General features: G+C 43.7%; 1 protein-coding gene across 1 annotated transcript; it reads right to left on the bottom strand.

Annotated features, from left to right (window-relative positions):
- Positions 1-16642: 16642 nt before the first annotated feature.
- Positions 16643-82821, bottom strand: LOC143768455 (uncharacterized). Its single transcript, XM_077257135.1, has 10 exons — positions 82771-82821; positions 70729-70750; positions 69262-69280; positions 68942-69007; positions 67505-67573; positions 63201-63290; positions 62278-62340; positions 61293-61340; positions 60346-60394; positions 16643-17690 (listed from the first exon to the last, which is right to left on the bottom strand). The coding sequence occupies exons 1-9, from the start codon at positions 82798-82800 to the stop codon at positions 60349-60351; spliced, it is 453 nt and encodes a 150-aa protein (XP_077113250.1). The 5' UTR covers positions 82801-82821; the 3' UTR covers positions 16643-17690; positions 60346-60348.
- Between the last annotated feature and the right edge of the window lie 38637 nt (positions 82822-121458).

Below are 121458 nucleotides of genomic sequence, written 5' to 3' on the forward strand. Positions count from 1 at the left end.
TGCATGACTTAGATATCTAATGATCTCCTATGTAAAATTGATTATTTTAGTGGGAGTTAACTACTGTTAATATAAAGCTTCTCTGTAGACAGTATATGGATTTGTTTGTCCCTATAATGTTGGATAATACTGAATCTCTCTATGTGCAGCTGCATCCGGGCCTGGAGGTAGTGGGGGGCCCCGGTAGGGCGGCTAACACTGAGAGCAATCTGGCCTGCTTCTCCAGCCCTGAGGCTCCAGGGGGCCCCCAGCCAGATTGCCCTCATGTGCAGCCGGCAGGGAGCGATCCCTAACCACCGTGGATAGGAGATCACCAGAAAAAACAATGAATACGGGAATAAAAAAATAGGCCTTTATTTATAAGATTGGCAACAATTACATACAATAATAAAAGAATTTGTTATATAAGATAACACATATAAAAGGTATATATACCCTACTTACGAGGTCAGGGAGAAAAAATGCTCAATAGAATGTGTGTAGGTGGTGGAGAGGGCAATGATGGGGGTGATTGAGAGTGCAATTATGGGGGTGGTGGGGAGAAGGCAATGATGGTGGTGTTGGAAAAGACAATGATGGTGGTGGTGGAAAGGGCAATGATCGGGTTGGTGGGGGAGGAGGCAATGATGGAGGTGGTGGAATGGGCAATGATGGGGTGGTGGAGGAGAAAGCAATGATGGGAATGTTAGGGGAGAAGGCAATGATGGAGGTGGTGGAAAGGGCAATGATGGGGTGGTAGGGGAGAAGGCAATGATGGAGGTGGTGGAAAGGGCAATGAAAGAGCTGATGGGGAGGGCAATGATGGAGGTGGTGGTGAGGGCAATGATGGAGGTGGTGGAGAAAGCGATGATGGAGGTGAGGGAGAGGACAATGATGGGATGCGGGGGCACAATGAGGAATGTGGGGTATTGGCATGGGAGTAAGGGGAACTTATAATAGACTTGTCAACAGGGGAAGGGGAGGAGGACGTTAGATATGGATGTAAAATTAATTGGGTGGTGGAGGAGGATGCTAAGCCCCTGATAGCTTTCTCCCCATCTCACAATTCATTGTTATGCTATTGGCGACTTAACATTTATTGGGAAGTGGGAGAGGAGGCGATAAGGTGCATAGGACACTTTATAATGAACTAAAAGGTGGAAGAAGACGCTGTCAAGAACTTGCAATGAATTGGAAAGTGGCGATCGATGTTCAGTACCTGATGGCATCTTCTCCTACCCCAAAATTCATTATGATGCTATCAAGGACTTATACCAAATAATGGGGACACAGGACAGGGACTAAGGCTATGTGCACACTTACAGGATTTACATGAGAAAATGATGCTGCATATCCTAATTTGTTGGCATGAAGAAAGTTGCGTAAAATACATTTATTTTATTTCCACATTTTTGCCATGCTTTTGTTACATACGTATTTAACCCCATTAGTATGGGTGAAATGCGCTGCAAGAATTGACATTATGCAGATTTTAATCTGCTGCAAATCTGCAAGGAAAAAATAAGCAGCATGTGCATGAGACTTCAGGGATCTCATTCACTTTTCCTATACTGTAAATCTTGCATATTTTCTATGTGCACATAGCCTTACAGGTAATTGGGAAGAGTCGGAGACTGAATAATTTATATTATTGGGCAGCGGAGATTATAGTTAATTGGGGCACAGTGCTGTTTATCACTTTATATTTTTAATGGTGCGTGGCTAATAGTATATTAATGGTGGGTACATATCTGTATTCGTGGGGGAGACACATGTACGTATACAATGTATGTGACCTTCTCATTTTCAGAGCTGCAACTATCACAGTGGCAAGACGAGTCGTGGCTGGGAGATGTCGACATGAAGGTCTGACCAGATGGAGAAGAAACAGGAGAAAGCGGCTCTAATCAGACGAGACGTCAGCGGCAAGTGCTTAGATGTAGATATTATTCTGTATCTGCACTGTGTGGCGTGGAGTGATAATGTTTTTTGTAAAATCCCTTATTCTACATTTTCACATTTGTGTGAAATGTCAGTGTGCTTCCAGTTTTTTTTATCAGATGGCACACAGGTTCATAGAGTTTTATCAGTCCATCCACACATACATAAAAATCACGGATCTGAGAATAAGATCCATGAGGGTCAGAGAATGTTCTATTCTGATCCAATTTTGAGGATCAGAATAGGACATGCTCAATGCATCTGTAAAAGTAGGTAGCACACTGACACTGCACACAGATACAGGAATGCAGCCTTATTATTTATAGCACAGTCCCTTAGTATATAGTGTACTCACTTATTATGTATAGCACAGTCCCTTAGTATATAGTGTACTCACTTATTATGTATAGCACAGTCCCTTAGTATATAGTGTACTCACTTATTAAATATAGCACCATTCTTAGTTACATAGTTTCCTCTTTTATTATGTATAACACCATCCAAACATCCAGAGAGCCACTACAGGACTGCAGCCAAGGCTTCATGGCTCCATCACGAGGGACACAGATTTATTATTCTACAGGATGCTAGCTTTGGGGACTTTGGCCCTGACTGGAAGAATACAGATCTGCTCCACTGACCATCGCAAATCCATGTATACATTTGTAAAAGAACGGGGTACGGAGCCTGCACCAGGACAGGGACATCTACCACGGGTAAGTACCTATAAACAGACAGATATGCATACTTACTTCTCATAGTAGTGCACTTTATTTGAGATCGTGTTGATTACGTTTTCACATGCACTTTTTCCTATGTTTTGCTGGTAGTACCATATATATTGGTTTATGACGAGGTATCCCATCTTCAGTTCAAATAATATATTGCTTGTTAGCACTTTACACATTGTACTTATTCTACCTTGCCTTGTCTTGACCTGGGTCCGGGTAACTTTTGTTGCACCAGGGATCACATTGTTACAGGATACAGCTTATATCCATTGAATGTTTTTATACATTGATTTAACTTTATGTGATATTTATACAATAAAAAATATATATATTTTTTTAAATGGCTTAATTTGACTCTTCGTTTCTCCTTATAATACCTAAGTTCATAATCATTTAGAAACAACAATACTAATGTTTTAACTCAGGAAGAGTTCAGAAATCAATATTTTGTGGAATAACCATGATTTTTAATCACAGCTTTCATGCATCTTGGCATGCTTTCCACCAGTCTTTCACATTGCTTCTGGTGCTAAAATTTAGGCAGTTCTTTTTTGATGGCTTGTGACTATCCATCATCCTCTTGGTTACATTCCAGAGGTTTTCAGTAGGGTTCAGGTCTGGAGATTGGACTGCCCATGACAGGGTTTTGATGTGGTGGTCTTTTAATTTTTACCAGAGCTGTATAATAAATTGCAAAAACGTGCAGAAGTGCCTATAGTGCAAACAGACAATAGATATTAAAATAGTCCATGTGCTTTGATGAAACTTACATAAAAGTAGTGACCTGGGCCCTCGCCTGCCGTCCCTACGTGTGTTTCGCCGTTCTTCCTCAGCAGGTGTGGCCTAAAGCCATGATCATATCCGTATATGTAGTGAGTGGTAGCCAATAGAATGGGTATGCTAGTTAGTGATGTCAGCCAGTTAATGTCACATGCGCGGATGTCGCCGCACCACGTGAGGGTTCTTCCTCCTGTGGTTATGGAACACAAGCGATCCACCGCTGCTAAGCAGCTGGGATCACATGCAAACCCGGTGAGGGCATCGGGAAGACCAGGGAGACTGAGCATGCGCACTGGCCGAGAATAGATACTCGGATGACTAGAGGTGTATGTGGATACAAGTGAACCTAGGAGAAGAGGAACATAATTGAAAAAAGTAGTAAGGCAGCCTAAAAATTGGAGGGGATAAGTTGTATATACTGTAATATAAATGAATACTGTTGTATGGACTAATAGGCTATGTCTACACGTTGCAGATTTTGATGCGTTTCTGCTGCGTTTTTTAATGCGTGGAACTGCATCAAATCCGCAGTGTACTGCACAAGCAATGTTAGTCAATGTGAAATTGAAAATTGTTGTGCACATGCTGCGGAAAAAACGAGCGGAATCACACATTTTTTCTGCAGCATGTCAATTCTTTTGGCGGATATGCAGCGTTTCTGCACCCATTGTCTTCCATTGAGTCAGGCCAGGTTTAAAAAAGATCTGCAGATATGCTGCGGATGTGCTTGTGAGAAACGCTGCAGATCGGGAGGGGGAAGTGTGGGCAGAGTGTGGGCAGAGACTTGTGTGTGGGCGGAGACTATGTGTGCAGGAAAGATGTGTGCAGGGCTGTGCGCGGGTGTTTGTGTGTATCTGTGTGTGTCTGCAGGGGTCTGCGGGGCTGTGTGTATCTGTGTGGGTGTGCGGGGCTGTGTGTATCTATGTGTGTGTGCGTGGGTGTCCAGGGCTGTGTGTGTGTGTGCGGAGCTGTATGTGTGTGTGTTCGGGGCTGTGTGTATCTGTGTGTGTGCGTGGGTGTCCGGGGCTGTGTGGGTGTGCGGAGCTGTATGTGTGTGCATGCCGTTTTGTGTTTAGGCAGGCATCGTCCGATGGGACTTCTAGTCCCATCCGGCTATGCCTGCTGCAGTGACAGGTAGCCGGATGAAGGGACAGCAGTAGTCCCATCATCCGGCTACTGTGTTCAAGTGTAAAAAAACAACAACACATACACACATATAGACATACAGTACATACAACATACAACATACAGTATATACTCACCACACAGCTAATCCCCAAAGCCATCGATCTCCTGTAAAAAAATAAAAATAATAAACCAACAGTACACTCCCTGATCCGCGGTAATCCATGTAATTATGAGTGTCTCACGATGATCTCCTGTGGAGAGCTGTCAGATCAGCAGATGCAACCACTCTCCATGGGCTCCGGCGATAAAATGACGGAAGGTATCCTTCCGCACTGTATCCCTCCACCGCTGTGAGTGCAGAGTTCATACTGTCACTTGTGGCACCACTGCGTGGGAACATTCTCATGCAGCAGTGCCTTAAAGTGAGAGGCCATTGAAGCCTCAGTGATAACACTGCAGGAGCCTTTGCCTCCTGTCAGTGTGTCAGTGGATGCCTATAGAGTTGTCACATCTGCTGATGTGACAGCTCTATAGGGGAGATCGTCGTGGGACACTCGTTACTAAATATACAGCATCAGACCAGGGAGTATACTGTTGGTTTATTATTTTTTATTTTTTCCAGAAGAACGAGGGCGTTGCAGGAATGAGCGTCCAATAAAGATGGCAAAACTGTGTGGTGCTTTATTTCATTAAAATACTTTATTCTGCATGTGTGTGTTTATTTAACCCATTAATAACTATAGCATTAGTAATGGATAAGTGTCTTATTACCCCATATGCCACTGCTACACGGCAGTCGGAAGAGAGAGGCTAAGTGCCAGAATTGACACATCTTGCAGATGCACCATTTCTGGGGTGGCTGTGTGCTGGTGTTTATAGCCGGGGGGTCAATATCCATGGTCCCTTCCTAGGCTATGAATATCAGCCCGCAGCTCTCTCCATATGCTTTTCTGGCTATAAATTATAGGGGGATCCCATGTCATTTTTTTTTAATAGCCAGTAAAGGCTAAATATACAGCTGTGGGCTGATAGTCATAGCCTGGGAAGATCCATGGGTATTAACCCCTTCCCAGGCTATAAACATCAGCCGTTAGTCACTGGCTTTCCCCCTCTGGGACAGAAAATTGTGCGGGAGCCCACGTCATTTTTTTTTCAATTTTTTAAAAAATTAAATAGATATTGCATTTAAAGCTGGGGTCAGACACTTGCGAGAAACTCACACGAGTCTCTCGCATCAATACCCGGCACTGCTGCCAGCACTCCGGACTGTGCGGCTGCATGTATTTCAATGTAGCTGAACGCTCCGGTCCCAGTGCCGGTGTCAGTGCCAAGTATTGAGGTTCGAGACTCGTGCGAGTTTCTCGCAAATGTGACCCAGGCCAACACAGATCATTTACCTATCTATTATCTATCTATCTATTATCTATCTATATATCTATCTATATATTATCTATCTATCAACTATCTATCTATTATCTAGAGTAAAAAAATTCTGAACAGCACTCCATATGGCAATAATAAGGTGCTCTTTATTGGCGCATGTGGCGACTAGGGACTGTTTTTTTACAGCGGCGGAGGAATACAGTGCGGAAGGATACCTTCCTCCCGTCATTGTATTCCTGGAGCCCCTAGAGAGCGGTCGCATCAGCTGATGTTGGTGTTCTCCACGGGAGATCGTCGTGGGACACTCGTGGATTTCTGCGGATCAGGGAGTATATTGTTTGTTATTTTAATATTTTTTACAGATGACACTGGCTTCGGGGATCAAAGTGACAAGTGATGGTGAGTATGAGTATGTACTCTATGTTATATGTACTGTATGTCTATATGTATGTATTGTATGTAATGTATGAATGTATTGTATGTAGTAGGTATGCAGTATGTATGTAGTATGTTGTATGTATGTTGTGTGTATGTTGTATGTATGTAGTATGTATGTAGTATGTATGTATGTTGTATGTAGTATGTATGTTGTATGTATGTAGTATGTATGTAGTATGTTGTATGTATGTTGTGTGTATGTTGTATGTATGTATATTGTATGTATGTAGTATGAATGTTGTATGTATGTAGTATGTATGTAGTATGTTGTATGTATGTTGTGTGTATGTTGTATGTATGTAGTATATATGTAGTATGTATGTATGTTGTATGCAGTATGTATGTTGTATGTATGTAGTATGTATGTATGTTGTATGTATGTTGTATGTATGTATATTGTATGTATGTAGTATGAATGTTGTATGTATGTAGTATGTATGTAGTATGTAGTATGTATGTTGTATATGTTGTATATATGTAGTATTTAGTATGTATGTTTGTGTTTTTTTTTACATTCAACACATTAGCCAGATGATGGGACTACTACTATCCCATCATTGGCTAATGTGTCAATCACTGTCATTGTAGCAGTCATAGCCCGATGGGATGTGTAGTCCCATCGGACGATGCCTGCACACACACACAACCCCCGAGAGGCCCGCACCGACCCCCGGCAGCCCATACAGACCCCCGGAAGGCCCATACAGACCTCCGGCAGGCCCGCACAGACCCCCGGCAGGCCCGCACAGACCCCCCACGGTCACGAACAGACCCCGCCCACACACACAGACAGGCAGTCTCCGCCCACACACCGCCCACACTCCATTATAGCGCATCATGATATCATTTCAGCAGCAGGGGCATAGCTAGAGCTTTTGCCGCCCGGGGCTGTTCCCGAGTTTGGCGCCCCCCCTATGTATGCTGGCACATCAGCAGTGCAGGGCACACACACAGAACTGGGCACTACAGGGACGAGCGCCTCACCCCATGGCGGCTCCTATGTATGCTGGCACATCTGTACTGCAGGGCACACACAGAATTGGGTACTACACACACAGAGTGTAATACCGCCTGTATCACCCGATCACTCTCTTACCTCCCCACTTTCGTGGCTCCCTCGCTCTCCCCCGGAAGTGTGGCTGAACTACCCGGATATGACATCACCTTCACATAACTTTATTTGGCGGAGCAGAACGTACAGTTCCGGCTGCAGGCTGTGCCTGGCGTGTAGTGTGAATATGGGCGGTAACGGCCAGTGAGTGCCCGCTCGGTCCCGGGCTATGTGCTCAGGATGCGCTCCAACGAGAAGGAGCTGCTGTCCCTCTCCTGGCAGAGAGCGGAGCAGGCGGCGGAGCTGCACATGAGGGGCGTGCACTCGCCGGCGACTGACAATGACGTCAGATGCCGGCGACATGCACACTGGGACTGACGTCAGCTGCCAGCCTCAGATTGGCTGGCGGCTGTTAACTATTGATGTGCGGGTGCGGGCCCGCACGTCAATAGCGTTAAACAGCTGCAGCCTGCAGCGCCGGCCGCGGCCCGGTGACCCACCCCCGCATTGTGCCGCCCGGGGCGGCCCGCCCCCCCCCGCACCCCCCTTCCTACGCCACTGTTCAGCAGCCAATCACAGCCATGCCATTAGTTAACATGGCTAACATGCCTAACAGGATGTGCCCATACTTCTAAGGACACTCAACTGGCTTATTGCATTATGGGATCTTCCGATTCCGGTATTCGATATTGTAAAAGTATCGGAACTCCGATACAGCGAATATCGGCGAATACCGGAATGCTTACGCTAGTTATCATCTAAATGAAGTTGATCTAATCTGCTCAATGCCGCTGTTGTGTCTAGGATGTGGGAAGGCAGAGTGGTGACTATAGGTTTCAGATAATAATCAATGAGTTTACATGCCAATTCATTAAGTCCCTCATTCCCAGACACAATAGGCTGGCCAGGTGGATCATTAGGGTTTTTATGTAATTTCGGGAGAAGGTAAAAGGTTGGTAATTTGGGTTTTAAAGTTTTAATGACTTCCAACAAATTCTTTGGACTAATTCCTTCTGTATAGGCTTCCATCAAAATATTAGTGAGTTCTTTATTAAACTCTTGAAGAGGTGTGCATATTAATTTCTTTTAACATTTGGCATCAAATCAATTATATATAGCATCCTCTCTAGGTATGTATGGTGACATCCCTAATTGTATAGCTTCCTGTCTAGCTATGTATGGCACCGTCCCTTATTATGTAACATCCTCTAGGTATGTATGGCGCCATCCCTTATTATATAGCATCCTCTCTATGTATGTATGGTACTGGTCCTTTTTATATAGCATCCTATCTAGGTATTTATGGTGCCATCCCTTATTATATATCCCTTATTATATAGCTTCCTCTCTAACTATGTATGGCACCGTCCCTTATTACGTAACATCCTCTATGTATGGCGTTGTCCCTTATTATATAACATCCTCTCTAGGTATGTATGGTGACATCACTAATTATATAGCTTCCTGTCTACCAAAGTATGGCGCCGTCCCTTATTATGTAAAATCCTTTAGGTATGTGTTGTGTCCTCCCTTATTATGTAGCATCCTCTCTAGGTATATATGATGCCATCCCTTATTATATAGCATCCTCTCTAGGTGTGTATGGTTCCATCACTAATTATACAGCTTACTGTCTAGCTATGTATGGTGCCGTCCCTTATTACGTAACATCCTCTAGGTATGTATGGCGTCATCCCTTATTATGTAACATCCTCTAGGTATGTAGGGCGTCATCCCTTATTATATAGCTTCCTCTCTAGCTATGTATGGCTCCTTATTGTATAGCATCGTCTCTATGTATGTATGATGCCTCTCCCTTATAATACAGCATCCTCTGTTCAGATCCGTCCCATTATCCCATATCATCTCTTGTTATGTACAGGACTGTCCTTTAGATAGGGTATTCTCGTTATTTTTGTTCTTCACAGCGCCCTCTTTCTATCACATAGTCCTCTCTTGTTAGATGACCAGAAGACCGGTCCATCAGCTCCTCCATCAGAAAAGAAGCTTTCCAATGTTCAATCAGCCGTCATTTCAATTTATATCTAATGAGAATGGATGCAACAAAATAAACACATAAAGACAGGGCGCTACAAATAACAAAAATAACGGGAAACCGATATGTAAAGAACAAGAGAGGGCACTATGTTAAATCATACTACATATATAGAGCTTTGCCACCACAAAAGGAGGGGGTCCCAGTCACATTTCTTGCACAGAGGCTGCAATCTGTCAATATCCGCCCATGGGCCGTGCTATATATAGCAAGATATAACGCTATGTAATATGGGACGGCACTGTACATAACATACGTCATAAGGGACATCTCCACAAATACTGTAACCAGAGAAAATGGTACGTAATAAGGGACACCTTCCAGTAATGTCCCCCTTACTGGGATCATTCCTGGAATAATGTGACCTGTTCTCTTCTCTAAACCATAAACTACTAACCTACCCCCAGGCTGTGTGGGGGTCTTTATCACAGCTGGTGCAGGAGCCGGCAGCTAACTTAAGCATCTCCGCCATGACATATTATGTCACTGTCGTGTGTCACTGGCACGCCGACTTCAGCTGCCGGTATCTGATTGGCCGCTGGCATGTGCTGCAGCGCAGAGAGTCTGCGGATCCCCTGCACCACTATTCATTTCAGCTGAAATAGTCAGCGGGCCCCTCCACCTCGGGCCCCTGCGCAGCTGCATTAGCGATATGTCCGCCCCGAGTGCAGTGAGTAGCCTAACATGACAGCTGAGCTCAGAGCACATATAAGGCCGTCCCTGGGATGCCATACTATGTATATTACTTACATCAGCAGTGGGGTGAGCAGTTGTTAATTATAACACAGGCGTTATTACATTAACATTATGATGCATTGACGGACTTTTGCATATGCATAATACATGTTACCTGGCACAGAATAAAAATGAATTATTGTTATATCATAATGACACATGAGGTGATTGATATTATTGCACTGTATATATACTGTATATTGATATTATTGCACTGTATATATTTTGATAATATTGAACTGTGTACATATATATATATATATATATATATATATATATATATATATATACAGTGCAATAATATCAATATATACAGTAAATATAGATCAGCTTTTTCACTCTCTGGTGTGCTGTCATTTTGACTTCCGTATATCACCTATAAATAAACATGTACAGTGCCCTGCGAAAGTATTCGGCTCCCTGGAACTTTTCAACCTTTTCCCACATATCATGCTTCAACCAAACAGATACCAGATATATATATGGCTCATCACCCTGAACACACCATCCCCACTGTCAAACATGGTGGTGGCAGCATCATGGTTTGGGCCTGCTTTTCTTCAGCAGGGACAGGGAAGATGGTTAAAATTGATGAGAAGGTGGATGGAGCCAAATACAGGACCATTCTTGAAGAAAACCTGTAAAAGACCTTAGACTGGGAAGGAGATTTGTCTTCCAACAAGACAATGATCCCAAACATAAAGCAAAATCTGCAATGGAATGGTTCAGAAATAAACGTATCCAGGTGTTAGAATGGCCAAGTCAAAGTCCAGACCTCAATCCAATTGAGAATCTGTGGAAAGAGCTGAAAACTGCTGTTCACAAACGATCTCCATCAAACCTCACTGAGCTCGAGCTGTTTGCCCAGGAAGAATGGGCAAGAATTTCAGTCTCTCGATGTACAAAACTGATAGAGACATACCCCAAGCGACTTGCAGCTGTAATCACAGCAAAAGGTGGCGCAAAAAAGTATTAAGTTAAAGGGGCCGAATAATATTGGACGCCCCACTTTTCAGTTTTTGAATTTCCACAAAAATTTAAAATAACCAATATATTTCGTTCAACTTCACAATTGTGTTCCACTTGTTGTTGATTCTTAACCAAAAATTTACATCCGGTATGTTTATGTTTGAAGCATGATATGTGGGAAAGGCTGAAAAGTTCCAGGGAGCTGAATACTTTCGCAGGGCACTGTATCTATATCAGTATATCAGTGGTCTGAATCAGTAAATACATGTGTCCTCATATATATTAGTGTATAATATACAGACTGGAGACAATCGATCAGCAGGATCTATTGTAGCAGATTCAAGGTCCTGCACACTTCTTCGGCTGGTATTCGTGCACAAGCTTCTTGGATGTTTGTGGCATTTCCAAGGGCGACTACCGTATTTCTTGGCCGACTGAATAACTGTGAATAACCTAATTATTGTAGAGTCCTGTGAATTTTCTTATTCATCTCTACATTACTCTGTATTACATATTGATGCTGGTTACACAGTAATTTCGGCTATGGCGCAGGTTGTGCGGCAGAATCACTGTAAGCTGCAGCTACTGTACATTACATAGCAGCAAAAATAAAGTAAATAGCGTCACATTACGTACCGCAACAAACAGATAAAATAAAATCAGAACTTGTCACATCACCGCAGGGGTCTCAATATGACCGTACTCACCTGCATCACGCTACCATGTAGCAGCGGCATAGAACGAAGTTTAAAATCTTGACCCATGTTTTGACTAAATGTTGTGTAGCCTCAGCATTGGCTAGACCATGTGTGTAATGTCACTGCCATGCCACATCAATGCCTGGCATGACAACATCAGCTTCTGGGCTCTGGCGGGCAGTATGTATTGCAGTGCAGGGACCCAGCAAATCTGTACTCCGCAACACACTTTAGCTGATTGTGCATCCTTGTGTGCACATCCAGCTCAAGTAGGCTGTGGCATCAACGAGGGCCACAAGGGCCACCGTCCCCCAGCAAGGGCCCAGTCGCACCCTCTGTGACAGCAATCGTTAGACCCCTGGGTAATGTAGGGGACATGTGATAGCTCAGTCACCATTGTGGATGTGGTGTGAGGTGTAGTGATCATTGCTGCACTGCCACAGATGAAAGCACAGATCACTGCTCAGTCACCTCCAATACTGGAATGAGTGAGGTCAGAGCTGGGGCAGATTACTAGCAACCAATGAGTGTGTATTGGGCAGCAGAAGGCAGCGCTGGACAACTGAGCCCAGCAGTGCTAGTTCTGGTTGTGAGTTTAAAAAAAAGAACAGCGAGTTGCCCAGTCTGGAGAGCAGCAAGTAAACCAACTGTGTGCAGGCAATGAAGTGAAATTCAGGAGGAACAAAAGGTAGAAAACAAAATTTATTGTACAAAATAGCATTACAAAAATAAATAAATAAATAAATAAATTGGGTTGACGACCTTAGTACGTTTGCCACGCGGTGGTGGCATGGTTTGCTAGATGGTGGTGGTCAGGTTTGCCAGGTGGTGGTAAGGTTTGCCAGATGGTGATGGCATGGTTTGTCAGGTGGTGTGGCGTAGTTTGCCAGGTGGTGGTGGCAGGGTTGGCCAGGTAGTGTTGGTCAGGTTTGCCAGGTGGTGGTGGCATAGTTTGCCAGATGGTGATGGTAAGGCTTTCCAGGTGGTGGTGGCATGGTTTGCCAGATGGTGGTGATCAGGTTTGCCAGGTGGTGGTGGCATGGTTTGCCAGGTGGTAGTGGCGGTAAGGTTTGCCAGATGGTGGTGGTAAGGCTTGCCAGGTGGTGGTGTCATAGTTTGCCAGGTGGTGGAGGAAGGAAATGCTAGGTGGTTGTGGTCATATCTGCTAGGTGGTGTTGGCATAGTTTTCCGGATGGTGATGGTAAGGCTTGCCAGGTGATGGTGGCATGGTTTGCCAGATGGTGGTGGTCAGGTTTGCCAGGTGGTGTTGGTATGATTTGCCAGGTGGTGGTGGCATAGTTTGCCAGATGGTGATGGTATGGCTTGCCAGGTGGTGGTGGCATGGTTTGCCAGATGGTGGTGGTCAGGTTTGCCAGATGGTGGTGGCATGGTTTGCCAGGTGGTGGTGGCGTAGTTTGCCAGGTGGTGGTGGCATGGTTTGCTAGCTGGTAGTGGTCAGGTTTGCCAGGTGGTGTTGGTCAGGTTTCCCAGGTGGTGGTGGGAAGGTTTGCCAGATGGGGGTGGCGTAGTTTGCCAGGTGGTGGTGGTCAGATTTGCCAGGTGGTGGTGGCATGGTTTGCCAGGTGGTGATGGCAAAGTTTACTATGTGGTGGTGGTCAGGATTGCCAGATGGTGTTGGTCAGGTTTGCCAGATGGTGGTGGCATGGTTTGGTAGGTGGTAGTGGCGTAGTTTGCCAGGTGGTGGTGGTATGGTTTGCTAGGTGGTGGTGGTCAGGTTTGCCAGGTGGTGTTGGTCAGGTTTCCCAGGTGGTGGTGGGAAGGTTTGCCAGATGGTGGTGGCGTAGTTTGCCAGGTGGTAGTGGCCAGGTTTGCCAGATGGTGGTGGCATGGTTTACTAGGCGGTGGTGGTCAGGATTGCCAGATGGTGTTGGTCAGGTTTGCCAGATGGTGGTGGTCAGGTTTGCCAGATGGTGGTGGCAAGGTTTGCCAGGTGGTGGTGGCGTAGTTTGCCAGGTGGGGGTCGCATGGTTTGCTAGGTGGTGGTGGTCATGTTTGCCAGGTGGTGTTGGTCAGGTTTCCCAGGTGGTGGTGGGAAGATTTGCCAGATGGTGGTGGCGAAGTTTGCCAGGTGGTGGTGGTCAGGTTTGCCAGATGGTGGTGGCATGGTTTGCCAGGTGGTGGTGGCATGGTTTGCTAGGTGGTGGTGGTCAGGTTTGCCAGGTGGTGTTGGTCAGGTTTCCCAGGTGGTGGTGGGAAGGTTTGCCAGATGGTGGTGGCGTAGTTTGCCACGTGGTGGTGGTCAGATTTGCCAGATGGTGGTGGCATGGTTTGCCAGGTGGTGGTGGCATGATTTGCCAGGTGGTGGTGGCAAGGTTTACTAGGTGGTGGTGGTCAGGATTGCCAGATGGTGTTGGTCAGGTTTGCCAGATGGTGGTGGTCAGGTTTGCCAGATGGTGGTGGCATGGTTTGCAAGGTGGTGGTGGCGTAGTTTGCCAGGTGGTGGTGGCATGGTTTGCTAGCTGGTAGTGGTCAGGTTTGCCAGGTGGTGTTGGTCAGGTTTCCCAGGTGGTGGTGGGAAGGTTTGCCAGATGGGGGTGGCGTAGTTTGCCAGGTGGTGGTGGTCAGATTTGCCAGGTGGTGGTGGCATGGTTTGCCAGGTGGTGATGGCAAAGTTTACTATGTGGTGGTGGTCAGGATTGCCACATGGTGTTGGTCAGGTTTGCCAGATGGTGGTGGCATGGTTTGGTAGGTGGTAGTGGCGTAGTTTGCCAGGTGGTGGTGGTATGGTTTGCTAGGTGGTGGTGGTCAGGTTTGCCAGGTGGTGTTGGTCAGGTTTCCCAGGTGGTGGTGGGAAGGTTTGCCAGATGGTGGTGGCGTAGTTTGCCAGGTGGTAGTGGTCAGGTTTGCCAGATGGTGGTGGCATGGTTTACTAGGCGGTGGTGGTCAGGATTGCCAGATGGTGTTGGTCAGGTTTGCCAGATGGTGGTGGTCAGGTTTGCCAGATGGTGGTGGCAAGGTTTGCCAGGTGGTGGTGGCGTAGTTTGCCAGGTGGGGGTGGCATGGTTTGCTAGGTGGTGGTGGTCATGTTTGCCAGGTGGTGTTGGTCAGGTTTCCCAGGTGGTGGTGGGAAGATTTGCCAGATGGTGGTGGCGAAGTTTGCCAGGTGGTGGTGGTCAGGTTTGCCAGATGGTGGTGGCATGGTTTGCCAGGTGGTGGTGGCATGGTTTGCTAGGTGATGGTGGTCAGGTTTGCCAGGTGGTGTTGGTCAGGTTTCCCAGGTGGTGGTGGGAAGGTTTGCCAGGTGGTGGTGGCGTAGTTTGCCAGATGGTGTTGGTCAGGCTTGCCAGGTGGTGGTGGCATGGTTTGCCAGATGGTGGTGGTCAGGTTTGCCAGATGGTGGTGGCATGGTTTGCCAGGTGGTGGTGGCGTAGTTTGCCAGGTGGTGGTGGCATGGTTTGCTAGGTGGTGGTGGTCAGGTTTGCCAGGTGGTGTTGGTCAGGTTTCCCAGGTGGTGGTGGGAAGGTTTGCCAGATGGTGGTGGCGTAGTTTGCCACGTGGTGGTGGTCAGATTTGCCAGATGGTGGTGGCATGGTTTGCCAGGTGGTGGTGGCATGATTTGCCAGGTGGTGGTGGCAAGGTTTACTAGGTGGTGGTGGTCAGGATTGCCAGATGGTGTTGGTCAGGTTTGCCAGATGGTGGTGGTCAGGTTTGCCAGATGGTGGTGGCAAGGTTTGCCAGGTGGTGGCGTAGTTTGCCAGGTGGGGGTGGCATGGTTTGCTAGGTGGTGGTGGTCATGTTTGCCAGGTGGTGTTGGTCAGGTTTCCCAGGTGGTGGTGGGAATATTTGCCAGATGGTGGTGGCGAAGTTTGCCAGGTGGTGGTGGTCAGGTTTGCCAGATGGTGGTGGCATGGTTTGCCAGGTGGTGGTGGCATGGTTTGCTAGGTGGTGGTGGTCAGGTTTGCCAGGTGGTGTTGGTCAGGTTTCCCAGGTGGTGGTGGGAAGGTTTGCCAGGTGGTGGTGGCGTAGTTTGCCAGATGGTGTTGGTCAGGCTTGCCAGATGGTGGTGGCATGGTTTGCCAGGTGGTGGTGGCGTAGTTTGCCAGGTGGTGGTGGCATGGTTTGCTAGGTGGTGGTGGTCAGGTTTGCCAGGTGGTGTTGGTCAGGTTTCCCAGGTGGTGGTGGGAAGGTTTGCCAGATGGTGGTGGCGTAGTTTGCCAGGTGGTGGTGGTCAGATTTGCCAGATGGTGGTGGCATGGTTTGCCAGGTGGTGGTGGCATGATTTGCCAGGTGGTGGTGGCAAGGTTTACTAGGTGGTGGTGGTCAGGATTGCCAGGTGGTGGTGGTCAGGTTTGCCAGATGGTAGTGGCATGGTTTGCCAGGTGATGGTGGCAAGGTTTACTAGGCGGTGGTGGTCAGGATTGCCAGATGGTGTTGGTCAGGTTTGCCAGATGGTGGTGGTCAGGTTTGCCAGATGGTGGTGGCATGGTTTGCCAGGTGGTGGTGGCGTAGTTTGCCAGGTGGGGGTGGCATGGTTTGCTAGGTGGTGGTGGTGGTCATCTTTGCCAGGTGGTGTTGGTCAGGTTTCCCAGGTGGTGGTGGGAAGGTTTGCCAGATGGTGTTGGCGTAGTTTGCCAGGTGGTGGTGGTCAGGTTTGCCAGATGGTGGTGGCATGGTTTGCCAGGTGGTGGTGGCATGGTTTGCTAGGTGGTGGTGGTCAGGTTTGCCGGGTGGTGTTGGTCAGGTTTCCCAGGTGGTGGTGGGAAGGTTTGCCAGATGGTGTGGCGTAGTTTGCCAGGTGGTGGTGGTCAGATTTGCCAGATGGTGGTGGCATGGTTTGCCAGGTGGTGGTGGCATGATTTGCCAGGTGGTGGTGGCAAGGTTTACTAGGTGGTGGTGGTCAGGATTGCCAGATGGTGTTGGTTAGGTTTGCCAGATGGTGGTGGTCAGGTTTGCCAGATGGTGGTGGCATGGTTTGCCAGGTGGTGGTGGCGTGGTTTGCCAGTTGGGGGTGGCGTGGTTTGCTAGGTGGTGGTGGTGGTCATGTTTGCCAGGTGGTGTTGGTGAGGTTTCCCAGGTGGTGGTGGGAAGGTTTGCCAGATGGTGGTGGCGTAGTTTGCCAGGTGGTGGTGGTCAGGTTTGCCAGATGGTGGTGGCATGGTTTGCCAGGTGGTGGTGGCATGGTTTGCTAGGTGGTGGTGGTCAGGTTTGCCAGGTGGTGTTGGTCAGGTTTCCCAGGTGGTGGTGGTCAGGTTTGCCAGATGGTGGTGGCATGGTTTGCTAGGTGGTGGTGGTCAGGTTTGCCAGGTGGTGTTGGTCAGGTTTCCCAGGTGGTGGTGGGAAGGTTTGCCAGATGGTGGTGGCGTAGTTTGCCAGATGGTGTTGGTCAGGTTTGCTACGTGGTGGTTTTATGGTTTGCCAGGTGTTGGTGGCATAGTTTGCTAGGAGGTGGGTTTTCCAGGTGGTGGTGGTCACGTTTGCCAGGTGGTGTTGGTCACATTTGCCAGGTGGTGGTGGTCACATTTGCCAGGTGGTGTAGACAAGGTTTGCTAGGTGGTGGTGGTCAGGATTGCCAGGTGGTGGGGGCATGGTTTAGCAGGTGGTGGTCGCAAGGTTTGTCAGGTGGTGGTGGTCAGATTTGCCAGGTGGTGGTGGCATGGTTTAGGAGGTGGTGGTGGTCAGGTTTTCCAGGTGATGGTGGTCAGATTTTCCAGTTGGTGGTGGTCACGTTTGCCAGGTGGTGGTAGTCACATTTGCCAGGTGGTGGTGGTCACATTTGAAAGGTGGTGGTCTGATTTGCCAGGTGGTGGTGGTCACGTTTGCCAGGTGGTGGTGGCATTTTCCTATGTAAAGTGGAGATATAACAAACAATAATGGTAAAGTGCATTCCAGTTACAAGATATTGATGGACTATCCTCAGGACCTACAGTATATCACTAAAGTTAGTATAATCCTCGCATTTTTGTAAATATTTTATTATATCTTTTCATGGGACAACAATGAAGATCTGACACTTTGATAAATTATAAAGTAGTCCGTGAACAGCTTGCACAAGAGTGTAAATTTGGTGTGCCCTCTAAATAACTAAGCAAGTGACACAGTCATTAATGTCTTAACCGCTGGCAACAAAAGTGAGCGCACCCCTAGGTGAAAATGGCCACATTGTGCTCCATTTTCTATTTTCCCTCCCCGATGTCATGTGACTCATAAGTGTTACAAGGTCTCAGGTGTGAATGGGGTGCAGGTTTGTTATGTGTGGTGTTATCGCTCTCACACTCTCTCATACTGGTCACTGGAAGTTCAAAATGGCACCTCATGACAAAGAAATCTCTGAGAATCTGAAAAAAGGATTGTTATTCTACATAAAGATGGCCTAGGCTGTCAGAAGATTGCCAACACCCTGACCATACAGTGGTTAACAAGACAGGTCCCACTCAGAACAGGCCTCGCCATTGTCGACCAAAGAAATTGAATGCACGTGCTCAGTGTCATATCCAGAGGTTGTCTTTTCAACATAGACACGAGTGCACATATGAGTGCTACCAGGATTGCTGTAGAGGTTAAAGCAGTGGGTTTGTCAGCTTGTCAGTGATCACACCAAAGGCTGCACACTCCATCAAATTTTTCTGCATAGCAGTGATCCCAAAAGGAAGCCTCTTCTAAAAATGATGCGCAAGAAAGCTTGCATGATTAAGGACATGGATTACTGAAACCATGTCATGTGGTCTGATGAAACCAAGATAAACGTATTTGGTTCATATGGTGTCAAGCGTGTGTGGCGGTAACCAGGTGAGGAGTACAAAGACAAGTATGTCTTGCCTACAGCCAGGCATGGTGGTGGGAGTGTCATGGTTTGGGGCTGCATGAATGCTTCTGGCTGTGGGCAGCAACAGGTCATTGAGGGAACCATGAATGTCAACATGTACTGTGACATCCTGAAGCAGGGCATGGTCCTCTTCCTTCGGAAACTGGATAGTATTCCAACATGATAATGACCCCAAACACACCTGCAGGACGGCCACTGCCTTGCTAAAGAAATTGAAGGTAAATGTGCTGGACTGCCCAAGCTTGTCTCCAGACCTAAACCCTGTTGAGCATCTGTGGGACATCCTCAAGCGAAAGGTGGAGGAGCACAAGGTCTCTAACAACCAACAGCTCCGTGATGTCATCATGGAGGAGCGCAGGGGATTCCAGTGGCAAACCTGTGAAGCTCTAGTGACTAGGGTTGAGCGAAACGGGTCGATCATTTTCAAAAGTCGCCGACTTTTGGCTAAGTCGGCGTCTCATGAAACCCGATCCGACCCCTGTGCTTGTCGGCCATGCGGTACGCGACTTTCGCGCCAAAGTCGCGTTTCAATGACGCGAAAAGCGCCATTTCTCAGCCAATGAAGGTGAACGCAGAGTGTGGGCAGCGTGATGACATAGATCCTGGTCCCCACCATCTTAGAGAAGGGCATTGCAGTGATTGGCTTGCTGTCTGCGGCGTCACAGGGGCTATAAAGGGGCGTTCCCGCCGACCGCCATCTTACTGCTGCTGATCTGAGCTTAGGGAGAGGTTGCTGCCGCTTCGTCAGAAGCAGGGAGAGCGTTAGGCAGGGTCCACTAACCACCAAACCGCTTGTGCTGTAGCGATTTCCACTGTCCAACACCACCTTCGGTGTGCAGGAACAGTGGAAGCTATTTTTTTTTTTTTTTCCTCAGCGCTGTAGCTCATTGGGCTGCCCTAGAAGGCTCCGTGATAGCTGTATTGCTGTGTGTACGCCACTGTGGAAACCAACTGCTTTTTTCAAAGCACATATCCTCTTGTTCCTTTCTGCACAGCTATCTTTTTTGTTTGTCCACACTTTTTATTTAATTTGTGCATCAGTCCACTCCTATTGCTGCCTGCCATACCTGGCTTAGATTACTGCAGGGAGATAGTAATTGTAGGACAGTCCCTGTTTTTTTTTTTTTTTTTTTGTGGGAGATTAAGATTGGCATTTCTGCTACAGTGCCATCCCTGTGTGTGCCATCTCTCACTGAGTGGGCCATAGAAAGCCTATTTATTTTTTCCGTGATTTGTGTTCTAAATTCTACCTCAACACAAAAACACTACATCAATCAGTGGTAGAAAAATATTGGCCTCAGTCAGGGCTTGTGCATACCTCCCAACCGTCCCGATTTCAGCGTGACAGTCCCGCTTTGGCACCGGGGTCCCGCTGTCCCGCTTCGGGCATTTAAAATCCCGAATTTGCGGCCGCCGGTGAAGCCCCGCCCACTTCCGGGACGTAGAGAGAGCCCGATTAGGACTCCCGCACTCCGGGCGGGGTCAGGAAGGAGTGACGTAAGCGGCCGGCATGATCTATTGTCTGGTCATGCTGCTGCATCACTCCTGATCGTTTCCGGAGGTCTTGGTGGCGGGCAGCCCGTGCAGTAAGCAAAGTGCGGTGGAAGATTCTGGAGGCGGCGGAGAGGTGAGTAATGGGGAGGGGGGTCGGCAGCATACTTATTACCGCATCATGATTGCTTTGCGGTAAGCATTGCTGCCGTATTTAGCGTTTTGGGGTGGCAATAGTAATACCTTACCCCTCTAAGCATCACCTCCAGCAGAACCCGCCGCTGTGCCCCATTGCCTCTACTAGTACTGCTACTGCCCCCCCCCCACTGTGACCTCCAGCATGCCCTCATCGCCTCCAGTTGTTCACATTAATTGAAGTAGGTGGAGTGTGGGATGGGTGTGGCCAGGGGTGGGGTTATGAGGGTGGGCGTGGCTTGGTTGTCCCTCTTTCCGTTCCTGTAAAGTTGGGAGGTATGCTTGTGTGCCACTGTTGTGTGTGCTATCTCTTATTCAGTGGGCTATAGAAAGCCTATTTATTTATTTTTTTTTTTTCTTATTATTTGGTTTCTAAAGTCTCCCTGAAAAAAAAAAAAAATAAATAAAAAAACAGTGGGAGAGTAATATTGCCCTTTCAGCTTGTGTGCCAGTCTTGACTCCTGGGTGTGCCACCTCTCTCTCTAATTGTGGGCCATAGAAAGCCTTTTTATTTATTTTTTTTTAAATATTATTGGGTTTCTAAAGTCTCCCTTAAAAAACAAAAAATACATAAAAAACAGTGGGAGAGTAATATTGCCCTTTCAGCTTGTGTGCCAGTCTTGACTCCTGGGTGTGCCACCTCTCTCTCTCATTCAGTGGGCCATAGAAAGCCTTTTTTTTTTTTTTTTTTTTAAATATTATTGGGTTTCTAAAGTCTCCCTTAAAAAACAAAAAATACATAAAAAAACAGTGGGAGAGTAATATTGCCCTTTCAGCTTGTGTGCCAGTCTTGACTCCTGGGTGTGCCACCTCTCTCTCTCATTCAGTGGGCCATAGAAAGGCTATTTATTTTTTTGGTTTTTTTAATATTATTTGGTTTCTAAAGTCTCCCTGAAAAAAAAAAAAACATAAAAAAACAGTGGGAGAGTAATATTGCCCTTTCAGCTTGTGTGCCAGTCTTGACTCCTGGGTGTGCCACCTCTCTCTCTCATTCAGTGGGCCATAGAAAGCCTTTTTTTTTTTTTTTTTTAAATATTATTGGGTTTCTAAAGTCTCCCTTAAAAAACAAAAAATACATAAAAAAACAGTGGGAGAGTAATATTGCCCTTTCAGCTTGTGTGCCAGTCTTGACTCCTGGGTGTGCCACCTCTCTCTCTCATTCAGTGGGCCATAGAAAGGCTATTTATTTTTTTGGTTTTTTTAATATTATTTGGTTTCTAAGTCTCCCTGAAAATAAAAAAAAAAAAACTTAAAAAAACAGTGGGAGAGTAATATTGCCCTTTCAGCTTGTGCGCCAGTCTTGACTCCTGGGTGTGCCACCTCTCTCTCTCTAATTGTGGGGCATAGAAAGCCTTTTTTTTTTTGTTTTTTTTAAATATTATTTGGTTTCTAAAGTCTCCCTTAAAAAACAAAAAATACATAAAAAAACAGTGGGAGAGTAATATTGCCCTTTCAGCTTGTGTGCCAGTCTTGACTCCTGGGTGTGCCACCTCTCTCTCTCATTCAGTGGGCCATAGAAAGCCTTTTTTTTTTTTTTTTTAAATATTATTGGGTTTCTAAAGTCTCCCTTAAAAAACAAAAAATACATAAAAAAACAGTGGGAGAGTAATATTGCCCTTTCAGCTTGTGTGCCAGTCTTGACTCCTGAGTGTGCCACCTCTCTCTCTCATTCAGTGGGCCATAGAAAGGCTATTTATTTTTTTGGTTTTTTTAATATTATTTGGTTTCTAAAGTCTCCCTGAAAAAAAAAAAAAACATAAAAAAACAGTGGGAGAGTAATATTGCCCTTTCAGCTTGTGTGCCAGTCTTGACTCCTGGGTGTGCCACCTCTCTCTCTCATTCAGTGGGCCATAGAAAGCCTTTTTTTTTTTTTTTTTTAATATTATTGGGTTTCTAAAGTCTCCCTTAAAAAACAAAAAATACATAAAAAAACAGTGGGAGAGTAATATTGCCCTTTCAGCTTGTGTGCCAGTCTTGACTCCTGGGTGTGCCACCTCTCTCTCTCATTCAGTGGGCCATAGAAAGGCTATTTATTTTTTTGGGTTTTTTAATATTATTTGGTTTCTAAAGTCTCCTTGAAAATAAAAAAAAAAAAACTTAAAAAAACAGTGGGAGAGTAATATTGCCCTTTCAGCTTGTGCGCCAGTCTTGACTCCTGGGTGTGCCACCTCTCTCTCTCTAATTGTGGGGCATAGAAAGCCTTTTTTTTTTTGTTTTTTTTTTAATATTATTTGGTTTCTAAAGTCTCCCTTAAAAAACAAAAAATACATAAAAAAACAGTGGGAGAGTAATATTGCCCTTTCAGCTTGTGTGCCAGTCTTGACTCCTGGGTGTGCCACCTCTCTCTCTAATTGTGGGCCATAGAAAGCCTTTTTTTTTTTTTTTTTTTTTAAATATTATTGGGTTTCTAAAGTCTCCCTTAAAAAACAAAAAATACATAAAAAAACAGTGGGAGAGTAATATTGCCCTTTCAGCTTGTGTGCCAGTCTTGACTCCTGGGTGTGCCACCTCTCTCTCTCATTCAGTGGGCCATAGAAAGCCTTTTTTTTTTTGTTTTTTTTTTAATATTATTTGGTTTCTAAAGTCTCCCTTAAAAAACAAAAAATACATAAAAAAACAGTGGGAGAGTAATATTGCCCTTTCAGCTTGTGTGCCAGTCTTGACTCCTGGGTGTGCCACCTCTCTCTCTAATTGTGGGCCATAGAAAGCCTTTTTTTTTAAATATTATTGGGTTTCTAAAGTCTCCCTTAAAAAACAAAAAATACATAAAAAAACAGTGGGAGAGTAATATTGCCCTTTCAGCTTGTGTGCCAGTCTTGACTCCTGGGTGTGCCACCTCTCTCTCTCATTCAGTGGGCCATAGAAAGCCTTTTTTTTTTTTTTTTTAAATATTATTGGGTTTCTAAAGTCTCCCTTAAAAAACAAAAAATACATAAAAAAACAGTGGGAGAGTAATATTGCCCTTTCAGCTTGTGTGCCAGTCTTGACTCCTGGGTGTGCCACCTCTCTCTCTCATTCAGTGGGCCATAGAAAGGCTATTTATTTTTTTTGGTTTTTTTAATATTATTTGGTTTCTAAAGTCTCCCTGAAAAAAAAAAAAAACATAAAAAAACAGTGGGAGAGTAATATTGCCCTTTCAGCTTGTGTGCCAGTCTTGACTCCTGGGTGTGCCACCTCTCTCTCTCATTCAGTGGGCCATAGAAAGCCTTTTTTTTTTTTTTTTTTTTATATTATTGGGTTTCTAAAGTCTCCCTTAAAAAACAAAAAATACATAAAAAAACAGTGGGAGAGTAATATTGCCCTTTCAGCTTGTGTGCCAGTCTTGACTCCTGGGTGTGCCACCTCTCTCTCTCATTCAGTGGGCCATAGAAAGGCTATTTATTTTTTTGGTTTTTTTAATATTATTTGGTTTCTAAAGTCTCCCTGAAAATAAAAAAAAAAAAACTTAAAAAAACAGTGGGAGAGTAATATTGCCCTTTCAGCTTGTGCGCCAGTCTTGACTCCTGGGTGTGCCACCTCTCTCTCTCTAATTGTGGGGCATAGAAAGCCTTTTTTTTTTTCCTTTTTTTTTTAATATTATTTGGTTTCTAAAGTCTCCCTTAAAAAACAAAAAATACATAAAAAAACAGTGGGAGAGTAATATTGCCCTTTCAGCTTGTGTGCCAGTCTTGACTCCTGGGTGTGCCACCTCTCTCTCTCATTCAGTGGGCCATAGAAAGCCTTTTTTTTTTTTTTTTTTAAATATTATTGGGTTTCTAAAGTCTCCCTTAAAAAACAAAAAATACATAAAAAAACAGTGGGAGAGTAATATTGCCCTTTCAGCTTGTGTGCCAGTCTTGACTCCTGGGTGTGCCACCTCTCTCTCTCATTCAGTGGGCCATAGAAAGCCTTTTTTTTTTTTTTTTTTTTTAAATATTATTGGGTTTCTAAAGTCTCCCTTAAAAAACAAAAAATACATAAAAAAACAGTGGGAGAGTAATATTGCCCTTTCAGCTTGTGCGCCAGTCTTGACTCCTGGGTGTGCCACCTCTCTCTCTCTAATTGTGGGGCATAGAAAGCCTTTTTTTTTTTGTTTTTTTTTTAATATTATTTGGTTTCTAAAGTCTCCCTTAAAAAACAAAAAATACATAAAAAAACAGTGGGAGAGTAATATTGCCCTTTCAGCTTGTGTGCCAGTCTTGACTCCTGGGTGTGCCACCTCTCTCTCTAATTGTGGGCCATAGAAAGCCTTTTTTTTTTTTTTTTTTTTAAATATTATTGGGTTTCTAAAGTCTCCCTTAAAAAACAAAAAATACATAAAAAAAACAGTGGGAGAGTAATATTGCCCTTTCAGCTTGTGTGCCAGTCTTGACTCCTGGGTGTGCCACCTCTCTCTCTCATTCAGTGGGCCATAGAAAGCCTTTTTTTTTTTTTTTTTAAATATTATTGGGTTTCTAAAGTCTCCCTTAAAAAACAAAAAATACATAAAAAAACAGTGGGAGAGTAATATTGCCCTTTCAGCTTGTGTGCCAGTCTTGACTCCTGGGTGTGCCACCTCTCTCTCTCATTCAGTGGGCCATAGAAAGGCTATTTATTTTTTTTGGTTTTTTTAATATTATTTGGTTTCTAAAGTCTCCCTGAAAAAAAAAAAAACATAAAAAAACAGTGGGAGAGTAATATTGCCCTTTCAGCTTGTGTGCCAGTCTTGACTCCTGGGTGTGCCACCTCTCTCTCTCATTCAGTGGGCCATAGAAAGCCTTTTTTTTTTTTTTTTTATATTATTGGGTTTCTAAAGTCTCCCTTAAAAAACAAAAAATACATAAAAAAACAGTGGGAGAGTAATATTGCCCTTTCAGCTTGTGTGCCAGTCTTGACTCCTGGGTGTGCCACCTCTCTCTCTCATTCAGTGGGCCATAGAAAGGCTATTTATTTTTTTGGTTTTTTTAATATTATTTGGTTTCTAAAGTCTCCCTGAAAATAAAAAAAAAAAAACTTAAAAAAACAGTGGGAGAGTAATATTGCCCTTTCAGCTTGTGAGCCAGTCTTGACTCCTGGGTGTGCCACCTCTCTCTCTCTAATTGTGGGGCATAGAAAGCCTTTTTTTTTTTCCTTTTTTTTTTAATATTATTTGGTTTCTAAAGTCTCCCTTAAAAAACAAAAAATACATAAAAAAACAGTGGGAGAGTAATATTGCCCTTTCAGCTTGTGTGCCAGTCTTGACTCCTGGGTGTGCCACCTCTCTCTCTCATTCAGTGGGCCATAGAAAGCCTTTTTTTTTTTTTTTTTTTTTTAAATATTATTGGGTTTCTAAAGTCTCCCTTAAAAAACAAAAAATACATAAAAAAACAGTGGGAGAGTAATATTGCCCTTTCAGCTTGTGTGCCAGTCTTGACTCCTGGGTGTGCCACCTCTCTCTCTCATTCAGTGGGCCATAGAAAGCCTTTTTTTTTTTTTTTTTTAAATATTATTGGGTTTCTAAAGTCTCCCTTAAAAAACAAAAAATACATAAAAAAACAGTGGGAGAGTAATATTGCCCTTTCAGCTTGTGTGCCAGTCTTGACTCCTGGGTGTGCCACCTCTCTCTCTCATTCAGTGGGCCATAGAAAGCCTTTTTTTTTTTTTTTTTTTTAAATATTATTGGGTTTCTAAAGTCTCCCTTAAAAAACAAAAAATACATAAAAAAACAGTGGGAGAGTAATATTGCCCTTTCAGCTTGTGCGCCAGTCTTGACTCCTGGGTGTGCCACCTCTCTCTCTCTAATTGTGGGGCATAGAAAGCCTTTTTTTGTTTGTTTTTTTTTTAATATAAAAAACAAAAAATACATAAAAAAACAGTGGGAGAGTAATATTGCCCTTTCAGCTTGTGTGCCAGTCTTGACTCCTGGGTGTGCCACCTCTCTCTCTAATTGTGGGCCATAGAAAGCCTTTTTTTTTTTTTTTTTTTTAAATATTATTGGGTTTCTAAAGTCTCCCTTAAAAAACAAAAAATACATAAAAAAACAGTGGGAGAGTAATATTGCCCTTTCAGCTTGTGTGCCAGTCTTGACTCCTGGGTGTGCCACCTCTCTCTCTCATTCAGTGGGCCATAGAAAGCCTTTTTTTTTTTTTAAATATTATTGGGTTTCTAAAGTCTCCCTTAAAAAACAAAAAATACATAAAAAAACAGTGGGAGAGTAATATTGCCCTTTCAGCTTGTGTGCCAGTCTTGACTCCTGGGTGTGCCACCTCTCTCTCTCATTCAGTGGGCCATAGAAAGGCTATTTATTTTTTTGGTTTTTTTAATATTATTTGGTTTCTAAAGTCTCCCTGAAAATAAAAAAATAAAAACTTAAAAAAACAGTGGGAGAGTAATATTGCCCTTTCAGCTTGTGCGCCAGTCTTGACTCCTGGGTGTGCCACCTCTCTCTCTCTCTAATTGTGGGGCATAGAAAGCCTTTTTTTTTTTCCTTTTTTTTTAATATTATTTGGTTTCTAAAGTCTCCCTTAAAAAACAAAAAATACATAAAAAAACAGTGGGAGAGTAATATTGCCCTTTCAGCTTGTGTGCCAGTCTTGACTCCTGGGTGTGCCACCTCTCTCTCTCATTCAGTGGGCCATAGAAAGGCTATTTATTTTTTTGGTTTTTTTAATATTATTTGGTTTCTAAAGTCTCCCTGAAAATAAAAAAAAAAAAACTTAAAAAAACAGTGGGAGAGTAATATTGCCCTTTCAGCTTGTGCGCCAGTCTTGACTCCTGGGTGTGCCACCTCTCTCTCTCTAATTGTGGGGCATAGAAAGCCTTTTTTTGTTTGTTTTTTTTTAAATATTATTTGGTTTCTAAAGTCTCCCTTAAAAAACAAAAAATACATAAAAAAACAGTGGGAGAGTAATATTGCCCTTTCAGCTTGTGTGCCAGTCTTGACTCCTGGGTGTGCCACCTCTCTCTCTAATTGTGGGCCATAGAAAGCCTTTTTTTTTTTTTTTTTTTTAAATATTATTGGGTTTCTAAAGTCTCCCTTAAAAAACAAAAAATACATAAAAAAACAGTGGGAGAGTAATATTGCCCTTTCAGCTTGTGTGCCAGTCTTGACTCCTGGGTGTGCCACCTCTCTCTCTCATTCAGTGGGCCATAGAAAGCCTTTTTTTGTTTGTTTTTTTTTTAATATTATTTGGTTTCTAAAGTCTCCCTTAAAAAACAAAAAATACATAAAAAAACAGTGGGAGAGTAATATTGCCCCTTCAGCTTGTGTGCCAGTCTTGACTCCTGGGTGTGCCACCTCTCTCTCTAATTGTGGGCCATAGAAAGCCTTTTTTTTTTTTTTTTTTTTAAATATTATTGGGTTTCTAAAGTCTCCCTTAAAAAACAAAAAATACATAAAAAAACAGTGGGAGAGTAATATTGCCCTTTCAGCTTGTGTGCCAGTCTTGACTCCTGGGTGTGCCACCTCTCTCTCTCATTCAGTGGGCCATAGAAAGCCTTTTTTTTTTTTTTTTTTAAATATTATTGGGTTTCTAAAGTCTCCCTTAAAAAACAAAAAATACATAAAAAAACAGTGGGAGAGTAATATTGCCCTTTCAGCTTGTGTGCCAGTCTTGACTCCTGGGTGTGCCACCTCTCTCTCTCATTCAGTGGGCCATAGAAAGGCTATTTATTTTTTTTGGTTTTTTTAATATTATTTGGTTTCTAAAGTCTCCCTGAAAAAAAAAAAAAACATAAAAAAACAGTGGGAGAGTAATATTGCCCTTTCAGCTTGTGTGCCAGTCTTGACTCCTGGGTGTGCCACCTCTCTCTCTCATTCAGTGGGCCATAGAAAGCCTTTTTTTTTTTTTTTTTTTTTTATATTATTGGGTTTCTAAAGTCTCCCTTAAAAAACAAAAAAGACATAAAAAAACAGTGGGAGAGTAATATTGCCCTTTCAGCTTGTGTGCCAGTCTTGACTCCTGGGTGTGCCACCTCTCTCTCTCATTCAGTGGGCCATAGAAAGGCTATTTATTTTTTTGGTTTTTTTAATATTATTTGGTTTCTAAAGTCTCCCTGAAAATAAAAAATAAAAAAACTTAAAAAAACAGTGGGAGAGTAATATTGCCCTTTCAGCTTGTGCGCCAGTCTTGACTCCTGGGTGTGCCACCTCTCTCTCTCTAATTGTGGGGCATAGAAAGCCTTTTTTTTTTTCCTTTTTTTTTTAATATTATTTGGTTTCTAAAGTCTCCCTTAAAAAACAAAAAATACATAAAAAAACAGTGGGAGAGTAATATTGCCCTTTCAGCTTGTGTGCCAGTCTTGACTCCTGGGTGTGCCACCTCTCTCTCTAATTGTGGGCCATAGAAAGCCTTTTTTTTTTTTTTTTTTAAATATTATTGGGTTTCTAAAGTCTCCCTTAAAAAACAAAAAATACATAAAAAAACAGTGGGAGAGTAATATTGCCCTTTCAGCTTGTGTGCCAGTCTTGACTCCTGGGTGTGCCACCTCTCTCTCTCATTCAGTGGGCCATAGAAAGCCTTTTTTTTTTTTTTTTTTTAAATATTATTGGGTTTCTAAAGTCTCCCTTAAAAAACAAAAAATACATAAAAAAACAGTGGGAGAGTAATATTGCCCTTTCAGCTTGTGTGCCAGTCTTGACTCCTGGGTGTGCCACCTCTCTCTCTCATTCAGTGGGCCATAGAAAGGCTATTTATTTTTTTTGGTTTTTTTAATATTATTTGGTTTCTAAAGTCTCCCTGAAAATAATAAAAAAAAAACTTAAAAAAACAGTGGGAGAGTAATATTGCCCTTTCAGCTTGTGCGCCAGTCTTGACTCCTGGGTGTGCCACCTCTCTCTCTCTAATTGTGGGCCATAGAAAGCCTTTTTTTTGTTGTTTTTTTTTTTGTTTTTTTTTTAATATTATTTGGTTTCTAAAGTCTCCCTGAGAAAAAAAAATAAATAAATTAGGTGGGAGATTAACCCCTTCACCCCCAAGGGTGGTTTGCACGTTAATGACCGGGCCAATTTTTACAATTCTGACCACTGTCCCTTTATGAGGCTATAACTCTGGAACGCTTTGACGGATCTTGGCGATTCTGACATTGTTTTCTCGTGACATATTGTACTTCATGTTAAAGGTAAAATTTATTCGATATAACTTGCGTTTATTTGTGAAAAAAATGGAAATTTGGCGAAAATTTTGAAAATTTTGCAATTTTCCAACTTTGAATTTTTGTGCCCTTAAATCACAGACATATGTCACGCAAAATACTTAATAAGTAACATTTCCCACATGTCTACTTAACATCAGTACAATTTTGGAACCAAAATTTTTTTTTGTGACGGAGTTATAAGGGTTAAAAGTTGACCAGCAATTTCTCATTTTTACAACACCATTTTTTTTTAGGGACCACATCTCATTTGAAGTCATTTTGAGGGGTCTATATGATAGAAAATACTCAAGTGTGACACCATTCTAAAAACTGCACCCCTCAAGGTGCTCAAAACCACATTCAAGAAGTTTATTAACCCTTCAGGTGTTTCACAGGAATTTTTGGAATGTTTAAATAAAAATGAACATTTAACTTTTTTTCACACAAAATTTATTTCAGCTCCAATTTGTTTTATTTTACCAAGGGTAACAGGAGAAAATGGACCCCCAAAGTTGTTGTACAATTTGTCCTGAGTACGATGATACCCCATATGTGGGTGTAAACCATTGTTTAGGCGCATGGCAGAGCTTGGAAGGGAAGGAGCGCCATTTGACTTTTCAATGCAAAATTGACTGGAATGGAGATGGGACGCCATGTTGCGTTTGGAGAGCCCCTGATGTGCCTAAACATTGAAACTCCCTACAAGTGACACCATTTTGGAAAGTAGACCCCCTAAGGAACTTATCTAGATGTGTGGTGAGCACTTTGACCCACCAAGTGCTTCACAGAAGTTTATAATGCAGAGCCGTAAAAATAAAAAATCATATTTTTTCACAAAAATGATCTTTTCGCCCCCAATTTTTTATTTTCCCAAGGGTAAGAGAAGAAATTGGACCCCAAAAAATGTTGTGCAATTTGTCCTGAGTACGCTGATACCCCATATGTGGGTGTAAACCATTGTTTGGGCGCATGGCAGAGCTTGGAAGGGAAGGAGCGCCATTTGACTTTTCAATGCAAAATTGACTGGAATTGAGATGGGACGCCATGTTGCGTTTGGAGAGCCCCTGATGTGCCTAAACATTGAAACTCCCTACAAGTGACACCATTTTGGAAAGTAAACCCCCTAAGGAACTTATCTAGATGTGTGGTGAGCACTTTGACCCACCAAGTGCTTCACAGAAGTTTATAATGCAGAGCCGTAAAAATAAAAAATCATATTTTTTCACAAAAATGATCTTTTCGCCCCCAATTTTTTATTTTCCCAAGGGTAAGAGAAGAAATTGGACCCCAAAAAATGTTGTGCAATTTGTCCTGAGTACGATGATACCCCATATGTGGGTGTAAACCATTGTTTGGGCACATGGCAGAGCTTGGAAGGGAAGGAGCGCCATTTGACTTTTCAATGCAAAATTGACTGGAATTGAGATGGGACGCCATGTTGCGTTTGGAGAGCCCCTGATGTGCCTAAACATTGAAACTCCCTACAAGTGACACCATTTTGGAAAGTAGACCCCCTAAGGAACTTATCTAGATGTGTGGTGAGCACTTTGACCCACCAAGTGCTTCACAGAAGTTTATAATGCAGAGCCGTAAAAATAAAAAATCATATTTTTTTCACAAAAATGATCTTTTTGCCCCCAATTTTTTATTTTCCCAAGGGTAAGAGAAGAAATTGGACCCCAAAAAATGTTGTGCAATTTGTCCTGAGTACGCTGATACCCCATATGTGGGTGTAAACCATTGTTTGGGCGCATGGCAGAGCTTGGAAGGGAAGGAGCGCCATTTGACTTTTCAATGCAAAATTGACTGGAATTGAGATGGGACGCCATGTTGCGTTTGGAGAGCCCCTGATGTGCCTAAACATTGAAACTCCCTACAAGTGACACCATTTTGGAAAGTAGACCCCCTAAGGAACTTATCTAGATGTGTTTTGAGAGCTTTGAACCCCCAAGTGTTTCACTACAGATTATAACGCAGAGCCGTGAAAATAATTATTTTTTTTTTTCTCAAAAATGATTTTTTAGCCCCCAGCTTTGTATTTTTACAAGGGTAACAGAATAAATTGGACCCCAAAAAATGTTGTGCAATTTGTCCTGAGTACGCTGATACCCCATATGTGGGTGTAAACCATTGTTTGGGCGCATGGCAGAGCTTGGAAGGGAAGGAGCGCCATTTGACTTTTCAATGCAAAATTGACTGGAATTGAGATGGGACGCCATGTTGCGTTTGGAGAGCCCCTGATGTGCCTAAACATTGAAACTCCCTACAAGTGACACCATTTTGGAAAGTAGACCCCCTAAGGAACTTATCTAGATGTGTTTTGAGAGCTTTGAACCCCCAAGTGTTTCACTACAGATTATAACGCAGAGCCGTGAAAATAATTATTTTTTTTTTTCTCAAAAATGATTTTTTAGCCCCCAGCTTTGTATTTTTACAAGGGTAACAGAATAAATTGGACCCCAAAATTTGTTTTCCAATTTGTCCTGAGTACGCTGATACCCCATATGTGGGGGGGAACCACTGTTTGGGCGCATGACAGAGCTCGGAAGGGAAGGAGCGCCATTTGGAATGCAGCCTTAAATAGATTGGTCTGCAGGCGTCACGTTGCATTTGCAGAGCCCCTGATGTACCCAAACAGTACAAACCCCCCACAAGTGACCCCATATTGGAAACTAGACCTCCCAAGGAACTTATCTAGATGTGTTGTGAGAACTTTGAACCCCCAAGTGTTTCACTACAGTTTATAATGCAGAGCCGTGAAAATAAAACATCTTTTTTTTCCCACAAAAATGATTTTTAGCCCCCCAAATTTTTATTTTCCTAAGGATAACAAGAGAACTTGGACCCCAGAAGTTGTTGTTCAATTTGTCCCGAGTACGCTGATAACACATATGTTGGGGTAAACCCCTTTTTGGGCGCACGGGAGAGCTCGGAAGGGAAGGAGCACTGTTTTACTTTTTCAACGCAGAATTGGCTGGAATTGAGATTGGACGCCATGTCGCGCTTGGAGAGCCCCTGATGTGCCTGGACAGTGGAAACCCCCCAATTCTACCTGAAACCCTAAACCAAACACACCCCTAACCCTAATCCCAACGGTAACCCGAACCACACCCCTAGCCCTGACACACCCATAATTCTAATCCCAACCCTAATCCAAACCCTAACCTTAACTTTAGCCCCAACCCTAACTTTAGCCCCAACCCTAACTTTACCTCCAACCCTAGCCCTAACCCTAACCCTACCCCTAACCCTAACCCTAAACGTGACTGAAATACGTGGCACTGAAATACGTGGCACTGAAATACGTGGCACTGAAATACGTGGCACTGAAATACGTGGCACTGAAATACGTGGCACTGAAATACGTGATACGTGGCACTTAAATATGTGGCACTGAAACACGTGGCACTGAAATACGTGGCACTGAAATACGTGGCACTGAAATACGTGGCACTGAAATACGTGGCACTTAAATAAGTGGCACTGAAATATGTGATATGTGGCACTTAAATACGTGGCACTGAAATACGTGGCACTGAAATACGTGGCACTGAAATACGTGGCACTGAAATACGTGGCACTGAAATATGTGATACGTGGCACTTAAATACGTGGCACTGAAACACGTGGCACTGAAATACGTGATACGTGGCACTGAAATACGTGGCACTGAAATACGTGGCACTGAAATACGTGCAACTGAAATACGTGGTACTAAAATATGTGGCACTGAAATACGTGATACGTGGCACTGAAATACGTGGCACTGAAACACGTGCCACTGAAATACGTGATACGTGGCACTGAAATACATGGCACTGAAATACGTGGCACTGAAATACGTGGCACTGAAATACGTGGCACTGAAATACGTGGCACTATGACTGTCAGAAAATGTTCATTAAACGGTTAGGGGTGAGGTTAGGGGTAGAGTTAGGGTTAGGGTTTGGATCCCTTTATCACCTTGATGGTGGTGGGTGGCTTTTCAGTGTGTTTTCTGTTTTTTTTCGATAAAAATGCATGCGTTTTTAACGCAAACAAACGCATGTGCTTAAAAACGCAAGAAAATACTGCAGGTTGTATTTCTGAAAATGAACGCATGCAGAAAAAAACCGCATGCGTTTGAAAACGCGACCAAACGCGTACAAAAAAAACGCATGCGTTTTCAATGTTAAATATAGGGAAAAAACGCATGCGTTTTTTTGTGCAAAAAACGCTGCAGACAAAAACGGAAGTGTGAAACCAGCGACGCTTTTTATAGCAAAAAAGTTTTTGCGTCTCCACATTTTGAGACCTATAATTTTTCCACATTTGCTCCACAGAGTCATGTGAGGTCTTGTTTTTTGCGGGACGAGTTGACGTTTTTATTGGTAACATTTTCGGACACGTGACCGTTTTTGATCGCTTTTTATTCCGATTTTTGTGAGGCAGAATGACCAAAAACCTGCTATTCATGAATTTCTTTTGGGAGAGGCGTTTATACCGTTCCGGGTTTGGTAAAATTGATAAAGCAGTTTTATTCGTCGGGTCAGTACGATTACAGCGATATCTCATTTATATCATTTTTTTATGTTTTGGCGCTTTTATACGATAAAAACTATTTTATAGAAAAAATAATTATTTTGGTATCGCTTTATTCTCAGGACTATAACTTTTTTATTTTTTTGCTGATGATGCTGTATGGCGGCTTGTTTTTTGCAGGACAAGATGACGTTTTCAGCGGTACCATGCATATTTATATCAGTCTTTTTGATCGCGTGTTATTCCACTTTTTGTTTGGCGGTATGGTAATAAAGCGTTGTTTTTTGCCTCGTTTTTTTTTTTTGTTCTTACGGTGTTTACTGAAGGGGTTAACTAGTGTGGCAGTTTTATAGGTTGGGTCGTTACGGACGTGGCGATACTAAATATGTGTACTTTTATTGTTTTTTTTTTTTAATTTAGATAAAGAAATGTATTTATGGGAATAATATTTTTTTTTTTTTTTCATTATTTTGGAATATTTTTTTTTATTTTTTTTTACACATTTGGAAATTTTTTTTTTTACTTTTTTACTTTGCCCCAGGGGGGGACAATACAGATCGGTGATCTGTCAGTTTGCATAGCACTCTGACAGATCACCGATCTGATTGAAGTGCAGGCTGCTTCACAGTGCCTGCTCTGAGCAGGCGTCTGTGAAGCCACCTCCCTCCCTGCAGGACCCGGATCCGCGGCCATCTTGGATCCGAGTCTGGAGCAGGCAGGGAGGGAGGTAAGACCCTCGCAGCAACGCGATCACATCGCGTTGCTGCGGGGGGCTCAGGGAAGCCCGCAGGGAGCCCTCTCCCTGCGCGATGCTTCCCTGCATCGCCGGCACATCGCGATCATGTTTGATCGCGGTGTGCCGGGGGTTAATGTGCCGGGGGCGGTCCGTGACCGCTCCTGGCACATAGTGCCGGATGTCAGCTGCGATATGCAGCCGACACCCGGCCGCGATCGGCCGCGCTCCCCCCGTGAGCGCGGCCGATCGGCTATGACGTACTATCCCGTCGGCGGTCATACGGGCCCACCCCACCTCGACGGGATAGTACGTCAAATGTCGGGAAGGGGTTAATATTGACATTAGTGCTTGAGTGACAGTCCTGCGTGTGTGTCATCTCTGTGATTTTGTGCCACAGAAAACAGAGTGTGTAACATTGTGCCTGATTTTCCTTGTGGTCTCACCAACCTGTTAAGGGATATTGAAATCATACTGAAGTTATAGCTCACCGTGTAAGTTGTTTGACAGCAACAAATAAAGTTACTTTGGTTAAGATTTTAAAACAATGAGGAAGTCTGGTGCAAGAGGTCGTCGTGGGCGTTCATTGTCAGCTGGTAATGATGGTAGTGGTAGTGGAGCATCAGGTGGTCGTGGGGATAAAAATATTCCACCTAAGTCTGGAGCTGTGGAGCCAGTTTCGTCGTCAGGCTACACAAGGCCTCGAACGCTCTCTTTTCTGGGAGTAGGAAAACCGCTTTTAAAGGCGGAGCAGCAACAGCAAGTTTTGGCTTACATTGCAGACTCAGCCTCTAGCTCTTTTGCCTCCTCTTCCGAAACTGGTAAATGTAAAAGCAGCGCGTCGCTTGTGGATGTTCACGGTCAGGGACAAGTCGCTTCCTTGTCCTCCTCAGCAAAAACTACAACAAGAGAGAAGGATGCAGCAGGCGACACAACGGGTCACTCCATGGAGCTCTTTACACATACCGTCCCTGGCTTAGAAAGTGAAACATTTAACAGGCCATGCCCATTACAAGTATATTCTGACATGGAGTGCACTGATGCACAGCCACAGCCAGAGTACTATGCTGCTCCTTTGACTCAGACCACCACATTGCCCTCTCAGGGTACAGATCCACAATCAGACCCTGATGAGACTATGTTGCCCCGCCACGAACGCTATACCACCGACCGACACAGTGACACAGACGAAGTTGCACACGAGCTCGAAGAGGAGGTAATAGATGACCCAGTTATTGACCCCGATTGGCAGCCATTGGGGGAACAGGGTGCAGGCGGCAGTAGTTCAGAAGCGGAGGTGGAGGAGGGGCCGCAGCAGGCATCAACATCGCAACAGGTTCCATCTGCCGGGCCCGTATCTGGCCCAAAACGCGTGTCAAAGCCAAAACCTGTTGGAGGACAGCATGGCCATCCGGTTAAAGCTCAGTCTGCAATCCCTGAAAAGGGATCCGAGTCTAGGAAGAGTGCAGTCTGGCATTTTTTTAAACAACATCCAACTGATCAGCGCAAAGTCATCTGTCAAAAATGTTCAACTAGCTTAAGCAGAGGTCAGAATCTGAAAAGTCTAAATACTAGCTGCATGCATAGACACTTAACCACCATGCATTTTCAAGCCTGGACTAACTACCAAACGTCCCTTAAGGTTGTAGCACCCTCGGCCAATGAAGCTAGTCAGCAACGCAACATCCCTTCCGTCACTGTAAGGCCACCATTTTCCGCACCACCGGCAGTATCTGTGCAGGTTTCTTTGCCAGCCAAAAGCAGTCAGGGTCAGGGAACCACCAGTTTTGTAGGAGGAAATATTGCATCTAGGGCACCGGCGGAAACAATACCGTCTCCAACCGTCTCTCAGTCTGCCATGTACACCGGCACACCCGAAAGTTCCACGATCTCCAGCTCTCCAGTCCAGCTCACCCTACATGAGACTCTGGTTAGAAAAAGGAAGTACTTATCCTCGCATCCGCGTACACAGGGTTTTAACGCCCACATAGCTAGACTAATCTCGTTAGAGATGATGCCCTACCGGTTAGTTGAAAGCGAAGCTTTCAAAGCCCTGATGGAGTACGCTGAACCACGATACGAGCTACCCAGTCGACACTTTTTTTCCAGAAAAGCCATCCCAGCCCTGCACCAGCATGTTAAACAGCGCATCGTCCATGCACTCAGGCAATCTGTGAGTACAAAGGTGCACCTGACTACAGATGCATGGACCAGTAGGCATGGCCAGGGACGTTATGTGTCCATCACGGCACACTGGGTGAATGTGGTGGATGCAGGGTCCACAGGCGACATCAATTTAGGGACAGTTGTGCCTAGCCCACGGTCTAGGAAACAGTTGGCTGTAGGCGTTCGCACCCCCTCCTCCTCCTCCTCCTCGTCCTCCTGCAGAAGCTACAGCTCTTCCACAGAACGCAGTCTGCCAACCACTCCATCGGCAGATGACACTGTTGCACACCAGTTGTCCCATTATGGGCCAGCTACTGCCAAGCGTCAGCAGGCTGTATTGGCTATGAAGTGTTTGGGCGACAACAGACACACCGCGGAAGTTCTGTCCGAGTTCTTGCAACAAGAAACGCAGTCGTGGCTGGGCACAGTAGATCTTGAGGCAGGCAAGGTAGTGAGTGATAACGGAAGGAATTTCATGGCTGCCATCTCCCTTTCCCAACTGAAACACATTCCTTGCCTGGCTCACACCTTAAACCTGGTGGTGCAGTGCTTATTGAAAACTTATCCTGGGTTCTCCGACCTGCTCCTCAAAGTGCGTGCACTTTGCTCACATATCCGACGTTCGCCTGTACACGCCAGCCGTATGCAGACCTATCAGCGGTCTTTGAACCTTCCCCAGCATCGCCTCATCATAGACGTTGCAACAAGGTGGAACTCAACACTGCACATGCTTCAGAGACTGTGCGAACAGAGGCGTGCTGTTATTTATTTGTGGGAGGATACACGGGCAGGCAGTAGGATGGCAGACATGGAGTTGTCAGGTGTGCAGTGGTCTAAGATACAAGACATGTGTCAAGTCCTTCAGTGTTTTGAGGAATGCACACGGCTGGTTAGTGCAGACAACGCCGTAATAAGCATGAGCATCCCCCTAATGCATCTGCTGATGCAAAGTTTGACGCACATAAAGGAGCAGGCGTCTGCACCAGAGGAAGAGGAAAGCCTTGATGACAGTCAGCCATTGTCTGGTCAGGGCAGTGTACAGGACGAGGTAGCGGGCGAAGAGGAGGTGGAGGACGAGGAGGATGATGGGGATGAGTATATTTTTAATGCCGAACCTTTCCCGGGGGCACAGGAAATTGGTTGCGTGTCACGGCCGGGTTCTGGTTTTTTGAGGGACACAAGTGACGTAGATTTGCCTGCAACTGCCCCTCAACCAATCACAACCGGAGATTTGACAACTGGAACTTTGGCCCACATGGCGGATTATGCCTTACGTATCCTAAAAAGGGACACACGCATTACGAAAATGATGAACGATGACGATTACTGGTTGGCCTGCCTCCTTGATCCACGCTATAAAGGCAAATTGCAAAATATTATGCCACATGAGAACTTGGAACTAATATTAGCAACCAAACAATCAACTCTTGTTGACCGTTTGCTTCAGGCATTCCCAGCACACAGCGCACGTGATCGTTCTCACACGAGCTCCAGGGGGCAGCAGACTAGGAGTGTTAGGGGTGCACACATCAGAAGTGGCGTTGGACAGAGGGGTTTTCTGACCAGGTTGTGGAGTGATTTTGCTATGACCGCAGACAGGACAGGTACTGCTGCATCAATTGAAAGTGACAGGAGACAACATTTGTCCAGTATGGTTACTAACTATTTTTCATCCCTTATCGATGTTCTCCCTCAACCGTCATTCCCATTTGATTACTGGGCCTCCAAATTAGACACCTGGCCAGAATTGGCAGAATATGCATTGCAGGAGCTTGCTTGCCCGGCAGCAAGTGTCCTATCAGAAAGAGTATTCAGTGCTGCAGGGTTCAATATTAACCGAAAAAAGGACTCGTCTGGCTACCCAAAATGTTGACGATCTAACATTCATTAAAATGAACCACAACTGGATTTCGAAATCTTTTGCCCCACCTTGCCCGGCCGACACCTAGCTTTCCTATGAAAAGCTCTTGCCTGTGAATTACTTTTCTAATGTCTAATTTGCTGCAGCTGATTGTACAGCATACGACATGTTTACACCTCCCTAAATGGCAAAACTCCCCACACGGGGCCGTGGTATCGCGACTTGGCGCAAGCACCCGTGAGACTGCTGTTTGTCTGAAGAGGTGGGTGTGCTCGCTTTTGGTTGACGGCATTGCTACTGGGTCCCTCATAGTACAATGTAGTGTCTCTGGCGGTGGCGGTGCGCACCCAACGTCAGACACACCGTTGTAACATGAGGGGCCCTGGGGCGGTCCCGCCGGCCTCAAGAGAGTTCCCCCCTACCCCAGCTCAAAATGTGCTCTACCACGTGCAAAATTATGTCGCACAGCTCCACCAATCTTTAGTCTATTCGCTGACATCATTCAATGTCTGGCACTGACAATACAAATTTGTAGACATCTATGATGCAACTTAAAGTAGTCTGTGTCTGTGTCCTATATTGGCACCATTAAATAGTTACTGCCAAATTACTATGTCAGAAACTCAGTAGATGAGCCCACCCCTGTACCTAAGTATGCCACCTTTTTTTTTGTTTTGGTTGTTTTGCGAGACATTAACATCTATTTATATTTTGGGAGTACTGGGACAGACACTCCTTGCACTACTCCTCCACTCACCACCAAGCTGCCTGTGTATCCATGTAACCGCTGTAAAGCTGCCATGAGCCTATTGTTTGTTATTTTAGGCCTTTGATAGCCTGTCTGCGGTCCCTACTTTAAATACTCCTCCACTCATCACCAGCTGCCTGCCCGTGTATCCATGTAACCGCTGTAAAACTGCCATGAGCCTATTGTTTGTTATTTTAGGCCTTTGATAGCCTGTCTGCGGTCCCTACTTTAAATACTCCTCCACTCATCACCAGCTGCCTGCCCGTGTATCCATGTAACCGCTGTAAAACTGCCATGAGCCTATTGTTTGTTATTTTAGGCCTTTGATAGCCTGTCTGCGGTCCCTACTTTAAATACTCCTCCACTCACCACCAAGCTGCCTGTGTATCCATGTAACCGCTGTAAAACTGCCATGAGCCTATTGTTTGTTATTTTAGGCCTTTGATAGCCTGTCTGCGGTCCCTACTTTAAATACTCCTCCACTCATCACCAGCTGCCTGCCCGTGTATCCATGTAACCGCTGTAAAACTGCCATGAGCCTATTGTTTGTTATTTTAGGCCTTTGATAGCCTGTCTGCGGTCCCTACTTTAAATACTCCTCCACTCACCACCAAGCTGCCTGTGTATCCATGTAACCGCTGTAAAACTGCCATGAGCCTATTGTTTGTTATTTTAGGCCTTTGATAGCCTGTCTGCGGTCCCTACTTTAAATACTCCTCCACTCATCACCAGCTGCCTGCCCGTGTATCCATGTAACCGCTGTAAAACTGCCTTGAGCCTATTGTTTGTTATTTTAGGCCTTTGATAGCCTGTCTGCGGTCCCTACTTTAAATACTCCTCCACTCATCACCAGCTGCCTGCCCGTGTATCCATGTAACCGCTGTAAAACTGCCATGAGCCTATTGTTTGTTATTTTAGGCCTTTGATAGCCTGTCTGCGGTCCCTCCTTCCACTAGGCCTCCACTGACCAGACCACTGCTGCCCGTGTACCCCTGGAACCAATTTTAAAGTGCCTACAGCCTGCCCATTTTATTGTGTTAGGCCTTCGAAGCCTGTCTGCGGTCCCTCCTTCCACTAGGCCTCCACTGACCAGACCACTGCTGCTCGTGTACCCCTGGAACCAATTTTAAAGTGCCTACAGCCAGCCCATTTTATTGTGTTAGGCCTTCGAAGCCTGTCTGCGGTCCCTCCTTCCACTAGGCCTCCACTGACCAGACCACTGCTGCCCGTGTACCCCTGGAACCAATTTTAAAGTGCCTACAGCCAGCCCATTTTATTGTGTTAGGCCTTTGAAGCCTGTCTGCGGTCCCTCCTTCCAATAGGCCTACACTGACAAAGGTACACCTGACAACAGACACATGGACCTGTAGGCATGGCCACGGAAGGTTACGTGTCCTTTGTGGCTCAATGGGTTAATGTATTGGATGCATGGTCCACACAGGGGACAGCCTGCTAAGTCTGTATGCAGTCCCTAATTCAAGTTGTCCTCAACTGAATAAAGCTGAGCTTCTACCTTCTGGCTCTCATTAAGTGTTTTTTAAAAAACAAAATGGTGGTTCCGGCCTACTAACGGTGTCTGCCCCTGCCCGGTGTTGCCCTCAACTGAATAAAGCTGAGCTTCAACCTTCTGGCTCTCATTAAGTGTTTTTTAAAAAAACAAAATGGTGGTTAGGGCCTACTAACGGCTTCTGCCCCTCCCTGGTGTTGCCCTCAACTGAATAAAGCTGAGCTTCTACCTTCCGACTCTGATTAACTGCTGTTTTTAAACAAAATGGTGGTTCCGGCCTACTAACGGTGTCTGCCCCTGCCTGGTGTTGCCCTCAACTGAATAAAGCTGAGCTTCAACCTTCTGGCTCTCATTAAGTGTTTTTTAAAAAACAAAATGGTGGTTAGGGCCTACTAACGGCTTCTGCCCCTCCCTGGTGTTGCCCTCAACTGAATAAAGCTGAGCTTCTACCTTCCGGCTCTGATTAACTGCTGTTTTTAAACACATTGCTGGTTCCGGCCTACTAACGGTGTCTGCCCCTGCCTGGTGTTGCCCTCAACTGAATAAAGCTGAGCTTCAACCTTCTGGCTCTCATTAAGTGTTTTTTAAAAAACAAAATGGTGGTTAGGGCCTACTAACGGCTTCTGCCCCTCCCTGGTGTTGCCCTCAACTGAATAAAGCTGAGCTTCTACCTTCCGGCTCTGATTAACTGCTGTTTTTAAACACATTGCTGGTTCCGGCCTACTAACGGTGTCTGCCCCTGCCTGGTGTTGCCCTCAACTGAATAAAGCTGAGCTTCAACCTTCTGGCTCTCATTAAGTGTTTTTTAAAAAACAAAATGGTGGTTAGGGCCTACTAACGGCTTCTGTCCCTCCCTGGTGTTGCCCTCAACTGAATAAAGCTGAGCTTCTACCTTCCGGCTCTGATTAACTGCTGTTTTTAAACACATTGCTGGTTCCGGCCTACTAACGGTGTCCCCTGCCTGGTGTTGCCCTCAACTGAATAAAGCTGAGCTTCAACCTTCTGGCTCTCATTAAGTGTTTTTTAAAAAACAAAATGGTGGTTAGGGCCTACTAACGGCTTCTGCCCCTCCCTGGTGTTGCCCTCAACTGAATAAAGCTGAGCTTCTACCTTCCGGCTCTGATTAACTGCTGTTTTTAAACACATTGCTGGTTCCGGCCTACTAACGGTGTCTGCCCCTGCCTGGTGTTGCCCTCAACTGAATAAAGCTGAGCTTCAACCTTCTGGCTCTCATTAAGTGTTTTTTAAAAAACAAAATGGTGGTTAGGGCCTACTAACGGCTTCTGTCCCTCCCTGGTGTTGCCCTCAACTGAATAAAGCTGATCTTCTACCTTCCGGCTCTGATTAACTGCTGTTTTTAAACACATTGCTGGTTCCGGCCTACTAACGGTGTCTGCCCCTGCCTGGTGTTGCCCTCAACTGAATAAAGCTGAGCTTCAACCTTCTGGCTCTCATTAAGTGTTTTTTAAAAAACAAAATGGTGGTTCCGGCCTACTAACGGTGTCTGCCCCTGCCTGGTGTTGCCCTCAACTGAATAAAGCTGAGCTTCAACCTTCTGGCTCTCATTAAGTGTTTTTTAAAAAACAAAATGGTGGTTAGGGCCTACTAACGGCTTCTGTCCCTCCCTGGTGTTGCCCTCAACTGAATAAAGCTGAGCTTCTACCTTCCGGCTCTGATTAACTGCTGTTTTTAAACACATTGCTGGTTCCGGCCTACTAACGGTGTCTGCCCCTGCCTGGTGTTGCCCTCAACTGAATAAAGCTGAGCTTCAACCTTCTGGCTCTCATTAAGTGTTTTTTAAAAAACAAAATGGTGGTTAGGGCCTACTAACGGCTTCTGTCCCTCCCTGGTGTTGCCCTCAACTGAATAAAGCTGAGCTTCTACCTTCCGGCTCTGATTAACTGCTGTTTTTAAACACATTGCTGGTTCCGGCCTACTAACGGTGTCCCCTGCCTGGTGTTGCCCTCAACTGAATAAAGCTGAGCTTCAACCTTCTGGCTCTCATTAAGTGTTTTTTAAAAAACAAAATGGTGGTTAGGGCCTACTAACGGCTTCTGCCCCTCCCTGGTGTTGCCCTCAACTGAATAAAGCTGAGCTTCTACCTTCCGGCTCTGATTAACTGCTGTTTTTAAACACATTGCTGGTTCCGGCCTACTAACGGTGTCTGCCCCTGCCTGGTGTTGCCCTCAACTGAATAAAGCTGAGCTTCAACCTTCTGGCTCTCATTAAGTGTTTTTTAAAAAACAAAATGGTGGTTAGGGCCTACTAACGGCTTCTGTCCCTCCCTGGTGTTGCCCTCAACTGAATAAAGCTGATCTTCTACCTTCCGGCTCTGATTAACTGCTGTTTTTAAACACATTGCTGGTTCCGGCCTACTAACGGTGTCTGCCCCTGCCTGGTGTTGCCCTCAACTGAATAAAGCTGAGCTTCAACCTTCTGGCTCTCATTAAGTGTTTTTTAAAAAACAAAATGGTGGTTCCGGCCTACTAACGGTGTCTGCCCCTGCCTGGTGTTGCCCTCAACTGAATAAAGCTGAGCTTCAACCTTCTGGCTCTCATTAAGTGTTTTTTAAAAAACAAAATGGTGGTTAGGGCCTACTAACGGCTTCTGTCCCTCCCTGGTGTTGCCCTCAACTGAATAAAGCTGAGCTTCTACCTTCCGGCTCTGATTAACTGCTGTTTTTAAACACATTGCTGGTTCCGGCCTACTAACGGTGTCTGCCCCTGCCTGGTGTTGCCCTCAACTGAATAAAGCTGAGCTTCAACCTTCTGGCTCTCATTAAGTGTTTTTTAAAAAACAAAATGGTGGTTCCGGCCTACTAACGGTGTCTGCCCCTGCCTGGTGTTGCCCTCAACTGAATAAAGCTGAGCTTCAACCTTCTGGCTCTCATTAAGTGTTTTTTAAAAAACAAAATGGTGGTTCCGGCCTACTAACGGTGTCTGCCCCTGCCTGGTGTTGCCCTCAACTGAATAAAGCTGAGCTTCAACCTTCTGGCTCTCATTAAGTGTTTTTTAAAAAACAAAATGGTGGTTAGGGCCTACTAACGGCTTCTGCCCCTCCCTGGTGTTGCCCTCAACTGAATAAAGCTGAGCTTCTACCTTCCGGCTCTGATTAACTGCTGTTTTTAAACAAAATGGTGGTTCCGGCCTACTAACGGTGTCTGCCCCTGCCTGGTGTTGCCCTCAACTGAATAAAGCTGAGCTTCAACCTTCTGGCTCTCATTAAGTGTTTTTTAAAAAACAAAATGGTGGTTAGGGCCTACTAACGGTGTCTGCCCCTCCCTGGTGTTGTCCTCAACTGAACAAAGCTGAGCTTCCACATTCTGGCTTTCGGCCTATACTATCAGATATTAAACTGCATTTGGCCTACTAGTGTGGTTAGGCCCTTGAAACAGTGTCTGCTGCTCTTGGGTTTGCTACTCCACTGAACAAAGCAATGCCGCCTGTTTAGTCCTGTTACCAATTTTGATCTGCATTTAGCCTACTTTATTCTTTGGCCCTATATCTGTTTCCTCATCATCCTGCCCATTGCCCAGCCACTGCTAGATGAGTCTGCTGGTACATTGACCTAGACCACTACATTCCCCTTGTACTCTACACAGCCAGAATCTGACCCTGCTGAAAGTAAGGTTCCCCTTCCCGCATATTATACCACCTTACACAGGGACAAAGAGGAAGGTGCAGATGAAAGTGCAGGTTCCTTCATCAGGTGGGGGGGCATACTCGTTGGCGACGTCACTGGCACAGGGCCACTCAGAGTACGCAAAAGTGTCGCTGCTGGTGGGAGGCGCCCCCGCCATGCAAACACACCGCCGTACTTTGAGGGGCCCTGTGCCAGTGCCAATGCGAACGAGTGGGCCCCCCCTGCTTGCTCAGGATCACAGCACTTGCAACGTTGAAATACTTACCTCTCCCTGCTCCACCGCCATGACGTAGTCCATGTTTCCTGGGCCCACTAAAACCTTGAACCAGCCCTACCCCCACAACTTTTGCCAAATGACCCCCAATTTCCAGTGCCCAACTATTATTATAAAGTTAATTAAGATTGACAAGCTTCAGAAAACAAGAATGGATGTTTTTGGCAATAAAATGTGCACTGTAGGTGTTTTCCTGGCCTCCACTCACTGCCGGCTATGCTTCCCCATTGACTTGCATTGGGTTTCGTGTTTCGGTCGATCCCCGACTTTTAGCGATAATCGGCCGACTTCACTCGACTCGACTCTGGACTAAATCGGGTTTCACAAAACCAGACTCGATCTTAAAAAATTGAAAGTCGCTCAACCCTACTAGTGACCTCCATGCCCAGGAGAGTTAAAACAGTGCTTGAAAATAATAGCGGCCATTTTCACTTAGGGGTGTACTCACTTTTGTTGCCAGCAGTTTAGACATTAATGGCTGTGTGTTGAGTTAGATGGCACATCCCATTTACACTGTTAGGGCGCGCTCACACGAGCAAATAAATTGGACGATTATTTTATCGGATTGCGCTCAGACCAGTGTTGATATATGGGGCAGTGCACATCTGCGATTATTTTCTTTTGCCAATTCGGTATGTGAATGCTGCAAATGCCAGCGAGAATCAGATTGCACGCACCAATACAAGTCTACAGGTACGCGTGTGAAACATCCCACTGCACTTGGATGTTATCCGAGTGTAGTGGGATTCCTGCAGACACCTACAATGGAGGAGATGGAGAAATTAATTCCTCCGTCTCCACTGCACCTGTGCTCCAATTCTCTAATGCAACATGATCGGAGCACAAGGCCAGGGCCACTATCAGGACATTACTACCCTTACTGGTGTAAGGGGTCTGGTGAGCAGAAGCAAAGGAGGGGCCTGGACTGCCTGAGACACGCTGGTAGAGTGACTGACCAAGTCCGGCCCGTCCTCTTTTGCTTCTCCTCACAGAGCCCCATGGGCAGCGTCAGTCATCTTTATTTGCTAATGTATAAACACAGCCCTGCATGGTGCGTGTCTGTGATTGACTGTGAGCTGCTCCTCTCCGCTTCCTGGACCTCCTCTTCAGCTCCAGTGAGTGACAAGAGAGGTTTCCCGGTGTGTGCAGAGTGGTGCAGAGAGCCCATGGCAAGGAGCATGAAAAGGAAGAGGTGGTCGGACGGAGACAGGGAATGTTTGCCAGGTGGAATGTAAGGGAATGAGAAGGTGCTGATGGAAAGGGTCATGTGAGAAGCTGCTGAGGAGATGGGAAAAGCTACTGAGGGGAGGATGATACACAGCACTGGGGAGAGGAGAGCAATATTCCTGAGGGGAGAAAACTGACAGGTGACAGCACTTTCCCCTTTATGGCAGCCATTCACACACAGGAGCCCTCTCCCTCCTGTAATACTCCCAGCACCTGGGACAGGGGAGGTATGCAGGGCTGACAAGAGGGCTCCCTGCGCCGCTGATTCCTGACTACATGACCCCTTCCCATTCCCTGTCCTTTATGATGAAGGAAAGAGTGAGTATATATGTGTGTATATACAGTGTGTATGCTGTGTGTGCAGGCTGTGTTGTAAATGTGAGAATATATCTGTATACAGTGTGTATGGTGTATGTGCAGGCTGTGTTGTAAATGTGAGTGTATATATATGTGTATATACAGTGTGTATGCTGTGTGTGCAGGCTGTGTGTTGTAAATGTGAGTATATATTGTGTATATACAGTGTGTATGGTGTGTGTGCAGACTGTGTGTTGTAAATGTGAGTATATATATATGTGTATATACAGTGTGTATGATGTGTGTGCAGGCTGTGTGTTGTAAATGTGAGTATATATATGTGTATATACAGTGTGTATGGTGTGTGTGCAGACTGTGTGTTGTAAATGTGAGTATATATTGTGTATATACAGTGTGTATGGTGTATGTGCAGGCTGTGTGCTGTAATGTGAGTGTATATATATATGTGTATACAGTGTGTATGCAGTGTGTGCAGGCTGTGTGTTGTAAATGTGAGTATATATTGTGTATATACAGTGTGTATGGTGTGTGTGCAGGCTGTGTGCTGTAATGTGAGTGTATATATATATGTGTTTACAGTGTGTATGGTGTGTGTGCAGGCTGTGTGTTGTAAATGTGAGCATATATGTGTATATACAGTGTGTAAGGTGTGTGTGCAGACTGTGTGTTGTAAATGTGAGTATATATTGTGTATATACAGTGTGTATGGTGTGTGTGCAGGCTGTGTGTTGTCATGTGAGTGTATATATATGTGTATACAATGTGTATGGTGTGTGTGCAGACTGTGTGTTGTAAATGTGAGTATATATACGTGTGTATACAGTGTGTATGGTGTGTGTGCAGACTGTGTGTTGTAAATGTGAGTATATATTGTGTATATACAGTGTGTATGGTGTGTGTGCAGGCTGTGTGTTGTAATGTGAGTGTATATATATGTGTATACAGTGTGTATGGTGTGTGTGCAGACTGTGTGTTGTAAATGTGAGTATATATACGTGTGTATACAGTGTGCATGGTGTGTGTGCAGACTGTGTGTTGTAGTGTGAGTATATATGTGTATATACAGTGTGTATGGTGTGTGTGCAGGCTGTGTGTTGTAAATGTGAGTATATATTGTGTATATACAGTGTGTATGGTGTGTGTGCAGGCTGTGTGCTGTAATGTGAGTATATATGTGTATACAGTGTGTATGCTGTGTGTGCAGGCTGTGTGTTGTAAATGTGAGCGTATATGTGTATATACAGAGTGTATGCAGTGTGTGCAGGCTGTGTGTTGTAATGTGAGTATATATGCAGCGCCCCAGAGTCCTGGTCGTTGCAGTGATGTCGCTCTGCCACTAAGGGGAGTGATGTTACGTCTGATTGCACTAAAGGAGTTTCTCTGATCAGGTAACACTCGCACTACACTTCACACTCCGGCCACCAGGAGGGGTGGTTCTATCTAGTAGGCCACTCCTCACACTCTGGTAAAACTGGGGGTTGGACAGGAAGACAGAGAGAGAAGTAACTGGGAAGAGCTAGTGAGAGGACCTGTCAGGGATGGGATCCTGGCAGACTCCTAAGAGCAGAACTAACCAGTGAACAACGGGAATACAGAAAAGAGGCATTAGGACCAGAAGGAGTCGTGCTGTTAGACCGAGGCAACATCCTTCTGAGGCGCAAACAGTCGGTGGCCGGAACGCCGAGCAAGTAAGAGACTCTAAGTACTACTGCAAACCACGGCCGGACATTCAATTATAGGTTGGCTGTCTCACACAAATCACCTAAGCAGACAACGGAGGCAGCTGTGGGAGAGGGGCGACTCTAGGGTCCCGGAAGAACTCCAGGCCTACCCCGTCATACGGGTGCGTCCTAGCCATATCACCTGGGGGACGGAGAGAACGAACATCACAGACAGACAGAATCAGTTGTGAGGACTATCCCGGGAGCTCAGCAGGGAAGGACTACAACACACAGCGCTAGAAGGTAGACACTGATTCCCACCTGTAAAGAGAACTCCTGATGTGCCTTTGGACCGGCCGGTCTCAAACAGCCCTGTTGACAGCGCTCTGGACTGAGGATTCTAAAACCTTCAGTAAAGAGGTAAAGAGACTGCAACCTGGTGTCCTCGTTATTTATTGCGACTGGCACTTCACAACTTCACCATCATTCACCACTCTTTTACCGGACGTCCCCCTGACAGGCAGGGCCACGGACCGGGCTTAGCCGCCGTGACAACCCCCCAGAACAGAGACTCTGAGGCCGGGGGGCCGGGTACCCCTCGGCCCTGCGGCAGTGGGGGCGCTCCATTTTGGCGTCACGAACAGGATCTACTTAAGCCTGAAGAATCAGGTCATGTGTGCCTTGGAACTGTGATTTATTGTGCTTGGACTGTGTATTGCCATTTACCGCCAAAATTCGCCATTGCCGCGCACGGAGGGAGGAGCCTTAGCTTCGTGGGCAGAACCGGCCAAAAGAAGCGCGGAACGGAAAGCGCGGTAAGGCGCCAATCCCGGAAGAGGAACTCCGACTTCCAGCAGGTTAGTGGGAGGAAGGGACAGCCATGTCCGAGTCAGGAGGAGAGGAGGTGGCGGCTGCAGCCGCGGACGCAGGGGCAGCTCCGGTCCCCGCAGCGGGCGAAGCCGCGGCCCTAATACCACCACTGGCGGCCCCGGAGCCCGCTCCCCCCATCAGCCAGGCGGACACCGCCGCTACCACAAAGGCCATAATGCCCTTCTCTATGCCATACCTGCCCGGAGCGGCCTGGCTCCCGCGATACTCTGGGGAGTCACATACATTCACTGACTTTAAAGAAGGGCTCTGCAGCCTGCTCGAGTTCTATCCCCTGACCGAGCCTCAGAAGGTTCATATGATAATCGGCCAACTCTTTGGAGCAGCTCTGAGAGAAGTGAAGTCCTGGCCCGCCGCAGATAAGGGAACGGCACAGCAGATTTTTGCAAAGCTTAAAGCCACCTTCGATACCCGTACAGCTACAGAAATTAAATTGACTTTCTATGGGTGCAAACAGAGACCGCAGGATAGCTTACGGGACTATGCCTTTAATCTCCAGGAGGCGATGCGGGCCATTAAGCAGAGTGACCCCGACAGCATGCAGGATGAGGATAAACTCCTGAAGGAGCGGTTCATTGAGGGGCTCCTGTGCAGTCACCAACGGGGCCAATTGTACTTCTTGGCCATGCAAAATCCAGACTTGACTTTTGTTCAATTCAAGGATAAAGCTATCCAGGCATTGCAGGAGCGACAGCCTAGCCGTGCAGCACCTCTCAGGCGCCCCGCTCTCACATACCACCAGGAGGTGGCGTTGGATGTTCCAGTCGCCGCCGAGGCCAATGCCCAGAGCCTAGAAGACGATTCCCCTGCAGGACTCCGCCTCCAGATGCAGGAGCTGACCAAGAGCGTTGCTGCCCTGGCCCGGACGGTGCAGTCCCTACAGGAGGCCCCCAAGGAGAAGATCCAGCTGGCCTCCAGACCGGAGGATGTTCCTTGGATGCGACAGAGGAGGACTCCGCCGACCAGAGGCCGGGCCGACGATCGCTTCCATCAGGATGGACGACCCATCTGCCGCCGCTGTCATCAGGTGGGCCACCTTGCAAGGTACTGTCCTTTAAACGAGCAACCCCTGGGGCAAAGGGCCAACCCCCAGGAGTAGGACGGTCAGGCCCGCAGCATTGGAGAACCAAATACATTGGAGGACGACCAGTTCTCCCTGTAGTGGTTGATGGGATCCCCTTGAACGCTTTGCTGGACACCGGTTCTCAGGTGACAACTATACCTTACGTGCTTTATAAACGGTATTGGGAGGACACCGATATTACTCGTGGCCCTGACGATGATTTCACCATAATAGCCAGTAATGGTCAGCCGTTACCACAAGTGGGGTATAAGGAAGTCACCATCAAAGTGGGGCGGGTGGAATTGAAAGCCCAAGGGATTGTGATTGTTGATATTGATCGTCGAGAATGTAATCCCATGATGACTCTTGGTACTAATGTTATAGAAAATTGTCTTGCAGAAGTTATTGTTTTGTTGCAACAGGTGGCAGAAACTGCTGGTCACAGTGAGCAACGTGCCCTGCAGAAGGAAATCAGAGCTCTGATGCAGAGACAGCAGGTAGAGCTGACTGGTGGTGAGATTGGTCGTGTCACTGTGAGTGATTCAAACCCCATCGCGATACCCCCCAGGAGTGAAATGTTAATATGGTGTCAGGCAGCCATAGGCCTCAGGGGAAAGGACTACCAGGCCTTGGTAGAACCCGTATATTCAGACAATAGGCCTACTATTCTAACCGCCAGGGGGGTGGTTGACGTCCGCCAGGGGAGGGTGCCTGTACGTGTCCTCAATTGTGGGGAGGAAGAAGTTCACCTCACCAAGTATGCCACACTCGCCAAATTGTTCACTGTTAATAATAGTGTGATACAGACACCTGAACCCTTGGTCCCGTCAAACGTGGCAGGGGACAACGCTTCTGCAGAGCACTCGAAAGACTGGTGTCGGGAATTGCATGTGGGCACTGATTCTACCCCATTCCATCAAAAACGGGGCCTACAGGGTGGTACACGAGTACGAGCAGGTATTCAGCAAACACCCCTTAGATTTCGGGCAGGTGAAAGGGATCCAACATCATATCCCCACGGGAGATCACCGACCCATAAAAGAGAGATATCGTCCTGTACCCCCAGCTCATTACCAGTGTGCCAAAGACATGTTGCGGGAAATGAAGGAGGCTGGGGTGGTGAGAGACAGCTGTAGCCCCTGGGCAGCTCCGTTAGTCCTTGTTAAAAAGAAAGATGGTACAATGAGGATGTGTGTTGATTACAGGCAGTTGAATCGCATTACACATAAGGACGCATACCCACTGCCCAGGATAGAGGAGTCTCTGGCTGCTTTAAAATCTGCTAACTATTTCTCTACCTTAGATCTCATCAGTGGGTACTGGCAGGTTCCTGTGGCGGAGGCGGACAAAGAGAAGACGGCCTTCACGACACCAATGGGTCTCTGCGAATTCAATTACATGCCCTTCGGATTGTGCAATGCTCCAGGGACGTTCCAGAGGATGATGGAGTGCTGCCTGGGACACATGAACTTTGAAACCGTGCTGCTGTATTTGGATGATGTTATTGTTTTCTCTAAGACCTACGAAGACCATCTGAAGCACCTGGCCGAGGTGTTTGAAGCTCTGTCCAACTTTGGCTTAAAGGTGAAACCGTCCAAGTGTCATCTGCTGAAACCTAAAGTGCAGTACCTGGGCCATGTGGTGAGCGCTGAAGGAGTGGCCCCAGACCCAGACAAGGTCACGGTGATCAAGGACTGGCCAAAGCCCAGTGACCTCCACGAAGTCCGGCAGTTCCTCGGGCTGGTCGGCTATTACCGGAGGTTCATCAAGGACTTCACCAAGAAGGCCGCACCCTTGCAAAACCTGTTGGTGGGACAACCAAAGAAGACTAAGGGGAGGAACACCCCATTTGACTGGAATGAGGAGCTGGAGGGATCCTTTACTTGTTTGAAGTCGGCACTGACGGGTGAAGAGGTACTGGCCTACCCCGAATACGACCAACCGTTTGTGCTGTACACGGATGCCAGCAATGTGGGATTGGGAGCCGTGCTGTCCCAGGTCCAGAAAGGCAAAGAGAGGGTGATCGCTTACGCCAGCAGAAAACTCCGTCCCACGGAAAGAAACCCTGACAACTACAGTTCCTTTAAGCTGGAATTCCTTGCCATCGTCTGGGCAGTGACAGAGAGGTTTAAACACTACCTGGCCTCCGCGAAATTCACCGTCTTCACGGACAACAATCCGCTAACGCATCTGGACACTGCCAAACTCGGGGCCTTGGAACAGCGGTGGATGGCCCGGCTGTCCAACTATGATTTCACCATCAAGTACCGGGCAGGACACAAGAATGCTAATGCCGATGCCTTGTCCTGAATGCCCAATTTGCCAGAAACGGGAGAAGACCCGGAGGCACTTGAAGAGGTGGAGCTGCCTGCCTTCCATCGCCCCAAAGCCACTCAGAACTCTCATCATGTGAAGAACAGGCACAAGAACCAACCGGATGCCACGCTGATTCCCCTGCCCCATCACGGATGGGCGGAAACCCAGGATGGTGACCCCGCGGTCCGTTGGGTGAAAGAGCTCTTGACGCAGGTAGGGTTGCACCCTGGCCCAGATGATCCACAGGAGACCCAACAGCTGTGGAAGGGGAGAAGCAAATTGTTTATCCATGATGGCAAGCTGTGCCGGAGGAGCATCGACCCACGTACTCATGAATTGGTGTGGCAGATAGTGGTGCCAAGGCGAGATGCGCCCATGGTTCTGGGAGCCTACCACGATGGAGCCGGACACTTCGGATGGAGGAAGCTAGAGAGGCTACTCCGAGGGAGGTTCTATTGGGTTGGCATGAAGAGAGCCATTGAGAAGTGGTGTCGGGAGTGTGGTCCATGTAGTCTACGCAGGAAGGACCGTGGTAGTCAACGGGCTCCCCTGCGGCCTATCACCAAACGGCCGCTCGAACTGGTCGCACTGGATCATGTGAAACTGACACCTAGCCGGTCAGGCTATATCTATGCCCGTACCATCGTAGATCACTACTCCAGATTTTTGGTGGTCGTACCTGTTAAGGATGTAACGGCTAGGACTGCCGCCAAAGCCTTCCAGCAGTACTTTTGTCGGCCCCACGGCTACCCGGAGAAGGTACTGACCGATCAGGGACCAGCATTCGAAGCAGAAGTGTTCCAAGAGTTCTGCCAACTGTACGGGTGTAAGAAGATCAGAACCACCCCATACCATCCTCAAACCAATGGGATGTGCGAAAAGATGAACCAAGTGGTGATCGACTTATTGAAGACCTTACCCGTGGAGGAACGGAACATGTGGCTGACCAAGTTGCCTGACTTGGTGGATATGTACAACCACATCCCAGTAAATTCCACCAATTGCACTCCAGCGTACCTGATGCGAGGAAGGTCTAGCCAGTTACCTGTTGATCTGGACATGGGGGTCCTAGTCCCCGAAGATACCTCGTCGGATGCGGATTGGGATGCAGAAAGGCAGCGAAGGTACCGCCAAGTACAGGAGTGCGTGGAAAGAAGTCTTGCCCAGGCTAGGCAGAAACAAGAAAGGGACTACAACCAGCGTGCTCCTGCGATTCCCCTGTCCCCTGGTGAGCAAGTACTCAAGCGAAAGAGGAGACTACACAAGCTCGATGACCAATGGGAAGCGGAACCGTATACCATCCTGCCATCCGATTTTGACAACACGAAGGTCTGTCTCATCAGCAAGGACGGAGGGGAGACCTCGACAGCGATATCCAGGGATCACCTTAAGTTCTGCCCCGATAAGTTGAGAGAGAGGGACGCGGCCCCAGAAATCTCCCCACCGGTGGAAAAGGAGAAGATGATCCACACCGTCCTTGGAGACTTTCCCCAGTCCTGGACTCAGATAAATCACGCCATCGTGGTACCTGTTCTAACGTTCCCACAGCCGGACCCACCAGAAACAATGGTAGTACCCGACCATCCGGCCCCGCAACCTCAACAAGCCCTACCTGAAGATGCTGTGCCGACCGCTGAACTGGCAGATCCTCCCTCTGCTATCGGTGAGCCTGCCGTACCCACTGTTGCTAGCAGCAGCCCTGAGAGCTCTAGCCTGCCAGCGCTACCCAGACTCACTAGAAGTGTAGCCAGAAGACAGTGCACTACACCAGCGGTAGCAAGTATAGCGGGCCCTGTTAGGTCAATAGCAACCCCTGCGCTGCGAAGGTCCACGCGCAGCACTCAGAATCAAACTCCCCTCCGCTACAAAACTTGGAGGTATTAATAAGGGCTGCTATTTAGTTGAAAATGTTTGTGTACATATCTTTTGTTACAGGTTGTAAAATGGACAATAGAGTAATGGATGGTGAATTGCTCAAAAACTTTCCAAAGGGGGGACCCCTTTGTTTACCCGGGGTCCCCGCTGTTTCAATCATTGAACTGAGAGTCATAAACTGTGCATGACCTAACTTTTGCAACGTTCAAGAGTCCTCACCTCCCATAAAGGGAAGCACTGTTATGTTTAATTGTTTATGCTATTTCAAAATTTTGTGTGTTTTCTGTTAACATGTATTGTTGTTCTTGTTTTCCCAGTCCGGGAGTACTGGATTTAACCGGGGGGGAGTGCAGCGCCCCAGAGTCCTGGTCATTGCAGTGATGTCGCTCTGCCACTAAGGGGAGTGATGTTACGTCTGATTGCACTAAAGGAGTTTCTCTGATCAGGAAACACTCGCACTACACTTCACACTCCGGCCACCAGGAGGGGTGATTCTATCTAGTAGGCCACTCCTCACACTCTGGTAAAACTGGGGGTTGGACAGGAAGACAGAGAGAGAAGTAACTGGGAAGAGCTAGTGAGAGGACCTGTCAGGGATGGGATCCTGGCAGACTCCTAAGAGCAGAACTAACCAGTGAACAACGGGAATACAGAAAAGAGGCATTAGGACCAGAAGGAGTCGTGCTGTTAGACCGAGGCAACATCCTTCTGAGGCGCAAACAGTCGGTGGCCGGAACGCCGAGCAAGTAAGAGACTCTAAGTACTACTGCAAACCACGGCCGGACAGCCAATTATAGGTTGGCTGTCTCACACAAATCACCTAAGCAGACAACGGAGGCAGCTGTGGGAGAGGGGCGACTCTAGGGTCCCGGAAGAACTCCAGGCCTACCCCGTCATACGGGTGCGTCCTAGCCATATCACCTGGGGGACGGAGAGAACGAACATCAGAGACAGACAGAATCAGTTGTGAGGACTATCCCGGGAGCTCAGCAGGGAAGGACTACAACACACAGCGCTAGAAGGTAGACACTGATTCCCACCTGTAAAGAGAACTCCTGATGTGCCTTTGGACCAGCCGGTCTCAAACAGCCCTGTTGACAGCGCTCTGGACTGAGGATTCTAAAACCTTCAGTAAAGAGGTAAAGAGACTGCAACCTGGTGTCCTCGTTATTTATTGCGACTGGCACTTCACAACTTCACCATCATTCACCACTCTTTTACCGGACGTCCCCCTGACAGGCAGGGCCACGGACCGGGCTTAGCCGCCGTGACAACCCCCCAGAACAGAGACTCTGAGGCCCGGTGCCGGGTACCCCTCGGCCCTGCGGCAGTGGGGGCGTTCCATATATATATGTGTATACAGTGTGTATGCAGTGTGTGCAGGCTGTGTGTTGTAATTGTGAGTATATATTGTGTATACACAGTGTGTATGGTGTGTGTGCAGGCTGTGTGCTGTAATGTGAGTATATATGTGTATATACAGTGTGTATGGTGTGTGTGCAGGTTGTGTGTTTTAATGTGAGTATGTATATATACAGTGTGTATGGTGTGTGTGCAGGCTGTGTGTTGTAAATGTGAGTATATATATATAAGGTCACTGATGATCACTGTATTACCTTGTGCACTATATACAGCGCTCATGTGTATAATGTCACTGGTAATCACTGTATTACCTGTACACTGACACTATATGCAGAGCTCCTGTGTTTATTGTTACTGGTGATCACTGCATTACCTATACACTGATACTATGTACAGAGCTCTTATGTATAATGTCACTGGTGATCATTGTATTACTTGTACACTGACATTATATACAGAGCTTCTATGTATAATGTCACTGGTGATCACTGTATTACCTGTACACTGACACTATATGCTATATACAGAGCTCCTGTGTATAATGTCACCGGTGATCACTGTATTACCTGTACACTGACACTGTATACTAAGTGCAGATCTACTGTGTATAATGTGACTTATGGTGATATTAGTATTGTGTTTTTCTATTAATGATCAGTATTGTAGTATTCAGTCACTGTGGTGGTAATATGTGGTCTGGTCATGGTGTGTCGGCATTTGTCCCCTGTATGTGGTATTATACGGTTGCTATGTGGTGGTAATATGTGGTCCGGTCATGGTGTGGTGATATTTGTTCCTTGTATGTGGTATTATTCAGTCATTTTGGTGGTAATATATGATCTGGTCATGATGTTGTGGTATTTGTTCCTTGTATGTGATATTATTCGGTCATTTTAAAAATTGAAAAATAAATAAAAATATACCTAAAGAGTATTGGACATTTTAACAAATGTTTAATAAGTTACAGCCAGAGGAGTCTACCTTGTCATGGTGGTGGATTAAAAACTCTTTTGGCCAAAATAAAAGCTGCCATGTATGTGTCTGGTGATGGGAATTGTTAATGTGTTTGGTGAGGATGTGGTGCAGAAGTGGAGTTTATCCAAGAGTGGTTGATGGGACTGTGGACAGTTCGAATGGTGGAGGCAGAGCTGGGATGGGGCGTGGGTGGAGTCTCAAGGGGGCCCCGAAAATTTTGTCAGTATAGGGCCCCGAAATTCCTAGTGGCAACCTTTGCCAGAGCACTGACACTCGGTTGACGCTCGAAGCAGAGCAGGAGCCGAGTGTCATTAGTATATCACATCAGATGCTATACGCTAGTGTGACCCCGGCCTTATACAAGCTCTACACTGACTACTTTAATTTGTATCAATATGCCATATATATTGTCCCATGAAAAGAAATAATTAAGTATTTACAAAAACATGAGGGGTGTACTCAGTTTGTGATATACTGCATCCCCAAAGTTCTGCTGTTATAAGCTGTTCTAGGACCTGATCAAATTTTAGCATATTTTGGAAATTTCAAACTTGAAGGGGTTGTCCACTACTAGGACAACCTCATCTTAAATTAAATGTTCGGCCCCAATAAAATAATAAAGCCAATAATCACCTCCGGTGCCGGCGAAGTTCCCGCCGTGTTGGCACTTGTTCTATCCGGGGCTGTGATGCAGTGTGGTGACATGTGACGCCATCACCCAATCAGCACTGGCATCACTGTCTCTGCCTTTGTACGAACTGAACATGAAGAGGAAACCAGGACTGCAGCTCATCCCGGACTTCATCTTCATGTCCAGTTTGTCCGAAGGCGGAGACAGTGATGTCACCACACCGCATCACAGCCTCCACACCGCTGGAATGGAGTCGGCACAGGAGGTGAGTATAGACTTTATTATTTTATCAGGGCTGGACATTTAGTTTAAGAAGGGGTTGTCCTAGTAGTGGTCAACCCAATTTAACCCCTTATTGACAGCCAATACGTCTTTTAACTGACCTGAGATATAAGAGAATAGCCTCCCCATACAGGTGACAATCCAGCAGCTGTCAGCTGTCCACTATAGCTGACAACTTGCTGTATCAGCCACGATCAGTGTTTGCACCATCCAAATCTGTTTAACCCCTAAGGGTACCGTCACACCGTGCAATTTTCGTCGCTACGACGGCACGATCCGTGACGTCGCAGCGTCGTATGAGTATCGCTCCAGCGTCGTAGACTGCGGTCACACTTTGCAATCACGGCGCTGGAGCGATGCCGAGGTTCGCTGGTAACCAGGGTAAACATCGGGTTACTAAGCGCAGGGCCGCGCTTAGTAACCCGATGTTTACCGTGGTTACCAGCGTAAAAGTAAAAAAAACAAACAGTACATACTCACCATCTGATGTCCGTCAGGTCCCTTGCAGTCTGCTTCCCGCTCTGACTGAGTGCAGCCGTACAGTGAGAGCAGAGCGCAGCGGTGACGTCACCGCTGTGATCTGCTCTCACTTTCCGGCCGGCGTTCACAGTCAGAGCGGGAAGCAGACTGCAAGGGACCTGACGGACATCAGATGGTGAGTATGTACTGTTTGTTTTTTTTACTTTTACGCTGGTAACCACGGTAAACATCGGGTTACTAAGCGCGGCCCTGCGCTTAGTAACCCGATGTTTACCCTGGTTACCAGCGAACGCATCGCTGGATCGCTGTCACACACAACGATCCAGCGATGACAGCGGGAGATCCAGCGACGAAAGAAAGTTTCAAACGATCTGCTACGACGTACGATTCTCAGCAGGGTCCCTGATCGCTGCTGCGTGTCAGACACTGCGATATCGTAACGATATCGCTAGAACGTCACGAATCGTACCGTCGTAGCGATCGTAATTGCACTGTGTGACAGTACCCTTAGATGCTGCTGTCAATAGTGACTACATCATTATAAATGGTTAATAGAGTGCAGGGGCTTCCTCTTTATCCAAACTGGTGCCCTCAGATCATGATTGTGTGGTCCTGATGTTTGCCGTGGCAATTCATGACCAAATAGCGGCCTTAGAGTCTGATGGCTGTAGTAATCTGTTCAGAAGTTAGAGGCATTTAGGTGGTAAAAATACACATTTTCATTTCTGTCATGTCACTTTGAATTAATTCCTGTAAAGCACCTGAAGGGTTAATAAACTACCTGACAGCAGTTTACAATATGTCAGGGGGTACGGTTTTTAAAATGGTATCACGTTTGGGGGTTTTCCAATATATGGGACCCCTAAAGGCACTTCAAACATGGATAAGTCCTTAAAAAAAGAAATGTTGTAAATTTCCTTGAAAATATGAAAAATTGCTGCTACATTTTTAAACCTCACAAAATGCTAACAAAATAAAATAACATTTTACAAATGGTGCTGATGTAAAGCCGACATGTGGGAAATGTTATTTATTAATGGTTTGCTGTATGACTATCTGGATTAAAGAGATAATCATTCAAATTTAGAAAAGTGCAAATTTTTTAACATTTTTCTAAAATTTTTGATACTTTTTATAAATAAACACAAAACATATTGACCTAAATTTACCATTATCATAAAGTATAATGTGTCATGAAAAAACAATCTCAAAATCACTGGGATTTGTTGAAGCGTTGCAGAGTTATTATCACATAAAGTGACACTGGTCAGATTTCAAAAATGTTGCTCCGTCACTAAGGGGTTAAAGGGAACCTGTCAGCAGGATTGTGCTCAGTAACCTACAGACAGTGTCAGGTTGGCGCCATTATACTAATTAAAATGATACCTTGGTTGATGAAATCCGTCTTGTGGTTGTTGTTTAATCTTTATTTGCAGTTTTCAGTTAATGATAGGTTCGTCCTCTAGGGCAGTCTGTGGGGGGTCTTTATGTAGTGGTCTGATTAGCTATTCATCTGCGTGGCTTATGACAGGACACTGATCCCTCAGTGGCCTGTCCCCATAGAATATGGTTTAAAAAATAAAATCATTCATCAGGCAGGTGGTGACAGCGGCGTCTGCGCTGTAGCATGATACTGGATAATATGCCTGTTTTCATTTTATTTCGACATATTCTGTAGGTTTGTTAGAAAAAAAAATTATCTTAATGAATATGGCGCAGGTGGCGCCTGCACAGTAGAATTTATCGCTTTTCGATAGATTCTGCTACGCAGGCGTCACCAGCGCCATCTTGATGGAGCATAATATTTTTTTCTCTTGCAAAATGGCGCCAGCACAGTAGCATCTATTGGAATGTGATAGATGCCACTGCGTGGGCACCGCTGCCAGTGCCATTTTGATGAAGATTTTTTCCAACAAATCTATATGTTTAAATAAAATGAAAACAGGCATATTATCCACTGTATCATGATACAGCGCAGACATTGTCGTCGGCGCCTGCATGATGAATGCAAATTTTTTTAAGCCATATTCTATACAGTATGCAAAATAGGGAGCAGGTCACTGAGGGATCACTGACTTGTCATAAGCCATAAAGATGAATATGTAAGTAGAGCACCACATGAAGCCTCACCCACAGTCTCGTCCACAGTCTCACCCCAGAGCATGAGAATCTCACTAACTGAAAACTGCAAGTAAAGATTAAACAACAACCACAAGAAGGATTTCACCAACCAAGGTATCATTTTAATCAGTAAAACTGCACTGACCTGTCACTGTGTGTAGGTTACTGAGCACAATCCTGCTGACAGGTTCCCTTTACAGCATATTACAGAATGAGGGTAACATCTGGGGGTGACATGTACAGAAAGGATCTTGTATACTCACTGTTTACTGTTTTCTGAAGCAAGAAATTGAAGAAAAGAAGGATTGCAGTCTAGAAAAAATGTAGAAACAAGGTATCTTGAGTGTTAAGAAAAATATCCTCAATTTCCAGCGATACCATGATATTGAGCACACCCACTCACTCTACAAATATGTCCAAGAGACTCATGAAATATGAGAGGATCCCGGAGCTCCTGGTGCAGTAGGCAAGTAGCACAGTTTATAGTCTGTCCTGTTCACCGTCCAAATGAATGGAAGTCCCTGGTTCTGCAGCGTGCACCATTTACGTGACTAAAACCGCCATCGATAACTCTTTACCGACATCCATTATACATGTACGGTGCACGTCAGTAGCAGGTCCATGGAGCGGGCTCACCGGGTGAGCCCAGCCCGTACCCAGTAGATAACGGTTGTGACACACAGCCAGAACCTACCCCTAACAGATGAGACTGTTAACTTATTACCCCTTCACGACATATGACGTATATTTATGGCATGACCTTAAAAAGATGGATCATGCTCTGAGAGCCTCCAATGTGGCTGAACTACAACAACTCTGCAAAGATGAGTGGGCCAAAATTCCTCTAGAACGTTGTAAAAGACTTATTGCCAGTTATCGCAAACACTTGATTGCAGTTGTTGCTGCTAAGGGTGGCCCAACCAGATGTTAGGTTTAGGGCAAACATATTTTCACACAGGGCCCTGTAGGTTTGGATTTCTTGTTCCCTTAATAATAAAGACTTTAAATTAAAACCTGCATTTTGTGTTTACTTGTGTTATCTAACTTTCTAAATTTGTTTGGTGATCTGAAACATTTAACTGTGACAAACATGCAAAAGAATAAGAAATCAGGAAGGAGCAAACACTTTTTCACACCACTGTACAGTAGTAAGGAATCATCTCTATCATTATGTCATCTGGAAGCTTTGCTCAGTAATCTCCGCTCTTACCTGGACTTGATCGTCTTCTTCTTTTCTTTCTTTTTGATGTTCTCCTCCCTACAGTACATGAAGCATATATCATCTCATGTAAATGTACCAGTAACAGTGGGGATTAGGATTTGTAAAAGGCTCATTGTCAAGAGAATGACAGACATTGTAAATTCCCCCGTTTCTCACTCCAACCCACATACTTGCTTAGCAAAATTTACTAAATCCCACAGATAAAATATCATGAACCCAAAACGATGGATATAGATTGAGAAGATACTCCCACAGTACTGGGGAAAACCCACTGACATTGCTGTAATAGAATATTTGGCAAGGAGCCAAAATGTCAATAATAGAGAAATAGTTTATAGCAATATCAAAAAGGTCAATATAATATAGTAGATACATTAGTGACAAGTAGAGTGTGAGGACACCAAAAAAAAGAACCACAACAAAGAATACAAGGTATAAATCATTATAAGACAAGTGTCCGGGCAGCAGAATATAAAAACCACGGTCAAAAATGGTTTGTAACATAATTATACCCACTGGATGGCCGCCATGTAAAAAGTGAGAACACCTTATGGTAACAGTATGACAGTCAGTCAAGGTATAAAAATGCAGAATAAACTGCATTGTGTGAAGTCACCAGGTGATGATCAGACGGGTGAAGGTAGACAGCCATCTACATGAATAGTAAATAATATATGCATTACCCATGAGAGGATTGGTATAATTGGGCTAAAACACAGAAAATGATGTAAAATAATAAAAGAGCTGTGCTGCAGCAATGACGTTAGCGACTACCCACGTGACCGTTGCAGCTAATCCCTGTCCTTGGGACATTTCACATCTTTGGCCAATTTTTTATTTTTATTTGAAAACCACATACATGTGACTGGTATGGGTTATGGAAGGGATGAGAATAAATTATGTTGGCAACTACATTACATTTCTATATACACATCTATATTTTCTTATATTACCAGTAAATATCTGCACCTACATATCTATGATATTGTCATTCTCCATCGCATCCTCCTCCATTAACTCCTCAGCAATCTCCTCCCTATAGTACATGGAACAGAGATCATCCTATATGTTAGGTGAGGGTTACACTGAGACTTTTTGTAATATTAATTATTGATTTTAAATATATACTGTACAATACGGAAACTATATACTGTATACATACACTCACCATGTACAGCATATATTCAGAAGCACTCTATACTGTATACACATATACTCTACAAACTGTACACATACACACACTTATATACATATACACCCTATGTACTACATACACAAACAATATAGTCTACACATATACACTATATATCGTGTGTGTGTGCGTATATATATATATATATATACATACAAAAGTAGTAAAAAGAAGGCAGCACTCCAAGACTTTCCAGTAGAAAAAATGTGAAGTTTTAATCGACCCACATCACTGCGCGACGTTTCGGCTCCATGAGCCTTTTTCAAGCAGTGGGTGTTAACAATAGTTGTGCTTATATAGAGACAATTTGAACTAAATTTAATTGTCCACCCCTAGGATAAAGGACTCAACACGATTGATATAGAAGAGTATATATTCTATATGAATGATTTATCCCAGTTATTTCTACTCACAGTTGGAAATTTTTTTTACAAAGCAGCCCCATTATTAGAAATTCCTGAGAAACCAGGTATGCTATTATTAAGTTGAGCCACTAGAAATAGACAGGTGGATCGCCTGGGGTGGTAAGACAACTACTGGATAACTAGGGAGTAATAGAAAGCACTGGACCAGCGAGGATGAGCAATAAATAGCAGGGTCACTACAAATACTGTAGTCCACCACTGGGTCAAGCGGAAACACAACCTTGTATAATATGTTATGCTGGTCATATAGTATTATATTTCCAGAAATAGCATACGTACGGCATGGTTTCAAAATATGGACGCCATTTTCTTTTTTTAATCCTGAATGGCCTGAAGGCCGGTGGTGATGACTTGATCATCAGGATCCATCTGTTAGAGAAGTCAAGAAGAGAAAAGTAGTGACAAAGATTTCACAACAGTGAATGTATCGTGCAGCTTCTTTCATCTGCTCAGGGATTTATCAATGTAATTTAAGCAGAATTCTGGCATCAATAACTTTAAAAAATTGCTAAATTTTGTCACAACTGTGAATTTTTGAAAAATGTTGAGACTTTTGGTGTTTTCACATCAGTTTCTTCCAACTCTGCCAAAATGAGTGGAGCTGTGACAGGAAGTGTGTGCAGCGAGGATGTCATACCACAGCTCATCTAGTTCATGATAAGCTGTAGTATTCCCTACTCCAGAAATCTTACTCCAGTCAGTTTTCTGGCGTGATGCACAGGGGTGCACGCTATTCATCAGATGCTCCTGATTCATGAAGAGGCATACACATCTTCATGGATCAGGTACTTCACCACACCCCTCATCAAGACCAGTGAGAAAATCACTTATATTCATGTACTGGGATTTTATTTTTTATTTCTTACTAAAACTCCAATCCAGTTTTTTTGTTCTATTAAAAAATGTACATGGTTCTTAAAATAAGTAATTAAATGGTTAACATGCACTTAAGGCAGAGTAATGTGCCCACTATGTTTACATGGTACATACATTCTAAATCTACAATAAAAAAGTGACATTTTGGGATTTCTTTTCAGCTTTATTATTTCGAATTAAAGAAGGGGTAAGAATAGTTTTAGACAATTACTTTCTGTTTCATCTGCACTCGTGCTTACATGTGTGGTCCATTGCTCTTACAGGATCACATTCCTACATCGTACCTCCCAACTTTGAAAGCCATACGGTCATATGTTGCAAGTATTGTACTTAGTGTTCCTTCATAATACAATACCTTTTTACATGCCCCCCTAAAGTATAAAACCTCCCCAGTATGACAACCCATAATGTGTGTCCATATAGTATGATGGTGCTACAATGGTGCATTCCCATCCACAGGATAGTGGCCCTGACACACTCACATTACTATGCCCCAATACATGATGCTCCAAACAGGTGTACCCCCACAAAATACGTTGCCCCAAGATATTCCCCTCGCTCTACAATATCCCACCTCTTAATACACAATGTTCTCTCTCATACTCAGTCAGAATAGCGCACTGGCTAAAAAAAAGTCTCACAATGCATTGCTTCCATGACAAGTATGAATCTACAGGCTTGATCTATTCTAAGCTGTGTGTGGCTGGGTGCTTCAAGCATAATCTAGTGACAGCATTATGTCTTCTGCGCCAAACCTTAGACAGCGCGGAGAGCAGAGGCTGTGTTGTGGTGCAGGAAGGTGACAGCTCTCTGCTCCACTATAATATTCAACCATATCTATGAGGATATCTGTGAAGATATGGGGACAGTGGGTGATCTAGTCCGCTAGCTGAAACTGCATAGACCAGGGATCATCCCACCATCGCCTGCTTTCCTTTTGCCATGGGTGTAATTCTACTCAGACAACACAGGGTGAGGGTAAAACAATGTGGTAATACTTTAATGAACCACAAAACAGGCAAATAACAAATAGAACAGTCCCAGAAAAATACCCAAGATGGTGCAATATTACAGAGTCTCACCCTTCCGTTGACTAACTGGGAAAAGAGCAACTGTTACTTCAGAGCTTTCAGGACCGATGACCCCCACCTGTGCATGCACAGAGAGGAGGTACCAACAAGTTTAGGAAACTGACAGTCCACTAAGGAACAAGGCCAGGTGACCGGAGGGTCACAACCTGGCTTCTCTGAACATCTCCATGGAGCCAGGTGAATGGTGGGTCCCAATCCTGGCTTTCCTAAATGTGTCCATGGGGCTTAGGTGACCGATGGTTTCATATTCTGACTACTCCTAAAGTATCCATGGGTTCAGTCATGGTCAATGAAGCAGATCTGTATTCTTTCAGCCATGGCCATGGTCCCCTAAGCTAACATTCTGTAGAATGTCAAATCTGTGTCCCTCATGATGAAGCTATGATCTGTCAGCTATCCTATAGAGTGTTCCCGGCTACGGTGTTGTAAAGAGTCTCTAGTTCTTTGGATCTCTGGAAGTCTTTGATACCTGGATGTCTTGGTTGTCTGGATGTCTTGGCTGTTGGACATATGGCTATATTCTCACAGAGGCATATATCCCCTTTTTAAAGTCCACAACTGTTCTTCTAAAGTATCCATGGGTTCAGTGATGGTCATTGGTCAATTCTTCAAGCCATAATAACTTTTATTTTTAATAATCTTTATTTTTATAAAGTGCTATCCACTGAGCCACCTTGCTGCCATCATTCACAGTTAAAAGGGAAGAATGGTGATGAGATCAACTAGCATCGTTTCATTATTTAATCTATTTGCATAAGTTTTCCTTCTCTGTTTTACAAGTCAACAAACTATCTGGCTTGGACAGTGTGTAGTCATCATATCAGCAAACATCATTGTTCAAATATCCTGCTTCTCTGTCATCTAGGATAGCAGCACAATAAGTTACAACAAACGTCAATTTGAAAGTCAATATTACAGGCTTATACAAACAAAAGTCTGTTTTCTTGACCAACTAAAGAACAAACACATAAATTCAAAAGTCAAAATATAGATCACAGTCTACTTCTCCTGGCTTACTTAAAATAGATGTTGGATTAATTAAGATAAAATGCTATGTCATCACAATACTGATTGGACGTGTGCCGACCTCCTGAGACAGTTTCCCAGATCAGGCATCCTAGACAGGAGGTATGCTATAGAAAGCATACATACTTCTAAATATAACTTGTGTCTTTCTAAAGGAGCGATATAAATTTCGGGTCATGTTTTTTTTTCCTGGCACCCAATTTAAACAATCAAATAAATAGAATTCATCTAATTCATGTCTCCTATAAACCTCCTTTGTTCTACAGGGAGCAGCAACTTGGACAAATACAGCTTATAACTAGTGTTGAGCGATATCGTCCGATACTTGAAAGTATCGGTATCGGAAAGTATCGGCCGATACCCGATACTTGCGGTATCGGAATGCTCAACACTACTTATAACACAAGTATAGCAACTTGGACAAAAAAATGTGATAAAGTTTACCTATAGGATCAATGGTCCATTTGAAACAATGGCTTGTTTTTTTATCATGGGGAATGGCAGGCTATGCAGGGCTTTGCACAAATGTCAACACACATTGCTTAGCCCCAAGTGTATAAGCTCTGTCACTGTTGCAGGGTGGTTTATCCCAGACCCTTGTTCACTTTCTTTCTTCCTGTTTTAGTGGATGCAACGTCTATAATCAGACATGTGAAAATGAGGTGTTCCACTTCTTGTAGTTTCCAAGGCTAGGCATTCCCCTCACCCCTCCATGGGGGGAATTAAAAGGTTAATTTAATTTAATTATTCCATAATAGCTACTAAAGCATTTTGCATTTCTATTCTAGGTCTTCTGGATTAATTAATAGCTATAATTATACTTCCATAGGTTGTTTACAAAAATGAGCAAATAAATAAATAATCCCATAATTTCCAGCACCCAAAGACATATCAATTAAATATTTTACTATTCCTTCTATTTTAATACTGCCATTTGTTTTGGCCCGTAGTTGCATGTTTGATGAAATAGATGTTTACAAGGAATGGAAAAAGTAAATGTTTCTTCAATACTTGACACAAAGTGAAGCTCTTTTTGTGAATGGGGCCTGGCGCTTTCCATGGATACAATACAAGGTGCTAGGGACTTCAATGAGACCCCACCACCAACAATAACCTTCTTTTTTTTGGTTAAAAGCTTCGCGCACCTTGTTGCTTTATTAGTCTTGCAGCTGCATAGTTAAGAAAGCCATGGGATGGCAGATGTGGTTTTCGTGGCACGCCAACTCCAGAAATAGTGCCAGGAGCAACACAGAGATGTTTATGCGACATTTGTCGACTTGCCCACTTTGGACACATCATATGGAGAGAGCAATCACTGGAGAAGGACATCATGGTCAGGAGAATAGAAGGAACAAGGCGAAGAGGAAGACCAGCAACCCAATGGCTTGATACAATTTAGGTAACGGCGGAGAAGACCCATCAAGTGTTCATGGCTCGAGATAGAGCTCAAGGCAGCTATAAGTAATAGTAATAAACCTCATAAACTGAGAAATGACTTTCACACACTGAATGACGACTATCAGTGTAGGCAGGTATATAGTATGTGCCGACAGGTTTTACATCATCTCTACCCGAAAAAAAAGCACTTACAATTTTTTCTCCATTTCATCTATTTGTTCTTCATAATCTTCTCTTCCAATTTTTCGGTTGGTGTCATTCCTGTTGTACATGAAACATTTATCATCATCTCATATGTAAATATATAAATATCAGCAATTTGAAGAGCTTTAGTGAGCACATTCCGGCCCTTGGCCTCCGTCCCAAATACTTTGTCAACATTTCCCATCTACATCACACAATCATCACACTGAGGCGGCGCATGCGCAGATCAAGATTTTGTCTCTGAACTGGGCCAAATTCTTGATCTGCGCATGTGCCACCTCCGGACCGTCACCATTGCACACAGGATGCCTGCTCCCACTGTGCATGCGCCGCCTCCGGAACCATCTTATTGAAGTCCTGCACACAAGACGCCGGCTCACACTGCACACCCGCTGCCCACACAGTGATGGCGGCGCTGCACTTTAAAACCGAGCCAGGTGACTGAATAATCAGTGACCTACGCAAGAAACAGAGGAGGCTGGTGGAGGGGAACGAGAAGAAGACCCTGCCCCCACATCCTGCCTCGAAGCACACTGAAGCACAGAAGACGTAATTTTCTGAAAACTACATCAGGTGAGTATTAAACAACCACTGAGCGGATCGCTTCACATCAGGTATCATACTAATCAGCATCATAGCGCCATTATAGCCATGCCTTTAGTGTTTAGGGCTCAATCCTGCTGACAGGTTCTTTAACTGAAAAACAACTGTCAGTCTACTTGTTCTAATGTTCCAATAGGAGAGTTTGTAACTATTTTATTGGTCTGTTCAGCTCCTCTCAAACAACTTATGACCACAGACCACATCACAGTTCAATGTGCAGAGAAGCAAAGTGCATGCAAGAGCCAAATGGTGCAAAATTTGTAAAAAAACATAAATGGAAAAATGGTTTTCCTTCTACTGGAATAACACATTATTGCCTGTATTTTCATACCATGCTATACCCATGATGGATTAAATATAAGGTTTATGGAATTATCTTTGCTTTGCTGGACTGAAATTTCGGATTGAAAAGTCTGTGTCTCCTGGCAGATGTCCATGTAATCTGTGAGTTCTCAGCACTAGCGGTGAGATGATTTTTCTGTGTGCATTTAAAATATATAATATCTGGAATATTTCTACGGATGACATATTAAGATATTGGCTCGCTTTACTTTTCTTCTCCCAAGTATAATAAAAATTCCTCCAATGTTTGTTTCCCATAAAAAACGCTTTTTCTTTTTTGTAAATAAAATGTGACACATGAGCGGCACCCAGTACATGGCAGCTATGTGTGGAATAGATATACTGTGGATCATGTGCAGACAGGTTTATATCATCAGTACCTGAATACAGAGAATCACACATCAGAGATAAGGAAACGTCTGTATCATTATGGGATCTATAAGGTTGGCTTATATTAGATCATTACATTTTATCACTTACATGATTGTGATATTATTCTCCATGCTCTTCTTTTGAATTAGAGCAAGAATTCTGTAGTTCGCCACTCTATAGCACAAGGAAACATATCAAGGTATATATTAGATCAGGTTAAACTAGAACTTATTATAACACTAGTAATGGATATGAACGATTAGAAAAGATGTCCCAACTTAGTTCTCCCCTATCAACATTATAGGGAATAAACTGCTGATTGCTGGGGATCTGTCCGCTGGACCCTCCAGCTCTGAGATGCCCCATAGTATGGAGTCCAGGTGGCGCATGCGCACAACACCACTATACAATGAGAAGAAGGACCTTACCTGGGGTCTACAGATGCAGCTGAAAAACAAACAGTTTACAATTAGATTTACTGAAGTATTTAATATAAGACCCTCAGTTGCAGTGGATGATTTATTTTTAGGCTATATTCACGTCATTTTTTTTATCATCTGCACAAAACAAAATCCACTCATTTTCATTAGTGTGCTGCACCCGATTTTCATCTTTCTTTTTGGTCCATGTGTCTATTTTTACCATCAGTATGTCATCCATTTCTCTTGCATGCAAGAAAAAAAGTTGCTGGAAGTTTCCCAAGTTTTTCGTAGTGGTCAGTCAATGGGTGAGTGTAATCCACAATTTGCCCCAAAGCCTACATGTCACTACCTCCATAGAATATAAGGGCCAGTGACAAATACTGAGAACATACCTGGTACAAAAACAAACATGTGAATGAGCCATTTCTTTACAACCTGATTGTACAGAGACTGTCTCACAATCGGATCTGATCAGCCATTCAGGTTTCGGCTATACTGTCACTACTGGAGTGCAGGTTGTCACGACTGTTGTCGGGTGTCTTGGGACCAGGGGTTCCTTCCCTATTCCTAATGTTAGGGGCGCCCTAGCTCGCCCTGCTCCCTGGATTACTTCTGATGGTGAAGACAGCGGGGTTATGTACCTTGCATTAGCTCCTGAATCTGCCCTCAGTCTGTACCCTTCCCCCACCCATGGAAGAGGGGAGTAGTAGTGTACCATAATACACCAACTAGACTAACAAGGTAATACAAACAGGTGTAGTGGAAAATATCAAAATGCAAATATTCTCAGTGGGACAACAGAGGAATGCACTGAGGAGTGTAGGATAGGGTTTAACAAAAGTAGGAAAAGAAAGGGAATTATCACACACTCAAAACCTAGCTAGTCTTAGATAAATCCACCAAACACCTCCTTGAAAAACAACCACAACTTCCAACCATGCATGCAGCATAAGCTACTCTGACAATGAGTGCTAGCCAGGACCCCAATTATATAGGATAAAGGAGTGGCTAACAGTGAACAGGTGAGAGCCTTAATGCAGGAAAGCTTCCAGGAGCTCTCAACTGAACAGATTAACCCCTGCACTGCTAACATAAACTTGCACCATTTAATATGAAGGTGAAGTGTTTCTATTCAGTGTAGGAGTAGGAGAAATCAGATGTTATGGTCCTCTGGCGCCTCTCTGCCTACACAGGTGTTGCATCTAAAGCTGCAGTCCACATAGCCATTAGTCCTGAGGAGTGCTGGCTCTGTTCCCACATAATCCCAGCCATCATCACAATTTTACTGTTCCTGTTCCACCATTCAGCCTGCCCCTATGCATCTAAGACTCAGCTCAGCAGGCACCATTACCTCACAAGATAGTGTCTGCTGTGCAAAGCCTCGCTCCCCACGCTGCACAGACCAGAGCAGGGCGCTGGGGGACACGGCGAAGTATAAATGCTATAAATGTGAGTGAGAATGTTAATACTTACATGGGATGTTGCTGATGGCAGCCTGTAATAGTAAGAGAAGTGTATAACGTCCATGAAATATTTCAGCTTCTTACATTGTACTGTATATCACATTCTCATAGGCTTCTATTACACTGGATAATCAATGGGCTGTTAAATCATCTCACAAGGTGCGCAATCTATGAGCAGAGCGCCAGTCCGTGCCCCATGCAGCATTCATATACTCCATAAACAGCACGCCTGGTAAGTGACCCTGGCATCTCCTGACAACTCAGGGCGGCATCTGCTGACAACTCAGGGCGGCATCTGCTGACAACTCAGTGATATCTGACTTTACTTTCCATTTTTTCAAGTATAAAATATGTGGAATACATTTATAAATGAGCTGCGTATTATTTATGACTCATTAAATCATTTATTCCATATTCATTAATGTTAACAAATGGGGCAAACCGGCATAGCTGCATTGCTAAATCTACCTGAATGTAAGAAGGAGCTGTGTGTATTCCAGGGGACTTTTCAACAGACAGTGGGTGCTCAACCGTTATTGTTTAAGGTGTAAATAATAAAGTAATATTGGTAGATAAACTTCGGCACTTAAAGAATTTGATTCATAAAGAATATTTTAATCAAAAAGACCCAGAAAATAGAATATAGTTCATCCAAAAGAAAAACAGATAACATTCGTCCGACGTTTCGGCCTTGCAAGGCCTTTTTCAAGATCTGTTATGAGTGTCTCCATTGGGAATCTGTGAGAGTGTATGGGTACGGGAGCAAAGTTATGGTGCTCATAGCCCTGTTCACCTGTTTAACAACGCCGTCAGTTCCAGACAGCAGCATGTAAAGGGATATTCCCATCTCCAAGATTATCTCCCAATATATACAGTAGTAAGCATAATAATAATATTAGCACATGCCTCCAATTAGAAATGTAGTTAAGTTCTTCTTATTCGCTATGTCACACATTACACCACTGCTCCCACAGAATAGGATGGGGTAGTGTAACATATTATACTACTACTCCCTTAGATATGTATGACCCGTTCTGTCTACTTATGTAGAAGCAGTGGTTTATTATAATCAGCATTAGATATACAGCTCTGAGTTGTACCACCAGGGGCATATATCATGGGGCCAAATAGCAAAAGTTTTAATTGCCCCTCCCCCTAAAAAAAATCACCAGGGCCACGGAAGAACATACCTCATAACTTTGCAGCTCTTACAAAGTAATTTCCGTCCACTTTAAACCTCTAGATTCCCCATATAGTCCTCCATATAATGCAATGGGCCCCACATTGCCTTCCATATAGTACAAAAGGCACCATACAGTATAATGGCCCCATATAGTGCACCATACAGTGTAATGTGCCCCACATAGTGCTCAATACAGTATAATGGCACCACTTATTGCACCATATAGGATAATGACCCTATTTTGTGCACCATACAGTATAATGGCCCTTCATAGCACTCAATACAGTATAATGTCCCCACATAGTGCAACATACAGTATTATGTACCCCACACAGTACAACATACAGTATAATGTGCCCAACATAGTGCACCATACTGTGTAATGTGCCCCACATAGTGCTCAAAACAGTATAATGGCTCCTTATATTGCATCACACAGCTTAATGACTCCAATATTGCACCATACAATAGTGCACCATACAGTATAATGTGCCTAACATAGTGCACCATACTGTGTAATATGCCCCACATAGTGCTCAAAACAGTATAATGGCCCCACATTGTGCACCATGCAGTATAATGTCCTCAGATAAAACACGTTACAGTATAATGACTCCAGATAGTGCACAATACATTTTAATGTGTCCCACATAGTGCTCAATATAGTATAATGGCCCAACATATTGCTCAATACAGTGTAATGGCATCACATTGTGCACCATATTGTATAATTGTTCCAAATAGTAAACCATACAGTATAATGGCCTCATATAGTGCCCCATACAGTATAATGACCCCATATAATGCGCCATACAGTATAATGGCCCCATAAAGTGCACCATGCAGTATAATGGCCTCATATTGTGGACCATACAGTATAATAGTCCCACATAAAGTAAAATACAATATAGTGGTCCATCATAGTGAACAATACAGCATAAAGGCCCCATATGGTCCTCAATACAGTGTAATGGCTGCACATGGTGCACAATACAGTATAATGGCCCTGCATAGTGCTCATTACAGTTTAATGGCCCCAGCCCCACATAGTGTAGTGCACCATACAGTATAATGGCCCTACATAATGCACCATACAATATCATAGCCCCACATAGTGCAGCATACAGTATAATGACGTCATGTAGAGCATTGTACAATATAATGGACCCACTTAGTGCACCATTCAGTATAATGGCCCCACATACTGCTCATTATAGTATAATGGCCCCTCATAGTGCTCAATACAGTATAATGGCCCCTCATAGTGCTTAATGCAGTATAATGGCACCACTTAGTGCACCATACAGGATAATGGCCCTGCATAGTGCACAATACAGTACAGTGGCCCAACTGTCATGATTCTCAATGGCGAGAGAACATAGCCCAGCATATATGAGAACTAGCTCTTGGAAGATGGAAACTATACTGACCATGAACTAAACCTGCCGCACAACTAGAAGTGGCCGGGTAGCATGCCTACGTTTTTTTATCCCTAGATGCCCAGCGCCAGCCGGAGAACTACCTAATCCTAGCAGAGGAAAAGACAGTCCTGGCTCACCTCTAGAGAAATTTTCCCAAAAGGCAGACAGAGACCCACACATATATTGGCGGTGATTTTAGATGAAATGACAAACGTAGTATGAAAATAGGTTTAGCAAAAATCGAGGTCCGCTTTCTAGATAGCAAGAAGACAGAAAGGGCACTTTCATGGTCAGCAGAAAACTCTATCAAAACACCATCCAGAAATTACTTTAAGACTCTAGCATTAACTCATAACACCAGAGTGGCAATTTCCGCTCACAAGAGCTTTCCAGACACAGTAACGAAACAGCAGCTGTGAACAGGAACAAAATGCAAAAACACACAAGGACAAAAGTCCAACTTAGCTGGGAGTTGTCTAGTAGCAGGAACATGCACAGAAAGGCTTCTGATTACATTGTTGACCGGCATGAAACTGACAGAGGAGCAAGGTTATATAGCGACTCCCACATCCTGATAGGAGCAGGTGAACAGAGGGGATGATGCACACAAGTACAATTCCACAAGTGGCCACCGGGGGAGCCCAGAATCCAATTTCACAACAGTACCCCCCCCTCAAGGAGGGGGCACCGAACCCTCACCAGAACCACCAGGGCGATCAGGATGAGCCCTATGAAAGGCACGGACAAGATCGGAGGCATGAACATCAGAGGCAGTGACCCAAGAATTATCCTCCTGACCGTATCCCTTCCATTTGACCAGATACTGGAGTTTCCGTCTGGAAACACGAGAGTCCAAGATCTTTTCCACAACGTACTCCAACTCACCCTCAACCAACACCGGAGCAGGAGGCTCAACGGAAGGCACAGCCGGTACCTCATACCTGCGCAACAATGACCGATGAAAAACATTATGAATCGAAAAGGATGCAGGGAGGTCCAAACGGAAGGACACAGGGTTAAGAATCTCCAATATCTTGTACGGGCCGATGAACCGAGGCTTAAACTTAGGAGAAGAAACCCTCATAGGGACAAAACGAGAAGACAACCACACCAAGTCCCCAACACAAAGCCGAGGACCAACACGACGACGGCGGTTGGCAAAAAGCTGAGTCTTCTCCTGGGACAACTTCAAATTGTCCACCACCTGCCCCCAAATCTGATGCAACCTCTCCACCACAGCATCCACTCCAGGACAATCCGAAGATTCCACTTGACCGGAGGAAAATCGAGGATGAAACCCCGAATTACAGAAAAACGGGGACACCAAGGTGGCAGAGCTGGCCCGATTATTGAGGGCGAACTCCGCCAAAGGCAAAAAAGCAACCCAATCATCCTGATCCGCAGACACAAAACACCTCAAATATGTCTCCAAGGTCTGATTAGTCCGCTCGGTCTGGCCATTAGTCTGAGGATGGAAAGCAGACGAAAAAGACAAATCTATGCCCATCCTAGCACAGAATGCCCGCCAAAATCTAGACACGAATTGGGTCCCTCTGTCAGAAACGATATTCTCAGGAATACCATGCAAACGAACAACATTTTGAAAAAACAGAGGAACCAACTCGGAAGAAGAAGGCAACTTAGGCAAGGGAACCAGATGGACCATCTTAGAGAAACGGTCACACACCACCCAGATGACAGACATCTTATGAGAAACAGGCAGATCCGAAATAAAATCCATCGAGATGTGCGTCCAAGGCCTCTTCGGGATAGGCAAGGGTAACAACAATCCACTAGCCCGAGAACAACAAGGCTTGGCCCGAGCACAAACGTCACAAGACTGCACAAAGCCTCGCACATCTCGTGACAGGGAAGGCCACCAGAAGGACCTTGCCACCAAATCCCTGGTACCAAAGATTCCAGGATGACCTGCCAACGCAGAAGAATGAACCTCAGAGATGACTCTACTGGTCCAATCATCAGGAACAAACAGTCTACCAGGTGGGCAACGATCAGGTCTATCCGCCTGAAACTCCTGCAAGGCCCGCCGCAGGTCTGGAGAAACGGCAGACAATATCACTCCATCTTTAAGGATACCTGTGGGCTCAGAATTACCAGGGGAGTCAGGCTCAAAACTCCTAGAAAGGGCATCCGCCTTAACATTCTTAGAACCCGGTAGGTAAGACACCACAAAATTAAACCGAGAGAAAAACAACGACCAGCGCGCCTGTCTAGGATTCAGGCGCCTGGCAGACTCAAGGTAAATTAAATTTTTGTGGTCAGTCAATACCACCACCTGATGTCTGGCCCCCTCAAGCCAGTGACGCCACTCCTCAAAAGCCCACTTCATGGCCAAAAGCTCCCGATTCCCAATATCATAATTCCGCTCGGCGGGCGAAAATTTACGGGAAAAAAAAGCACAAGGTCTCATCACGGAGCAGTCGGAACTTCTCTGCGACAACACCGCCCCAGCTCCGATTTCAGAAGCGTCGACCTCAACCTGAAAAGGAAGAGCAACATCAGGCTGACGCAACACTGGGGCGGAAGAAAAGCGGCGCTTGAGCTCCCGAAAGGCCTCCACAGCATCAGGGGACTTTTGCATTGGCTCCAGGGGATCCTGCGTTGCTCAATGTGGATGCGTTTTTTCTGGCCTTGGGGTTGCTTTATGAGGAACCTCATTTAGAGCTTCAGGCGGAAAAGGCCTTGATGTCCCTATCTCAGGGGCAAGATGAAGTTGAAATATACTGCCAAAAATTCCGTAAATGGTCTGTGCTTACTCAGTGGAATGAGTGCGCCCTGGCGGCGAATTTCAGAGAGGGTCTCTCTGATGCCGTTAAGGATGTTATGGTGGGGTTCCCTGTGCCTGCGGGTCTGAATGAGTCCATGACAATGGCTATCCAGATCGATAGACGTCTGCGGGAGCGCAAACCTGTGCACCATTTGGCGGTGTCTACTGAGAAGACGCCAGAGAATATGCAATGTGATAGAATTCTGTCCAGAAGCGAACGGCAGAATTTTAGACGAAAAAATGGGTTGTGCTTTTATTGTGGTGATTCAACTCATGTTATATCAGCATGCTCTAAGCGTACTAAGAAGCTTGATAAGTCAGTTTCAATTGGCACTTTTCAGTCTAAGTTTATTCTATCTGTGACCCTGATTTGTTCTTTATCATCTATTACCGCGGATGCCTATGTCGACTCTGGCGCCGCTTTGAGTCTTATGGATTGGTCCTTTGCCAAACGCTGTGGGTATGATTTAGAGCCTCTTGAAACTCCTATACCTCTGAAGGGGATTGACTCCACCCCATTGGCTAGTAATAAACCACAATACTGGACACAAGTAACTATGCGAATTAATCCGGATCATCAGGAGATTATTCGCTTTCTTGTGCTGTATAATCTACATGATGTGTTGGTGCTTGGATTGCCATGGCTGCAATCTCATAACCCAGTCCTCGACTGGAACGCTATGTCTGTGTTAAGCTGGGGATGTAAGGGGATGCATGGGGACGTACCTTTGGTTTCCATTTCGTCATCTATTCCCTCTGAGATTCCTGAATTCTTGTCTGACTATCGTGACGTTTTTGAAGAACCTAAGCTTGGTTCATTACCTCCGCACCGGGAGTGCGATTGTGCCATAGATTTGATTCCGGGTAGTAAATACCCTAAGGGTCGTTTATTTAATCTGTCTGTGCCTGAACATGCTGCTATGCGAGAATATATAAAGGAGTCCTTGGAAAAGGGACATATTCGTCCTTCGTCATCTCCCTTAGGAGCCGGTTTTTTCTTTGTGTCTAAGAAAGATGGCTCTTTGAGGCCGTGTATTGATTATCGGCTTTTGAATAAAATCACGGTTAAATATCAATATCCGTTGCCACTGCTGACTGATTTGTTTGCTCGCATAAAGGGGGCCAAGTGGTTCTCTAAGATAGATCTCCGTGGGGCGTATAATTTGGTGCGAATTAAGCAGGGGGATGAGTGGAAAACCGCATTTAATACGCCCGAGGGCCACTTTGAGTATTTGGTGATACCTTTTGGCCTTTCAAATGCCCCTTCAGTCTTTCAGTCCTTTATGCATGACATTTTCCGTGATTATTTGGATAAATTTATGATCGTGTATCTGGATGATATTCTGATTTTTTCGGATGACTGGGACTCTCATGTCCAGCAGGTCAGGAGGGTTTTTCAGGTTTTGCGGTCTAATTCCTTGTGTGTGAAGGGTTCTAAGTGCGTTTTTGGGGTTCAAAAGATTTCCTTCTTGGGATACATTTTTTCCCCCTCTTCCATCGAGATGGATCCTGTCAAGGTTCGGGCTATTTGTGATTGGACGCAACCCTCTTCTCTTAAGAGTCTTCAGAAATTTTTGGGCTTTGCTAACTTTTATCGTCGATTTATTGCTGGTTTTTCTGATGTTGTTAAACCATTGACTGATTTGACTAAGAAGGGTGCTGATGTTGCTGATTGGTCCCCTGCTGCTGTGGAGGCCTTTCGGGAGCTTAAGCGCCGCTTTTCTTCCGCCCCTGTGTTGCGTCAGCCTGATGTTGCTCTTCCTTTTCAGGTTGAGGTCGACGCTTCTGAAATCGGAGCTGGGGCGGTTTTGTCGCAAAGAAGTTCCGACTGCTCCGTGATGAAACCTTGTGCTTTTTTTTCTCGTAAATTTTCGCCCGCCGAGCGGAATTATGATATTGGGAATCGGGAGCTTTTGGCCATGAAGTGGGCTTTTGAGGAGTGGCGTCATTGGCTTGAGGGGGCTAGACATCAGGTGGTGGTATTGACCGACCACAAGAATTTGATTTATCTTGAGTCCGCCAGACGCCTGAATCCTAGACAGGCGCGCTGGTCGTTGTTTTTCTCTTGGTTTAATTTTGTGGTGTCATACCTACCGGGTTCTAAGAATGTTAAGGCGGATGCCCTTTCTAGGAGTTTTGAGCCTGACTCCCCTGGTCTGAACCTACAGGTATCCTTAAGGATGGAGTGATATTGTCTGCCGTTTCTCCAGACCTGCGGCGGGCCTTGCAGGATTTTCAGGCGGATAGACCTGATCGTTGCCCACCTGGTAGACTGTTTGTTCCTGATGATTGGACCAGTAAAGTCATTTCTGAGGTTCATTCTTCTGCGTTGGCAGGTCATCCTGGAATCTTTGGTACCAGGGATTTGGTGGCAAGGTCCTTCTGGTGGCCTTCCCTGTCACGAGATGTACGAGGCTTTGTGCAGTCTTGTGACGTTTGTGCTCGGGCCAAGCCTTGTTGTTCTCGGGCTAGTGGATTGTTGTTGCTCTTGCCTATCCCGAAGAGGCCTTGGACGCACATCTCGATGGATTTTATTTCGGATCTTCCTGTTTCTCAGAAGATGTCTGTCATCTGGGTGGTGTGTGACCGTTTCTCTAAGATGGTCCATTTGGTTCCCCTGCCTAAGTTGCCTTCTTCTTCCGAGTTGGTTCCTCTGTTTTTTCAAAATGTGGTTCGTTTGCATGGTATTCCGGAGAATATCGTTTCTGACAGAGGAACCCAATTCGTGTCTAGATTTTGGCGGGCATTCTGTGCTAGGATGGGCATAGATTTGTCTTTCTCGTCTGCTTTCCATCCTCAGACTAATGGCCAGACCGAGCGGACGAATCAGACTTTGGAGACATATTTGAGGTGTTTTGTGTCTGCAGATCAGGATGATTGGGTTGCTTTTTTGCCTTTAGCGGAGTTTGCCCTCAATAATCGGGCCAGCTCTGCCACCTTGGTGTCTCCTTTTTTCTGTAATTCGGGGTTTCATCCTCGATTTTCCTCCGGTCAGGTGGAATCTTCAGATTGTCCTGGAGTGGATGCTGTGGTGGAGAGGTTGCATCAGATTTGGGGGCAGGTGGTGGACAATTTGAAGTTGTCCCAGGAGAAGACTCAGCTTTTTGCCAACCGCCGGCGTCGGGTTGGTCCTCGGCTTTGTGTCGGGGACTTGGTGTGGTTGTCTTCTCGTTTTGTCCCTATGAGGGTTTCTTCTCCTAAGTTTAAGCCTCGGTTCATCGGCCCGTACAAGATATTGGAGATTCTTAACCCTGTGTCCTTCCGTTTGGACCTCCCTGCATCCTTTTCGATTCATAATGTTTTTCATCGGTCATTGTTGCGCAGGTATGAGGTACCGGTTGTGCATTCCGTTGTGCCTCCTGCTCCGGTGTTGGTTGAGGGCGAGTTGGAGTACGTTGTGGAAAAAATCTTGGACTCCCGTGTTTCCAGACGGAAACTCCAGTATCTGGTCAAATGGAAGGGATACGGTCAGGAGGATAATTCTTGGGTGACTGCCTCTGATGTTCATGCCTCCGATCTGGTCCGTGCCTTTCATAGGGCTCATCCTGATCGCCCTGGTGGTTCTGGTGAGGGTTCGGTGCCCCCTCCTTGAGGGGGGGGTACTGTTGTGAAATTGGATTTTGGGCTCCCCCGGTGGCCACTGGTGGAATTGAACTTGTGTGCATCATCCCCTCTGTTCACCTGTTCCCATCAGGATGTGGGAGTCGCTATTTAACCTTGCTCCTCTGTCACTTCCATGCCGGTCAACATTGTAATCAGAAGCCTTTCTGTGCATGTTCCTGCTACCAGACAACTTCCAGCTAAGTCGGACTTTTGTCCTTGTTTGTTTTTTGCATTTTGTTCCAGTTCACAGCTGCAGTTTCGTTTCTGTGTCTGGAAAGCTCTTGTGATCTGAAATTGCCACTCTGATGTTATGAGTTAATACTAGAGTCTTAAAGTAATTTCAGGATGGTGTATTGATAGGGTTTTCAGCTGACCATGAAAGTACCCTTTCTGTCTTCCTGCTATCTAGTAAGCGGACCTCGATTTTGCTAAACCTATTTTCATACTACGTTTGTCATTTTCATCTTAAATCACCGCCAATATATGTGGGGGCCTCTGTCTGCCTTTCGGGGAAATTTCTCTAGAGGTGAGCCAGGACTATATTTTCCTCTGCCAGGATTAGTTAGTCCTCCGGCCGGCGCTGGGCGTCTAGGGATAAAACGCAGGCTACGCTACCCGGCTACTGTTAGTTGTGCGGCAGGTTTAGTTCATGGTCAGTTTAACTTTCCATCCTTCCAAGAGCTAGTTCCTATGTATGCTGGGCTATGTTCTCTTGCCATTGAGAACCATAACAGGTCCCACATAGTACAACATACAGTATAATGGTCCCACATAATGCAACATACAGTATTATGTGCCCCACACAGTAGAATATACAGTATAATGTGCCCAACATAGTGCACCATACTGTGTAATATGCCCCACATAGTGCTCAAACCAGTATAATGGCTCCACATAGTGCACCACACAGCATAATGACGCCAAATAGTGCACCATACAGTATAATGGCCCCACATTGTGCACCATGCAGTATAATGTCCCCAGATAAAACACCTTACAGTATAATGACCCCAGATAGCGCACCATACATTATAATGTGTCCCACATAGTGCTCAATACAGGATAATGGCACCCCATAGTGCTCAATACAGTGTAATGGCTCCACATTATGCACCATACTGTATAATTGTTCCAAATAGTGAACCATACCATATAATGGCCTCATATAGGGTCCCATACAATATAATGACCCCATATACTGCACCATACAGTATAATGGCCACATTTAGAGCACCATACAGCATAAACGCCAAGCAGTGCACTATACAGTATAATGGCCACACTTAGTACATCATACAGTATAAACTGCCCCACATATTATACCATACAGTATAATGACCCTACATAGTGCAACATAGAGTATAATGGCACCACATAAAGTCCAGTACAGTATAGTAGCCCCTCATAGTGAACAATACAGCATAAAGGCCCTATATAATCCTCAATACAGTGTAATGGCCACACATGGTGCACAATACAGTATAATGGCCCTGCATAGTGCTCAATACAGTATAATGGCCCCACATAGTGCTCAATACAGTATAATGGCCTTATATAATGTTCAGCACAGTATAATGGCCCTACATAGTGCATCATACTGTATAATAGCTCCACATAATTTTCAATACAATATTATGGGCCCACATTGTGCTCCATACAGTATAATGGCCCCACATAGTGCTCAATACAGTATAATAGCCCTACATAGTGTTCAATACAGTATAATGGCCCTAAATAGTGCTCGTTACAGCATAGTGGCCCCACATAGTGCACCACACAGTATAAAGGCCCCATATAGTGCCCAATATAGTATAATGACACCATATAATGCACCATACAGTATAATGGCCCCATTTAGTACATCATACAGTAAAATCTGCAACACACATAGTATACCATACAGTATAATGATCCTACATAGTGCAGAATACAGTATAATGGCCCCACATAATGTTCAATACAGTATAGTGGCCCCACATAGTGAAACATACAGCATAATGGCTCCATATGGTGATCAATACAGCATAATGGCCCCACATAATGCTCATTACATAAAAAAACTAAAAAAAAAAAAAAAGCAATTAAAACAGTTAATTTAATTCTGTATTAATTAATAGTTTTTATTAAAAAAAAAATTTGCAGCACCTTCTCTTTAAGGGGACCAACAAATAGAGTATAAAGCAAACACTTTTTTTTATTAAAAAAAAAAAAATGTAATAAAAAATTGAATCACTGTTTTCTTCAGTTATCTTTAAGAAAAGTAAAAAAAAATACATATTTAGTATGAATGTGTTCAGAAAAGCCCAATCTACGAAAATATAAAATTAAATGACCCATTGTGTTAATACTGTAAACCAAAATGAAAATGCTAAAATTGCAGCTTTTTGGTTGTTGTAACTCGCCCAAAAAAATGCATTAAGAAGCAATAAAAAAAGTGCTTCTTAAAATTTTTCCAAAAAATAAAAATGTGATGAGTTTTTGCAAATGGCGAATCAAGCTAATTGAGTTTTTTTTTCACAATTTTTTTTTCTGAGTTTGTGTTCACCACTTAAAGGGGATATCCAGGATTTTGTATGAAAAAAAAAGTGCCTGAACACTAACAGGCTGGTAGTCGCTACCTATCTGCCTGGTGTACCTGGTGCCGTTCTGCACCTGCACAGAGCGGCAGTTGCCCAACTGATGAAGTCAGATGTCAATCAGTATGATGGCGGCAGTCTCACCCTGTCAACAGAGCAGAGTGGAAAACAAACCACCAATCTGTCCGCAGAGGCAGCAGTGACTGCTGTGTGCCAGTGAAGAACGGCGCCGGGCACAACCGACAGGAAGGTAGCAACTACCAGCCTATTAGTGTTTAGCCACTTCTTTTTTTTTACAAAGTCCTGGATATCCCAATTAAATTAAAAAAAATGCAAGTCTGGTATCATCGTGATCGTACTGACCTGATTGGTGCATAAAGAATGGACATTGGACAACAGAAATTCATTTTTACATACACCTATAGAGACAGCATTACGATCAATATTCTGAATGACATGACTTTTCTTATATCCGACTTACATGAATTGCTCTCCGCTGTTTGCTCGCCATTTCTCCAGTACATACAATAGTAAAAACCTAAATTGGACAAACAGAGAGGTTTTCTTATAAATAGCCTACTCCTACATTCCAATTTTATCAATAGTAAATATGGCCATAACTAATTAAAAAATATAAGGTTTTCTCATTAAAAATGTACAGGATATGAGAAATGGGAAGTAGAGGAAACGTGTCATAAAAAATCAGAAACATATATAGATAGGAAATGGGAAATAGTAAGGACAGAACAGGAGTGAAAGGCGCGCGTACTCACTATCAGCTCCTTCTATAACCCTCAAAGGAGTCCCGGGCGAGCGGCTGCTTATATAACCTTCATGATGTCATAATATCCAGGCAGAGGTGACCATGGTGACGGTCCTGTGATGTCACAACATTCTAAAATGTGCCCTGCAGCCAATGAAATTCAATATTGTTATATTTAATAAGGTTTTTGGAGGATTTATAAATGTATGTAAATAATCGGATACAGCAAATTGTTACAAATTATAGGAACCCCCCGACACACAGACCCATGAATTGTCTTATAATCCAATGTTCCTCTTATATTGTTATTATACATATAAACCGTACAGACATAAGGCTAGGGATACAGAATTTTATGACATCCTATTCTAAATCCATAGGCAATAATTTGGAGTTGAATCCTTTGTACAAGATTTTGTCGGTGTCTGTGGGAGTTTTTGCCCTTCCGTTCAAGAGAGCATTTGTGGTGCTGGATGATGCTGGATGGGTGGTCCTGGCAGGAATCTCCATTCTAGATCATCTCAAAGGTGTTGGATGGGGTTGAGGTCAGAGCTCTGTGAGGCCAGTCAGGTGTTTCCATACCAAACTCCCCCAACTTTGCCTTTCTGGACCTTGTTTTGTGCTCTTGAGCTTAGTCATGCTAGGACAGAAAAGGGCCTTCTCCAAACTGCTCCCATGATGTTGGAAGTATACATTTGTCCATAATGTCTTCTATGCTGAAGAATTAAGACTTCATTTCACTGAAACTAAGATGTCAAGGCCGACCCCTGAAAACCAACCCAACCCCACCGCATTATCCTCCTTCACCAAACTTTACAGCTGCCACAATGCTGTCAGGCAGGTAACATTCTCCTGGCATTCACCAAACCTAGAGTCGTCCATCAGAGGACAGAGATGTGCGATCCGTCACTGCACATGAAGTTTGGTTGTGGGACGGACCCCCATTCCATCTTAACACAACCATAGTAAACCTACACACTGGAATAAATACACAAAACACATTATTTTGGTTATTAAAAATGGCCACAACTTTATTTAAATCACAGGATTAAAACAATCACAGTTGGAGTTAGGTGAAGTGCTAGTATATTGGCATTCACATTTACTTTTATACATTCATTTAGGGTTTATTATTACAAGCTGCTGTATATTTTTTATACATAATTTCGGACATAATTTATTCACTCGCTCAGTGTTGGCTTGTTTTTCTTTCTTTCTGTTTGTTTGCATCTCCTTTCTTCTTAAAAAAAAATGTAACCATGTGTCTCAATAAAATTATTTACTTTTTATATAAAATTTGTCTGGAGGACTAATTCTTTGTATCGGTTCTTTCTGATGTCATGGTCCTCTGTGTTTACTCTGTAGGGCACTTTTGCTCATATCAATGACAGAGTTTTTAACCCGTTAACAACCAGGGTTTTTTTTTTTTTTCATTTTTTGCTCCCCTTCTTCCCAGAGCCATAACTTTTTTATTTTTTGGTCAAAATGGCCATATGAGAGCTTGTTTTTGCAGGACGAGTTGTACTTTTGAAAGCCATGATTAGTTTTACCATGTCGCTTATTTTTTGCCTGCCGATCTGACGTTTTAATTGGTATCATTTTGGTGCAGATACGTTCTTTTGATCACCCGTTACTGCATTTTATTGCAATGTTGCAGGGACCAAAAAAACATAATTCTGGCGTTTCGATTTTTTTTCTCGCTACGCTGCTTACCAATTTGATTAATTATTTTTATATATTGATAGATCGGGCGATTCTGAATGCATCGATACCAAATATGTGTATATTTGATTTTTTTTTATTGTTTTATTTTGAATGGGGTGTGAAAGGGGGGTGATTTGAATTTTTATTATCTTTTATTTTTTTTTATATTTTTAAAAACATTTTATTTTACTTTTTACTTGCTTTAATAGTCTCCATGGGAGAGTTGAAGCTGCACTTGTCCGATCGGCTCTGCTACATAAAGCAGGGCTGCAGTCCTGCTCTATGTAGCAAATATGCTCACTTGCTATGAGCGCCGACCACCAGGCGGTGCTCATAGAGATCCAGCAATGACAACCACAGGGGTGTCCTGCTGACCCCGGGTTGTCATGCCAACCCATCGGCGACCCGCGGTCATGTGACACGGGCACCAATGGGAGGAAGTAAAGACGCGCTTCCTGCGTGGCCATGTTGAATGCCACTGTCAGTGTTTGATAGCGACATTTAGCATGTTAACAGCCACGGGTGAATCGCAATTCCACCCACGGCTGTTAGGGGCACATGTCAGCTGATCAGATCAGCTGTCATGTGCCGGGAAAGGTGCGGGCTCATCGCCGGAGCCCGCACCACACGGGGGAGGCATCCAATGAAGCACTGTGTCCTTCATTGGACGTTAAGGGGTTAAGCAAGGAAACAGTTGCAACAAGAAAGAGTCAAGTCCAACACCACAGGTACAGCATAGTGAATTGCACCTTAATGACAAAACCCATAGAATAAGTAAAGTAACAGTGCATTCAGTATATCAAAGACGTCAGTGAGGCTCGTGTGGCTATGTCAGCGCAAATATGGTAATCAAGATATTGTGGGTACGGAAAGTATTCATACCCCTTTAAATTTTTCACTCTGCTTCATTGCAGCCATTTGGTAAATTCAAAAAAGTATTTTGGTTTTTTTTACATTAATGTACACTCTGCATCCCATCTTGACTGAAAGATAACAGAAATGTAGAAATTTTTGCAAATTTAATAAAAAAGAAAAACTGAAATATCACATGGTCATAAGTATTAGGACCCTTTGCTCAGACACTCATATTTAAGTCACATGCTGTCCATTTCCTTGTGATCCTCCTTGTTCAACAAATTAAATGCTACTGTTAATCATTGACAGTGGTACATAAAGGCCCCAGATGGGTTTTCATGGTAGCTGGGGTCCTGCTGAAGTCCCCAAAGCTGCCATATTGGCCCAGTTTAACTGCAGTGGGAACAGAAAGTAATTTAGACCCCTTTAAATTTTTCACTCTTTGTTTCATTGCAGCCATTTGGTAAATTCAAAAAAGTTCATTTTTTTCACATTAATGTACACTCTGCACCCCATCTTGACTGAGAAAAAAACAGAAATGTAAAAACAACTATCACATGGTCATAAGTATTCAGACCCTTTGCTCAGAAACTCATATTTGTAAGATGCTGTCCATTTCCTTGTGATCCTCCTTGAGATGGTTCTACTCCTTTATTCGAGTCCAGCTGTGTTTAATTAAACTGATAGAACTTGATTAGGAAAGGCAAACACCTGTCTATATAAGACCTCACAGCTCACAGTGCATGTCAGACCAAATGAGGATCATGAGGTTAAAGGAACTGGCCAAGGAGCTCAGAGACAGAATTGTGGCAAGGCACAGATCTGGCCAAGGTTACAACAGAAGTTCTGCAGTACTCAAGGTTCCTAAGGGCACAGTGACCTCCATAATCCTTAAATGGAAGTAGTTTGGGACCACCAGAAGTCTTCCTAGACCTGGTTGTCCAGCCAAACTGAGAAATTGTGGGAGAAGAGCCTTGGTGAGAGAGGTAAAAAATAACCCCAAGATCACTGTGGCTGAGCTCCAGAGATGCAGTAGGGAGATGGGAGAAAAGTTCCACAAAGTCAGCTATCACTGCAGCCCTCCACCAGTCAGGCTGCTCATCACCTGCCCAATACAATCCCAACAGTGGAACATGGTGGTGGCAGCATCATGCTGTGGGTTTTTCTTCAGCTGCAGGGACAGGATGACTGGTTGTCATTGAAGGAAACATTAATTCGGCCAAGTACAGAGAAATCCTGGATGAAAACCTCTTCCAGAGTGCTCTGGACCTCAGACTTGGCCGAAGGATCACCTTGCAACAAGACAATGACCCTAGGCACACAGCTAAAAAAACAAAGGAGTGGCTTCAGAACAACTCTGTGACCATTCTTTACTGGCCCATCCAGAGCCTCGAGCTAAACCCCTTTGAGCATCTCTGGAGACACCTGAAAATGGCTGTCCACCAATGTTCACCATCCAACCTGACGGAACTGGAGAGGATCTGCAAGGAAGAATGGCAGAGGATCCCCAAATCCAGGTGAGAAAAACTTGTTGCATCATTCCCAAGAAGACTCGTGGCTGTAGCTCAAAAAGGTGATTCTACTCAATACTGAGCAAAGGGTCTGAATACTTATGACCATGTGATATTTCAGTTTTCTTTTATAAATTTGCAAAAATAACTTTTTCTGTTTTTTCCAGTCAAGATGGGGTGCAGAGTGTACATTAATGAGAAAAAAATTAACTTTTTTGAATTTACCAAATGATTGCAATGAAACAAAGAGTGAAAAATTTAAAGGGATCTGAATACTTTCCATACCCACTGTATGTCTAATATAAAGTCATAGTATTCAAATGTATCAGTGATTACTATAGTGGCACAATAATCACTCATAGTAATTGCTCCCATCCCTGTCCTTTGATGCTGCAGTCGCCATGGTCCATTAATCTGGCATCCTGTAAATTCCCTCTGGAAACAGAGGCAGAACCCTTTTATAGTTCACAACTGTCCTTTAGGTCATCATCCACAGGGGGAAAGTGGGGTCAGATTAACTCTCATTGTTTGACTATTTAATCAATCAATCTACATAGTTTGCCCTTCACTGTTTGAAGATTAACAAGCTACATGAATTTATACAATGGGTAATAAACATATTAGCAAACATCAATTGTTCAATGACCCTGCATCCCTGTCCTCCAAGGATGGCAACACAATAATCAATTCAGGAGTCAACATTTAGGTTCATATGAACAATGACCTATGTCTCTTGATCCACCAAAGAAAAGCACATCAATTCAATAGTCAACATTCAGACTCATATGAACAATAGTCTATGTCTTCTGGCTTACTGAAAATATACATCTGGTATAATTAAGATATGCCTGTACAATCCTTTTAATCCCTTGACACCTTCACCATTGACATATTTATTACCTTAGACCCATAGTCTAGGGTAGCTATAAACATCTTCATTTTCCTACAAAGCAAATGAAGTTACTATTATACAGCTTACTACCCTAGACCACCAGGGATGTTATCTGTTATATATCATCTAAAGTTTATTTTAGAAAAATACAAATTAAAAAATGGATGGGTAACCATCATTTTTTTAAATATGAGAAGGAGGTGCAGGTTTGCCTGTAGAATGGGTCTGTTGTGCTGTTTTATACATGGTCCTCTGTTGTGAGTTTGGTTTCTGGGCTCCCCCGGTGGTTTCTGGTGGTACTGCACTTATGTGCTTCATCTCCTCTGTTCACCTGTTTCCATCAGGATGTGGGAGTTGTCTATTTAGCCTTGCTCCTCAGTCATTTCTATGCCGGCCAACAATGTTACCAGAAGCCTTTCTGTTGCATGTTCCTGCTCCTAGACTACTATCAGCTAAGTTGGACTTTTAGTCCTAAGTTTGTTTTGCATTTTTGTTCCAGTTCTCTGTGTTAGAATATTTCTGAGGCTGGAAGCTCTTGTGAGCTGAAATTGCCACTCTGGTGTCATGAGTTGATATTAGAGTCTTAAAGTAATTTCAGGATGGTGTTTTGAAAGGGTTTTCAGCTGACTGTGAAGTTCCCTTTTCTGTCTTCCTACTATCTAGTAAGCGGACCTCAATTTGCTAAACCTATTTTCATACTTCATATGTCAATTTCCTCTGAAATCACCGACAATATATGTGGGGGCTACTGTCTGCCTTTTGGGGAAAATTTCTCTAGAGGTAAGCCAGGTCTGTATTTTCCTCTGCTAGGGTCAGTCAGTCCTCCGGCTGGCGCTGGGCGTCTAGGGATAAAACGTAGGCACGCTACCCGGCCACTGTTAGTTGTGCGGTAGGTTTAGCTCACGGTCAGCTCGAGTTCCCATCTTCCAAGAGCTAGTCCTTTGTATGCTTTACTACGTTCTCTTGCCATTGAGAACCATGACAGTTTGGCCGGCCAAGGGTTAAAATAATTGGCAGAAGAAAGGAGAGAAATGAAGTCTGCAGAGAATTTTTTTTTTTTTTTTTTCCTGAGTTTGCTCATTAGTTGATTCACTAGCATCTCTGCTTACTGCAGCCTTCGTCTCTCTCTCCTTCTAATCCTTGAATGGTTCTGATTTCACCTGATTAATATGGATCCTCAGAGTTTAGCTACAGGGTTGGATAATCTCGCTGTGAAGGTTCAAAGTTTACAGGATTTTGTTATTCATGCTCCTATATCTGAACCTAGAATTCCTTTACCTGAATTTTTCTCCGGGGATAGATCTCGCTTCCAGAATTTCAAACATAATTGTAAATTATTTTTGTCTCTGAGATCTCGCTCCGCTGGAGATCCTGCACAGCAGGTCAGGATTGTAATTTCCTTGCTCCGGGGCGACCCTCAGGACTGGGCATTTGCTTTGACACCAGGGGATCCTGCGTTGCTCAATGTGGATGCGTTTTTCCTGGCTTTGGGGTTGCTTTATGAGGAACCTCATTTAGAGATTCAGGCTGAAAAAGCCTTAATGGCCCTGTCTCAAGGGCAAGATGAGGCTGAAATATACTGCCAAAAATTTCGTAAGTGGTCTGTGCTTACTCAGTGGAATGAGTGCGCCCTGGCGGCGAATTTCAGAGAGGGTCTCTCTGATGCCATTAAGGATGTTATGGTGGGGTTCCCTGTGCCTACAGGTCTGAATGAGTCCATGACAATGGCTATTCAGATTGATCGGCGTTTGCGGGAGCGCAAACCTGTGCACCATTTGGCGGAGTCTACTGAGAAGGCGCCAGAGATTATGCAATGTGATAGAATTCTGTCCAGAAGCGAACGACAGAATTTTAGGCGAAAAAATGGGTTATGCTTCTATTGTGGTGATTCAACTCATGTTATATCAGCATGCTCTAAACGTACTAAGAAGGTTGATAAGTCTGTTTCAATTGGCACTTTACAGTCTAAGTTTATTCTATCTGTGACCCTGATTTGCTCTTTATCGTCTATTACCGCGGACGCCTATGTCGACTCTGGCGCCGCTTTGAGTCTTATGGATTGGTCCTTTGCCAAACGCTGTGGGTTTGATTTAGAGCCTCTGGAAGTTTCTATACCTCTGAAGGGTATTGACTCCACGCCATTGGCTAGTAATAAACCACAATACTGGACACAAGTAACTATGCGTATTAATCCGGATCACCAGGAGATTATTCGCTTCCTTGTGTTGTATAATCTACATGATGTGTTGGTAATTTTATCAAAAGTCCCAAAATGTTTAACACACCTCAAAATCATGCTACAAAACCCTCAATCCCCAGACTATAATCCAGAAAAAAGGTGTGGACTAAGTAGAATTTAAATTTAAAATCATCTTTAATAAATATATAATAAAATACACAAAAAAACAGAAAAATTCACAGTACATATGATGGGGACAGTAAAACACCCTAAATCAGGTAGCTGCCAAACTCAATTGATAATATCACAATCTCAAAATAAATATTGGACACAAGAATTGTGTAAAATGCAAATATTACTAGGCCATTATATAGAAAAAAAGTGCATAGTGCCTATTAAAGTGGGGTGAAAACACCCTCAATGCAATACTATATGTATATAAACAGCCATCTAACAACCTTCCATATAGGGTATAATGAAGGGCTGGTACATCCTCAGTGCAGTGCTGTATATGTATAAACAGCCATGTGACAACCTTGCATAATGAAAAGCTGGCATAAAGAGATTGACAAATGTTTACTTACATGGTCAGCTGTTTCCCAATGGCACTGCCCCCAACACCCCTTGACAGCGCCGTTTCGCCTAAATGGCTTCCTCAGATATGGGGCATATGTGTCTATTGCAGCTTAATCCATCCTTATATATGGTGAAACCCATATGTGTGCGGCGTCAGCTTAATTGGAATAGTATCGGCGCATGCGTCCATCCAGCGGCTCCCAGGTGAAACATGTGACTTCCGGTCTTCAGCGCTTGTGAAACGAGCGACAGGCGCTTCACCTCACTGATGCGCAGAGCCGGAAATCAGGGACTGCCACAGATTAGCGCATGCGCACTTCCAATGCTGAGGCCGTGGGTGTAAGTGATGATGTTGCAGCCGAAGCGCACGTGCACAAATAGTTGCTAGGCAACATGACAACAACTATTGAAGCCGGAGTATGCATGCACACATTGCGACTATGCATCCCAGAAAAATAAGTGTTCATAACCAACACAATTGTAAAGCATGGACAACCAAAATTAAAGTACCTAAGTGTGAATTACGTAAAGTGCATATTAATAAAGTGATATGTGCAAATACATAATATCAAATTAGATTAATACAATCATATAAATAGACAAAAATAATATATATCCATATAAATAACACCATTACATACAGTGATTACTAATATAATATAAGGATGGACAAATACATTACCGCAAAAATAAATAATAAAAATAAAAAATACATGCAAGACCATAATTCATTCAGAGGGTAGAGAATATATAAATCAGATTTAACTACATAAATATACTCATAATAACACATAAATGCATAACATACAAATTCATCCCATATATACATATATTACAAAAAATGCATATAAAATACAATAAGATACATCAAAAGTTGCATATAGTGTTATATAGTAGTACATTAATCTCATAGCAAATGATATTATAGTGACAATCTTCACAAAATAATGTCTTGGGACCGAAATGATGACATCAAAGTTCCGGATAAAAAGACAAGTCTCTGTAAACAACCTCAACAAATGATTATGGATCAGGACAACCTAATCAAAAAATAAATAAATAAATAAGACAAATTAGAACAAAGACACATAAGAACAATTAAAAACAGGAAAGCAAGGATAAGTAACTATATTTTAAGGAGCTCAACTCTAAAGGAAGACGGACTATACCTACGAGCATGGAAAAGGAGAGAAATTCCTACCTAAAATGTACATAATGTACCCAATATGTCATGAAAAGGGGGTAGGCACTAATTATAAAAAGGAGCTAAGGCCCAAGGTCTCATTGAGGCCCTGAGGGGCCATAGTTCCCAGCAAATAGATCCATTTGCTTTCCTTTTGTGCCAACACCTTGGACAAATTACCCCCTCTCACCCCCAACTGAATTTGATCAATGGCCTGTATTTTCAATCCCTTAGGGTCCGACTGATGATACACCCTGAAATGTCTAGGTAAGGTTTTGAGAGTACTCAAATCCTCCACCTTGGCGGCCTTCTCTATGTCCCTAATATGCTCCCGAGTCCTTACTCTCAGCTCTCGTGTGGTAAGACCAATATATATTTTACTGCAGGGACATTGCGCATGATAAATTACGCCCTTAGAAGTGCATGAGAGCCTTTTTCGAATCTCAAAGGTTCTTGAACCGTCAAAATTCACAAAAGTCTTACTCTTAAATAAATTCCGACATCCCTTACACATGTTGCAAGGGAAAAAACCATTACCTCCTGATGTCAAGCAGCTAGATTTTGTAGTTGAGTAGTGGCTATGTACAAGAATATCCTTTAGATTCTTCGATCTTCTTGGCACCATCAGCGGACGACTGGAAAGAAGATTTTTAAGAACCGGATCGGATTGCAGAATACTCCAATGTTTATTCATAATATTCGTCAATTGAGGCCATTGTTTATTATATCTCGTAATGAACCTAATTTCGTTCTTATCATTATTGTTATCATTCCGTCGGTTACCATACAATAATTCTTCTCTAGAGATTTCAGAGGCTTTCTTGCAGCCCTTTTTGATTTGTCTTTTACTGTAACCTCTCTCAGAGAATCTTCTGGCAAGATCAGATGCTTGATTTTCATAATCTTCTGTATTAGAGCAAATCCTCTTAATCCGGAGAAATTGTCCCGTCGGTATGCCATTTATGGTGGATCTATGATGGGCAGAGGAAGCATGCAACAGCGTGTTAGTCGCTGTTGGTTTCCTAAATACGTCAGTTACAATTTGCCCATCCTCCAGTGCAATGATTTTTAGGTCCAGGAAATCAACAACTCTGCCAAATTTGTACGTCAATTTAATATTGAATTGATTTTGATTCAATCTCATCATCATATCATGCAATTTATCAGGGGAGTCTTCCCATATAAACAAAACGTCGTCTATATAGCGACTCCATCCCTGTATGGCTTCATTGCCTATCACTTCATCATGAAAAATTGAGCGTTCCCAGTACCCCATAAAAAGATTGGCATACGAGGGGGCACAAGTGGCCCCCATCGCTGTACCCTGTTTTTGGAGGTAAATATGCTTCCCAAACATGAAAACATTATGTTCTAGTACAAACTGTAACAGAGTCAAAATCAATTCAATTAGAGATGCCTCAAGATTACTCTCACGTAAATAATGGGAAACTGCTGTAATCCCATCTAAATGCCTAATAGAAGAATAGAGAGCTTCCACATCTGCTGTTACGAGAACTGCCCCTTTCTCTAGATGTAATGAGTCAAGCCTTTTAACCATCATTGTAGTGTCTTTGATGTAAGATGGTAGCGTCTGTACTAACGGTTGAAGATAAAAATCAATCACTGTACAGACAATTTCGCATAAGCCACCATTTCCCGACACTATCGGTCTTCCAGGGGGATCCAATTCATTTTTATGTAATTTAGGCAGCAGATAAAATGTTGCCATTTTCGGTTGTAGTTTTTTAATAACTTCAACCAACCTTTTAGGAATAATCCCCTCTTCAAAAGCAACCTCTAAGATGTCAATTAGTTCTTGCTGAAATTTGGTTAAAGGATTAAAACTGAGTTTTTTATAACATGATATTTTTCCCAAAATTTTGTTAGCTTGCCTCTCATACATAACATTAGGCCACAACACTGTGTTCCCCCCTTTGTCAGCCTGTTTAATCACTATGTCGTCCCATGTTTGGAGTTCCTTTAATGCTCTTCTCTCATTTAGGTTTAAATTTGAGACCCAACTGGGAACTGTGGGTAGACTCTCGATTTCCCTAGTAACCACCTTTGTGAACACTTCCACAGCTGAACAGGTGTTTAAACTAGGGAATTTGTTTGATTTACCCAATAAATGCAGGGGGAACTTACCACCTTCCTTGGGTTCATTTTCCTCAAGTAACTCTTCCAAATTTTTAAGAGCCTCCTTCTCAACTTCAGTGGTGAACATCCCATCAATATCCGTTCTGTGATGTAATCTCTGAAGGATGATCTTGCGCGCAAATAAATGTAGATCTTTCACTACCTCAAACCGGTCTAAATGTGAAGAAGGTGAGAAGGTTAGGCCCTTTTCTAACAAAGATATTTGCGACTCAGTGAGCACATGATCCGATAGATTGATTACCTTTGATCTATCATTGGTGCGTTTATTGGTTTTTTTGTTGTAGAAGAATTCAGGATATCTTCTATTTTCCCTATTGGAAGTTCTTGTGCGCGCATAACTTTCACTTGAACTTTCTGCCTCACTGCAAGAAGTACTACTTTCAGCATATGATCCTTGTTCACGAGGTGGTCCACCCACATTGGATCCAGGCACATTAGGTTTTTTCCTAGGTAGTTGCCATCTGAAAATTTTATCCATCTCGAAATCCGTAGTGTCTCTCATGAATTTTTTTAATTTAAGATCACTAATTTCAGTCTCTTTCTTATCAATCTCCTTTTCAATGCTTTGTATAAAATTATCCATTTTATCCGCTGCCAGCTGTTTTTTTAGAGTTTTGTGTAGCTCATCAATTTCCTTATCCAATATATCCATACACATTGAATTCTTATCAATGATAATTTTCATAAATTCTAGAGAACATGTAATGGACGTTTTCTTCCATCTAGATATTAATTCAGGGTCTTCCAGATCAAATGATGGATATACTTGAACACGGAGACCCCTAGGTACAATATTGCGGGATATATAGTTCTCCAATGTAGCCTTATTCCACCAAATTTTAGTTTTCTTATGTACAGCATTTCTATATTGTGCTGAAAGATCCCTATTTTCTATTGTTACATCCTGCAATCCTGTAGAATTACCCTGTTTAAACAAGTCACTTGCTTTAGACCGCCAGTTGGTCTCTCTAGCTTTTAAATCCATATTTTGTATGGGGAACAATCTGTTAGAAAACAGAAAATGCACTATAATTTTATCAAAAGTCCCAAAATGTTAAGAATGATAAGAACGAAATTAGGTTCATTACGAGATATAATAAACAATGGCCTCAATTGACGAATATTATGAATAAACATTGGAGTATTCTGCAATCCGATCCGGTTCTTAAAAATCTTCTTTCCAGTCGTCCGCTGATGGTGCCAAGAAGATCGAAGAATCTAAAGGATATTCTTGTACATAGCCACTACTCAACTACAAAATCTAGCTGCTTGACATCAGGAGGTAATGGTTTTTTCCCTTGCAACATGTGTAAGGGATGTCGGAATTTATTTAAGAGTAAGACTTTTGTGAATTTTGACGGTTCAAGAACCTTTGAGATTCGAAAAAGGCTCTCATGCACTTCTAAGGGCGTAATTTATCATGCGCAATGTCCCTGCAGTAAAATATATATTGGTCTTACCACACGAGAGCTGAGAGTAAGGACTCGGGAGCATATTAGGGACATAGAGAAGGCCGCCAAGGTGGAGGATTTGAGTACTCTCAAAACCTTACCTAGACATTTCAGGGTGTATCATCAGTCGGACCCTAAGGGATTGAAAATACAGGCCATTGATCAAATTCAGTTGGGGGTGAGAGGGGGTAATTTGTCCAAGGTGTTGGCACAAAAGGAAAGCAAATGGATCTATTTGCTGGGAACTATGGCCCCTCAGGGCCTCAATGAGACCTTGGGCCTTAGCTCCTTTTTATAATTAGTGCCTACCCCCTTTTCATGACATATTGGGTACATTATGTACATTTTAGGTAGGAATTTCTCTCCTTTTCCATGCTCGTAGGTATAGTCCGTCTTCCTTTAGAGTTGAGCTCCTTAAAATATAGTTACTTATCCTTGCTTTCCTGTTTTTAATTGTTCTTATGTGTCTTTGTTCTAATTTGTCTTATTTATTTATTTATTTTTTGATTAGGTTGTCCTGATCCATAATCATTTGTTGAGGTTGTTTACAGAGACTTGTCTTTTTATCCGGAACTTTGATGTCATCATTTCGGTCCCAAGACATTATTTTGTGAAGATTGTCACTATAATATCATTTGCTATGAGATTAATGTACTACTATATAACACTATATGCAACTTTTGATGTATCTTATTGTATTTTATATGCATTTTTTGTAATATATGTATATATGGGATGAATTTGTATGTTATGCATTTATGTGTTATTATGAGTATATTTATGTAGTTAAATCTGATTTATATATTCTCTACCCTCTGAATGAATTATGGTCTTGCATGTATTTTTTATTTTTATTATTTATTTTTGCGGTAATGTATTTGTCCATCCTTATATTATATTAGTAATCACTGTATGTAATGGTGTTATTTATATGGATATATATTATTTTTGTCTATTTATATGATTGTATTAATCTAATTTGATATTATGTATTTGCACATATCACTTTATTAATATGCACTTTACGTAATTCACACTTAGGTACTTTAATTTTGGTTGTCCATGCTTTACAATTGTGTTGGTTATGAACACTTATTTTTCTGGGATGCATAGTCGCAATGTGTGCATGCATACTCCGGCTTCAATAGTTGTTGTCATGTTGCCTAGCAACTATTTGTGCACGTGCGCTTCGGCTGCAACATCATCACTTACACCCACGGCCTCAGCATTGGAAGTGCGCATGCGCTAATCTGTGGCAGTCCCTGATTTCCGGCTCTGCGCATCAGTGAGGTGAAGCGCCTGTCGCTCGTTTCACAAGCGCTGAAGACCGGAAGTCACATGTTTCACCTGGGAGCCGCTGGATGGACGCATGCGCCGATACTATTCCAATTAAGCTGACGCCGCACACATATGGGTTTCACCATATATAAGGATGGATTAAGCTGCAATAGACACATATGCCCCATATCTGAGGAAGCCATTTAGGCGAAACGGCGCTGTCAAGGGGTGTTGGGGGCAGTGCCATTGGGAAACAGCTGACCATGTAAGTAAACATTTGTCAATCTCTTTATGCCAGCTTTTCATTATGCAAGGTTGTCACATGGCTGTTTATACATATACAGCACTGCACTGAGGATGTACCAGCCCTTCATTATACCCTATATGGAAGGTTGTTAGATGGCTGTTTATATACATATAGTATTGCATTGAGGGTGTTTTCACCCCACTTTAATAGGCACTATGCACTTTTTTTCTATATAATGGCCTAGTAATATTTGCATTTTACACAATTCTTGTGTCCAATATTTATTTTGAGATTGTGATATTATCAATTGAGTTTGGCAGCTACCTGATTTAGGGTGTTTTACTGTCCCCATCATATGTACTGTGAATTTTTCTGTTTTTTTGTGTATTTTATTATATATTTATTAAAGATGATTTTAAATTTAAATTCTACTTAGTCCACACCTTTTTTCTGGATGATGTGTTGGTGCTTGGATTGCCATGGCTGCAATCTCATAACCCAGTCCTCGACTGGAAAGCAATGTCTGTGTTAAGCTGGGGATGTCAGGGGACTCATGGGGACGTACCTTTGGTTTCTATTTCGTCATCTATTCCCTCTGAGATTCCGGAATTTTTATCTGATTATCGTGACGTTTTTGAGGAGCCTAAAATTGGTTCACTACCTCCGCACAGAGAGTGCGATTGTACTATAGATCTGATTCCGGGCAGTAAGTTTCCAAAGGGTCGTTTATTTAATCTATCTGTGCCTGAACATGCTGCTATGCGGGAATATATTAAGGAGTCCTTGGAAAAGGGACATATTCGTCCTTCGTCATCTCCCTTAGGAGCCGGTTTTTTCTTTGTATCTAAAAAAGATGGCTCTTTGAGGCCGTGTATTGATTATCGGCTTTTGAATAAAATCACGGTTAAATATCAGTATCCTTTGCCACTGCTTACTGATTTGTTTGCTCGAATAAAGGGGGCCAAGTGGTTCTCTAAGATTGATCTTCGTGGGGCGTATAATTTAGTGCGAATTAGGCAGGGGGATGAGTGGAAAACCGCATTTAATACGCCTGAGGGCCATTTTGAGTATTTAGTAATGCCTTTTGGTCTTTCAAATGCCCCTTCAGTCTTTCAGTCCTTTATGCATGACATTTTCCGTGAATATTTGGATAAATTTTTGATTGTGTATCTGGATGATATTTTGATTTTTTCGGATGACTGGGACTCTCATGTCCAACAGGTCAGGAGGGTTTTTCAGGTTTTGCGCTCTAATTCCTTGTGTGTAAAGGGTTCTAAGTGCGTTTTTGGGGTTCAAAAGATTTCGTTTTTGGGGTACATTTTTTCCCCCTCTTCCATTGAGATGGACCCTGTCAAGGTTCAGGCTATTTGTGATTGCACGCAACCCTCTTCTCTTAAGAGCCTTCAGAAGTTTTTGGGCTTTGCTAATTTTTATCGTCGATTTATAACTGGTTTTTCTGATGTCGCTAAACCGTTGACTGATTTGACTAAGAAGGGTGCTGATGTTGCTGAGTGGTCCCCTGCGGCTGTGGAGGCCTTTCGGGAGCTTAAGCGCCGCTTTTCTTCCGCCCCTGTATTGCGTCAGCCTGATGTTACTCTTCCTTTTCAGGTTGAGGTCGACGCTTCAGAAATCGGAGCTGGGGCGGTTTTGTCGCAGAAAAGTTCCGACTGCTCCGTGATGAGACCTTGTGCGTTCTTTTCTCGTAAGTTTTCGCCCGCTGAGCGAAATTATGATATTGGTAATCGGGAGCTCTTGGCTATGAAGTGGGCTTTTGAGGAGTGGCGTCATTGGCTTGAGGGGGCTAGACATCAGGTGGTGGTATTGACCGACCACAAGAATTTGATTTATCTTGAGTCCGCCAGGCGCCTGAATCCTAGACAGGCGCGCTGGTCGTTATTTTTCTCTCGGTTTAATTTTGTGGTTTCTTACCTACCGGGTTCTAAAAATGTGAAGGCGGATGCCCTTTCTAGGAGTTTTGAGCCTGATTCCCCTGGTAATTCTGAACCTACAGGTATCCTTAAGGATGGAGTGATATTATCTGCTGTTTCCCTAGATTTGCGACGGGTCTTGCAGGAGTTTCAGGCGGATAGACCTGATCGTTGCCCGCCTGGTAGATTGTTTGTTCCTGATGATTGGACCAGTAGAGTCATCTCGGAGGTCCATTCTTCTGCGTTAGCAGGTCATCCTGGAATCTTTGGTACCAGGGATTTGGTGGCTAGGTCCTTCTGGTGGCCTTCCCTGTCGCGAGATGTGCGAGGTTTTGTGCAGTCTTGTGATGTTTGTGCTCGGGCCAAGCCTTGTTGTTCTCGGGCTAGTGGATTGTTGTTATCCTTGCCTATTCCGAAGAGGCCTTGGACTCACATCTCCATGGATTTTATTTCTGATCTCCCTGTTTCTCAGAAGATGTCTGTCATCTGGGTGGTGTGTGACCGTTTCTCTAAGATGGTCCATTTGGTTCCCTTGCCTAAATTGCCTTCCTCATCCGAGCTGGTTCCTCTGTTTTTTCAAAATGTGGTGCGCTTGCATGGTATTCCGGAGAATATCGTTTCTGACAGGGGAACCCAATTCGTGTCTAGATTTTGGCGAGCGTTCTGTGCTAGGATGGGCATTGATTTGTCTTTTTCGTCTGCTTTCCACCCTCAGACTAATGGCCAGACCGAGCGAACTAATCAGACCTTGGAGACTTATTTGAGGTGTTTTGTGTCTGCGGATCAGGATGATTGGGTTGCCTTTTTGCCCTTGGCGGAGTTTGCCCTCAATAATCGGGCTAGTTCTGCCACCTTGGTTTCTCCTTTCTTCTGTAATTCGGGGTTTCATCCTCGTTTCTCTTCCGGTCAGGTGGAGTCTTCGGATTGTCCTGGAGTGGATGCTGTGGTGGAGAGGTTGCATCAGATTTGGGGGCATGTGGTGGACAATTTGAAGTTGTCCCAGGAGAAGACTCAGCATTTTGCCAACCGCCGTCGTCGTGTTGGTCCTCGTCTTTGTGTTGGGGACTTGGTGTGGTTATCTTCTCGTTTTGTCCCTATGAAGGTTTCTTCTCCTAAGTTTAAGCCTCGGTTCATCGGCCCGTACAAGATATTGGAGATTCTTAACCCTGTGTCCTTTCGTTTGGACCTCCCTGCATCTTTTTCTATTCATAATGTCTTCCATCGGTCATTGTTGCGCAGGTATGAGGTACCGGTTGTGCCTTCCATTGAGCCTCCTGCTCCGGTGTTGGTTGAGGGTGAGTTGGAGTACGTTGTCGAGAAGATCTTGGACTCCCGTGTTTCCAGACGGAGACTTCAGTATCTGGTCAAGTGGAAGGGCTACGGTCAGGAGGATAACTCTTGGGTGACAGCCTCTGATGTTCATGCCTCCGATTTGGTCCGTGCCTTTCATAGGGCTCATCCTGATCGCCCTGGTGGTTCTGGTGAGGGTTCGGTGCCCCCTCCTTGAGGGGGGGGTACTGTTGTGAGTTTGGTTTCTGGGCTCCCCCGGTGGTTTCTGGTGGTACTGCACTTATGTGCTTCATCTCCTCTGTTCACCTGTTTCCATCAGGATGTGGGAGTTGTCTATTTAGCCTTGCTCCTCAGTCATTTCTATGCCGGCCAACAATGTTACCAGAAGCCTTTCTGTTGCATGTTCCTGCTCCTAGACTACTATCAGCTAAGTTGGACTTTTAGTCCTAAGTTTGTTTTGCATTTTTGTTCCAGTTCTCTGTGTTAGAATATTTCTGAGGCTGGAAGCTCTTGTGAGCTGAAATTGCCACTCTGGTGTCATGAGTTGATATTAGAGTCTTAAAGTAATTTCAGGATGGTGTTTTGAAAGGGTTTTCAGCTGACTGTGAAGTTCCCTTTTCTGTCTTCCTACTATCTAGTAAGCGGACCTCAATTTGCTAAACCTATTTTCATACTTCGTATGTCAATTTCCTCTGAAATCACCGACAATATATGTGGGGGCTACTGTCTGCCTTTTGGGGAAAATTTCTCTAGAGGTAAGCCAGGTCTGTATTTTCCTCTGCTAGGGTCAGTCAGTCCTCCGGCTGGCGCTGGGCGTCTAGGGATAAAACGTAGGCACGCTACCCGGCCACTGTTAGTTGTGCGGTAGGTTTAGCTCACGGTCAGCTCGAGTTCCCATCTTCCAAGAGCTAGTCCTTTGTATGCTTTACTACGTTCTCTTGCCATTGAGAACCATGACAGTCCTCTATTGTTCGTGTAAACCAGGAGCCTAGGAAGCATTTCTCTTTAAGATCTTAGCAACCACACACGGTCTCCTAACAATGGATATAGTGGATGCTGGGTAGATGTCAAATTCTTCTGAAATTGCTGACAGCTAATTATCCTGGGGAGAACACAGAAGTTGTTAATAAATGCTTCTGTGTTTCCTTGTTTAGCGTGCTACTGCCCACCTTAACTAGGAAAGGGGTTCTTTGAGACCCCTGGGTGAAGACCGTGTTAGTGCCAAAGCATGCTTTAGTCACTATATATTAGATTTTTGAAGATAGTCAAATACCATAGAAGGTGAATGATCTAAAAATCCTTATTCCCATGATCTAATGGTCAGACATCAAGATTGTATCCTTGAACCTAAGTTTATACTAAATGGTAAAATCCTTTAAAATTAAATATACACCATTTTAACAATTTATATAATTTTTTATTTTATAATTATAGTTACTGAAAAAGCTTGAGGATAACCAATATGGCTGTGACGCTGAGTTACTTCTCACAGACAAGCCATGAAGCCATGAGTCATGATAGTCGAGGAGTCCAAGGTAATAGTCAGGATGGTAAGTCATAAACATAAACAGAGGAGAAGAGACAAACTCATAGGTAAAAGTTAAAGGTCAAAATACCAGGAGGATAGCGGATCAGAGCAAAGGGGTCAAACAGACGAATGGTCAGAGCGAGGTCCAAAGTCAGGCAGCAAAACATCAAGACGCAAAATACAAGGCACAGAGTAAGCCAACCACACTTAGCTAAAGCTACAGCAGACAGCTATTTGGGACTGACAGGTAAGTTAAATATCTGAACAATCAAGGGAACCGGGAGCACCTGACGAGAGCACAGAACCTCCCAGTCTTAGATTGGATGGCTGAACTGTCAATAAAAATACAGACAGCTCAGCACGCCCCTGCAGCATACTTGACAATTGAGCTGTCAATCACTGCACATACAGTTCAGCATGCCCCTGCATCAGACTGGACAATTGAGCTATCAATCACTGCACAGACAGCTCAGCACGCCCCTGCACCAGAATGGACAACTGAGCTGTGAATCACTGCACAGACAGCTCAGCACACCCCTGCACCAGAAAGGACAACTGAGCTGTCAATCACTGCACAGACAGCTCAGCACGCCCCTGCACCAGAAAGGACAACTGAACTGTCAATCACTGCACAGACAGCTCAGCACGCCCATGCACCAGAAAGGACAACTGAGCTGTCAATCACTGCAAAGACAGCTCAGTCTTCTTTAAACATCACGACTATAAGAATAAGAAACTAGTGTGAAAATTGGAAGATTTCAGATTATTTTGTTCCAAACCTAGATAGTGATATAGAAAATAAAAAGTAGCATTTTTAAGAAATACACTAACAATTGGTCATTTTTCTTTAAAATAGCAGTTAGACCAGTCACACCATTGGTATTGATATTCTATGCTTGTTACTGCTTTCTTCCTCAGCTTTGACACATGACATTATATGTGTCTAGACACAATGTGATTGAAGAACTGACATTTATTTTGTTTTACCATACAGAGATTTAAACAGGGTAAGATAATGCTATCCTTGATTCTGGCAGCTATTCAAGAGAAGAATGAGGGTTTCTCTAAAGACAAGCTATCATTTAGAGTCCTATTTTGCAAGTCTTTTTCTAACTATAAGTTAGGAAATTTGCCAGTTTTGGAAATTAGACAATTAGACAAGGCTCAAAAGTTAATGGGGGTTATTCAATTAAAATTGTTTATCAATTATCCAGAGGATACATGATTAATTTATGATTGCTTCGGGTTTTAGACCACTGAAGGGGGTTGTAATATAAAAAGTAAAAAGCTCATCAGTGCTGCCAATAGTTTGCCGACCACACTGTATGTATCGACTGGAGGGTGCCATATCCAGCTGGCAGAGTCAGCAAAAACAGGTAAGAAATGGGGAAGTCCAGCACAGCCATCCGTCAGTAAAAAATGATTTCATTTTATTAGTAATCTATTAAAATTAAAAGAAGAAAATAATTGTTGAAGAAAATTTAAAAAACTCTTATGCTTTTCAAGCAGAACAGCTGCCCTTCTTCATAGCATAAAGAAAATGAAAAACACAGCACATATATATAGAAAACCTGGATGAAAACCTCTTCCAGAGTGCTCTGGACCTCAGACTTGGCCGAAGGATCACCTTGCAACAAGACAATGACCCTAAGCACACAGCTAAAATAACAAAGGAGTGGCTTTAGAACAACAATGTGACCATTCTTGACTGGCAAAAAAATTACTAACGACTTAGGGTACTGTCTCACAGTGGCACTTTTGTCACTACGACGGTACGATCCGTGACGTTCCAGCGATATCCATACGATATGCTGAGAATTGTACGTCGTAGCAGATCGTTTGGAACTTTCTTTCGTCGCTGGATCTCCCGTTGTCATCGTTGGATCGGTGTGTGTGACACTGATCCAACGATGCGTTCGCTTGTAACCAGGGTAAACATCGGGTTACTAAGCGCAGGACCGCGCTTAGTAACCCGATGTTTACCCTGGTTACCATCGTAAAAGTAAAAAAAACCAAACAGTACATACTCACATTCCGGTGTCCGTCAGGTCCCTCGCATGTCTGCTTCCCGCTCTGACTGACTGCCGGCCGTAAAGTAAGAGCAGAGCACAGCGGTGACGTCACCGCTGTGCTGTGCTTTCACTTTACGGCGGCACTCAGTCAGTCCGGGAAGCAGACGGCAAGGGACCTGATGGACACCGGAATGTGAGTATGTACTGTTTGTTTGTTTTTTTACTTTTACGATGGTAACCAGGGTAAACATCGGGTTACTAAGCGCGGCCCTGCGCTTAGTAACCCAATGTTTACCCTTGTTACCCTGGGCCTTCGGCATCGTTGGTCGCTGGAGAGCTGTCTGTGTGACAGCTCCCCAGCGACCACACAACGACTTTCCAACGATCACGGCCAGGTCGTATCGCTGGTCGTGATCGTTGGAAAGTTGCAGAGTGTGACAGTACCCATACTTACAGCCAAAGCTAGCAGACAATTCTCTATACTCCTCCTTCTAGACCTGTCCTCTGCCTTCGACACAGTTGACCACTGACTCCTACTACAGATCCTCTCTTCCTTTGGGGTCAAAGACCTCACCCTATCTTTGATCTCCTCATACCTTACCAACCACACATTTAGCGTTTGGTACTCCCATACTACCTCTTCATCTCGCCCCCTCTCTGTTGGTGTCCCTCAAGGCTCTGTCCTTGGGCCCTAACTCTTCTCAATCTATACACTCAGCCTGGGACAACTCATAAGGTCCTATAACTTCCAGTGCCATCTATATGCTGATGACACACAGATCTACCTCTCTGGCCCAGATGTCACCTCTCTGCTCTCCAGAATCCCAGAGTGTCTATCAGCCATATCCTCCTTCTCCTCTCACTTCCTCAAGCTCAATGTGGACAAATCTGAACTAATTATCTTTCCTCCATCTCGCATATCTTCCCTACTTGATCTATCTATCAAAATAAATGAAATCACACTTTCCCCTGTCCCCAAAATCCGCTGCCTCGGAGTAACCCTGGTCTCTGCCCTGTCCTTCACACCGCACATCCAAGCTCTCGCCACCTCCTGTTGCCTCCAGCTCAAAAATATTTCCAGAATCCGTCCTTTCCTCAACCCTCACTCTACCAAAATGCTTGTGCATTCCCTAATCATCTCCCGCCTCGACTACTGCAACAACCTCCTCTGTGGCCTACCTTCTAACACTCTCGCACCCCTCCAGTTCGTCCTTAACTTTGCTGCACGACTAATTAATCTCTCTCCTCACTACATTCCTGCTTCCCCTCTTTGCAAATCCCTTCACTGACTCCCAATTTCCCAGCGTATCCAGTTTAAATTACTAACACTGACCTACAAAGCCATCCATAACCTTTCTCCTACATATATTTCCAAACTAATCTCTCAATATCTTCCCTCACGTAATCTCCCGTCCTCCCAAGACCTCCTTCTCTCCTCCACGCTTATTCGCTCCTTACCCAATCGCCTCCAAGACTTCTCCCGAATATCCCCCATCCTCTGGAATTCTGTGCCCCAACACATCCGGTTATTCACCACATTTGGATCCTTCAAAAGAAACCTGAAAACCCACCTCTTCAAAGAAGCTTACAGCCTGTAATGACCACACGGCCATCTCCACACCATCGGAGCTACTGCAACCCTCGACCTATTGTTTCCATCCCCACCATCCTGTAGAATGTAAGCCCGCAAGGGCAGGGTCCTCTTCCCTCTGTACCAGTCTGTCATTGTTAGTTTTGTTTACTGTAAGTGATATTTGTATTTTGATGTAACCCCTTCTCATGTACAGCACCATGGAATCAATGGTGCTATATAAATAAATAATAATACATAATAATAATAATAATAATAATATATATATTCTCCATTCCCTTTATCTTTATTTTTATATATATATATATATATATATATATATATATATATATATATATATATATATATATAAATAAATAAAATAATAAAAATAGAAAAGATAATTTGTAAACGCCATACCATTATGAAATTTCGTATTAAGAGTAAGTATCCAAAAAGCTTCCCGCTTGGTTAACCCTAGAACGCATACCTGGGGCCTCGCAGGCCTGCCAGGTTACTTGTTTTCTATTTTCTGTAAAAGTACTTTAGTTAGAATTTTGAAAATCTAGGTAATCCTCAGGTATATAGTTGTTAGTAATTTCCAGTTATTCATATATTTTTTATGTTACAGACATTTCGGTATAACAACCTTTTTTTGGGACTACCCCATATTCACGCACCTGGTTTATGCCATGATTAAGACGTTTGTCGAAACGCATTGGTAAAACGCTGACATATGTGCACAATGCTGTGATTTATAAATATTTTTTATGTGGTTCACCATAAGGATAACACTTCTTTTTTAATAAGGACAAAAAAAGTAGAAATTTTAGTTATTGTTCCTGCTGGATTCATCGTTTTTTCCTGCTTTTGAAATGGCTGCTCAACCTTCTTCTGTGCAGGAACAGATGAAGAAAAGCCCATACTCAGGTGAGCTGATTATTCTTTTCCCTTTTTCAATCTATAAATGAGTAGGTTCTTATCCAAGCGTCATCTTTTTCAGTCTGCAGATCACACTTTCAGAGTTTCTGGTCTTCTTTAGTACTTTACTTTGGTATATTTGATCTCAAGCCGCATCTTTCTATGAATAAAAAAGGAAAAAAGCAGAATCATTAACTGTGCAAATGGATAGTAGAGCCCAGGCTTCAGAATAATCTACCAGTAAACTGCAGGAAGGGTCCAGAAGATCATAGGGTCAGTCTTTAACGCTGCAATAATCGCTTTTATAATTTGTCCATGATACCTTGAAATAGACCTCGGGGCAGGTCTTTCCCCCCTAACACAGACGCACCACAGCTGTCACTCATGGCCTCTGCGCGCCGGGCGCCGCCTCCTCTTCCTTCATTAGCGTCGCCAATGGAGGAAGAGGAGGCAGCACCCGGCGCACAGAGGCCCTGAGTGACGGCTGGGAGGTGTTTCTGTCCAGGGAAAAGACATGCCCCCAGGTCTATTTCAAGGTATCAGGGACAAATTATAAAAGCGATTATTGCAGCGTTTGCAGGGACCCGAACTAAAAGAGGCACCTTGACAAAATGCAGCATTAGTGCTGCACAAGGTGGCTCTTTTAGTTAAAAACGCCTGGGGGGGGGGGGAGAGGTTCCTTTTAACTAAAACTATTTATTTTTTCTAAATAAATGTGTTTATTTTTTTCGCTTTTATTGTATTTTGTTTATTTTATTAGTTTTATCGGAGAACCCCTTTAAGCACACCACCCAACTCCTCATCAAACCAACAAGTTTTCAATGGTATAGTGATTTTCTTTTTCTTTCTCAAGATATAACAGCTCTTAATAGTAATACAGAGCACAAACGAAGAATTTACAGTTCAAACACTGTTTTGAAAAAAGACCCCCACTATGAACCAAGCTCAAAGTACTTAACTTGCCATGTCATGTGGTTCATCCAGCTCAACAATGCTTTTTCTAATAAAGGCACCATCTATATCCAAAAGAAAAACACAGTTATGGGGATTCACGTTGCCCCAAGTTTTGCCTATCTATTCATCAGAGCATTGAGCCTACCTACATCTAGGACTATCATCTAGCGGGCTGCATACTCCTCTAAAGAAAATATATTTTTTAATTTAAATGTTTTTATTGAACGTTTTTAAAACATAGTTGGATGGAAGGAAAATCAAAGGGCAGAGTAGGGAAAGGGTGACTATAGGAGGATATCAGATACGGTAGATGGTTGTGGTTCCAGCTGGCATATCCAATAGTGTCCAGATCTATATATGGTGCTCTCATTTAGGCAGGGGTCATAGATTCTCTGGTGCAATTATGCTAATGTCACTCAGATCAAACTCTATCAGAGTTTAGGATGTATGTGTATTGGTAAAAATCTGCATTAATGTCCAAAACGAGTGAATCTTTAGATGGTACCATGAGCAGTTATAGTGGTGGACCTCGAAGACCTTCCACCTGCAAATGGTAAGACTTGTGATGTTGCCCAAGAGGAAATTACCTTGGGATTTAATATATCCCCTATGTATGATTTGCAGTTGCATTGACCAGCAGGAAGCAGAGAGCATATATGTAATGGTTTTGTTAGTGCATTTATAATTATTGTGGGGGTAAGGTTGAAATTGTGTGTTGCCCATTTTGTGGTGCCTAAATTTGCTCATTCACATTTCAGCTGAGGACGGCGGATAATATTAGAGATCAGGCCCATGGTTAATGTGAGCGAGGTTTGCCACTTCTAGAGTTTCATCCCAAGCTGCTTCAGGAGTCCACTCTCAGCATAGCTTTGTATTTGTAAGAAATCGGTGTACGGGCTTGATAGAATGGGAGAACTTTTTATTTACAAGCGTTATATGGATGATTTTTTTTCATCTTATGGAAAAGGGACATCAACAAAACTATTGTGTCACACATTTAACAGCAAATCGCAAAGAATAGATTTCTTAGACATTGCAATCTCACAAGTATAGTAGAAAATAGTAGACAATATATATTTAGATTACTGAGGAAGCCAGAAGAAAACATTAGATATTAACCCCTTAATGACCATCAATGTCTTTTAACTGACCTGAGATATAAGAGAATAGCCTCCCCATACAGGAGACAATCCAGCAGCTGTCGGCTGGACACTATAGCTGACAACTTGCTGCATCAGCCACGATCAGTGTTGTCACCGTCCATATCTGTTTAACCCCTTAGATGCTGCTGTCAATAATGACTATATCATGTAAATGTTTAAAAGAGTGTCGTTTCTCCCTCTGCCGGATATAGTAACCTGTTCAAAAGTCAGAGACATTTAGGTGGTAAAAATTACACTTCTTAATTCTGTCATGTCACTTTGCAATAATTCCTGAAAATCACCTGAAGGGTTAATAAACTACGTGAAGGCAAATTTTAATATGCCGAGTGGTGCTGTTTTTAAAATGGTATCACTTTCCAATATATGGAACCTCTAAAGTCATTTCAAACCTAGATAGGTCTCTAAAAAAATAATTTTGTACATTTCCGTCAAAAAATGAAAAATTGCTGCTACATTTTTAAACCTAAAATGCTAACAAAATAAAACATTTTACAAATAGTGCTGATGTAAAGCAGACATGTGGGAAATGTTATTTATTAATGTTTTGCTATGGTATGACTATCTGAATTAAAGGGATAATCATTCAAAGTTTGAAAATTGCAAAATTTTTTACATTTTTGTGAAATTTCTGTTATTTTTTATAAATAAAAGCAAAACATATCAACCTAAATTTACCATTATCATAAAGTATAATGTGTCACGAAAAAAACAGTCTCAAAAACACTGGAATTTGTCAAAGCATTCCAGCGTTATTACCACATAAAGTGACACTGGTCAGATTTTTTAAATTTGGCTCCGTCACTAAGGAGTTATAATGCCATTTAGCATACACTCGCTGATATCTAGTGTTGGACTGGAGAACGCAGGGCCCACCAGAGAATATCATTCTTGGGGCCCATCATTCATTTAGTTACATACGGTAGGTTGAAAAAAGACCTAGATCCATCGCGCTCAATCTTTCTCCACCAATTATACATTTTATTACTACATTAACTATGCTATGTGTATTGAGGAAATCATCCAGTCCTTTTATAAAAGCTGTTAGTGTCTGCCATTACTACCTCTTGTGGTAGGGTAATTCACAGTCTGACTGCTCTAAGGCTGTGTGCACACGTTAGGGATTGGTGTGCGGATTTTTCCACAATGATTTTGCAAAATCCGAAGCTAAACCGCACTGCGGATTACCTGCGGATTTACAGCAGTTTTTGTGCGAATTCCACCTGCGGTTTTACATCTGCAGATTCCTATTATGGAGCAGGTGTAAACCGCTGTGGAATGTGCACAAAGAATTGACATGCTGCGGAAAAAACACTGCTGTGATTCCGTGCGTTTTTTTCCGCAGCATGTGCACTGCTGCACTGCGGATTTGGTTTTCCATAGGTTTACATGGTACTGTACAACGCATAGAAAACAGCTGCAGATCCGCAGCAAAATCCGCAACATGTGCACATACCCTTACTGTAAAGAACCCTTTCCTATTTAGCTGCTGGAATTGCCTTTCTTCTGCCCATAATGAGTGCCCCCTGGTCCTTAGAATGGTCTTTGGAAGGAATAATTCATGTGCCAGTCCTTTGTATTGACCACACATGTATTTATACAGTCATGGCCAAAAGTGTTGGCACACTTGAAATTGTTCCAGAAAATTAAGTATTTCTCCAAGAAAATTATTGCAATTACACATGATTTGTTATGCACATGTTTATTTCCTTTGTGTGTATTGGAACCACACAAAGAAAAATGAGAAAAAAGGCAAATTGGACATAATTTTACACAAAACCCTAAAATGATTGGCACCTTTCAAAAAATAGGGGTAAACAACTTTTTTCAAGCATGTGATGCTCATTCAAACTCGCCTGTGGTAAGTAACAGGTGTTGGCGATATCAAAATCAGACCAGATAAAAAGGGGATAAATTGACTCAATCTTTGCATTGTGTGTCTGTATGTGCCATATTACTTGGTCATGTGTTCATGACGCCGCTAAGATGGACGAATGTTAATTAGGTGCAGGATGTGTACAGGGAATCACATGGATGCATTGCTGGAGGTGATTGGTGGATGGCCCCCTTTTTATACTCGCACTTCCCCTTCTCCCATCACCCCCTGAAAAAGGCTATCACACCGAAACGCGCGTCGGGGTGGGTGCACTCTGTGGGTATTTGATCTTCCAGCCTACTCAGGTAATTATCTATACAACATTATGATTTCCTCTATGGTATCAACAGATTTGTGACTATTTACCTGTTATTGTATCTAGCTAGGCTGGATTTGGTACTACATACTTTGATTCACATTACCAGCAGTACACTGGCTGTGATATACTTTGAACATCTCTATATATATATATTGTTTTTTATACCTTTACCCATAGGTGTGCAGTGTGCACCCCTGCGTTTCCCACGTGCACATTGTGGCTTGAGTCCATTTTCCCCTGGCTTTGTCAAATGTCCTTTAATATTTAATAAAGTTTTTTGTAATTTTCCAAAGAACGCTATCTTGGGTGTTTTTTGATCGTATTTTCTTCGGTGGTTTGCATTGTATGTTCCACAATAAGCATGGAGAACAGAAAGAGAAGAGAACTGAGGACTTGAGAACCAAAATTGTTGAACAATATCAACAATCTCAAGGTTACAACTCCATTTCCAGAGATCTTGATGTTCCTTTGTCCATGTTGCGCAACATAATCAAACATTTTACAACCCATGGCACTGTAGCTAATATCCCTGGACATGGGCAGCAGACAAAAATTGATGAAATGTTACAATACAGGATGGTCCGGATGGTGGATAAGAAGCCCAAATCAAGCACTAAATAAATTCAAGCTGTCCTGCTGGCTCAGGGTACATCAATGTCTGCGTAAACTATCTGTACACATTTGAATAAAATTAAACGCTATGGCAGGAGACCCAGGAGGACCCCACTGCTAACACAGAGGCATAAAAAACCTAGGCTGCCGTTTTCCAAAATGTACATGAGTAATCCAAAATCCTTCTGAGAAAGCGTCTTGTGGACAGATGAGACCAAGGTAGAACTTTTTGGTAAAGCACATCATTCTTCTGTTTACCGAAAACAGAATGAGGCCTTCAAAGAAAAGAACACAATACCTATGTGCAATTGCAATCGTTTTCTGGGAGAAATATTTCATTTTCTGGAATAATTCCAAAGGTAGGTGAAGCAGAAGTCCAGCATGGGTGATGTCCATAAAAAATAACTTTTATTCCATTTTCATTAAAAGCATATAAGTTCAAAATCCATCTTTATATTCAGAGACACAAAAACGGGAAATTCTTACCAATGACAGTCACAGGCTTAAAGTGCATTTCAAATCATACGAGTTTCAACGGTCGTGCAACCTTAATCATTGTGATCAAGGCACGTTTTTGTGTCTCTGGATATAAAGATGGATTTTGGACTTATGTGCTTTAATGAAAATTGAATAAATTTTTTTTTTTTTTTGTTTCTATTATTTTTCATTTAAAGTATAGTAAGTAAGTTTATAAGTAAAGTAAGTTTATTTAAACTTTGCTCATATAGCAACAAAAACGAAATGTTACATGTGGGGGATACTTATGTAGACAAATTTAAGACAATACAGATACGAAAGGGGAAGAACATTAGGGTTGGGGTATTATAAATCCACATTACAGTAAACTCTCTCATAGAAATAAACATCAGACCGTCACAGACACAGGTTAGTCAATGGGTCATCAACTCAGTGATTGCTGCTAAGTGCAATTAAATTATTTAATAATTCAGCAATTCGGTCCACCGAGGGGTTGCCAGTCAGTGCTTCACCGAGCAAGTGTAATAAAATTTATTTTTTATGGATATCACCCACACCGGACTTCTGCTTCACCTTCATACTACTTGCAGCACTGTATGATCCATGCGGTGGGACTGGAGAGGAGGTGAGCTGATCTTTGCTGCCTCTTTTCTGAATTTCAAAGGTATCAACACTTTTAGCCATTTCTGTATTTATACTTGTATATAATTTTGTTTTTTCTTTATTTTTCCCACTGATTATTCTCTAATGTAATATGTAGTAATTTTTTATTTCATACTTAACTTTCCTTTTATTTTGTATTATGTATCATTCATTATTCTTTATTACTTTTTAATTTTTATATATTATATTTTTAGATTTTTTTTATTTATTTGCTTTTCTCATTTATATACATTGTTATATTTTTAGTTATTTTTCAATTAATATATAAACTTACAAATTCGAAAATTTCTTCATGTAATTTTTGGGTTTTTTTTCACATTCACAACTATTCCTCACTAATTATCCCTCTTTCGTATGGTTCTACATATATCTTCCATTTTCTTTTTTTCACATATGTTTTCACTGCACAATTTTTTACCATATTTCATAATTTTTTCTATCACCTTTAAAAATGTTTTAGCTACATAAATCATGCCACTATCTCATATGATATAACGCCGACTTCCCTGCATGGCTCCTCTCCCTCCTTCCAGCAGGGATGCCGACATGCTTACCACCTCGTCCGCCCAGTTGCATCCTCTGCTCCGGCTACTGCCTCAGCTCCTCCATTTCATTTCCATTTCCATAAGCGAGTAACCAAAAAGAGCAAGTCACTGGGTCATAAAACATGAAATAGGAATAGGCTGTTGCAAAAAAAAGTAGGTCACAACGGTGACTAAGGCCTCTTTCACACTTATGTCTTTTCTCTCCCGTCGAAATCCGTCGAGTTTTGAAAAAACAGGATCCTGCAAATTTTTCTGCAGGATCCTGTTTTTTCCCATAGACTTGTATTAGCGACGGATTGTGACGGATGGCCATCCGTTTCATCCGTTGTGCACTGGATCCGTCGGAAAATAACTGTCCGTCGGGCGGAGAAAACGTTCAGAGGAACGTTTTTTCTGCACGTCGGAAAATCACTCAGCGACGGGTCCTGCGCTGTCCGTCGTCGGCTATAATGGAAGCCTATGGGCGCAGGATCCGTCGCTGACTGTCAAACACAGGAATCCAGCGACGTATCCCATTTTTTCATTCTGAGCATGCCTGGAAGGATTTTCTAGTCCGGGAAAAAATCTCTCTCTCTCTCGAATTTTATGCATTGAAATTCAGGTACTAACAAATTAGACGCATCCGTCAGGTTACTGGATGCGTTACATCCGTTTAGCGATCTTTTTACAATGTCCGTCGATACGTCGCTCCGACGCATTATGACGGCCGTCTCAAGATGGAAGTGTGAAAGAAGCCTTAGGGCTTCCAAAAGGGTTAGCGCTTGCACTCTGGATGTGTCACCAGGCAACAGCTTGGAGGCGATAAGTATTTAAGGCATAAAAATAATAATAACAAAAGACTGACTGGCACATCCAGGCTAATGTGAATACTAGGAGCAGCCACCTCCATATAAAATATTCAAAAAGTTGCACTCTGTCGTGCTAAAGCATGTCAATGTGAAATATATGAAATATGAATAGCAATACTGATTCTGAATACAAAGAAAAAAATGACACGCTTAGCACATAATTTGGCCAATTCATGCAAGCCCATCAACCAACGTCAAGGTGGTCTCAAAATTGATGGATCCCTACATATCTAATATGGATACCTCTCTCAGTCTGAAGTCTGAATTCCTGGGTGAATGTGGACACCTCTCTCAGTAAAGCCTGCATTTATGGGTAGGTAGGATCCTGCTATAAGTAAAACCACCACATGTTGAAGGGCGGAGTGCTCGGTCAGAGAGCGAACATAGAAATAACAAAAGACTGACTGGCACATCCAAGCTAGTGTGGATACAGCTCTGGCAAAAATTAAGAGACCACCACATCAAAACCCTGTCATGGGCAGCCCAATCTCCAGACCTGAACCCCATTGAAAACCTGAAAACCTCAGGAATGTAATCAAGAGGATGATGGATAGTCACAAGCCATCAAACAAAGAACTGTTTACATTTTTGCATATGAAGCAGTGTGAAAGACTGGTGGAAAGCATGCCAAGAGTCATGAATGCTGTGATTAAAAATCATTGTTATTCCACAAAATATTGATTTCTGAACTCTTCCTGAGTTTAAAAAATTAGTATTGTTGTTTCTAAATGATTATGAACTTTTAAGTTTTAAGTTTGGACAATTTCTCCTTTTCAGAAAAAAAAACAAAATTAATTGCTTTACATGTTGTCAGAAGTTTATAGACTAAAAGAAAAATTTACATTTTACTCAAAAATATACCTATAAATAGAAAAATCAGAAAAACTGAAAATTTTGCAGTGGTCTCTTCATTTTTGCCAGTGCTGTAGGTGCATACTAGAAGCAGCCACCTCCATATAAAATATATAACATATATAAGTATTTAAGGCATCTTCCCTTGTAGGAGGTGCCTGAGCGACTTTAGTGCATTCTTAGTTCATGCTAGCCACTTAGTAGTTAGGTCCCTGTAAACTTCCAGTCTGAAACTAATCCTGAACCCATCCTGCCTCTACCTTGTATTAACCTGAACCCACCTTGTCTGATTCCGAGTCTTTACCTTTACCAGTCCAGTCTGAACCAGTATATTTGACCCTTTACTTTAGTCTGTCCTGTGTTCCTGGAGCCAGCCTGTCTGAACCTTGTTTCAGTCAGATGACACAGCCTGGATTGGATGAGGAGGGACTTGGAGGGAGGAGCTGGGCAGAAAGTGAAAGCAAGAATTCAGAGAAAGAAAAAGAACGTGGCATCTTGCTGGGAGAGACTGAGCATGGTGGATTTGCATCGCACCACACTGCAGGGTTGCTGTCCCCTCGGATATACCCGCGCTGCTGGAGAGAGCGTGGCTTTGTTTTAGCCTCTGGAGCAAGTTGCATCAAGAACGTGGAGAGTTCTGCTGGCACTCCCACCGTATAAAGGACTGAATCCGGCCGCCCCCAGCTGGCGTCCAGAGAACCATCTGACCGTTGGAGACACGCAGTGAGTGCCCTTCTGAGACTTGTGGTCCTACCAGCGCTATTTACAGTGAGTACATTACAGCCCAGACTATTGCCATTAATATTCGTCTAAGTGCACCAACTGTTCTAATTTGCGCGCCAACATCCGCGGCAACTGGGCCCCAATGTTTGGACTGAGTTAAACTAGAAGAAACAAAAACCCTGCTACGTTATACTTGCAGGGTTGAAGTAGAATTAGAGTGTGATGTGTATATGACTTTGACAGAGCACAGTTACTTGTATTGCATGTTATTCTTTTAAATCCATCTCATTTATGCTGCATAGCAATAAACCTGTTAAACTGTTTTACTCCTGATCCCTGTGAGTGTGTACTGAGTGTGGCAGGGGCTTCCCGAGTCAGCCCCTGGCAGAAGATAATAGTCCTTCTGCAGTCCCAGAGAGAGCTCCAATCAAGATTCGGGTGGAGGCACTGCGCCCTGGAGAGGTGAGACCCCCCATAACACCCAGTGTACCGTGGTAGCTCTAAAGGGGTGTTACACTTCTATTGATATAATTTTCCTTTCCCATGTCTGAGCCTTTCATAATTTCTCTCCTGTCCTCTTCCATCTGGTACGCATGCTCTGGTCCCATCGAGCGCACTCATCCCGTGCCTAGTCTCTGTTCGGATGGAGCCCTACTCACATGGTGGGTTTTCCTTGCCCTATTCTCTGACAAGACTGGAACTCCCCTCACGTGACTTGTCCCTGCCCCGATGATGCGGTGCATGATGTATTTGTCATGTCGGACGCTGTTCAGACCAGGTCGTCCTACAGACAGTGGTAATTCCGCTTTTGACCACTATTTGCTCATTGGCGTCTGCTAGATTTTATCTAGCTGTTCCAGGGTTAGTTTGCCTGATCTTTGGATTGGAAGCTGGGCCATGCCCACTGCCTTTAAATAGTTCTCCTGATCTTTGGGCGTCGCCGATTATAGCTTCTGTCTTGTGCGTTGTTATCTCGGTCTGGTGAGGAGAGCTGGTGGTTAGAGATTCGTTGCTGGTGGTGTATTTTCCTTTGTCTTATTTACTCCTTCCTATATTTGTATTTATTTTGCCCTGCACATTTATAGTGTATTCCTGAGTGACTGCGGCGTGGTGTATATTTTCCTTTATCCTTGTCTGTGCTAACTGTGGGTATTGGGGAATAACATCTTCACTGGGTGGTGGGCGGAGGTTTCTGCCTAGGGCTGAGCTCAGGAGACAGGGTGAGGTTCGAGGCCTGGACATGCACACCTTCAGTGTAAACTCCAGGTAGAGGGTCAGTCAGGATTTCCCTAGTCTGAGGGAAACTGCAGGGGCCCGGGTTATTAGCTCTCGCTCACCTAGTCTCTCCCTGACAGTATTGCCTCTGACAATGCCCACTACCTGCCCCGCTATCAGCGGCCGTGATTCATTGGCAGGAGTCCTCCTATTGGCTCCAAGAAGTTTAGAAAGCTCTCTCCTCTGATCCGACACCACCCTCTGATGAAAGCTTGTCCCGAAACCAGCATTGGAGCTGGCTACATTCCAGCAGGAGGAAGCTATAGATAAGGTGTCTACTATATAATTGTCTAAGGGTCACTTCCGTCTTTCTGTCTGTCCTTCTGTCTGTCTTTCTTTCTGTCACGTAAATCCCAAGTCGCTGATTGGTCGTGGCAAAACGGCCACGACCAATCAGCGACGGGCACAGTCCAGCAGCACAATGGCCGCTCCTTCCTCCCCGCTCCATACTCCCCTCCAGTCAGCGCTCACACAGGGTTAATGGCAGCATTAACGGACCGCGTTATGCCGCGGTGTAACGCAGTCCGTTAACGCTGCTATTAACCATGTGTGACCAACTTTTTACTATTGATGCTGCCTATGCATCAATAGCATCAATAATAAAAAAAATAAAAAATCATTATACACTCACCTTCCGGCGCCTTTCCCGCTCCTCGCGACGCTCCGGTGACAGGTCCATGCATTGCGGTCTCGCGAGACCACTACGTCATCATCTTGCGAGACTGCAATGCACTCTTGGGACCGGAGCGTCACGAGGAGCATCGGTAAACGCTTGGGCTGGATCCGGGGGGCCGACGGAAGGTGAGTATATAACTATTTTTTATTTTAATTCTTTTTTTAACAGGGATATAGTGCCCACATTGCTATATACTATGTGGGCTGTGCTATATACTACATCTCTGTGCTGTATACTATGTGGGCTGTGCTATATACTACGTGGCTGGGCAATATACTACATCGGTGTGCTCTGTACTACGTGGCCTGTGTTATATACTGCATGGGCTGTGTTATATACTACATCTCTGTGCTATATACTACATGGCTGTGCAATGTACTACGTGGCTGTGCAATATATTACGTGGTTGTGCAATATACTACGTGTCTGTGCTATATACTACGAGGCTGAGCAATATACTACCTGGCTGGGCAATATACTACGTGTCTGTGCTATATACTACGTGGCGCCCGGCCGCGAACAATCAGTGACAGGCGCAGTCCGGCCGAATCCTGTGTATAAATTGCATTATTCTGAAAACTTCATAAATAAACTACATACATATTCTAGAATACCCGATGCGTTAGAATCGGGCCACCATCTAGTTATTGTATAATTGCCTCCATTATGTGACTTCACTTTATTGAACACTTGTTCGATTGATTTATTCACTGCATATGAACTGTCTGGCATCGGTTGTTTCACGCCCACAATTTTATATTTAGCAAATTGCCATCCACCCTAACTCCTATTTATCACTTTAACCCCAACATAATTGTTATATTTATCTATATATAATATGCATGTATATAGTTATTATTATCAACATCATCCTTGTTGCTGTGTTTTGTCGCCCTCTTGTGTTTCCCTATTTTAATTCACTTCATTCACGTAATTTTATCAGTTGTATGATACCAGTTTAATAAAATTTATATTGATTTGTACTCGTTTTGGCTGCACCATTTCTTGTAGGTTGTGCTGTTTCTCTGCTGTTTTTCAGCCTTTATCACGCTTGGGTTTGATGCCTTTTATTAGTATTATTAGAATCATTAGGCTATGTGCACACATTGCGGATTATCCTTAGGAATTTCTGGTGCGGATTCTGCCTCTCCTGGCAGAAAACGCAGCTGCGGATTTTGTGTGGATCCTCAGCGTTTTTTGTGCGTTTTTTATGAGTTTTTTTTTTTTTGCGGATTTCTTGCGTTTTTTACCCCTGCGGATTTCTATAATGGAGTGGGTACAAAAACGCTGCAGATTTGCAAAAAAGAAGTGACATGCTCCTTCTTTTAAACTGCAGTGGATTTTCCGCAAAGTGTGCACAGCTTTTTTTTTTTTCTCATTGATTTACATTGTACTGTAAATCAATTGCGGATCTGCAGCGTTTCTGCACCGCAAAAAACGCTGCGGATCTGCAGAGAATCCGCAACGTGTGCACATAGCCTTATTATTTTCAGTAATATTTTGTATTATTATTATTTTGTTTTACTTAAAATTATTGCTAGGTTTGTACCAACCATTTAACCCCTTCCCGACATGCTCTGTACATATACTTTCTGTGGGAGCTGTGCTCCTGCAAACAGCAATATACTGTATATAAATATATAGGCATCTGACATCTATATATCTATGTTTTCAATGTGTATATACTGTATCTATTCTATTCTAACCTGTCACTCTGTGATTTTACTCTATGTGGCAGATGAATTGCCAGCTTTTCAAAGGACATCGGTGCCCAAAAATCGGACGGCACTTACATGCTCCGAGTGCTGTGCAATTTTTTCTCTCGCACCCATAGGCTTACATTGGTGAGTCTCGTCCGAATCTCAGCGATGATTGCAGCATGCTGTGATTTTACACACGTGCCGAATACGGCTGAGAAAATAAACGCTGATGTGAGCTGCCCCATAGATTAACACTGGGCCGAGTGCTATGTGATGTTTTCTCGCATACCCCTCGGCCGTATTCTGCAGTAGTGTGACTCCGGCCTTATACTGACAGATTGCTTATCTCATACTCTGCAATGCTTCTGCACTACAGGTCATCAAAGCAGCATCTGACAGGCAGGGGAGGAGGAGTCTCAGGTCCTGCTCTGAGCAGGCGCTCCCAGACCACCTTCCGTGCAGGACCCAGCAGCCATTTTGTGTCCTGGGGTCAGCAAGGAGAGCACACAACGCGATCGAATCGTGTTGTGCCGATGAAACAAAAAGGAGCTCACTCCCCTGCAATGCTCCTCGATGTCGCTGTTATTATTGACAGTGGCATCAGCGGGGTTAAATGTCTACAATTGGTGCTAGCAGGGTGTCAGCTCTCACATAGAGCTGACACCCGCACCAGATCCAGCACTTTGGGGAAATGCAGCTCCCACGGCGCTGTGTATATATACATCGCATGCTTGGAAGGGACTGAGTGGCCTAGTTAAAGCCGAGACCTTAAAACAACTGAGATTCTGTGGTCAGAATTGAAGATTGCTGTTCACCAGAGAAAACAATCTAACCTGAAGGAGCTGGAGCAGTTTTGCCTTAAGGAATGGGCAAAAATCCCAATGGCAAGATGTGTAAAGCTCATAGAGACTTATCCAAAGCGACTTGCTGCTGTAATTCTTGTAAAAGGAGGCTCTACAAAGTACTGACTTTAGGGGGTGAACAGTTATGCACACTTTAGTTTTCAGTTATTTTGTCCTATTTGTTGCTTGCTTCACAAAAAAACAACATATGTTCACAGTTGTAGACATGTTATTTACATGAACTAATGCATACCATTAACAAAAAACAAAACAGTGAAATTCCAGGTTGTGAGGTAGCACACAAAGTACTGCAGTGACCAGTGCATCCTGACAATGGTAGTGGCCAGCGTCAGGATGTAGTCCTTCATGGGTGCACGGCAGCGTTGTGACTGGAGCAATAAAATGGATGGCAAAATGCGTCCGCTGACCTGAGTGCTGAATCTTCCTGGAGCCTGCAGAAAAGAAAAAAATAAACTTATTTTTGAAATGCTAGGGTCTCAATATTACTTAAACACATAATCGTGGTACTTATCATGTGGCCGCACACAGCACTGACTACAGCCAGAGGGGACACCGAAGCCCCCAACCCTGGATCCCCTGATGAACCCTTATACTTAAGAGGGAAACACGTTGGAAAATAAAGGGAGCTAAGCAATGACTGATAAGTACCACGATTATGTGGACTTATTGTGAAATTATATGACTGTATACCCACTGATGTGTTTTTGTAACCAGGGGAGAAATGAGACCACTTTTCTATATGTGGGATTTCTGAACAGTGATTTGATGTTCAGTTTGATAGTACCCGATCATTTGTTATTTTTTATTGATGAGGATGTCACAGGACTACATGAATGTTATGGGCATTGTGCAATATGGACATTTATCCCGGTATAGTATTGTCTGAATTGCAGCCTAAAGATGATTACTAGTGTGACTATAGACTCTGGCCATATTATTTTTGATGGGTTACCTATGTGTCTCTGCATTTATTTGCAGTGTCTCTCCTGGAATATACTACGAGATATTTATCCCTTTATTAGAGATTGGGTATTACCCTCTAATATTGTTGTATGTGTGTTTGTTGTGTATATTTTAGTGTGTAAGATTTTTAGGGTGCTAAGGGCTTTCAGGGCTACCGACGTGGAGCAGGGGCGCCATTACGTCTTCAACTAGGGTGCCAACCTCCGCTGTCAGGTAGGGTGAACTTAGGGTTCATCTAGGGAGAGATTAGCCCTAGTTAAGTTACTACACTTCCCTTTGTTATTCACCTTCATCGTTTTGCACCTTTCTGTGATAACCACAATTTGTTTATTCCTTTTTTAATCATCTTAAAGGTTAATTTTTAGAGGTCTAGGTTTTTCTGGTGTTTAAGCCTGCAGGAAAGAACATTCCCTGCTATAGTGGGATGTGAAGTTAGGATAGTCATCAGTCGTAATTTTTGTGAAGAAGTCTGAGACTAATCAGCTTGGTCTTGGTTGTGGAGTTAAATAGTTTTAGCGGTTCTTCAATTTGTACTGTATCTATATTAGCAGTTGGTTAAAATCGAGACAAGCTACGTTTTTGTTGCATAGGTACTTACTGTATGTCTTCTAATAAGGT

Source organism: Ranitomeya variabilis, chromosome 4, assembly GCF_051348905.1.
Source record: "Ranitomeya variabilis isolate aRanVar5 chromosome 4, aRanVar5.hap1, whole genome shotgun sequence".
Lineage (NCBI taxonomy): Eukaryota > Metazoa > Chordata > Amphibia > Anura > Dendrobatidae > Ranitomeya > Ranitomeya variabilis.

Coding starts and splice junctions, on each gene's coding strand:
- LOC143768455 (XM_077257135.1), bottom strand. CDS start 82,800: ATGGCGAGCAAACAGCGGAGAGCAATTCAT. Junction 70,751..82,770: donor AACAGCGGAGAGCAATTCAT/GTAAGTCGGATA, acceptor TTACTATTACAG/GCTGCCATCAGCAACATCCC. Junction 60,395..61,292: donor AAGAAGACGATCAAGTCCAG/GTAAGAGCGGAG, acceptor CATTTTTTCTAG/ACTGCAATCCTTCTTTTCTT.